Genomic DNA, 130,006 nt, shown 5'->3' with positions numbered 1-130,006 from the left:
ATTCACATCAACTTGAACCAACCCAATTACTCCAAATATCAAGTTGAAATATCTAAATATTTCAACTTTATTGTTCTTATGAAGTTTGAAGTGAGCAGATGTAGACTGAGAAACCAATCCACTTGACTGAATGAACTCATCATACCAAACAATGAAATAAAAACAAAGAAAAACAAAACCCACTTTGATAGCAAGCAGATGAGTGAAAAACAACCAAAGAAGAAAATAACATACCTCAAACGGTGAGAAACTAATCCAATGACCAAACGGTGAAAGACGAAACCCACCATTCCTTACCCAAAGTGCTCTTGCGCGTGGCTGAGTGCTCTTGTGCATGACACAAAGATTAAGGGTTAGGGTGAGGGGCTGAGGGCGTGGCTGCGTGCTCTTGTGAGTGACAAAGAGATTAAGGGTTAGGGTAAGGGGCTGAGGGCGTGAGGCTGAGGCGTGAATTGAAATGAGATCAGATTATGAAAGGCGGATGGGTTAAGGACATAGGGTTTACAACAATATATATATATATATATATATATATATATATATATATATAAGGGGTTTTTTGTAATTTCAGTGTAACCGAGTCATATCCAGGTCGGGTTTTGGATTTTTTGATAAAACTCGAACCTGACCTGGACCCGCTTTGGGTTTTTTTTTTTAATTTTTTTTTTAAAAAAATCCATACCCGACCCTATTCTTTATCGGGCTGGGTAAAATCCGGCCCATTAGGGTTGGGCCAAGCCGGATATCCTTGGGTCGGATTTAAATTGCCATCCCTACTCTGATTTTTGAGTGATGAGTTATGAAAACTGAAAACAAATTTTGGGTGTTTTCAAGTTATGGAAACAGAGTTATGTGGCATTTTTGTAATTTTACTCAACCGGATGGGACCCACCTTATACCTTGTCTCATCAATCTGACTTCATGCACCCGTGCTCTCCCCCTCTCTCTTTCATCTTTTTTTCCCTCTTCAAACACACATGAATCAAACCCAATTTCTTCAAATAATCCATTGTTTATCAAAACCAAACCTATTCAAGAGCTAATTACAGTAATCTAAAGCAAAATCTAGCTCGGAAACACAAATTTGGTCTCGGTAATAGCTTAATTAAGCTCCAAAATTTGGAAAATTTGTAAAAAAAAAAGAAAAAAAAAAGATTGTTAATCGTAGAGAGAGATCGGAGCCTCCTTAGATATAATAAGCAGAAGAACGAAGATTCAAACATTGAAAACCCTAGCTCTGATCTCAGATCAAACCAAAACAAAACCCCCCAAAAAAAAGAAAAAAAAAAGCAAAAGGGATCTCTCTCTCTCCAAAATCTCCCCCCCAGCTTAACGATCAAGATCAACCGAGAAAATGAAAGAAAGAAAACCTAACACTGCGTTTGGTAGCCGAGAAAACAAAGGAAACAATCCCACATTTTTTTTCCACTTGAACATTAAAATTAAAAAAAATGAATTTTAGTGGGAAAAAGAATGAGGAATATTGTTGTCATTGTTGTAGGCTAGCTTAGTTGGTAACGAAGATGAAGAAGAAGAAGAAAATCATGAGAGAGAGAGAGAGAGAGAGAGAGAGAGAGAGAGAGAGAGAGAGAGAGAGAGAGAGAGAGAGAGAGAGAGAGAGAGAGAGAGAGAGAGAGATTGTCTGTGACAAATCAAGGAAATGGGTCACATTTCTTCACACTTCGTTGGCGCCACTGGGTCACGACGGAGGAGATCGCGCCGCCGGTACACGTCGAAGAGATGGGTCAAGCGGCCCTGGTGACGGTGGAGATCGGCGTTCAAGCTTCTTCTATTTTTATGGGTTTAGGTTTGTGTTTTGGGAGAGTAACAGGGCTGAAGGGGTGAAGGGGAAATGAGAAGTGAAGAAAATGGTGGGGAATGAGGGTGAGGCGGGTAGGCTAACAGAAATCTCTGACCAAGTGCTCAAGTATAGGTCCCACAAAAAGTACAAATATTTGAGTGATGAGAAGTTGAAAACAGTGTGCCAAACGTGCAGGGTTTAGGAAATTGAGGTATTTTAAGTGATGAGTGATGAGTGATAAAAATTGAGTGAGGAGTGATAAGTGATGGTTTTATTTAAAAAAAAAAACCAAACAACCCCTAACACTTTTTATACGTATTTCTATAATACTCAAACACGTATTTCCACAATATGTGAAAACTGAATAATAATACGTAAACATTGCTACCAGATGGGCCATTAATCACCAGAAGAAATAAAAAATAAAAAATCACCAAGTGATGTCATATTTACATAAATGACAATACTTTATTAGTTGGGATAACCACTTCAATAGTCCTAATAATTTCTCGTGAAATGGAAGTATGTCGCTTTCCATTTAATGCAATAGAAGTCATGGTAGAATGTCAATAAAAATGCTAGGATTACAACAAATATTGATTTGATGTGCTTTTCCCCAACGCTTTCATCGAGTTTTGAGGGAGTTTGGTTACAAAGTATTAAAATTATTTGGTTGGAGGATGGATGTGCTCCCTCAGGTGATCGATTGTTCGCCATTGTTTGAAACATTTTCCGTGAGATAACCAGTCACTAGTGGGGGTGAAACTTTGTTTGGGTCATGACTCATGAATATAGTTTCGGGCCAAGCAACCCACAGATCAATCTAGAGCCTAGAATATCTTGCTAGGGGTGCTTTGCCTGGGCCGAAAACAACCTCGTAGTTAAAGTTAAGCCTGGTATTTCAGGATCCAGAGCTTACCCAATACAAATTTCAACTCTAAAATTAAATCAATATACAATTTTTTTTTTTTTTTTTTTTGTTCATGTAGTAGTAGGAGAATCATGAACGATTAATTTCTTAATGTCCAAGGCCCAATAAAATGCTCATGAGTCATGGTAATCTTTTCGAAAATCATAAACAATTTTTGCTCAACATTCAAGTCCAAAACGAACCTTATCCGAGAAGTACTTGTGTAATAGGGAAATTCATGCTCCCATAATTATTTTCTTGCAAAAGCATGTAAATATTTCTTAAAGTTGAATAACAGCTCGTATTTTCTTTTAAAACAAAATTACAAACACCATGTGTTTTTCTGATACAAATACTCTCTAGTCTCTGCACTGGAAACAAAAAAAAAAAAAAAAAAAAAAAAAGGCACTGTTTTAATTAATATGGCAGAATAAACTGGTAGTGGACCACCGATACAGTGATACAAATACTCTCTAGCCTCTTCACTGTGATTTACATTCGGGTCACAAATGTTGAGAACTTAGGGCTATGTTTAATGTGGAGCTATTTGTTATTTATTTTTAAAATATTTGATACAAAAAGAGAAGTAATTATTTGATATAAATGTACAATTAATATGGCTGTGTCTGAAAAGTGAGGAGATAGAAAATGTTGAGGAGATAGAAAATATTAATATTTAGACCACAAATGTTAGGGTGATAGAGTGTCATTTTACTTTGCTACTTGACACGGAGTTACATTATTATTTTTTTTTTTTTTTTTTTCTGCCAAAAGATGACCTATCATTTTTTTACTTTGTTACTTGTCACTTTCACCCCAACCAAACATATAATGTAAGATTATTTGTTTTAATTTGAATCCTCGGAGAGAAAAGGTTCAAATCACTTTCTCCAAATATCAAAATTATTTACACTAAAAAGAAAAGAAATTCCTTAACTTTTTAAAAGCTATGTAAAGATCGTATACATATGAATTGGTTTTAAAAATAACACTCTTGATAAACAAACTATAAACTTAGTAAACCACGGTTATCAAATGACTTCAGAAGTGTGCCCTTGTCATTTGACTTTTTTTTAAATAAAAATTTTTAATCAATTAATAAGTTTGGTGATACAAATATTCACATATTTTTTTTAAAACAATTGATATAGTTTGTCAAAAGTTTCGTAACTCATTTGACATCTTTAGTGTTTCATGTAAAGACATCTAAGGTTTAAATTCTTCTACCCAAACTATTGATGCAAAATATATATATATATATATATATATTGTAATGGTTTATTTGTATGCTTAATATTAAAAGTAAGAGAAAAGTTATAATAACAGTTTTGTTTCTCACTCTCACATTAAGACAATAATATATGTTTTCCTCCTACATACCAACCCTATATTATAAACCAGCATGCTATGGTGTGTGTATATATATATTTATTTATTTATTTTGATAGTAGCTAAGTACAAGATAATTTTATGTAAAATAAAATAGTGTAAGATAATATTCCAAAGATTTCAGATCAGAAGCAGTTCCAACCTGCGTCGTGCCATTATGTCAACTTCAAAGAAAAAAGAAAGGAACTTTCAAAGTTGCATAGTTCCCAGTTCCTACCTGACTTTTTTCCAGCTTCTAGGATGGATCTCTGTGTACAACTTGTACTTTCAATAGCACCTTCACCGCATCATCAGAACTAAAAAGTCAAATACAAAAACTGCTTGAGATAAAAATAAGCCAACACCGTATTATAAAAATGAAAGTTCACAGGTAAAGTCGAGTTTTTTGTTTTTGTTTTGGTAGTTCACTAATATAATCTGTTTCTCTTTCATTCAGAGAACCAGAGTTTAAATTTTCTTTTCCCTCTGTTATAACTATCATAATATATGTATTAAGAAAGAAACAATATATCATTGGAGATATAAACAAACCGTACGTTCTGATTGGTCTTCTCGGCCCAAAAGTGTGGGAAGAAAATGAAAGTGAGAGAGCACTGAGATATTGGCACGGCTCAATCAAAATCAAAAAATGACAGCAACCCATTAATTTGTTCTGAGTGAACCGGGCCAATATCAAAGTAACCATTTCACACATGAGTCGTGACCTTTCCTTTGTTGTGATCATGAAGAACAAGGCCCCATGAAGAAATTAACATGTAAAACTACAACTCGAGGACCAAACTATATAAAGAGAAGGCTAAAAGGAAAAAACAGAAAGAAGCAGAGAGAAAAAAAGAAGGGTAAAAAGGCTTTGAAATGAGTGTGAAGAGCGGTGAGAATGTCTTGGTAGAATTTAAGAGGGCAAGAGGGTCTGCATGAGCATTAAAAACCGCGACTACCAAAGCAGAAAACTGGGCCAGAGCATTTAAATCTATAATTCTCCCTCCATTTAAGTTCATCCGCCTATCTTCTCAACCAAAAAAATAAAAATAAAAAGGTTCATCTGCCTATAATTGCCATAGGTGCCCCATATAAAACCATCACAAAGTCAACAATAACCCTTTTACTATATAGCAGTATTTAGCTACAACTATAATATTATGGTATTTTATATTGCATGGGTGAAATTGTATTTCGCAGGTGTGAAATGGGTGCTCTTGTTTAAAATAAGGGTAGGTCAAAAAAATGAAAAAGTGTACCCCCAACAAATTTAAGAGATCGCCCATGATCGTGATAAACTGATACTCACTGTGTTACCGAACCAAGAAGACCAGCAATATTAATGAGGGGAATCTCTTTCTGGGATTGACAGGCCGTAACATTAATATCAAAGGTACCCGTGAGACTGTTTTTACTTTTTAGAACTGTTGAACTTAAACTCAGTTGGCTCCATCTGTGTGTGATGAGAAGCTGCAGGTTGACTTGTATAGGAGGTAGAAGCATCTTTTTTTTTCTTTTTATATAAAAAAAAATATTATTGATATTAAATAAAGACAAGACAAGTTTTTCAGTCTGAAAAATGGCACTGCCGTATATACAAAGACAATATTTATGGCATTTGATTCAAGTAGTTGTATTTTACTTTTAAAGGTAAATTAGATTTAACATCCTATATTTTAAGGGTGTAGCAAATTAAATATACAATTTCAATAGTAATAAATTAAATCTTAATCTATTCTCTATTAAATTCTAAAAACAATGTAATTCCATTTTAATGAGTGAGGTTTAATTTGTTATATTTCATAAACTAGAGGGTTTAAAATATAAATTTTCATATTTTCTATTTCTTGGACAATAATTGCAGAAGGCAATTATGTAGCTATGATAATTTTTCCCCTCTTACAACAAGGGAGAGAGATTTGAATTCAAATTCACGATTAAAAAAACTTGACAATATCACTACATTACAAGATATTTAGCATGTAATTACATAGGATAAAGATAAAATTAACATAATTTTAACCAAATATTCACTCTAAATAGTAATATTTTACTTTAGTAATATGTAAGCTAGGATTCATTCAAGGATAAAAGTCAATTAAAGGTCTTCTCTTATTGTCGGCTAACCTAGCATATATTAGAAGATATTATAAAGAACTTTATAACCCAAATTATTGCAATTTTTTTTGGTTTTTTGCTTTATTATGGCATCCGAGAACAAGGGCTTAGTGCACAACTTGTACACCTAACAGCACAACTACTCTGTCATCATTCCATTTCCATAGAGGAAGAGACAAAAGAAACAAAGAAATAGAAGGAACTCTGAACTAGGGCAGCTGCTAAAATTTGAAAACTATTATTACGAATTGAGAAATAACTATTTATATGCTCAAATTCAAATCAGAAACTTTCGAAAACGTAATTATACTTTTCCATATTTATTTACTATAGTACTAATGTACCATGTACAATTGGCATAAGCACGAGATCGACTAGCAATGAAGCAAAAGCAGTACATCTTTCTTAGATTCAAGGTTATCACCATTTCCACGCCAACTCCAGCTAGCTCAAGTTCATTGGGAACGAGTTTTTTTATTTTATTTTATTTTTAATTTTTAATTTTTGTTTGATTGCTACAAATAATTTCAAGGGGATAAGATCAACCCGCACTCTTTGATTTGAGGAGAGGCAAATATTTTCTTCAAATCCAATGTATTTTGTTTGTCACAAGCTTTTTCGTTTAATTTTTAATTGGTTGATTTATTTGTGTACAATTTTTTAAAACTACAATTTAGTTATACATTAATCAACTTGCAACAAATAATCAAATAAAGAATCAACAAAAATAAGGCATTAATTAATAGCAACCCTTGTAACTTGTAAGTTCAACATGGTTTTGAATTAAAAATGATAGTTATACGTGTCGGTTTGAGAACTGCTTATTTAGCTAAATTGAAATTTTTTTGCTGAAAGTACTATAGATAAAGTTAAAAAGTAGCTGAAATAGTATGGTAAAACTCATAAATAATACCAAAAAGTGTAATAGAACCCATAAATAGTAACAAAAATAAACTAAATGGTAAAAAAAGCTGGTTTTTTAAGCCAATGCCACACACAATATTTCACCAGCAAATTCTGCAATGGATAACATAGTTTAGAAATGCAAACTTGAAGAAACGTGGAGCAAAGTGCTGATTGGGAATCTTTTTTTTTTTTTTTTTTTGGTTAAAAGGGGAATTCATTGAAACTAAATAGCCAAATCAGGCAAAGTACTAGCTGAGAGCCTTAAAGAGTACAAACCAAATGCATCTGAGTCCAAAATACTACAAAGATTAACTAAAGGGGGATTATCTAATACAACAAAAGCAGTTGAACATGAACAGGCTTCTTTAGCAAGCAGATCCGCGCATCTATTCGCCTCCCGGTATACGTGGTTGATCTTGTAACGTTGAAGGTGGCTCAGCAGGTACCTGCAATCATTTAGGAGTGGCGTGTAAGCTCTGATTTGGAATCTTCTAACGCGTATTTAGCCAAAAGTTGTCAATGATTAAAATCAAATAAAATGAAATCTCAATTATCGTGATTGGAAAGAAAGTCTCTATTCTATTAATTCTGAACTACCAAATATGATGGTGATACAAGCTGTGATGCACCTCCAGTTGGGGGTGTCCCCACTATTGTCTATTACTATATCTACAATATATTCCTACTACTATTTAAGCATGGAACATTTTTACTACATCTGATGTGATATATAAGATCAAAACGAAAATTCATGACATTAGCATCTGTACTCATGTATTCTTGTTTAGAGATTTTCAAAAAATTTCAATCCTTAGCTTATCTAATAAATGACATTTAATTTGCAATTTTTAAAATTAAAAGCTATAGTATCTTGTGCCAATTTGTCATTATTAAGTGGGCCTTATCGCTACTTGGTTTCAAAAAATAGATTAAGTGTTGTACCTCCTAACGTTTCTTCATTAAATTGAAGCATGTGTCTATATTAATGGATTTAGCGCGGTAAATGAGTCGAGCTTTGTCGACTAGTGCATGTTCAAGTTTGAGTTGTTTGAAATGGTCAAAAGTTCAAGCTTCGTTCGAGCTCGTGACAGGCCTAAAAATAATGTTTGAGTTTGAGCCCTTAAGAAAGCGAAAAAACTTGAGCTTGGCTTGATTATTTAGTCAAGCCAAGCTCAAGCTTAATATCAAACTCAAACTCGAGTTCAAGTCAAACTTTTGAGTTTGAGATCTAAGAAAATTACATTATCAAATACTTAAATCTCTAAAATTAAGAAAAGAAGAAAAAAAAAATAGTATACTCATTTTATCATGTGTCTAATCATACTTATGATTAGTCATTATTCAAATTAAAATTTTACATAATTAAATTCATTCATTCATCCTTCTTTGTCTATAGTTTTAACAATTGTTCAAAATACAATTTTTACATTCACATTAGATGGTGAAGAACTAGAAAAATACTTGTTTGTAACTATTATGAGTGGGAAAATACTAACATATTTCATAACTTTACATTAAATAATTGGTGGGGAAGGATCATATATGTGGTCCACTTAATTAATTAATTAATTAATTAATTTTTAAATGTAACTAAAGTCTAAAGTGGTTTTTGGTCAGTTTAGAGAGAAAGAAAAAATAAAGGTAATGGGTAGTGATCTCATGTTAGCCATGTCATTATTAAGACATCTATAATGAGTATATTTAGCTAACACATATAAACTTATAAATGAGTCTATATTTAAATTGTTTTGTATCAAGCCTTATAGCTCACAAGCTTGTTTGCGAACAAATTTTTTTGCTTGGGCTCGGCTTGTTTATTAAATGAGCTTAAAACTAAGGCTTAAGTTTGGCTTATTTATAAACAAGTAAACATGAATGAACTTTTTATCAAGACGAGCCCGAGTTGTTTATAATCAGCTTAGTTCATTTACAACCTTAAATAGATTCAACATATCTTCTCTTAAATACAATTAAATTCAACAATATAATTTATTAATCATCATAACCAACCTAATTGAATTCAATTGGAACAATATCATCCATTAGGACCATTACACCAAATATTGTCATCCAACATTCCAACTCACAATATATTCCCTCCAAAAAAAAAAAAAAACTCACAATATATTGTCCTAGAATCATCATTTCCAGCTATATCTAAGGGTTTCATTATATTTTCAGAAAAGAAAAAATAATAAAAAAGGAGTTATATCTAATTAGCCGAAACGTCTACATCAACACCCAAAAAACCCGCCTTTTTCTTAAAATAAAATTTAACGGTTGAGTACGTGAAAACCAATGAAAAGACGAAACGTGGACGAAATGAACACATGAATGGTCAAGATCATCTAATCACTGATCACAACAGTTAGATGGTGGACCACCATTGTTGACGAAGAAAATGGTATACCTAAGGGAAACGAAATATGGGAAAGACAAAAGACAAGGAATCGTGCCCTGCTTTGTCGTCTTTGGGAAACAAATACCTGGAGAGAGAAAAAGAGAGAGAGAGCAAGGTGGTTGACATGTACGTTAACAGGGAATTATTTCTGGGTTGTTATTTATTTATTTGATAAATCGGGGTTGTTGTTATTGGTTGAATTTTTATATTTTTTTTCATTAGAGACTATATAGATTATATGTGAGAAATCATTTCTGGGATTGTTTGGCTTTTTTATTTTATTTTCAAGGTGGGTTTTGTGTATTTTTCTTTTGGGGTTTTGATTTTGAATTTTGTTTGTAAATAGTACTGTGTATATGATTATTTGTTATATGAGTGTAAAACTTTGGTTATACAAGTAAATGTAAATGGGACAGTGCATATCTCGGCGAGCGGTGCAAAGAGAAAGGTGTAATGGTTCTGGTGCTGTGTGTACAGAGAAGCATGGTGGGTGCGTGGCTATATTAAAAGAACAACGGTCCAGGCTTTACATAGCTAGGAAATGTGTGGTCATGCTACTTTGTTGGCACAAATACGGCAAATAGTAAATTCTTCTCTCTTTAGTCTTCATTGCACTATGTTTTTCCATGTATATGCTTCGAAAAAAGACACTAGTTATTATGCCTGGAAAGTTGTCTGTGAAGAATTTCAAATTTATGAGAAACTTTTATTACTCCTTTCATCTCCCGTGATCCCTCTCTCTCTCTCTCTCTCAAACCCTATCTTTAAATAGAGGGAGGGGGAGAAGAGGAGAATGAAAAATGACCGGAATATACTAAATTTTAGTATATTTCATCTACCTTTCTCTCATCTACATTCTTTTATCTTTTGTTCTAAACGTAAAATTAGAGAGTAGTTAACAAAAAAAAAATTGTTTTGGTTAATTATTGAGTAATCAAATGAGTTTTGGTATATAATTTAGAAAACGTGGGGGTGAAATTTGGGATTATGTTTGCTAAAATATAAATTTTTACATTTCAAATTCTTTGTTTGCCAATTGGAGGAATAACGTAGAAGTGTAATGCAAATACTATTAACTAGACGTTTTTGCCTTTTTGTTGTGGATGCTCATGCACTACTGTAGCCCATTTATCATATGCTCATGCCATTTTTTTCTTTCTTCTTTGCACATGATAATTAAGGGAGAAATTGATGGTAGAAAAAACAGAAGGGAGGGGGTGGTGCTCCATTCTTAAATAAGAAGCACCAATATGAATATGGGATTTATGTACGTACAATATGGATATTGATAATATGTTAATTCTTGAAAATATAAGCTAAATATTTAATGATAAAAGTAACCAATAAGCTATTAGTTCTAAAGAGAAAGAGGTGAGAAAGAGGAAGAGAATTAAAAAAGAAGAAGAAGAAGAAGAAGCTAATAAACATCTCATCATATTAGAAAATATAATCAATGTCTTGGTGGTTAATTTGGGGAACAAATGTTGAGAGAGAAAATCAATGAAGATGCCCCAATTGGGATTAATCCTCTAAGAATACTCATCAATAGATTAGGACCTGCAACAAGAATAGAAACTTACTTACTACAACTGAGATCAACTAGTAGGATTGAGCGAAGGTGCTTTGAATGCTAAGTCAAGTAACAATGCTGAGAATTTTTTTTGCAGAATGAGTGTATTAGTTTTAACATATATACCTTAGCTAGATGTAAGTTTAATATTTATAGGATCTGTCTTAAGAGTGTAAGAGGAGGGGGGGTTGACTTTCCTATGAATCCAGAGGTTAGGTTAGTTGAAGGACAACACTCCTCCCGCTTTCCCATGTTAAGAGCTAATCAACTTTCAGAAAATCTTACCATTATGTACCATTAGCGTGATGGACACTCTACAAATATAAAATTTTTATAAGGTGGTGGAGAGAAGGGGGGTAAAGGCCAAGACTTTACACACATATACACTTAGATTAGGCTAAAATATAATTCTATATTTTATATAAAAATTAAAACAAAAAAAAAAACATTTCAAAAAACCTTTAATATGCAATAATAAATGTGGAGATGAAAGGAGAGGGGGTGTCTCTACTTTATGCAAACCATAAATTTGATAGGGACAATCCCCAAACTATGCATTTCTAAGAAAAACCTCTTTGAAGAAAATATCATTGAGTTCTAATGCTTTCAACCAAATGAGTTTAGTGACTTAGGTTGTTTTTCTCCCATTTAGGCGTGGGGTATGAGTAAATTACTACGGCTCAACCCCCTTTCAAATTATAAGAGCATTAGTTTTAGCTCGTGCAAAAATTTCTTTTTATTTTAGTATAAAAACTTACTTTTTCTATTTTATATACTTATTTTTTTAAAAACCTTACATTAAATTATCTATTTTAAACTATATTCCATTAAAATTTCAGTTTTTCTTATTTTTTTCATTGTTTATATTTCTTCATATGTAACAACTATCATCTACTTTCTTCTTTCATTATTGGAATGCACAAATGAAAAACTAAATGCAAAATTAATAGTATCAATGTAAATTTACCTAGTAACTGTAGTATTAATATTTTTTACACAACTTTACATAATTTAATTTAGATGAATTTCAAATTTGGTTGACTAAAATATGATAATTTTTTTTATTATACAAGCACAGGGATTTGGGTCTAATCAGTAATCATGCTCTAAGTTGGCGGCTCTCAACCTATTATTCTTTGAGCGAGAGACCCAAAAGTATTTTCTGTTCTCCGTTTTGTTTTTTTTTAACAACATTCATGATTGTTTCACCACCGAAATTATAGTAAAATACATTTTGCCCCTCATAGTCTCCTGCTGCATAAAATATCTGTATGTTGGGACGTTTTGCATCATAAATACCATTATAAATTATAATCCAATAGGTCATCCTAAAGTGTACCATCACGGGTTGTAGCGATTATAGTCCAATAGGAACCACCGTGGGGTATGGTCTAATGGTAAGAATTATTGTATCACTTAACTTGGTTCAAGTGATAAATTATTAGGGTCCTGATAATGCATGTTGTGTTAACTATTATCGTCATATATACATAATTAGCAAAAAAATAAAAAACTTTTTCTTTGTTAAGAATTTTGTAATTCAATTAGTAATTTTTAGCATTTTCAAAGTAAATATTCATTGATTAAATAATTAAAAAAAACAGTAATTTGTGTATGCAAAAAAACAAAGGTTTTGATTCTTGCTCACAGTAAATCCAAGTAGAACATACTCATAGCATAAGTGCATAACTTTCCTGGCTCCAGCTTATAGATTCACAATGAACAAAATGTGAGAAGAGAACAGTTGAAGCTGACAAACTTAGAACCCCAAAAAGTTTGTTGAAATTATTAATTTATTCATCAGAAGAAGATAGTTTAAACTTTAAACTTTAAATTAATGTGGCGGCATGGGGTATCATGTCGTGCACAACTAAGCTCATTCCTGCACTTCTCTATTTTATGTAGGGCCAAGCTTTAGAATTTTGTGGGGTAAGTGAAAGAAATTTGGTTCCGGCCCAAAAAACTGAATAGTGGCTTTGCTGATTTCTCTGTCAAAGATTTAATTAATTTACTCACATACAGTGTAAATGTGTAATATTTTGTCTTTATAAGCAAGCTGCTACGGGTCTCCAGAATAGTTATGCTATAATTATTCTAAATTTTATGGTATATATATAACAAATTGATGTATCATTCCTCCGCTTCTGATGATTGTACTCTTTATTATTATACTAAGACGCTAACTAGCTTATGGTGAAGACGGGAGTTGAATTCCAGATTTCTTATTCAATTTTTAAAATCTTTACCAATTGAACTAACTAGAATATTAACTCATAATGTATCAAAATTTTTTTTTTGCTGAATCACAATGTATCAAATTTTAATCACAAAACCAAAACCTAATTCATGAATTTATTTTTGATCTTGTTGTCGTGAAATCAGTCACAGTTATACTCACATCAATTTGTAAAAACCTCATAATTGATAATCCTTTTTTAACATTTTCCATAAGGAGAAATAGGCTCAGTTGATAATCCTTGGAACTCAAAATTATTGGGTGGAACTGTATCTTTGAGAATTCAGGTGTATCCAATTAGGCATAAATCAATGAATGACAAATTTGAAGTCACTGTCTCAGGTTAAAACAACCAATGAACTCCTTGTAGGGTATTTGAAAGCCTGGCTCAAAAGTAAAATTCATTAGGGGAAACCTGTCCCATTTTGAATATACAGTAAATCGAATAAAGTCACTTTCAATATGCTAGCTGCGCTAATTAATCTAGTTACGCAAAACAAGTACATTCTAGCTGGATTCTCAAAATAAAGTACATTCTAGGCTTTCTAGCTGGCCTCCTCATATGTACATGCCTATTTTAATGAAGCCAAAAGGTTCAAATTAACGTTCATTAAAAAAAAAAGTTCAACTTAACCAAACAAACTGTAAAGGAATTAAAGGCCCAAATCCACTTAGAATAGTGAAGTCTGTACTGCCTAACTAGGTCCAAACATATAAAAATTTGTTTAGAGAGTGGATAAAATAAGTCAGGCTCAAGTCTGAAGATTCAAATAGGAAGGGAATGAACAGTAGTTAAAAATAAGTATATTGATGGTTCATTATAAGCTCGCCCGAGGGCGATGTTTTGATGCAAGGATACACACTGTTCTCTCTTTCTCTTTCTCCTTACTGTTCTTGTTCTAATATCTTTTTCTTGATCTTTTTTTGGGGGGGGGGGGGGTTGGTTTCATCTGGAACTTCTTCTCCTTTATATACTCCCACGCTTCTTGCATCACAGCCCTTTATCTGCAATGCTCTAAGTCCTCCTTAGGACACTTATACCATTAGATTCCTATTGAAGGTGGTAGAAGGAGCTGCTTAGCTGTGAACCTACTGTTCAGGGATCATTTCCTCATCAATGCAGCTGATAAAGCTGTTACCAATCATTTAATGCGGAGGTAGTAGGTGAGTTTTCACAAGAAACTTCTTTCAACTACCTTGAATCTCTCTCTAAACGCTATTCTCTCCACCCAAATTCCTAGGAGGTATTTTGTCTCTTCCCTCTTCTCCACGAATGACCCCCCTCCTTGGGCTTCAAGTGCTTTCACCCGAGAAACGAACGATGGTCACAGCGGTTTTATCCTTCCTTAGTCCTCAGGCCCCCACAATAATAATACAATTGCAAAAGCTAAAATATGTCACTCAACCAATTAAATTCGTTTTACTAACTTTTGCTTTTGTCTAAATAAGTGACATTATAGAATACTTCTAATAAAGATATTAAGAGTACTTTCTCTACAAAAACTACAATTTTGTCCACCCAAAAGGATTAGAAATAAACAAAACTTAGTAAAATCTCATAATTTAACATCTAAATAGATCACTAAAAAAAAATCAAATTCTAACTTGTAAAATGACTAATTATTAACCTAAATCAAATCAAACCAATAGGATAAAGAAAAAAATGCGATTGGGAATTGGAATATCAATGTACCTGAATGTGCATAAAAGTCGATACAAATTTGTTAAAAAGAGAAACAAATGTCATGTGACAATTAAATCAACAATAACAAAAAGAATCATTAGTGGAAAAAAAAAGGTTGAAACAATTAAAAAATTCACCAAAAGAGAAACAAAATTGGAGAGAGAGAGAGAGAGAGAAGTTTGACCTTTTTGAAATCAACAATAACAAAAAGAATAATTAGAAGAAGAAAAAAAAGAGGTTGAATCAATAAAAAAATTCACCAAAAGAGAAACAAATTTGGAGAGAGAGAGAGAGAGAGTTTGACCTTTTTGCCATGAAAAACTTAGAAGGAATATGGGAGAGATGTGGAAATGAAGTAAAAAGAAATTCATAAGAAAATTAAGATGGAAGAGGAAAGATGAAAGGTTGAAAGAAGTGAAACAATAGAATTTAAAAAGTTATAAAGGCGAAAACTTAAAAAATCTATGAAGGAAATAAAATGAAAAATTTAAGACAATGATCGGAGGAGATGAAAAATTGAACTAAGAAGACAAATGTTAAAAAAGATGAAATGTTGAACAAAGTAAAAATTGCAAAAAAGAAATGATGCTAATGACGTGGCACAAAAAGAGTTTTGTAAAATTTATGCAAAGTTTCCATTATTATATAATATTATAGATAGATATGTATAGACATTGTTTTTGGTTTTAGATTAGAATAATGCTAAAGATACAAACAATTTTACAAAAAAATTTACAAACTGCTGATATGATAAGTAGTTATTGGTAAATGAAGAAGTGATGTTAATGGTGTGTCTGGATGAAAACAAATAAGAAGCTGGTTACATCAACAGTTTGTAAAAATATTGTAAAATAGTTTGTGCATTTAACATTACTCTTTAGATTATACATTGATTTTATTGTTTAGTTATAAACATCTAAATTAAAGTAGATGAATATATATAGGAAAAATTATATATAAATTTAAAACCGCTCAAGATGAATGTGTAAATTCAATCTATTTGTATATTTAATATTGTCAACAAAATTTAGGAATAAAAAATAAATAAGAAGAAAGATAATAATTACGTGTTGGATGAGGTGGCGTAATATGAATATAGCAACAATAAATGCTAGGTTTCAACTTTTAGATATATATATTCTTATTGTGACTTGGTTAGATAAATTGGTTTTCATAATAAAAAAGAATCATTAACTGGTTACATTTCGATTTTCTTGATGAGGAATAGGTAATTGAAGCTTTATATATAAACAATCGAAGGGTTTGATAGTTTTGGTCTAGGGTTGGAGAAAATTCATAGAGTTTAGTGTGAAATCAAGAAATGAAAAGTTTTTAGCTTTCTTGTAGTTCTTGTGTGATTGATTTAATGTCTTGACATATTGGCTTGCTATTTTAGTTGGAAAATTTTTGAAATTGATTAAAAATTCTCTTTTTAAATTTTCTGATGTGATGCACACAAGACAGGATTGTTGCTCAGCAAGTTTCACCCACACTAGCATCGTGTACAAAAAAAATGATTCCTTTTTCATAATTATGAAAGCAATGTGTGAATCCAGCCACAAAGAGACAGCAAAGTATGTTGCGTATAAGGAAACAGTGGAGATTATTCCAATGCCCACCTCAAAGCAAAACTCCAAATTATGTCACTCTTTATATTGTAACCCCCTATTAGCTATCCCAAAATTTCCAAACACGTTTCTTCCTTTCTCTCTCTCTCTCTCTCTCTCTCTCAATGAATTATAGCTCTTATAATGATTACAATCTCCCTGAGGCACTATTCCCTGATGAAGCATCTCCACCATGGAACAACAAAGGAGACAATGCATGGCAATTAACAGCAACAACTTTGGTGGGCCTACAAACAGATCCTGGGCTTGTAATCCTTTATGGGACTGTGGTGAAAAAGAAATGGGCTGTGAACTCTGCTTTCATGGCCCTTTATGCCTTCGCCGCAGTCCTAATCTGTTGGGTCCTATGGGCCCATCATATGTCCTTTGGTGCCAAGCTGTTCTCAATAATGGGCAGGCCCAGTGTAGCACTCACACCAAAGTTTCTACTGGGCCAATCAATAAATGGCAAATTTCCAATGTCTGATTTTGTGTGTTTTCAATTTGCATTTGCTGCAAATTACAGTGGTATTGCTTGCTGGGTCTCTACTTGGGAGGATGAACTTCTATGCATGGATGTTCTTTGTGCCACTGTGGCTCACTTTTTGCTACACAATTGGGGCCTTCACTATATGGGGCCATGGGTTTCTTCAGCCATATATTATTGATTATGCGGGTGGTTTTGTTGTTCACCTTTCTTCTGGGGTGGCTGGTTTCACTGCTGCTTATTGGGTAATTAATTGACATGCATATATACCTATTAGTAATCTTTTCTAGGAAGTTGTCAAACACAACCCTAACTCTCACAAAATAAACCACCACCCGGACAAGCCTTGGTAATATTTGAGCCATTGAAATGTGTCTTTATAGCTTTCAGGTAAAATATAAATAGTTTTATAAAAGAAAATGACATAAGAAAAATGCAAGATATATATGTCGAAGAATGCCTTATTTTTTTTTTTTTTTTCTAAAAGACAAACCTATACTACACTTTAAAGACAAGAGTTGTTCAAGGATTATAATATTTATCACAACCAAAAAAATTTTCAGGAGGTTTAAACTAAATATATTAAAAAAAAAAATCCGAAGAATAATATACATATATATGTATATATATATAAAGTATTATTTATTTTATATATGACATTGACATGATATTAGTCTTTACATAAATAAAAAAGTTCTGATATTTATAATCCTAAAACTACTATGATATTAAAAAACCTCAATAACCAATAGTTTCTTATAAATTCTAACACTATTCATGCATTACATAAAATTTTCATACTGATTATATTTGTAGTTTTTTTTTTTTTTTTTTTTTTTTTTTTTTTTTTCCTATAATGTTGATACAACCTTAAACACATGTTGCACTTTAAACATTCAGACTAAAGAAAAAATAATAAATAGAGCTAGTTACCGTATCGACCCTACTTGGTCTGTCTTTGATATTGCTAGAGTTGATATACTGTTTATACTGTATTTTGTTCAACATGATTATCATTTTTCTTTCTTTTTCCATTTAAATACACTGTAAATCTATTAAGCTCATCTATAACTACACAAATATCTTGTTCAAAATTGGGATTGAGCTTATTGCATTTTTCTGCTTAAACACAAAATTTGTTCTCTTCTTCTTAAATATATCACGATTCCATTATTGTAATGATAATGATGATATATATATGTATAGGTTTGGCCTAGGCACTCGCACGACAGGCAAAACTTCCCACCAAATAACATAATTCACATGTTGAGCGGCGCAGGGTTTCTATGGCTAGGTTGGACTGGTTTCAATGGTGGATCTCCATTTGCAGCGAACGAAATTGCTGCTCTAGCCATTGTCAATACCCATCTCTGCGCAGCTACAAGTCTCTTGGTATGGGTTTCTGTGGACATGATCATATACAAGAAAAGCTCTGTTATTGGTGCTGTCCAAGGGATGATCACTGGCCTTATTTGCATTACACCTGGAGCAGGTTACTTAGCCCTTGATTAATTTGCTCTACCTAAATTTGTTCAATCATTAATGATTATTTGTTAACCTAAAAAATCATTATATGCATAAATTTTACTTGTAAAACAACTTTTAGCATCATGTTTAATACAGTATGTTACAATTTTTTTTTTAAAAGTTTTTTGAAGATTGTTGTTTGAAAGTTATACTTAATTTGGAAAAAAAAAAAAAAAAGAAGTGATACTTTGAAAACTATAACTGTACATTTTGGATGAGCTTATTACCATTAATTTATTTTGTTTATTGTGTAAAACTATAACTGTACCTCTTTAAAAAAGTGATACTTTGAAAAAATGGAATAAATATTCTCATCTCATATCCAAATGAGCTCATCCAGCCTTAGGAGTGAAAACCCGCAACAATTTGTTGTAGAAACACATATAAAAGACAATGTCTTCTGACAATGATTTTGTCATGAATGGGCAGGATTGGTGTCTCCATGGGCAGCAGTATTTATGGGAACACTGTCTGGTTTGCTACCATGGCACACCATGATGGTTTTACACAGGAAATCAGCATTCTTCCAAAGTGTTGATGACACATTGGGTGTCTCACACCCATGCAGTGGCTGGTACTTTGGGGGGCATTTCTCTCTGGTTTCTTTGCCAAGCCAGCACTTTTGAGGTTGATGTATGAATCAGACAACTATGGTCCAGGTTTATTTTACAGCCTTGAGAGTAGAAAACTCATCGATGGGCTCAGGCAAATTGGGTACCAGTTAGCTGGAGTTGTTTTTATCACTGTATGGAATGCTGTTATGACAAGCATTATTTGTATTTTCATAAGTCGCATTGTTAATCTTAGAATGGATGAAGATGCACTTGAGATTGGTGACGATGCTGCACATGGAGAAGAAGCCTTTGCACTGTGGGGAGACGGGGAGAAAATGTATACTTCACTTTGTTTGCACATTTCTCCTAGACTTCCTTCTCTCTGTAGAGGGCAAGTCTAAGTTTGCCTCAAAATTTCAATAAGCTTTTGACACTCTCACTGTCTCAAGGAATGTGGTAGCACTCGTTACTAGGGCTGTGACACTGGTCATGTTGGGCTGTTGGTGGAGAACATAGTAGATAGATGTGAATATTGTGCATCAGTATTCAAATAAGTTTGGTCCATAAGTGAAAATTGTTTGTTTGGCATTGATTAGTTGCTTTAATTGTAGAGCTCTAGTAGAAGAGCTTTTGTAATATAGTTTTAATTGAAAAGCTCCTGTTTAAAATAAAAAAAAAAATGAAAAGCTCTTTATCGTTTGATGTGTTTGACAAGTTACAATGAATATTGTTTTAAAGTTATAAATTTGTAAAGCATGAAAGGTAAATTATGAATTTTTTTAAGAGAAAACTACAAATTTCAACCTTCAACGAAAGCTAAAAGGCTCTTAAAAGTCTTTAGCGCAGCAAATGTTTGATAATTTCGGCTAAAAGAGCATAAAAACACTTAAAAAACACTTTTCTCTTAGTGCCTTATTAGGCACACCACAACTCATCTTTAAGCTAACTATGTTAGCTAGGCAAGAAATATATTCTATTAAGATTACCATAGACAATAATTCAGCCCTCCACTCAGATTAATCGAAAAATGTTGAACCACTTTTCCCCCTCTACCTAAGAAAAATGAACCTACCATTCCTCAAACCCTCCCAGCTGAAGGTCCAAGTCCATCACAAATATTTCAAAAACTCTCAATTATCCAAGAAACTTCAAATTAAAGAACACCTGCCATCTTTCTGATTTCGTTTACATTTCCTGGACAGATTGTTCTCTTAAGTAAACTTTCAGAAAGCAAGAGAACCAATGGTGCCATTGCTATCACAAAGGTCCAAGTGTTTTATTAAGTTCTAAGTCTCAAAAGAGAATCTACATATTCTCTCTCTAAATCTATAAAACATATGAAAGGGCCTGAATTGGATGTTCAGCCCGACTCCATAAACCCACCATGACCAATAATTATCTCACAGCTTGTAGGTCCCATGCACCTCTGAAGCCTACAAGCTGTGAGATACCTGCTGCGCAAGATACATCCCCCATTGTGACAGGCTTCTTTCTTTTTTCCAAATATAACTTTCTTGAAACCAGTGTCAGCTCACTTGAAAAACATAGAAGTACTTACAATGCAAATTTTTCACCAGATTGGTGGGAATACAACGGGGAACATTGCTCTTTCTTGTCATTCATCATTTGCTAAGAATTATGTGTAAACCTGTTTGTAGTGCACTTTGAAATTTACATCTCTAGGTAAGAGAAATTGGATAATCTTTATGGGTAACACAATTTAATTGAATATATGACTTTACATTAGTCTATTAACAATTTTTTTAAAGTTGAAGCTGTACATAGCATAATCTTGTTCCTGCTGCATCAATTCCTCCAGATGCTCCTAACACTATTGAGTATTCCTACTGAAAACATGACACCAAAAGACTAAAATGAGGCATTTTTTCCAACACTAAGTTATCCTGCCACCCATGAGAAGAAATATTTCAAGCCATCTTTCAAATAACCAAAAAAGGACTAGCCACCAGCAAAACATAAAACTGTATGCACATGTTCCATTCCAATGTTTGCTAATCAAACATGGCAAAGAATATGTACCTTATGATTGATTAATGTTCATGTACTTGACTCACGAAGCTTCACTAGTTTGTCTCGCCACATGGCTGCAGGAACCAGTCATCAAACATAAACAAGTCTCAAACTTAGGAGCATGAATTTTGTAATCAAAGGTGAATTGAAATTGTGATTGAGCACTTACAAAGTAAAATGTAATTACAAAAGTAGGAGAGAAATATTCTATCATACCTGCATCCTTGTACCTTTCTTCTCTAATAGCGAAATTCATATTCTTCACTAAATAAAGTTCCTCCGACAGTATATCTGGACCATCTGCAGCACTGGAGAAGAAATAACTCATGCTTAGTGATACAACAATAACAGATGATAGCAAATATAAGGCCCCCAAATATGCACACAATACCTGTCAAGGGACACATCATAAGTAGACTTAGTATCACGAGTTCTGCCCATCCCATAACCAATTTTAATAGCATCTTCCAAGACAATTTGTCTACTTACAAATATTGGTGCCTGCACAAAGAAAATTTTAAACGTAGATTATTGAAGCTTTAAAGAAACATTCATACAAAACCAACGAATGTTATCAGATCTGTTGAAATCTCAAAGGACGTCAATAGGATAAGGGGGTGGCATAGTTGTGCAGTCCCCATCAGATTTCATACTGAAGAAAAAATATTGCATTACACACTATATATATGTAAGAGTATATATATTGATAAGTCTATATGTAAGTATATACAATGAATGCACAAATGCATGCATGTACTTGCTCAAACAACCGCCTATTACACACACACACACACACACACAAAAACCACCTATTGGAAACTCCATTCACATCAAGGTAACTTCAACTGTCTTGAACTGAAAAGTTTGAATTTCATTATTGTGCAAAATTGACTTGTACCAAATGCAATGCTGATCTGTGGAAAATATATACCTTACATCTATTTGCCACATTTATGGCATCTGAGGGACGTGCATCCACACTCAGAATATCATTTTTCCCAGGCTGCAGATAACAAATGCCTTGATGTAACATAAAACTGAAATTTAATCAATTTAAGCTTTGTACTGAAGATAATTAAGACATATTAATCGTAAATTTCTAACCACCTTGCTAAAATATAGTCTGGCAAAGTAAGTATTAACGACTCTTTCTGTAATTCTCACCATAGTAACCTGAAACCGAAAGGGGAAAAGAAGAAAGAGAAAACCCTTAAAAAATTAAACAGATTTATACCCCAGTTTTCATATAAAAAAGGACTTGATAAAACATATGTGCAGTGCTATTAAGCCAGAAATTGATAGACATACATTCAATTCTCTTTCTTTACTAACTTATACCATAGTAGTTGTTAGCATTTTTAATTGAAATGAGAAGAGAAAAAAGCAACTGAATCAGGAGAATGAACGAATAAAACAAGCATCCATAACATGCTAATCCATAAAAAAAGTTATCTCAATACCTGGTAGCCAAGCTTTTCCACTAGATCTCTAATGAAGTTGAATTGATCTGGGGAGTCCTGCAGCAAGTACATATCTGAGGTTTAAACATTGTTATTAAATAATAATAAAAAAAACCCAACAACTTTCAAGTCAAAGATTAAAAGATTACCCCATTCTTATCTTCCCACTGGGGATCTATAAGTTTTTCAACAGCAAATTCTCCTGCAGAAGCAGAAGTTTCTTTATTTTTAGATATGTTCAGAAATGACAGAAGATGCACCAACATAATTGTTTGAGCTTCATCCATATATACCTACAATAATCGGTAGCAAAAAGTCTCCATCACAAGAAATCTTGAGAAAGATTGTAGGATTCTGAAAGCGGCGGAGAAAACTCTCTCCAATTAAATCGAAATTGACACGGGGTTTTTTTAATTGGACTGAAAATGGGGTCGATTGACCAGGGGACGGCCACTTCCTCTCTTCTCGATATCCTAGCCTCCGCATACGGTAGTGCAACGCGGTTTCTGCACTAGTTGAATTAATGAAAAATCTCAGAAGTGCAAATAACACATTGGAAACAAATACCACACAACAAATCTCGAAATACAATAACCGGTTGATCTTAGCTGCAACTGGAGCCACAAAGGACTACCCAGATTGTTTCTTTACTAACCCTATTTTCCATTCACTTCAATTGGCTCCTAAAAGCCTAAAACAACCCAACAACAACAACAAACAAGCCTTATTCCCAAAACTTTGGAGTCAGCTGTGGCCACTGGTCCAAATTATACTCTCTTCAACAGAACTAATTGTAGTCTGCCCCCACATTTATTCTTTTCTTCTATTCTATTTTATCAAAATATACAGATTAATTAGGGTCGATCACATGTATTCGAGTCTATTATTCTATCCTATTCAAAATCATATTATATAGCAAGTAAAGCAGAAAATTCCTAGTGATCAAATAAGGTACTACCAACTTTTATGAAAGCCAAGCACCCAAAAAAAAAAAAAAAAAAACCCATTAATTTTTTAATAAAACAAGCTGAATTTAGCGAATTATTGTAGCTCTAATCTACAAATATAAATATTTAATCGTCCATATAATGCACATAAAATAATTAAACTCAAAACGCACCGAATCTTCTTCAACATTAGATTAAACTCAGAGCATATATTAGAGAGAGAGAGAGAGAAGGGACCTGAGAGGAGGAGAGAAGCTTCTAGAAAATCATGATCGTTGTGATCGTGGGCATTGCCGGATCGGCCACCGAATCTTCCTTGGGAAGAATTACGAGAAACGATGAGCATCGATTGCGATTTCGATTGGATTTGGATTTGGAAGCTATTATTATTACGACGCCGTTTGTTTCCGAAACGAAATGGGCTCGAGAGGCAAAGCGCGTTAGGCTTAGGGGCCCAACTCGAACACGAACTCGAGCTCGAGCTCCGAGTCTGATCGCTGAAGGTGGTGGTGCTGCCGAACCCGGCGACTGTACGGACACAGACTCGAGCTCCCAGCATTTTTTTTATTATTTTTATTTCACAATTTAATTTCTCGAAGAGAGAGAGGTGAGCTGAAGCTTTTAATAAAAAGAGAGGTACGAATGGGGAAACAAAAAGCAAAAGCAGGAGAGGTTGTTGTATGAGGAAAGGAGAGTAGGAGACAGTTGCTTCTTTTTTTGTTAAGCAACGTGCAACGTGTTCTTTCTCTAACAATAATAATAATTTATTAGGGGAAATTTTCTTAACCTTTTATATTAAGGATAAACATCCAGCGGGACTTGCTGAGTGGTTGGACACTTGGTTTTAAAGTGGTTGTCTTAAATTTAACTAGGAGCTTTCTAGTTCAAGTCCGGACACCAATGCTTTGAAAAAAATCCTGAGTCAATGATTTATCCCACTATGGACCCACCCATTACAAATAATGATTAATTTTTGGTTGAAAGTTTTGAAAAAAAAAAAAAAAAGGAAAAACAAATATAAGAATATAAGCTAAGTTTGAATAAACACTAGAGAAACCTCAGCGAAAAAAAGGATAAGAATATGTTATACGAGTTACAAGATACCCTTCTTGTTTGTTTGTTTGTTTGTCCAGTTAAAGTGCACAAAATAAAAAAATAATAATATCCAACAGAGCAGATAGCAATTGATCTGGTATGCTCCACATCCACCCCTAGAGGTCACAAAATCGACTCGATGCAGAGAGCTATCGCTTTCTGTGTGGGTATGGAACTCTCAGTCCTCACACTTAGACTACAATTCTCTCTACCCACCTTTTTTTTTATAGTAGTGTTGACCAGAGGCTAGACACCACTAATTGTTAGGTTTTTTTTTTTTTTTTTTTTTTAATATATAAATTTTTTTAAAAAAAATGCAATTGATCGATTAATTGTTCCAATACCAATGCTAAAGAAAAAAAAACACTTTAAAGAAAAATCACATATAATCATATGGCATGGCAAGATGTGATTGGTCTAACATCCACTATCATGTTTATATCTATCATAGTATATAATGGCGGAACCAAGAATTTAGGTAAGAGGGCAAGGTTAAAAGTAAAAACCTAATCTAAAAAAATTAATCAATATTAATAACAAAATAAATAAACAGCTATATGCTAATGTATTTGTCATATAGAATCTAACATAAAATCTAAACTTTAATTTGTCTTTTCACACCTAGCTTAATTTACTCAATTGCTCTCGACGATTTTTTATATTTTGAAACTGTTGCATGATTGTTCATACTTAATAGTCTTGAATATATCTTTCCTATTTTGTTTTGATGTAGGATCTTTTTTTTTTTTTTTTAATCATTATTAGGTGGGTCCTATTCCCACATGATTTCCTATTTCCTTATGGCAGTAGGATGACGTTGTGTGATTCCTATTTCATTTTGGTGTAGATTTTTTTTTTTTTTTTCAAATCATTATTAGGCAGGTCTCTCACATGATTTCTTATAGCAATAGAATTTGCTTTTTGTGCACAACTAAGCCCAGTGTCTTCTTTTGTTAGGGAGGGCATAATGATATATGTACTATATTAGCAGTGAAAAAATTTGGAAGTTCGGGGGCACCTACCCCCACCCCCCTCCCTCCCTCCCTCCACCTCTGATAGTATATATCACCTTAAACAAATATGAATTTTTTTTTTTTTTGAGATAGTTTTAACTTATAGTGTCCACTTGTGATGATAACTCTTTATTATCAAATTAAGATATCAATCGGTTTTTTATGTAGGCAGAGGATTAAACCTCGAATCTCTTATTCAACTATAAGAGATTTTATTAGTTAAGCTAACTAGAATTCACAATACGAAATTTTTTGGTTATTTTAAACTCAAGAAATTAATGCATCTCGCGAAACCAAATTAGAGTTTGTTTTAAGCAATATTTGTTGATGTAGAAAACATTTCCCACATTTTTATGGTATTTGGTATGGCAAAAATACTAGTCAATGAAAAACACTTTTTTTGAGTACCGAAAAACAAACTTACTAGAGTGAAAAATAATTTCCTTAAAATGTTACATACTTAACAAACCACTGCAAATTAAACTTCATACATGAAAATTTATTTTGACTCGATATCATGATTGCTACCAAGCATAAGAAAACAAGCGAATTTTCCAATAAATGTTATTTGTGAAAACCAACGTAAGTATTAACTAATTCTCAAAAAAAAAAAAAAACATAAGTATTAACTTATTTGTATTAAAAATTCATTTCTGGATATAGTTAATACTTTTATATCTTTCATTTTTCCAAAAAAAAAAAAAAATTAACTAAATTTTTTTGACCTGATTAAAAATCTTTTAGCATATAGCTTTAGCTAATTTTGGAAGAGTAATTTTATTATCACACATTTTTCTACAACTAATTTATGTAGTAGACTGTAATTAATTACTTATCACTTTTACAAAAAACCCACTACTTTTTTTTCCACCACTCATAGGCTCACACATTATAGTTAATGACAAAATTGTGGCACAAAAAAATGTGTGATACTAGATTTTTTTTTTTTTTTTTTTTTTTTTTTCATCTTGGAAACCCATTTCCCAACTTTCTCCAACAGACCCCGTCAAGGGCTTCCTTAATTTTGCTCCCTCTCATAGGTAACGGGTTTGGAGCTTTTCTGTATTTTGGCATGTGACAAGGGTGAATCACACAATTGATACTAGATATTTTTCAATTGCCACTAGAGAAACCTTAGCGAAAAAAAGGATAAGAATACGTTATACGAGTTACAACATGCCCTTCTTGTTTGTTTGTCCATTTAAAGTGCACAAAATATAAAAATAATAATATCCAACAAAGCAGATAGCAATTGATCGTGCTGGAGCCTGGTATGCTCACCATCACCCCTAGAGGTCACTAAATCGATTCGATGCAGAGAGCTATCGCTTTCTGTTTGGGTATGGTGGGATTCCTCAGTCCTCACACTCTACCATACTCTCTACCCACCATTTTTTTTATAGTAGTGTTGACCAGAGGCTAGACACCACTAATTGTTAATTTTAAAAAAATGCAATTGATCAATTAATTGTCCCAATACGTATGCTAAAGTAAAAACACTTTAAAGAAAAATCACAAGTACTTATATGGCATGACAAGATATGATTGGTCTAACATCTAGGGCTATCCACGACCCGCCCGGACCCAAAGAACCGCCTGAAACCCGAAGTTCTTCACTCGAAAACCGCCCGATCAAAGCTCTGTTTCAGTCGGATGTGGGTTGCCAGCGCTAGGACTTGAGACTGTTGGTTCGAGTTGCGGGTTGGCTATCTAAGAAACCAACGAACCCGACTTGCTCGATGAGTTGTTCTTTCCCTGTTGAAAATCACGAGTTTCGGCCAAAAACCCTTAAGTCCAAACTCTTAGTCCGACGATATAGGGAGATTTCGACCAGATCTCGACAAATCCATCAGGATCTTGGCTCGATCTTTATAAATCTGGATGAGATATTGGCTAGATCTCGTTAGATCAGGTCAAATTTGACGAGATCCGGCAATATTTTGGCCAAAATCCGGCCAGATTTCGCTCCATTGTAGCAAACCAAAAATTGACCAATATGAATTTGAAACCGATACGACCCGAATTGGCAGATTTGAAACTCTATTTGGGTTGGTTGTGGGTTAAAGATTTCTCCACCCAATGCATTTGGGTTGAATTTGGGTTGGGTACAAACCCGACCCGGCCCGACCTGTAAACAGCCCTACTAACATCCACTTTCATGTTTATATCTATCATAGTATTTCACCTTAATAATATATGAATTTTATTTTAGAGAGTTTCAATCTATGACGTCTATTTTTTATAATAACCATTTATTATCAGACTAAGACATCAATCAATTTTTGGTGTAGGTGGTAATTGAACCTCAGATCTCTAATTCAATTATCAGAAATTTTACCTGTAAGGACGCGATTCATGGCGGACCGTAATAGTGTCGGGTTCGCACGTGAAAAGGCCCCTAACAATATCATTTGTAGAGCGTGGGTTTGGAAGGCTAGGCCTTGATCGACAGGCGGTGGGTTTTTCGCGGTGTTCGTACAAGTTTAAGTTTTCCTTCACCCCTGGAGTCTTTCTCCTGGAGGTGGGCTGGGAGGCTCTGGTTTTTGGCCATTTTTCCCAACCTCCTCTCTAGGTTACTTATCTTTCCTTTTTATATTCGCCTGCGTTCATTGTCCTTCGTCCACGTATAGGGTCAACCTTTCCAAAATTGATACTTGTCCCATCAGCCCATATTCAAAGTCGTTGGGGGTGGTTGTAAAAGCCAACGAATGCGGCTCTGTCAGGTTCAGAGCATTGAATGGCAGTAAGGGCAGCTTTCCCTGGATATTTTAGATCTTTCGTCCTGGTTTCGGTCCTATACCGTTTTTACCCTTCTTTCAGGGGGGGAAACTTTAGGTTTGCCGAGGACTGAGCCGTCCTCGGCGATATCCACAGGCTATTTTGTCGAGCTTGGGCCATAGCCCTCTTCGGCTTGGGCCTTCGGATTTTCCCCGGGTAGATGGGCCTGGCCCATAAATCATTTGGGCCCCACAATAGCCCCTCAAAACCCGGCTGTCCAACCTCTTGGTTGGAAAGGGGGGTTTTGGTGATGCCAAACCTCTTCCTACGGCCCAATCAATTTGGCCTTTTAATAATGCTGGCGGCTCCTCATCTGTCCAAGAAATGCGCCGGTCTATGAGACAGCTTTTTGATTTCGCGCTTGATGCGCTCTTATCGTTTGGGCATCCCAAAACGTGCTTTTAATTACCACTATTTACGAGACTACTTTAATTCGGTGGTTTGTTTTGATGGGGTGGAGAAACGGAACCGGCATGTTTGTGTTGGCAGATTCCTTTGGATATCTGAACCTATTAAATGTCTCCCGCTCCACCCTCAGTATAAGAAGGAAGGGCGGAGGTTATTGTTTTTGTAAAGAATTCCTTCCCATCCTTCTGAGATTTGAAATACTTGGCCTCCCCTAGGGTTCATTTTACCCACTGGTTCACAAACTAAATCGTGATACACTTTATCATAACAACGAGTGATGCAGGAGCCAAACCCCTCCCATAAACGCCATGTTCCAATAAAGCTCATTATGGCTCGATCGGGACAGGGATGGCGAAGACTCAAAATCAACCTCACCCTTCTTTCAGTCAAAATCCGAAGCAGGGACTTGTCACGTCAAACTTTCGGCGTGACTGAGTCGAGAACACCCATCATCAGTACCAACCGCTCTCCTATGAGCATACCTAGTATGGCTCCAGTGTGTTGGGAGTCAGGATCGAGGCAGGGACTAAGTGTCTCTACTTCTTCCTCTCTTCCTTCACTGGTGCTATCCTCCGTCTCCCTTTCTTAGTCTTCCCAGCACCAGTTCCATCCTGGTGCTTTCACTTCTCCCTCTTTTGCTCCTTTTTCTTTCTTTTCATCTCTTCTCTCTTCTTCTCCTCCTTCTTTACTCATGTCCTCTATCTTCTTCATTCATCTCCTCCATCTTCTTCATTGATTTCTTCCTTACTATTTCCTTCTCCGTCATTTCTTCCCAAGGAAGGTTCTTATCATAATATGAGCAGTATTGAGGCAAAGATTGGAGAGACTTTGAAGACGAGTTTAAAAGACGCCTGACAGTTTACTTATCTGTACTACAGATGTAATTGTCGCTTAGGCAGTTCACATTTTGTATAGGCTCGTTCGAGCCCCTCTTTGTACGTTGTAATAATTTTTCGTATTAATAAAAATCGTTGTTATTTTATTTCGCATGTTTTGTCTATATGCCTTTTTTTTAAGTCTACAAACGCTGCTCGGCATAATAATATAACATCTAAATCAATGACGACTAAGACCAAAATTCTTGATAATAAAAAGACGTCGCCATAACTTTAATAGAAATGCTTGGCACAATAAGGTCAATCAATGAAGAGTAATACTTACCCCATGCTAGCCGAGGAGAAAAACGAAGGCTTGATGTCATGTGAGGAATAACCATTTGAAGATATCTCACCCACCAAATGAACAGCCTTCTTATATGACTAAGTGCTGGGGCGTTCCACCACTTTCCTTACACCTTTATGGCCTTAACCTTTTATGGTGTTTAAGCCGTGGATGAAGTGACCTGACATGTTTATCAAGTAACCCATCTTACGAGATTCAAACCTTTTCTTATCCTAGTATTTGGTTTCCCCATTGGCTTGGGTCTGAGGACCATACAAGGCCTTGGTTCTGTCCAAAACTTGTAATTTTTATAACTTTTTGTACTTGGTTTCCCCATAGGCTTGAGTCCGAGGACCATACAAGGCCTTGGTTCTGTCCAAAACTTGTGATTTTTATTTTTTTGTACTTGGTTTCCCCATAGGCTTGAGTCCGAGGACCATGCAAGGCCTTGGTTCTGTCCAAAACTTGTGATTTTTTTTTTTTTTTACTTGGTTTCCCCATAGGCTTGAGTCTGAGGACCATGTAAGGCCTTGGTTCTGTCCCTAGGCCCATATGCTGAACGGGCCTGGGCCGCGAATTTACTGGGCCCACAAATTGAGAGGTATTTCCGTAGTCTTTGATCACGCGGTACTTCTTGGCGCCCCAGTGTTCGAGGTGCGCCTTCTCGAGACTCCTTTAACCTCAGGGTTGCAGACGACGTTGGAAATCGAGCCAGAGACGTTTTGTCTGTAGCGTTCCTTGGGACGCTGCGCGAATTAAATGCCACCGGTTTACTTCTGGGTATAAATGGGATAGGGGATCACTTCACTTGCACATGAACTCTCCTGTTCCCTTCAGAACTATATTTCTTCCATATCCGCGATCTCTCTTTCTAGCGCCACTGCCTCAAAGCAAGATGTTTGAGGCTTGGATGGGGATGAACTGTCTCCGCACGCTTCAGAGGCACCGAATCCTCAAGGTGATATGGTACGGACAAGGATGGCACAGATTCAAGCCAGTCCTCCGTCTTGACAGGAGGAAGATGATATTCCTCCTTCTTTTAATCAAAATCCGAAGCAGGTTCTGGTCATGCCAGATTTCTGGTATGTCAGAAAAAGGAATTTCCGCCATCAGCGCCGTCTGCCTTGTAGCAGGCAAATTTTTGCGGGGGCTTCCCAACTTCCGGCTCCCTGCACCTTTTCTGTAGATGGTGTTAGCCTGAGGTCAGGTTCCCTACACCTTTTCTGTACCGGTGCAGGCCCCAAGTTGGGTTCTTTTGCTGCCTGAGTAATGGGCGTGCAAAAGCACTGAGGAGGAATAAGGTCTCGAGGCAGTAGCCAACTTCTCATCTGTGCTACCTCCTCGGCTTTATCTTCACTCTCTTGTATTCTTCGTTACTTACGTAGTTAGCTTCGATGTAGGCTTTGTTTCAGCGTTCCATTGTACACTGTACTGTTCCTTTGTCTTAATAAAATATGTGTCTATTTCTCTATACATATCTCTCTTCTCCGTAACCACTACTTTATGCATGAATATTAAATATAAGCTTGTCCTTAATGATATTCTAGGCAGAAAAATGCCGTAACACAGATTCCTACTAGTTTAAACTTATAAATATTATCGAGCATAACAAAGTTAATCATCAATAAATTAAACTCTTGGAACTAACCGGGATAACCGCTGAGTGCTGTGCGATGCATGCTAGAGCGATGTCCGAGAACGATAAACTCTAAGTCATTCGTCCGAGAGGGTAGCCGAGTAGCGAGGGGCTTTGGTTGTGCTTTTGGGTAATATGTTGCCCCGTATCGCATCAACCCCTTTGATACTGGGGATCCGAGGATAGACCGAGGGCTCCGCGCAACCAAGGTATTAACCCATCTGTTAACGCGGAGTTCTCTTCGGATGGATTTCGAGGTTTATGTGCCATAGTTTTTTTTTTTTTAAATAGTTGGTTCCCCATCCAGGTAGTTGGTTTCCCCAGAGGCTTGAGTCCGTGGACTATGCAATGCCTCGGTTCTGTCCAAAACCTAGTTTTCCTCATCCAGGTAGTTGGTTTCCCCAGAGGCTTGAGTCTGTGGACTATGTAATGCCTTGGTTCTGTCCAAAACCTAGTTTTCCTCATCCAGGTAGTTGGTTTCCCCAGAGGCTTGAGTCCGAGGACTATGCAATGCCTTGGTTTGTCCAAAACCTAGTTTTCCACATCAGATAGTTGGTTTCCCCAGAGGCTTGAGTCCGGGACTATGCAATGCCTTGGTTCTGTCCAAAACCCAGTTTTCCTCATCCAGGTAGTTGGTTTCCCCAGAGGCTTGAGTCCGTGGACTATGCAATGCCTTGGTTCTGTCCAAAACCAAGTTTTCCACATCCAGGTAGTTGGTTTCCCCAGAGGCTTGAGTCCGAGGACTATGCAATGCCTTGGTTCTGTCAAAACCTAGTTTTCCACATCCAGATAGTTGGTTTCCCCAGAGGCTTGAGTCCGTGGACTATGCAATGCCTTGGTTCTGTCCAAAACCCAGTTTTCCTCATCCAGGTATTTGGTTTCCCCAGAGGCTTGAGTCCGTGGACTATGCAATGCCTTGGTTCTGTCCAAAAACCTAGTTTTCCTCGTCCAGGTAGTTGGTTTCCCCAGAGGCTTGAGTCCGAGGACTATGCAATGCCTTGGTCTGTCCAAAACCTAGTTTTTCCTCATCCAGGTAGTTGGTTTCCCCGAGGGCTTGAGTCCGTGGACTATGCAATGCCTTGGTTCTGTCAAAAACTGTTTTTTCCAGCATCCAGGAGTTGGTTTCCCCAGAGGCTTGATGTCCGGGACTATGCAATGCCTTTGTCTGTCCCAAAACTAGTTTTCCACAATCCAGTAGTTGTGTTTCCCAGAGACTTGAGTCCGTGGACTATGCAATGCCTTGGTTCTGTCCAAAACCTAGTTTTCTCTTTGTGTGGGATCTTGGCTTTAGGGGAGTTAGCTCCTCAGCCAAGCCCCTAGAGTTTATCCATATGGTTAACACTACCAAGTGCCTAGTTTGCTCTTTACGGGGGACCTTGGCTTTAAGGGAGTTAGCTCCTCAACCAAGCCCCTAGTCAAGAAACGTAGTCCCTAACAGAACTTTATACTAGAACTCTATAACCAACGGTTAGATATAACGAAAAAACTCTATCGACCCACTTCCTATACCAACACACAAGCCTTTCCCACAGACGGCGCCAATTGTAAGGACGCGATTCGTGGCGGACCGTAACAGTGTCGGGTTCGCACGTGAAAAGGCCCCTAACAATATCATTTGTAGAGCGTGGGTTTGGAAGGCTAGGCCTTGATCGACAGGCGGTGGGTTTTTCACGGTGTTCGTACAAGTTTAAGTTTTCCTTCACCCCTGGAGTCTTTCTCCTGGAGGTGGGCTGGGAGGCTCTGGTTTTTGGCCATTTTTCCCAACCTCCTCTCTAGGTTACTTATCTTTCCTTTTTATATTCGCCTGCGTTCATTGTCCTTCGTCCACGTATAGGGTCAACCTTTCCAAAATTGATACTTGTCCCATCAGCCCATATTCAAAGTCGTTGGGGGTGGTTGTAAAAGCCAACGAATGCGGCTCTGTCAGGTTCAGAGCATTGAATGGCAGTAAGGGCAGCTTTCCCTGGATATTTTAGATCTTTCGTCCTGGTTTCGGTCCTATACCGTTTTTACCCTTCTTTCAGGGGGGGAAACTTTAGGTCTGCCGAGGACTGAGCCGTCCTCGGCGATATCCACAGGCTATTTTGTCGAGCTTGGGCCATAGCCCTCCTCGGCTTGGGCCTTCGGATTTTCCCCGGGTAGATGGGCCTGGCCCATAAATCATTTGGGCCCCACATTACCAATTGAGCTAATTAGAACCAATAATATGAAATTTTTTGATTATTTTAAATTCAAGAAATTAATGCATCTCGCGAAACCAATTTAGGATTTGTTTTAAGCAATAATTGTTTATGTAGAAAACATTTCCCACATTTTATGGTATTTGGTGTGGCAAAAATACTAGTCAACGAAAAACACTTTTTTTGAGCAACGAAAAACACTTTTTTTACCAAACCACTGCAAATAAACTTCGTACATGAAAATGTTTTTTTGACTCAATATCATGATTGCTACCAAGCATAAGAAAACAAGTCAATTTCCATAATGTTACATACTTACCAAACCACTGCAAATAAACTTCGTACATGAAAATGTTTTTTTGACTCAATATCATGATTGCTACCAAGCATAAGAAAACAAGTCAATTTTCCAAAAAATGTTATTTGTGAAAACCAACAAATGTTTAAAGTATTAACTTATTTGTATTAAAAATTAATTTCTGGATATAGTCAGTACTTTTATATCTTTCATTTTTCCAAAAAAATAATAATAATAATTGTGGGGATCATTCGGTTGATAGGCCCATAGGATTCAGAATTGGTTGAGGATTGTTGGGCCAGTGGCCCATCCGAGGCCGTGTACCCGTCCGAGGACGTCATGCTCCTCGGCAGTATGCGTCTGAGGACGATCGCGTCCGAGGACGATCAGGACGTGGTCTCACCGCGATCAGATCTCAGAATTAGGTCATCTCAAAGGGTAGAGTAGCCGACTAAATCGTCCGAGGACGATCAGGACGTGGTCTCACCGCGATCAGATCTCAGAATTAGGTCATCTCAAAGGGTAGAGTAGCCGACTAAAGATGAAAGAGATAAGGCAAACAAATATCTGAAACTATAGCTGCCTCCGCATTAATGACCTCTCAACCAACTCTCTGGCCGCATTAATGTGGAGGTGATACCTGAGCAGTAGGGAAGCAGCCTTACAGCTGCCCATAGGAAGTTCCAGGAGGTGCAGATGGGACAGAAAGAAATCCCCCGGACACAATCTACACGTGTTCGGCGAGGATGGATCGCGAAGGGGAGTATATAAACTAAACGAAGAACATGAAGAAGGGGATCGAGAAAAAAGAAGAACACACATAAAACTGGAGAGAAAGAAGTAAGAGAAAAGAGAGAGAGTTGCACTAGGGACTTAAGAAAAAACGTTCATTGTACCAACGAAAAGGAAGGAAAACCTTGTATGGGCTTGAGAGAAAATCTTGGAGGTAGATACCACAGTTAACCTAGTTCTTTACACCCACGCTCTACAAATCATATTGTCTGGGCCTTTTACGTACGAACCCAATACTGTTTAGGTTCGTCACCAAATTGTGTCCTTACAATTGGCGCCGTCTGTGGGAAGAGCTTGTGTTAGCTTGTACAACCTCCGATACAACGTTTTCGATGGAAGGAGTGGAACTGCCTCACCCCGCAGCGGGGCTGCATCAGGGTGATATCAGCCCGCATCAGGCGGAGTCAAGGGGCTCTCAGCATGGTGGTCCTCGAAAAAGTCCCGAACGGAGGGAAGTCCAAGAGGGGAGCATACATACTACTCACACCACGAGAACCCGTACACGCGGGAAGAGTCACGTTTCCCACGTGAAGCATGATGGGGATCTGCAACGTGAAATTGCGGACTTGAAGAGAGAGTTACGCCATGCACGACGGGAGCGTTCCCCACCTCGCTCCGAACTATCATCCGGGGAGTCGGATGGAACTAGCTACAGGCGGAGATCGAGAACTCCGCAGAGTGAGACTTTCTCCTACGAAGAGGAGCGTCGCCATAGGCGTAGGCGTAAAAGTCCAACTAGTAGGGGCTTGGGAAACGATGCCATGAACAAAGCCTTGAGTCAAATTTCCAGGTCACCCTTTACAAGAAGCATAGATGATGCTACCCATCCTCGGCGGTTCAATCAACCTACGTTCTCTCTGTATGATGGCCATTCGGATCCGGTGGAACATGTAAGCTATTACAGCCAGAAGATGGCTATTCATTCCAGGGATGATGCCCTGATGTGCAAGATTTTTCCGTCGAGCTTGGGTCCGACGGCGATGAGGTGGTTCAATGGCTTAAGGGCCAACTCTATTGGATCTTTCAAAGCACTGACCCAGGCTTTTGGTGCTCGTTTTATTACATGCAGCAGGACTCCTTTGCCGCTGGGGTCCTTGTTGACCTTGTCTATGCGAGAGGGCGAGACTCTCAAGAGTTATTCGGATAGGTACTGGGAGATGTTCAACGAAATAGGAGGGAAGAATGACGCTGTGGCCATAACTACTTTCAAAGCCGGCCTCCCAGCTGATCACGACTTGAGGAAATCCTTGACGGGTAAACCTGTTACCAGTGTGCGCCAACTGATGGACAGAATAGAGAAGTACAAAAGGATAGAGGAGGATCAGCTTCAGGGGAAAGGAAAGGCCAAGATGATCCCTCAGGAGAGGAGGGATTTCAGGTCGGATCGTTATAATAACAACCGACCAAGGCGGGACTTTGTTGGCCAGTCGGTCTCGGCAGACGCCCAGGTCGTTAATGCGGTATTTCGGGAGCCTGTTCAGCAGGTTTTGGAGAAGATAAAGGATGAGCCATTTTTCAAATGGCCTAACAGGATGGCAGGAGAGCCTACAAAACGCAACCCGAGTTTGTATTGCCATTACCATCAGGACCATGGACACACGACAGACAACTGCAGAAATTTATGGGACCATTTGGAGCAGTTGGTCCGGGAAGGAAAATTAAGGCAGCTCTTGCATCACTCTAGTGGAAGGGCGAGCCAAGCAGGTTCCGAGGTGCGTGGGGATGCTTCATCAAGGCTCCCTCGGGGTACAATCAACGTCATCTTTGCGGCCCCAGGGAGGACTGGATCTTGCCCCACCAGAGTGTTGTCGGTGTCCCGATCCCCGGCCGAGGATCGTTCTCAAGCATGGAAGAGAGCCAAGAAGCGTGTCCCCTTGGTTTTGGGTTTTTCAGACGAAGATTTGGAGGGAACCATACAACCCCATGAGGATGCCTTGGTGGTAACGCTGAGGATCAGTGGGTACGATGTCCGAAGGGTGATGATTGATCAGGGAAGTGCGGCGGATGTGATGTATCCGGATTTGTACAAGGGGCTAGGTTTGAAGCAGCAGGACTTGACAACCTATAATTCCCCTCTGGTCAGTTTTGAGGGAAGGTTAGTCACTCCCATGGGGCTAATCAGGCTGCCCGTGCAGTCAGGCACGGAGGTGGTGGAGGTGGATTTTATTGTCGTAGATGTTTTTTCTCCGTATACGGCTATCCTGGGCAGACCCTGGCTTCACACACTTAAAGCGGTTTCATCTACCCTGCATCAGAAGGTGAAGTACCCGTCCGGAGACCAAGTGCTGGAGATAGTAGGGAACCAAGCGGCTGCTCGGCAATGCCAAGTAGCGGCTATACGGCATCGGCCTGAGGCAGAAACCTCGGCTACAGCCGATAATGAGTCATAGCAATTAAAGATCCCAGCATCAGGTTTAGACGTACCAACCAATGGGGTAGAGTGTGAAGATCTGGAGAAGGTGACCGTTGCTGATGATCCAGAGAAATTCTTTCGGGTTGGGGCCAAGTTGCCTCTGCAAGAGAAAGCGAGTTTGCTGGAGTTCCTCCGAACTAATGTGGACGTCTTTGTATGGGACCCGTATGAGGCTCCAGGAGTAGACCCAAGTTTTATTTGTCACCGACTCAATGTAAACCCTGCCGTTCCCCCCAGAAGGCAAATTCCTCGGCGACCATCGAAAGAGCATGCCGAGGCAGTCCGAAGTGAAGTTGCCAAGCTCAAACAGGCTGGGGCTATTAAAGAAGTCTTTTACCCCCAATGGCTGGCCAATACGGTGGTAGTGAAGAAGAAGACGGGGAAGTGGCGAGTGTGCGTGGATTTCACGGATCTCAATAAGGCGTGCCCCAAAGACCCATTTCCTATGCCAAAGATTGACCAGCTAGTGGATGCGACCGTGGGCCACCCTAGGATGAGCTTCTTGGATGCCTTTTAGGGGTATCACCAAATACCGTTAGCCGCCGATGATCAAGAAAAGACCGCTTTCGTGACCCCGGTTGGGAACTACCATTACAAGGTGATGCCTTTCGGTCTGAAAAATGCTGGATCTACCTACCAACGCATGATGACGAAAATGTTCGAGCCACAGTTGGGCAGAAGTATTGAAGTTTATATTGATGACATGGTAGTGAAAAGCAAGGTAGTGACTGAACATGTGGAGGACCTCACTAGCATCTTCGGGATACTGAGAGAACACAGGTTGCGCCTGAATGCTTCAAAGTGCTCCTTTGGTGTAGGTTCCGGAAAATTCTTGGGGTACATGGTGACCCATAGGGGGATTGAGGTTAATCCAGATCAGATTAGGGCTATTAACAATTTGCAAGCGCCCCGGAATCCAAAGGAAGTGCAGAGGTTGACGGGGATGACTGCTGCGTTAAACCGATTCATCTCCAGGTCAGCCGAAAGGTGTCGTCCTTTTTTCCGTCTGTTACATAAGTGGCAGGGATTCGAATGGACCGAGGAGTGTGTTGAGGCGTTCCAGCAGTTGAAAAATTATTTATCCAAACCGCCGATCATGTCTAGCCCTGAAGTGGATGAGATGTTGTATGCCTATCTGGCGGTAGCTCCACACGCAGTCAGTTTCGTCTTGATGCGAGAAGACAATGGCGTCCAGAGGCCGGTATATTATGTAAGTAAATCCCTCCATGAAGCGGAGGTGAGATATCTGTCGTTAGAGAAGGCCATACTGGCAGTCGTCCATGCGACACGTAAACTTCCACACTATTTTCAAGCTCACACTGTAGTCGTTTTGACCCAATTGCCTCTCAAATCCATACTTAGAAGTGCTGACTATACCGGCAGAATTGCCAAGTGGGGAACGATTCTGGGTGCTTTTGACATCAAATACATGCCCCGCACCTCTGTGAAGGGTCAAGTACTCGCCGATCTAGTAGCTGAATTCGCTGAGTGCCCTGAGGAAGTTAGCAGGAATCAAGATCACATGGATGAAAAATCGGTTGGCATAATATCCGCGCCAGGAGGGCCGGTATGGAAGGTATACGTGGATGGGGCCGCAAACCAACGGGGAGCTGGACTGGGATTGGTCCTGATATCTCCCGAAGAGGTCATCATCGAGAAGTCGCTAAGGCTGGGATTCTCAGCTACTAACAATGAATCAGAGTACAAAGTTTTGATAATGGGAATGAGCATGGTCCATAAAATGGGTGGAAAGGCAGTGAAACTGTTCTCGGACTCGAAGCTGGTCGTTGGCCAGGTGACTGGAGAGTTGGAGGCCAGAGACCCAAGGATGCAAGGGTATCTGAACCGGGTTAGGCATATGCGAACGGAGTTCGAGTCATTCGACGTATTACATATTCCACGAGGTGAGAATACCCACGCAGACTCCTTAGCGACCCTTGCCACCTCCTCAGCACGAAATTTCCCACGGGTAATTATCGTGGAAGACTTGCATACTCCCACTTCACTAGAAAAGGAGATTTGCCAAGTTCGTCAAGCTAGTTTGACGCCGTGCTGGATTGACCCTATATTAAAATTTCTCGACAGTGATGTGTTGCCCGAAGATAAGGTAGAAGCTGAGAAAATACGAAGGAGAGCACCTCGGTACTGGTTATCCGAAGATAAAAAGCTATATAGACAGTCCTTCTCTGGGCCATACCTGCTCTGCGTGTCTCCTGAGACAGCAGAATTAATCCTGGAAGAGTTGCATGAGGGTATTTGTGGAGGCCACACAGGAGGAAGATCCCTGTCATGCCGAGCACTAACGCAAGGTTATTGGTGGCCGAATATGCAGAAAGAAGCGCAGGAGTACGTTAGGAAGTGCGATCAGTGTCAAAGATATGCTCCGAATATCCACCAACCTGGAGGAGTTCTTAACCCACTCTCAAGCCCTTGGCCCTTTGCACAGTGGGGGCTGGACATTGTCGGCCCTTTTCCTAAAGCTATAGGAAACAAGAAGTACCTGCTGGTCGGCACAGACTACTTTACTAAATGGGTTGAAGCTGAGCCCTTGGCGAACATCCGGGACGTAGATGTGAAGAAGTTTGTCTGGAAGAACATTGTTACGCGATTTGGAATCCCACGAGCTCTTGTTTCGGACAACGGGCTCCAGTTCGATAGCAATGCCTTTAGGAAATACTGTTCAGAACTGGTAATAAGAAACAGATATTCCACTCCAGCTTATCCGCAAGGCAATGGGCAGGCTGAAACTGTTAACAAAGTCATTGTCCATGGGCTTAAGAAGAGACTAGACGACGCGAAAGGAAGATGGGTGGAGGAACTCCCACATGTGCTTTGGACGTATCGGACAACGCCCCGGCGTTCGACGGGAGAAACTCCTTTCTCCATGACCTATGGAGCCGAGGCCGTTATTCTGCTGGAAACTGGATTCCCGACACTAAAGACCAGTGCATTCTCTTCGAGTAATAATGATGCGATGTTGGAAAAAAGTTTAGACCTGATTGAAGAACGAAGGGAAAGCGCGATGGTTCGGCTAGCTTACTACCAGCACAAACTCAAGCAGTGCTACGATAACAATGTGAGGATGAGGCCGTTAGCCATAGGCGATCTGGTGCTGAGAAAGGTCCTGGGGGCCACTAAGAATCCAAGTTGGGGAAAACTGGGACCCAATTGGGAGGGACCGTATCGAATTACTTCTGTAGCTGGAATAGGAGCTTATTATCTAGAGGATCTAGACGAAAAACCTGTACTCCATCCTTGGAATGTAAATAATCTCAGAAGGTATTATTATTAGTAAAGAAGTTTTAATTCAAATATTCTCTTTTAACTTACGTCAAATATGCATTCTATGAGTCCCGCATCCTGTCATATCATACTGAATTATTAAACAGAAACTGAGTTATGCCGGGTCCTCGGATCGCAAACTTAGTGGAAATTAACATCCTATCATACTGAATTGTTAAACAGAAACTGAGTTATGCCGGGTCCTCGGATCGCAAACTTAGTGGAAATTAACATCCTATCATACTGAATTGTTAAACAGAAACTGAGTTATGCCGGGTCCTTGGATCGCAAATTTAGTGGAAATTAACATCCTATCATTCATACTGAATTGTTAAACAGAAACTGAGTTATGCCAGGTCCTTGGATCGCAAACTTGGTGGAAATTAACATCCTATCATTCATACTGAATTGTTAAACAGAAACTGAGTTATGCCAGGTCCTTGGATCGCAAACTTAGTGGAAATTAACATCCTATCATTCATACTGAATTGTTAAACAGAAACTGAGTTATGCCAGGTCCTTGGATCGCAAACTTAGTGGAAATTAACATCCTATCATTCATACTTAATTGTTAAACAGAAACTGAGTTATGCCAGGTCCCTGGATCGCAAACTTAGTGGAAATTAACATCCTGTCATTCATACTGAATTGCTAAACAGAAACTATGTTTTATCAAATCCTTAGACCACTAATTCGGTAGAAACTTACCTGCTAAGTTGTGCATTGAATTATTAAATGGCAGAAAGAGTGGTGATGAGTTTTCTAAATCATAATCTTAGTAAAAGTAATGCCCTATGAACATTCGTTAAGGAGTCAGAAAGAGAGAGAGCTTCGAATGCAAGATTGGCGTACAATAAGAGAGGCGTCTGAAATGAATCCATCCAAAATTACAACGACAAAGTAAGTAAGTGTAAAGATAACTTAGAACCATCAGAATGATAAGAAAGTAAGCGAGAAAGTCCTCTACTAAGTGTCTAAATTAAAATTACAAAGCAGTTTTTATCTTTTTACTTCTTGATGATGCCCCCAGCCGATTGAACTGTGGAGTCCAATTCTTGTTGAAAACCCTGTGAGACCGTATATGTCTTCGAAGCAGTGGTGGATTTGTTTGGAGAAGCTCCTGGAGGGGAGTTGCGAGATAAAACCTCCTCGCTGGGGTTAATAGCTGGGGCTGGAGTATCAGCTTGGTGTGGTTGAGGAGCTGAGGAGCGTATCGCTTCAGGGTAATATACGCTCTCTGGCTTACGTAGTTCAGATGAGGCTTCAACCCCAGCATGGTTAAGAGCCTCGCTCCAGGTTCTCGCACAGAAGATGCGGCAAACCTCCGGAACTTCGGCTCTTAACGCTTTCTCAGTTTCAGCTATCCCGATTTCGTAGCCCCTCTGCTCGGCTTCACCCATTGCCTTCTCAGACTCGATTTTTGCTTTCTCGGCTTGTTCTTTAAGCTTTTCGGCTCTCTCCCTTAACCTCTGAGTTTCTTCTAGATGCTTCTTAAGAACAAGAACTTGCTCCTGAGTTTTCTTCAGCTCAGCATTCGCCTCGCGCAGAAGCTTGGCCTGTTCCTCGGCCTGCTTCTGGTAGCCTTCTGATGACGATTCAGCACTCTTGCGAGCTTCTTCCTCGACCTGTAGCTTTTTCCTTGCGACGGTTAGATCCTGTTCAGATTTGGACAAGGTTTGAACAGCCATTACCCTTCTTTTCCTTTCACCATCTAGCTGGTTGGAACAAGCATTGAGCATCTCATCTAGCTTGAAGGTATTTTGGATGATCTGTAAAAAATAAAAAGGGGGGGGGGGTGAGTTAGTGTTATAGTTAATGAAAAGTGCGCATTAGTAAGTAACAGTCACAGAATGAAACAGTATAAAAGACAGCTTCTCACCATGCCCAAATATCGTTTATTGTCAAGGATGAGTTGATTCTTCCTCACATTCTTTAGCTCAGCCATATCCTTTGGGAGCAATAAGGCCTCCTCTATGGCCGAGGCCACATGACACCCAATGCCGCCGTTATAATCCCTTACAGAGGCATCGTCTCGCAGGGGCTCCCCACCGAGCATAGGAACTGGCAGCCACGCTTGTGAATCGGGATGTGGGGAATCGGATTTCTCTTGGCCCCGCGTAGAGGGCTGCCTGGTTTTCTGCTGCTTTGCCGCTCGTTGGACATCCTCCTCTCGAGTGGGACGGGATTTGCTCGCATCTACCACCCCCTTACCTTTCTGCTCTCTGCGCTTCTCTTGCTCGGCAGTGCTTGGCGGTGCTGGTTGCGGAGATGATTGAGGAGGGTGGCGGGGGACTGGAGGAGGAGACCTGGCTGGAAGAGATGAAACCTGGGATGGTACTGTTTGGGCAGGTGCAGACTTTCCCTGTTGACCTCCTATCAGCTCCATTAAGCTTTTCTGGGGTGTCCTTTGTACCCCCATCTCGTCAGAACTTTCCTCGGGGTTTGAGGGCTGATCGAAAATCTCAAAATCGTCCGTGGATTCCGATACTGTTACAACGGTTTGCTTGCTTTTTTCCCTTTTCCTTCTCCTATTGGTCCCCTTTTTCTTGAGGGAAGGTGAGGGTGAAGAAAGCCCCGCTGAGACGCTGGCCACGAAAAGAGGTTCTGTGAGAGGTGTGTGTTCGGGAAGTGGAATACCCTCTGGAACGATGAATCCTTCGTAGGCAACACTGATACGGCGAAGCCGAGGATCGCGTGCCCTAATCACGCACTTCGGCGCCTGAAAGCCAAAAGAGAGGGGGGTATATCCAAGAATTAAATGTGCTGCTCGTAGCTGACCATCAGCCTCGTTCACGTATATTTCAGCTCTCAATAATCTGTCTAGGCTCGCTTTATTGACCAATCTGAGATTGGGTTTCGTGTAGCGTCTATCTGTAAAACCGTTGATTTTAAAGTTAAAAGTTGTGAGACGCGAAAATAATAAAGGTAATTAAAATATGATCATGAGCTAAGTAGCATAGGTCTATAACTTCGCACCCACCTGGCGTTCCCTCCACTGTCGGGCAAGATAGACCATCATGCCATTCCCCAGAAAAAATGAGGAAATCTTCTTTTAGGTGCTTATTTGAAGTAGGGAGGCACTGAATTAACCTTACTTCAGGATATCTCGATTTGAGATAGTAGTCCTGGTCAGCTAGGCGGTGAAGGCTGTACACCCAATTCACGTCGTGATGGGATAGATTTAGACCCATTCTCTGATTCAGAGCGTCTATACTCCCCAGAACCCTAAACATATTGGGAGCGCATTGGGTGGGGGATAGCCTAAAGAAATTAAGGTAACCCCTAGTGATACTACCCATGGGGATGGTCATCCCTCCTTCAATAAAGGCGATCATGGGGATAACCACTTCCCCAATTTGCTTGGCGTCAACCCACTCCCCTTGGGCCGCATACCTCATCCCTACCGTTGGTGGGATATTGTACTTCAAGCAGAAGTTTCTAATACCCTCCTCGGAGTCGACGAGACACCGAAAGGGATTCCTCTGTTTCCCCATTTTTTCTAAAGAAACTTAGTAGAGAAAAAAAACTTTTTGATTTTGAATAAAAATGGTAAAAGCTTCGAGAGGACTTACAGGTTCAAAGGAAGGACCTCGGACAACGTACGATTATTTGTAGTCACCAGGAGAACAGTGAAGACTGGAAGAGGGCAGGTTCAGTGTATAGGCCTTGGAACCGCGTAACTATTAAGGGTAAGGTACAGGTTCAATTTGGGAACGCCTTTATAGTCATGTGAAGATTGTGAGCGGCAAAATTCCCGCTCACAAAGCAAGAGAAGCCCCCTACCGTTTGATTTGGATCTAACCGTCAAACGTGGGAGACAAGGGAGTTGTCAGAATTTAATGCTGCCAAAATCTGGGCGCTGAAGCGTCAGGGGCATGCCCCGAAATGCGCACAGGTGCAGGCTCATGACGTCAAAACCCACCTTTTCTCCTGAGGAGTCGAAAAGTAGGATTTTGAGGAGTTATTGTGGGGATCATTCGGTTGATAGGCCCATAGGATTCAGAATTGGTTGAGGATTGTTGGGCCAGTGGCCCATCCGAGGCCGTGTACCCGTCCGAGGACGTCATGCTCCTCGGCAGTATGCGTCCGAGGACGATCGCGTCCGAGGACGATCAGGACGTGGTCTCACCGCGATCAGATCTCAGAATTAGATCATCTCAAAGGGTAGAGTAGCCGACTAAAGATGAAAGAGATAAGACAAACAAATATCTGAAACTATAGCTGCCTCCGCATTAATGACCTCTCAACCAACTCTCTGGCCGCATTAATGTGGAGGTGATACCTGAACAGTAGGGAAGCAGCCTTACAGCTGCCCATAGGAAGTTCCAGGAGGTGCCAGATGGGACAGAAAGAAATCCCCCGGACACAACCTACACGTGTTCGGCGAGGATGGATCGCACAGGGGAGTATATAAACTAAAAGAAGAACATGAAGAAGAGGATCGGGAAAAAAGAAGAACACACATAAAACTGGAGAGAAAGAAGTAAGAGGGAAGAGAGAGAGAGTTGCACTAGGGACTTAAGAAAAAACGTTCATTATACCAACGGAAAGGAAGGAAAACCTTATATGGGCTTGAGAGAAAATCTTGGAGGTAGATACCATAGTTAACCTAGTTCTTTACACCCACGCTCTATAAATCATATTGTCTGGGCCTTTTACGTACGAACCCAATACTGTTTAGATTCGTCACCAAATCGTGTCCTTACAATAATAATAACTAAATTTTTTTGACCAGATAAAAAATCTTTTAGCAAAGGGCTTTAGCTAATCTTGAATGAGTTAATTTTAGTACCACACATTTTTCTACAACTAATTTATGTAGTAGATTGTGACGGCACAAAAAAGGTGTGATACTAGATTTTTTTCATCTTGGAAACCCATTTCCCAACTTTCTCCAACAGACCCCGTCAAGGGCTTCCTTATTTTTGCTTCCTCTCATAGGTAACGGGTTTGAAGCTTTTCTCTATTTTGGCATGTGACAAAGGTGAACCACACAATTGATACTAGATATTTTTTCAATTGCCACAAAGGCGAAAGAAAATTACGTAAGGTTACAAATAAGACACCAATGCCCGAATGAGTCAGCAAGTATCAAATGCAATTTGCTTATGTTTTGGTAGAGATTTTTTTAACATGTACTATATATAAACAAGAACTATCACTTGGATTTTCCAGTCTAGCCAAAAATTACATTCTACCCTTCATTTCTTTAATAATTACATCTAACAAGCTGACTGGTCTTGCTAGGTTCACAGTGTCAAACTCATAGTCCTCTCTTCTGCATTCTTGTTGGTGCCGCCCTATTGTCCAAAACGACATATAATCATCAAACTCTCTATGAGATCCGCAATGTTTTGGGGGGAAATGCTGGATGATGCAAATATAACCATACATTGACTTCTCGAGCAGATGTATCGTTGATGGTTAGGTTTTCGTCAGAGTAGTTAAGGTTGCTTAGGAAGTTTCTTCAAGAGCTTAATGAGCTCGTAAGTCTTTGTGTCTTGACCAGAATAAAGGCAAAGGTCAAGTGGGGTCAAACCATCCTGAGACACAATGTAGTGTTGCAATCGATCAAAAACAGTAAACTCTTGAGGGTTGCACAAAAGAGCAAAAAGCAGCACATGAGGACAACTTTTCATGTTCAAAAACTAATTTAAATCAATCATAGTGGAAACAGGTGGGAATAAGAATTGCATATGATACTCCAAACCTGTACTTTAAAAATAGAAGAACTTTCTCTGTATGTGATATGTAGAAAGGCGTATAAGATAAGATGCTCTGTCAATGACACATTCTTAAAAGCATGTCAGATATTCTAACTTGTCAACTGCCCTAAGTTAAAAGTATTGTCAATCAAGAATCATTCCAAAAAATGAACACGCACAATCTAAAATGCTTTCATGCTTTAATAAGAACAAAATAAATTCTGTTCATATCTTGTGAGTCTTAACACTTTTTTTTTTTTTTTGATAGATTGTGAGTCTTACCTTCAGTGTGGAGCATCAGAGCTATATGTCCTAAACCTAAAACCCTGCCCAAACATATCACTAGAAATTTACCTTGTTTTTCAATGTCTTGTTAGCTCCTTTAATCAATAAGAGCCTCACTACATCTGTTCTCCGAGCTTGAACAGCAAGATGTAATGGTGTCCACCCATCCTGAAGTAGACAAATATACACATACTCAACTAAATGATGAAAAATTAATAATAAATGTATGTAAGCAAAAAGGGGGAATTGTTAACCATACATTGTCCTGATGATTTATATCAACATTATACAGTAGAAGGATTTTAATTGCCTGGCTGGAAGCTGTTTGCACTGCATAGTGCATCAAAGTGGCCCCATCCTGTTTTTGTATGAACATCAAAAAAAGAAAATTGTAAAATTCATCAACAAGTATGCTCAATTATTCTAATACATATTATATGAAGAAACATGACCACATCACCAGATACCAACTGGGTGCTAATCAAATGTTCTATGCTCATTTGTAAAAGCAATTTGTAGACACACAAAAAAAAACGCCAGAAATATCCCTAATAAAAAACCCCAAAGATAATTAAACAATAATTTTAACAATAATGTCCATTCATGTAATGAAGAAAATCAAAACAATCAAATAATTCAAACTATAATCAAATAAATTAATAACTAAAGCGCCTTTTTAAGCAATAATAAAAAAGGGTCGTACCCAGTGCACAAAACTCCCTTTTTTTGCAGAGTCTGAGAGAGGTCATGGTAATCAACCTTTTTAGCAATTAAGTTTTTTTTTTTTTTTTTTGGGATAATTCGATAGTTACAACTAGGGAAAGAGGATTTAAACCTGGATGTCTCCATTGGAGACATCAGGAGGTGCCAACCAATTGAGTTATAAGTCTCTTAGTAATAATTAAGTTCTTTTAATGATGCAAATATTTGCCCAGAAGTAGTTTGCCTAAATAATATACTTTACTGAACTCTATGTTGACACCTAGTTCATATGTTTAGATAACAATTATGGAAGAACTGAAAATGTTTGATATTGGTAGGAACTTGGAAATGGCATCATTGTCTTGTAATTTACAAATGTAATTAATAAGTACTAGGTAAAAATTTAAACTCACTTTATCTAGAACAAATGGATTAGCTGACTCTCTCAAAAGATAGTTTGTAATGGCCTGCTTTTTTCCAATTATTGCTTTGTGAAGAGCAGTCCAACCATCCTGGAAAGAAAATGAAAAACTAAGGCTCAAATCAGGAGCAGAAAAGTAATACAAGAACTTCCCAGCATTTTACCCCATTGTATAGCAAGTACTTGGTCTTGATACCTTATCCACAGCATTGATATCAACATTATGTTTCAACAAAGCATTCATGAAGTAAAACTCTCCTGATGCAGCAAGAGTGTGCAAAGGTAGCCATTTGACCTGAAAAATATTTCACCAAAATTCATGAATGTACCCAACTAATTGAGGAAATAGCCAAAACTTTTTATTTGGACCTCAAATCTAGGAAGACAGTGATCATCAGCAACTAATTTCTTAAAACTAAAAACCATCCAAAGAATGCTACAAGAAAACAAAAATTAAATGAGAGAGAGAGAGATTAACAATCAATGGTCATGGTCCTTATGTAACTTACACAAGTAGCAGCTGCCACATCAGGTATCTTCCTATTCAGCGTATACTTTTCCTCTTTTGTAAACATCTTAGGACGGCCTATTCATTCAAGCATAAAACACTAAGCAAGAAGGCATTAAAGACTAACAAAGAATTATCTCCATCAAATAAAACCACAAAGACCAATCTCTTTCAAACTTAACACAACACCGTGTATAATTCTTCAACAAAGCCTAATGAAAAAAAGCGTTCTATGTACTGTAAGAAGATATTAGCTACCAATGAACCATAAAGAGACAAAAATACATTAAGAAATCAAAAAATAAAACTTAATATGCACAAAATCCAGACACCCTAATTAACTTGCATTTCATATCAAACTACTCTCCACAGCTAAGCAACTAAATCAATAAAATTCAATGTTAAAATTCCTAATGAACTTGTACAACCCTGCAAAAGCATTAAAAAAAAAAGAAAAAGAAAACTAAATTACACTTTGCCCCTCTGAACTTCACAGCAAGCAATGTACCCGTTAACTTAGGATTTCCATCAAATTCAACAAATATTTGTGGGTTTCCTGTTGTGTCTACAAATAAGAGTCCCAAGTTCAAATCCCAACTACACCAAAAAGAAACTGATTTGTGTTTTGGCAGAACAACCATCATAGAGAGTATGCCAAATCAACGGAAAAAAAATTCAAATATCCACTCGACACGTTTTTGAAAAAAAAAAAAGAAGAAGATTTTTTAGATAAATTAGATTCCTAAGGCTAAAGGAAAGTACTTATTATCCGTAGTTAAAGGGAGACATTGATCAGTTTTGAAGTTTAGACAACATTTCAATGTGAATTGAAGTTTAGAGGATATAACAACTGCACCATAGTGTAAGAAAGAAAGTAAAATTGAGTACCTTCGGATTTATTTTCACCAGGCTCATAATTCTCACCATTGAAGAACTCCGTCAAATCCTCCAACCCCCTACCATACACTGCCCACCTTGGATTCTTGGGCTTCACTCTCTCACTTGAATAGTGAAACCCATTCCTTTCATCTTCATCTTCACCTTCACCTTCACCTTCTTTCTCAAGAAAACTAGTTGGGTTATCGAGCACAAGCGGGTTGAGCTGCCCCAATTTTTCCTTCTTAAACTCCAAGTACTCCTTCACTGCATTCGCATCTCTAATGGGTTCGTACCCTTTCTTCCTCTTCTCGACTTTGCTACCGAACTCCAAGTCCTGAGCAATCTTTCGCCTCTCTTTCTTCGTTATGTTAATCTCAGCTTGAACCTCTTTCCACTTTTCAGGGACTAGATTCTCGGGCTCGATTTCTGAAATGGGTTTATTGTGTTTTTTGTTTGGTTTGGGACTTTGAAGTTCTTCTTCAATGTCGTTTTGGAGATATGGGTCGTCGAATACGCCTTCTTCGAATACGACGCAGTCGCCGATGACGAGTTCATCTTCGAGTTCGAAGACGTCGTCGTTTTGGAGGGGGAGAAAGGAGTGGCGTTTGGTTGAGAGGTTTACGGTTCTGGGGGTGAGGGAGAGGGAGAGGGAGAGGGAAAGTGAGGGTGGAGGAGTGGGGAGGAAAGAGAAGAAGAGTTTTGGAATTGGAGTGTTGGGGAATAGAAGAATAGCTGAGGAGGAGAGTGACATGGTTTGGTTTGGTTTGGTTTCTCCCTGTGTTTTTTTGCAATTAGAGTGAGCAACCAACATCTTATTGTGTTCTATTGGCCATTTTGTTTGTGACTCTGTGAGGACAGAACAGAAGGCCGACACATCTCTCTAAAGTCTTAACTTTGGCTTCATTTTAGTAACTGACTAAATTTGTGCGAATTTAACGGTTTAAAATGTGAGCCACGTAGTTCATGAGTTCATCTGGTGTTTCTAACTAAGATATCTATAACCCCTCCTCACTTGTTTTTATAAGTCTTATGAATCTTGACCTAAATTAATAGGTTGCCATCTCATTAGATAAAGTTTCCTCTAATCTAAGTCGAAAAAATTCCCTCAAACCTATTATGTGACAGTTCAAATGATGTGCACTTCATTTAGATTATTTATTATACTATCATCTAAACAAGTTACATAACTTTTAAATAGAGTTAAAAGGAAAATTTCTCTAAACCAGTTTAAAAAGCTCTATTCCCCTCCTTTTTACTTTCTTTTCTCAAATATAATTAAAATTTTCTATTTGGGTTGGTAATTGGTAACCAAGTGGGGCGTAGTCAGATCAGCGGTGCACTCCCCGCCATGGGGTTGGGTTAGGCTCCCATGAGGTGGTTTAAATGTATTTTTCTATCTCTAATACAGTGGTTTTGGCGTTAATGAAGTGGAGATGAAAAAAAAAAAGGACAATTGTGAGAGCGCCAAAAAAGAGAGAGAGAGAGAGAGAGAGAGAGAGAAAACAAATATATATTTGGGAGATATTAATAGAATATATAATTTATACATACATATATACACACATATATATATATATATATAATTTAATTATATATTAAATAAAACATACATATACGCATTCCGAAAGGGGTGGAATGAGAAAACTAAATGAAAGAGTGAGGCCTCTTAGTGCGCAAACAGATCAAATAAAGGTTAATATTAAGAAAAGGTTTAATTCAAGCTACACACACCAAGCCATCAACTAAAAGCAACAATCCTAATACTAAAAGTCTAAAAGAGGCAATGACTTGAATTAAGGTTCAGCAGCAACACAACTGTGACATGATAACAAGCAGTTCAAACAAACATGAGAATCTGCTTAGGTCATGCAAACCAAAGATCATTACAATAGCATAATTGGTTCACAAACTTCTAATTCTCCCTCTCTCCCCCCTCTGCAAAGGATACCAAAGCCTAAAAGCATCACCTAGAACCACGAGCATATTTCCTTTCCGGGCTAGGAGAATAAGGCAGTGACCTGGACCTGTCCCTCCTTGACCTTCCACCATGGGGCGAATGTCTTGGAGAATAATCACGACGTTCTCGATATGGTGAACGCCTTGGAGATCTACGATATCCATAGTCATCACGTCCACGATACCTACCGCGGTCCCCACCACGATCACCACCACGATCCCCACGATAGCCTTTCACCAATGCAAAAATCAAATTGGAGTGTTAGCATGCCAATAAAACAACAAAGTAAATCCAACTTTCTGCTTATCAAGGAAAAGGCAAAGATAAGAAGAGAGAGAGAGTAAATCCATGTGTACAAAGCTAATACATACTACACTTACCATAGTCTCTAGTACTTTTCAATCCAAGATAGTGTCCTGGTGTAGGAGTTCTTGGTCGTTTCCTCCGTGACTGAAAGATAAATACAACACCTCAAGTTGAAGTTCCATGATACAAATTAAACACCAACAAGTCTTGCAGGAATCATTTACAAAATATAAAACTCACACCATGAGACATCATGTTTACATATTATAGGCATCTAATAATTGTTTTTATTGTTTTAGGGAGAAAAAAACCTTCATTAGGAAAATATCAACAAAAAGTACAAATAAACAGGCTACCAAAGAAAGCACAGAACATCCAGGTATACATGACTAGTGTCCATGAAATGAATGTCAGGTATGGGATACCATAAAAGCCTGATTAGAAAGTTGTTGATAATGTCCGTTGATTAGTTGAAAGTGAATGCTGAGGTTGTATAGTTGTTGGGCAAAATAGTTGCTATGTTAAGTTGATCAGACGCATTTGATAAGCTGTTTAAGCTTGCCACTGATTAAGCTGTTTCAATAAAGTTGATATGGATGAACTCATCATCTTTGATTGATTGCTGCCAACATAGCTGACGCAATGTGTTCTGAATATAACCAGAAAACCTCCAAGTCAAGATGAAGTAAACTAATCAAAATTGTCAGTGTTTTACCACGGAAGGAGTAGTCAATTACCCTTTCCACAGTTATATATCGACCTTCTAGAACTGATTGGTTGAGATATTTAACACAACGGCCGGCATCCTCGACAGTTTCCATTGTAACAAAAGCAAAACCTCGGGAAACACGCGTACGAGGCTCCACGACAAGAAAACAAGATTTCACCTGTAAAGGAAAAAGAGGTGAACAGGGGGTGGTTAAGCATCAAAATTGATCGTTTTCTTAGGAAATACATTCCTCAGAGATCAGGGAAATTTTATTTAAAAAATAATAATAATAAATTTTTAAAAAAATAAATAAAAGAATAAACAAACAAATCTTTGAACATAAAATATAGGGGGAACTGCCATAGTCTTGTAGAGTTCAATTAAGAAACCGACCTTTCCCTCCTTAGCAAAGTGATCTTCAAGGTCCCTTTCTGAGACCCTTTGAGAGAGGCCAGTTACGTAAAGTGTATCTCCAGGGTTTACAATGACATCGGACCTGCCACAAATTTCAAAAGATTAGACCAGATTTTTCAATACATTAGCATTCTGTGAAACTAGAAAGCAAGCACAAATATTGGAGTTTTCAAGACTACAGTCTGATGCAGAAATAATAGTGATAATAAAAGGTAAAATCAATATTACAACCTACCTGCCATGACTTCTGGACCTCGATCTGAACCAGAAACACCAGCCAACCATCACAAAAGGACACAAACAAACACATCAAAGTCAGACATGGGAGAAAGGCTACATAGGAGTGACATCATTACAAGCCTGACCTACTAATTAAAGCATAGCTGGAGTGACAACAAACCTGCCACGACTTCTGGATCGGGATCTGGGCCTTGGCCTGGACCAGGATCTAGATCTGGACCTAGGTCTAGACCAAGACCTGGACCTGGATCTTTCTCTGGGTTTTGATCTAGATCGGGACCTGGACTGAGCTCTCCAAGGGGAAGGGGACTGTGACTCCCTGATGCAATTTGCATATAATATCAAAACCAAGAAAAAATTAATTTAAGTGTTTAATAATGTAGATCCAGTTAAACAGTGAGTTTGTTGGAAAAGAGAAATATACTCATTTCCATGATGCCATCCTTCATGACAGAACCGAGATTATGCATCTTATATGCCCTACAAACCTCTCTAGGTATTTTAGATTAGTTATTCCCATATTTTAGTTCCAAACCTCTTGGAAAAGGCATTTTGCACACAATCAAACCCACCTCTTTTATCTTTTTGCCTAAAAATGTGGAAAAGTGTAATAAAAGACTAAATAGTACAAAGTTCTCATCTCATTCCAAATCGTATCTAAATTAAAAAATTAAACAGGAAAAAAGAGGGTGAAAAAAGGCATCCATAACAAGTGCAAACATTAGATGAAGAGTTTATTCAAAATTTTAAACCGTCCTCATCCCAGTTGAAAGTTTAGCTCAAGAATAGATATATGGGTTCCTTCCATAATTTCCATTGATGTAGACAATAAAGAGATCAAGAAAAAACAGTATTTAATTCCATAAGATTCAAGAATTATGTTTTGGTTTTGATGTGGGACCTTCTTGGCATCTTTCATATGCTAGGTTATAATTTGAGTCTTACTATTAAGTTTTTTTTAGGACTACTATTAAGTTTCTTTAGGTTAGAAAGTTGCTGGTTCTATTTTAACTAAGTTATTAGAGTAACAGCAATTTGGTAAATTCCAGAGTAAAGGCTTTACTGTGGTCAATAACATTCATAGTGAGATTGATTTGAGGGGGGTCTTCTTGTCACTTTCCCTTGGAAAAGTATTCGGAGTGCGAAGGCCCCTTGGAGAGTCTCCTTTTTTATTTGGACAGCGGCTTGGGGAAGATACACATAGGTGATAACCTAAGGAGTATAGGCTATACTATAGTGGATTGGTGTTGCATGTGCCGGTGTAGTGGGGAGACGGTGGATCATCTTCTGATCCGTTGTGAGTAGGCTCATCACTGTTGGAGTTTTGTTCTTACATCATTTGGGGTCTCTTGGGTTTTACCAAAGAGGGTGACTGATCTGTTGGTTGGGTGGAGGAATTGGTGGGGAAAGCATTCATCGGATATTTGGAATTTGGTTCCATTGTGTTTGATGTAGAGCATTTGGAGGTAGCGTAATAGTCGTATGTTTGAGGATTTGGAAGGTTGGGGGGATCAAATTCTAGCCTCTTTTGTAGGCACTTTGTTTCACATCTAGTGATTCCATTCCACTCTTTATAGATTCTCTTTCTTTGTGCCTTTTTTGCATGAAATGGTCATTTTCAATAAAATTAATTTTACCTATAAAAAGAAAAGATTTTAATAAAATTCCAGCAGCGTAATTTAAGCTTTGAGGGTGTGATTGCTAAGGAAAACCTAGGAGAGATTGCCTGGTGTTTATCTTCTATATTTCTCGTTGTGTTCACTGTTTTACACCAAACAACTATCAAACATATTCAATATTCAAATTTTCATGACCGAAACCGATAAACATCAAACCAAATCTAATTTAGTGTTGAATTCATAAAGATCCTACATCAAAATTGGACAGAGCCCAATCAAGCTTCTGTCATGCAATACATCGGCAGATATAAATCTACCATATAGACATACATAACCAAAACTATAACCATAAACCCCTTCATTCCTCAAAATTAAAACCACAAATTTGGAATTCTAGACTAGAACTAGCAATCCAATTCACATAATGATAAATTTCACAATTGGATTTGTTTCCTTAGCTTATAAAACTAAAATTCCGTAACATAGGCAAAAGCTTAACACAGCTACGAAAAAACCAAACAAAGCATATATGTTACTAAAAACATCGAAACCATCTAGGTTTTCAAGTCACTGTTGAAATTCAAATCACAAACAGGAAAATCAAATCAGAGAAGCCGAAATCTCGCAAATGCACTGTGTAAGATTTTAGGGCTAACCTTTTGCGAGGAGAATCGGCCTGCAAAAAATTCCAAGACGCATAAGATTTACAAATTGTTGTTAATCAAATAAGAAGATAAATTTGAAAAGAAAATTGGAAAGATTGGGAGAGAGAAAGATAGAGAAGCTTGCCATTTTCTTTGAGCGAAGACGAGGATTCGTAAAGAAGAAGATCGGAGAATTAGGGTTTTGGTACGAGAGAGCTTTTTTTGCCCCCAACAAAACGAGTCGCAGCTGGCAAAAAGTCGCAGCCGGTCTGCTTTGTTCGTTTTCAGCGTTGTAAGAAATGGGATATATATATATATATATATATATTGGAGGATAGATCCAATACTGTTGAGAATAAAATATTCGAGGTATAAAAATTATCTGTCTCACAACTCTTTTTTTTTTTTTAAATCAAAATTTAAAATGAAAAAATAAAAGATATATTACAAAAAATAAAATTTGATATTTGATATAAATGTTATTAATAATGGAATATGACTTGTGTTCAGCACTTTTATGCATGATACATAACTACATGATATGATGTGAACACGTATTCAAAATTAGATATTTGTCTGAATCGTATTGTGTTTAATGTAAAAAACGCAACATAAGTTTTACCGGTAGTATAATATTCAAATATACAAACTAAAAAAATTTCTAAAATCATAATAATTATCTATTTTGCTTTTTTTTTTAGCAACATAATAATTGTCTTATTTTAAATAGATTCATATCCACTCATTCTTATAATAATGCCAAACAAAATTTACTTTTATGATGTGAAAAATATGAGTATACTATAATTAGAAAAGCACCATACCACCGGGCCTTCCGGTCTAAGTGGTACTTGATTATCCTAGTAACTATCAACTCAAGGGTTCTAGTCCCTACATAAACAATTACACAACAAAGAAGAAAAGGAGAAAAAAAAAACACCATTAATACTACATCATCAGTTGACCACATTTACTAAATTGACCAAGTAATCCCCATAAAAGCTCAAGAAACAACTTGAGCAAAGAAGCAGTCTAAGAGTATTAGCATTGGAAAATTGTAATGCTATTCTATTTTACAATTCTAAATACCACATTATCATTTATACCATTTTATTTTACAATACCTACACATCCCAAACTTCTATTTTTATTAAAATATTATTTTTTAATCTTTCTTTATTATTTTTTTCTAACCGAAACTTTTGTTTTCCTAGGCTTTCCAACAGTCTTTTTTTTTGTCTCTTTCTCCCTCAACACTGGTTCAACACACAAAGCCACACACACAGACCCATCGGAATAAAAACCCAAAAAAACCCAAGTCACTGCTGCCCACTACTCACCAAAATCCCACCGGAACAAAAACCCATATTAAAAAAAAAAAAAAAAAAAAAAACCCAACATCACAACAGAAGGAAAAAAAAAAAAAAAAACCATCGGAAACCCAGAATAACCAACCACTTCAGGCACAACCCAACCACAACAAAGCCACACACACACAAACACAAACCATCAACAGAGCCACACATACACAAACCATTAAACCAGTTGGAGCCAACAACGGCCACCACACCCACCACCCAAGCCACCGATCAACAAACCCACGCCGCCGATTTGAAATCCAGGTCGTCGAAAATACCCAAAAATCATCACAGGAGCCACCATCGGAGCTACCGATGATCAACCCAAACGATCCACCCATCGATCAACGGATCCACCATTTCAAACCCACTGATCAACCAATCCAAACCCACCATCAACCGATCCCAGTCTAACAATCCAAACCCAGCTCGCTGATCCAACCTCCAACCTCAAAAATCCAAAACCCAACAGCAGTGCAACGAGAGAGAAGTCGTGCAATGAGAGATGAGAGAGAGGCTGTGCGATGAGAGATGAGAGAGTGGCCGTGTGAGATGGGTGAGAAATTTTGGAGATGGGTGAGAAATTTTGGAGATGAAGCTTCAGAGAGGAGAGAGCAGACGGAGAAAGAGAAGGAAAAGTGAGAAGAGAAGAGAAAAAATGAGAGGAATGAGAGAGAAATTTCGGGGGAAATAGGAGAGTAAAATATTACTTTTTTTTTTGCAATTCTGTGAACAGTAGAATTCTATGTTTAGAATTGTGCTATAGCAGTATTGTAAAAAAATTTGCAATACTGCTGTTTACCATTCTTTGATGCGAGAGGTTTTTAGGTTTAAAATGTCAAATTTCTCTTAGATATGACATTAGCATTCCCCAATGCTAATGCTCTAAGTACAGAGTAACCCAATCATCTCCATAACTGAATCCAGAGAGATACTTATCCTCATTATGGAAATCAACGGTTACATGCCAATAATCACACACATAATGGGAAATTGTTAGGATTGAGATATTGCTATTGCATCATGTAGATTTTTTTTTTTTTTTAATACACGTCGTGTAATTAATCATGACTCATGAGTGTGTGAGAGAGAAGTTAAAAAATGTAAAAGCTAAATGATATATAATTTCTATTAACTATATAAAAAGCGGCTATGCCATTACAGTGCTTCGATACTGTGCACTTAGTGTGTTTGCATTGTGCAAGCACTGTAGCGGCAATAGTGTTTTGGTTTCGTGAGTCTTTTTTTTTTTTTGTCTTTTCTTTCTTCTTTATATACAGCGCTTTTGGTTTAGTTAACCAGTACTGTAGCTACTGTCCCTTTAAGTGATTTTTTTAAAATATTTATGTAAGCTGATATATATATTGTTATACTGACGTAACAAATTTCACAATTATTGACTGAAACTGTAGGTACAGTGCCTAAAGTTTTTTTTTTTTTTTTCCCCAGTAATTGTTTGTGTTTTTTTTTAAAAAAATATTTATGTAAGCTGATATATATATTGTTATACTGACACAACAAAGCGCATGCACTGTAGCATTGTAGTTACAACAGTGCTTTTGGTTTAGTTACCAACACTGTAGCTACAGTGCCGAAGGCTTTTTTTTTTTCCTCTAGTAATCGGTTTGTGTGTGTGTGTGTGTGTTTTTTTTTTTAAATATTTATATTTATGTAAGTTGGTATATATATTGTTATACCAATGCAATAAATTTCACAATTATTGACCGGCACTATAGCTACAATGCCTAAAGTGTTTTTTTTTAGAAATCAGTTTGTGTTTTTTTTTTCTTTTAAATATTTATATAAGCTGGTATATATATTGTTATACTGACACAATAAATTTCATAATATTTTCACAATTATTGACTTGTCAATTTCTTACAAGTCGAAATAAAATAATAAAATATGAGACTATGACTAACCACAATTAAAAATAAATATTTTTAGAAAAATATTACAACACTTATTGTGTAGTGCTTTTACTTTATCGTGAATGCATGTATGTATGGTAGCTACAGTGCTTTTGGTTTAGTTAACTGGCACTGCAGCTACTATATATAAAAGCGAGAATGCGCTAAATTACTGTAGCTACAGTGAATTGGTTTCGTGTGCCACTTTTTTTTTTCCAAGTTTTGAACAGTAACTACAGTGCCACTTCTACAATAGCTACCATTTTTTTTTTTTTTTAGTAATCTGTTTGTTTTTTTTTTTCCTTTTAAATATTTATGTAAGCTGGTATATATATTGTTATACTGACAACAAAAATTTTACAATATTTTCACAATTATTGACGTGCACGAATGCGCTAAAGCACTATAGTTACAGGGCTTTGGTTTCGTGAGCCACTTTTTTTTCCCCAAGTTTTGAACAGTAACTACAGTGCCAAGTGGCACTGTAAATACAATAGTTACAATTTTTTTTTCCTTTTAAATATTTATGTAAGTTGGTATATATATTGTTGTACTGACACAACAAATTTCACAAAATTTTCTCAATTATTGACGAGTTAATTTCTTACAAGTCAAAATAAAATAATAAAATATGAGACTGTGACCAATCACAACTAAAAATAAATGTTTTGAGAAAATGTTACAACACTTACTGTATATTGCTTTTGGTTTATTCAACTAGCATAGTAGCTGCAATGCCTAAAGTTTTTTTTTTTTTTTTTTTTCTAGTAATCGGTTTGTGCTTTTCTTTTTCTTTTAAATATTTATGTAAGCTGGTATATATATATTGTTATATTGACTCAAAAAATTTCACAATATTTTCACAATTACTGACGGAGTCTTTTGGCTAAATATTGCAAAAAATGAAGTTTATTTGTGATACGTGTACTGTTTAAACTTATTTGGGAAAATGAGGAGAGAAGTGAATTTCAGCAACACCAATGCCGAAATTCTGAGAAAAAGTAGGAGAGAGGAGAGAGAATTAATGTGACGGATGGGGAGAGAGAAAAAGAAATTTCGGCAATGATATTGCCGAAATTGGAAGATTAAAAAAAGAAAAAAAAAATTGAATTGTGGCAAGAGTAATGCTACGGCCACACGCTATTTTATCATTTTTTTACAAATTGTTGTTATGGCCAATTTTTTACTGGTTCTCATTAGTGTTTACCAACAAATCACTTTTTTATTTACCAATAATCACCCATCACATCATAAAGTTTTTGTAAAAAAAATTTTATCTCTAGTATTTTGCCAAAAGTGAATGATTTTTTTTAAAAAAAAAAAAAACCTTAATTGTCGCAATTGAATTGCCGAAAATGAAGGAGTAAAAAAAAAAAAAACCTTGATTGTGGTAAGATTAATGCAGCCACACTTTTTGGAGTAAAATGACAGAGATACACACTTTAGTCCTCCAAAAGTGTGGCTGTATCTTACCACAATCAATGTTTTTTATTTTATTTTTTACTCCAATTTCTGCAATTCAATTGCCACAATTGAGTTTTTTTTTTTTTTTTAATCATTCACTTTTGGTAAAATACTAGAGTTACAAACTTTTTTATAAAAACTTTCATAAAATGTTAATATGATGAGTGATTATTAGTAAATAACAAAATGATGTTGGTAGGCACTAATGAGAACCAGTAAAAAATTGGCCATAATAACAGTTTTTAAAAAATATGGTAAAATAGTGTATGGCCGTAGCATTACTCTTGCCATAATTCAGTTTTTTTTTTTTTTTAATCTTCCAATTTCAGCAATATCATTGTCGAAATTTCTTTTTCTCTCTCCCCATCCATCACATCATTTCTCTCTCCTCTCTCCTCTCTCCTCCTTTTTCTCAGAATTTCGGCATTGGTGTTGCCAAAATTCACTTCTCTCCTCATTTTCCCAAATAAGTTTGAACAGTACCCATATCACAAATAAACTTTATTTTTTGAAATATTCAGCCAAAGGACTCCGTCAGTAATTGTGAAAATATTGTGAAATTTGTTGTGTCAATATAACAATATATATATATACATACCAGATTACATAAATATTTAAAAGAAAAAGAAAAACACAAACCGATTACTAAAAAAAAAAAAACTTTAGGTACTGCAGCTACTGTGCCAGTTGAATAAACCAAAAGCACTACACAATAAGTGTTGTAACATTTTCTCAAAACATTTATTTTTAGTTATGGTTGGTCATAGTCTCATATTTTATTATTTTATTTCGACTTGTAAGAAATTGACATGTCAATAATTGTGAAAATATTGTGAAATTTGTTGTGTTAGTATAACAATATATATACCAGCTTACATACATATTTTAATTTTTATTTTTATTTTAAAATATGTATGTAAGCTGGTATATATATTGTTATACTAACACAACAATTTTCACAATTATTGACATGTCAATTTCTTACAAGTCGAAATAAAATAATAAAATATAAGACTATGACCAACCACAACTAAAAATAAATGTTTTGAGAAAATGTTACAACACTTATTGTTATCACAATATTTTCACAATTGTTGAGATCTCAGTTTCTTATAGATAAAATAAAAAAAATACTAAATCCACAACATTTTAACATTAATTTCTACAGTGCCTAAAGTTTTTTTTTTTTTTCTTTTAAATATTTATGTAAGCTGACATATCTATTAACTATATAAAAAGAGCCAAAGGCTCATGAATAATGTTTCCCCCTTCAAGTATGCCAGTTAGTTTGAGCTTTATTTTTGTTTTTTTTGTTTTTTAAAATATCTTTATATATTTACTTTGTACTTGCAATGCAAGTTTACATTGTAAATACACAAAAGTGGTTAATATTATACACATTTGCATAAAAAATGGTAAATATTGTATAAATTTTGTAAATGTGTACAAAATTTGCCAATTTTTTTGTGTCTACAATATAAAATTACATTGTAATTAAGTACAATGTATACATAGAGATATTATGAAAATGTTGTGACGCATGTGTCAATTCCTTATGGGTCAAAATAATATATATATATATATATATATATTATACCGAGATCTAGCACAACCAAAAATGTCGTGACATTTTGTTGTTACTACAATATATTCACAACTATTGAGGTGTAAGTTATAGGTCAAAATATATATATATATATATATTGTACTATGATCTGTCACGGTCTTATACGAATGAGATTAACTTTTTATAACATAATTATCAAAATTCTTAAAATTAATGTTTCTTTTGATTAATGTAAATCTCTATTTATTTAAAAAATCAAATGATTTATATCTTTATTTTGTGATACAAAAAAAATCTAAAATTGATCCTAATCACTACTTTTTTTTTTTCCCATGGCTAGCACGTGCCTTGCACGTGCTGCCCTGACTAGTAAAGGTTAAAATTTGCTTATTCAAAGGCTGAAGTTAAAAGTGACTTTTGCAACTTTTAATCTCAACAATGGAAAGTGGCTGACAATAAGGTAAACGTTTCATGAAAACCATATATAAGAAAGAACCCTAATCAAAGATAGGGTTGAGAACATTACCACATTCAATGAAATAAGTGATATTTGTTGGAACTGTTAGGTAGGTATCATATTGGATTCTTGGTACCATATCAAGTCCCTAGATAGGGTTGAGACCATTACCAAATTCAAAGAAATAAGTGATATTTGTTGGAACTATCAGGTAGGTATCATATTGGATTCTTGGTACCATATCAAGTCCCTTTTATTTTTGGCAAGCATTATTTCAAGTTTTAACTAGTTATCTGTATAACCAATTGTATCAATATTGTGAGTTCTAGTTAGCTAAACTAGTAAAGTTGAAACTTTATAAAAAAAAAAAAAAAAAAATTGCATCAATACTTTCCATTTTTTATTGACATATTATTTTTTAATATTATCTCTTTATTTTAATCTTACACTTCTTTATAATTGTGGGTACCTAAGGCATGCTTGCAATGTCCTAGGCATGCTTGGCAACATCCTTGGCCGACCTTGGCATGCTTTGCAACATCCTAGGCATCCCACATCGAAGAGAAATCCCCCCACTTTTTGCCTTATAAGCTTTTGAAGCGAAGGAGTAGTGTACCACTAGTTCTTTAAATCATTATTAGATGCAGCTTGAGTGAGGAAGGTGCTTAGGGAGAAGAATATTAGGAAACCAGTTGGATGTAGTTCAATGAGGTGGATTGCATTCATCACACATTTGGTGTAGAGGATGAGTCTCATCCATTTACAGAGCATATTTTTGACACATTGATAAATCATTATTAGATTCTTCCTCAATTATCCATTAATTGAGATGGATAATTGAGGAAGAATCTAATAATTATTTTCTTGTTTTGCTTGTGCCTTAGGATAAACACATGCAATATTTTAGCATTAAAGCTAATATCAATCCTATAAAAAAAAAAAAAAAAACAAAAACAAAAACGCGGCTAATATCAAGGGTTAAATGGGTCTAATTGGGTTTTTAGTCAAAACTCAATTATTACTTGAGTTTATTGGGTCTAATTGGGTTAATGCACATTTAACTCAAATAATAATTGGGTGTGTTTGGGTTCAATTAGAGTAGATGGGTTTGGGTGGGGAAATGGGTTTGGACTTATTTTGACACCCTAGTTTTTGCATTATGATGAAAAATAAACTACAATCCACATTGTATTTACAACAGCAGAAATTTTGTATGTTTCTCATTAGTTCATATTTTACGGCTGAAATGTACAACCACTTTGAAGCAAAATTTTGTGTTTCAAATCCTGTTGTCTTAGTGCAAACAAACATTGTTGTGTAATATGTTTTATTTTATATAAATAATAAGTGCTATTACAAGAAGCATTATCGTTTAGTTTGTGTCACCACCAACAACACAACGTACGCTTGTCCTCTTAATCCCTCAGCCAAAACTTTCTCCTGTACTCAAGACCTTGGCAAAAGCATCATTACTGACAATCCGCAACATATATTTTTGCCAGCAAATCTTATGCTTTGTGGACAAGAAGGGAGGAAGAATAGGTAGCATTTCATTTGAATTTAAAAGACCATAAAAGATGATAGGTTAAGAATATATTGACCCCCTGTGATAAATTAACTAATTAATTAGCCAAGTTAATTAATTCATTCAATTAACATGCAATAATGTGTGGTTGCACAAACAAATCACCAAATAACTAAATGCAACATAAATTAAATTTGATACGGTAATTTGTTTACGAATGGAAAAAACTTCCAATGCAAAAACCCCATTGGGTGAATTTAAGGTGATCACTCCTGAGAATCTACTATTGTCAAAACAAGCGGTTATAAGTAAAGGAATCCCAGTACCTTACACTAACTTACTATTGAACCTTTATCCCAATACCTAATTGGACTTGTTCTGTAGTGACAATCTCTCATTTTCAATGCACGACTCCCAGTACGTAACTAACCAATAATGCACGGATCCTAGTACGTGACTAACACACCAACTTGAGAAGGATGTTGACTGCAAAGTTCTTCAGTTCATCCACATGATAAAGATCAAGAAGCTCCTTAGTCACAAAACCTTACGACGTACAAACGCAACAGCTTCTTCAAGAGAAAGATGTACTAGGGCATATGTCTCCAGTCACAGTATGCTTGCAACAACAAGTGCAACAACCTTTTCATCTACTTGCATCAAGTGTGACGGCCCTTAAAATAATCTTTATATATGTTTAGGGTTGTGAGAAAAGAAAACCTAGACACATACATATGGATATACGTGAAATCAAATCTGAAAAACTGATTTTTGTAATTCTCGATAGATATAGCTGTCGAGCTTATCTATTGAGCTTCACATTTTAAATCTCGATAGATATATTTGTCGAGCTATCTGTTAAGCTTTAAAATACAGCACTTCTTCACTTGATTCTTGGACAGATTTGCATGGCTTCAATACATGAACTTGAACTCTTGTTCTTGAAGTATTAAACACATCATAGATCTACCCAATTACAAGTAAAGTGCATTTTGTCAAAGGATTAGTCCATTCTAAATAAGATATATTCTTAACATGATTCACATATGTCCTAACAAAAGAGATCTACAATCTGTTTGACATTCATAATTTGCAAACCATATGGCATATTTGCTAGAAGATTTTATATTTTGCAGACAAGGAGGGAACAAGAATCGATAGCATTTCTTTTGAATTTAAGACCATAAAAGAGATTTACATTTCCTTGAAATGTGAAAAAAAGGGAGAGAGATCTACAATTTTGATTGCCATCACAATTTGTAAACCATGTCTATACACAAGTACATATACATGGGATAATGAAATTAGAAAAACCAAAAAAATATCCCTACTCTCATAACAGCCATTGAGAACCACACAGAGTGACTGGCATTGTAATTGTAGTGACCTCTCCAAGTGACAAGAAGGAAACCATGCATGATGCATTTGTATATGCACAAATATTCACAACATTTCAACCTTCTAACTATGTTCAAGCTTTTATTACACTAAAAACCTATTGTAGCTCAATCATTAACAGAGAGAGAGAGAGAGAGAGAGAGAGAGAGAGAGAGAGAGAGGAGCACAAACTCTTTAACATTTTCAATTTAACAACCTCAAAATTCTGGCATGTCACCACCATTCTTCCTAACCAATCATGTAGGAACACAACAATGGGTGGAGATTATGTTGTTAGAGTATCAGGAAGGGCAACCGAATGAGCTCCCAGAACTTTTCCACCAACATCTGGGAAATTCTCATGTCCAGGCAGGGAGCTGACTGTCCCATTCTCATCTACCAGCACAGGATACTTAAGAAGGTGACCCTGCAATAGCATAAAATCCTCATCTGCATACCTCTCCCAATTCTCTTCAGCAATCTTATTCACTGTCCTCACACAGTCCAAACTCTCCGGCTCCTCAAAGCATGTATCCACCCTCCCAAGATGCTCAGCCCACAGTGACATTCTGTATCCATACACCTGCATATGCATATATATTGTAAACCACAATACCAAGTAAATCCCATGGAGTACAAAATTCTTATCAAATAATCAAAGCAATTATTCTTAAACTGCACACTCTGCAGAAATACAATGGGCAATGCTAATGATTGGAGGTCATACCCTAGCCCAGACATGAGCATAATCTTTGAAAAGCTCACACACCATCTTCAATCTCCCCCCCTCCCCAGCTAATGAAAAGAAAAGCCCTGAAATGGAAAGTTTGGAAAACAAGAAATACGATACCAACCTGACCACGTGGATGTCTCTTCCTTGTTGCCCAAGAGTGATGGGGCTGATATGCGCCCATAGCAATCTCTGTGTCCTTTATACCAGCCATGGATCTCTGGTTAATGTTGGCAGATCCCACTATTACATACTCATCATCTACTATCATTCCCTTAGCATGTACATAAATCATAAACCGCTTAAACTGTTGTGATTTCGAGACCTGAGAGAAAATTTGGATTATGACCAACTCTAAAAGACTTAATTGCTTGCAAAAATATAAATGAAGCCATATTTCAATGTCCAGTTGATGACACAGGTGCATTAGGATGGTGTAATTCCAAAATTTTGAGAACTTCTATATGTATCATAGTAAAAAATAATAATAATATTGAGAGAGAGAGAGAGAGAGAGAGAGAGAGAGAGAGAGAGAGAGAGAGAGTCAAATAACAGAAAACAGTAGAAAAATTTTCAGCATTAGAAGTTATGAACTACCTATTTACTTTATGCCAACCACAAACCAATGCATGTCGCGATGATTTAAAACACCTAAAAAGAAATTTCCATTACCTTGTCAGTATTATCAAAAATATCTTCTCGATTACCAAGGCAATAGAAATTGAGGTAATGTAGAGGATGTAAATCCACCATCTGCATATCTTCTAGTTCTCGTGCAACTATACCATACATCATTTTTATTGTCAGGCCCTGCCAAAAGCAAACAAGTAAAGCTAGAATATGAATGTGAATTGTGTTATTTGTGTTGCCATCATCTATATTGTCCACTTTTTGGACTAAAGTTCCATGACATCTTAAGATCACAACCTAAAAAAAGAAAAGAAAAAAAGGTACAATATAAGTGAATCTAATAACATCTGGAATTGTTATCAATAAATCAATCCAAACCAATAATTGCCAAGAATACAGCCTATAGGTTAGCAGCAATATAAGATATATAGCATATTATTCAAGGTGATAGAGAAGAAGGCCATATACGCCAAAAAGAAGTCCTATATTTGTTATTCTTGATTTTATATTGTAAGAAAGTATTGGCCATCTATAGCTATCTTGTCTATCCCAAGATATGTAACAATATTATAGTCTAAAATTGGATAAGTGTATTTTTCATTGATAATTTACACACACACCCTATTGGTCTTGAACTCACGACCTCACCATCCACCTTGCTCTTACAAGGGGAGGAGGTGCCATTTGAGCTTGAACTCATTGGCAATAACCATATTACCTGCCAAAAGAGAATTTCTTGCATAGTCGCAGAAGTTGGATCACCCTCAGGCCACATTGGTAAGACAATATACACTGCAAATCTCTCCTTTGCTCTAATTTTACTAGCTATCTTTAGTGCCAATTCCATTGGGATTAGATTATCAACTCCTGCTCATACCATGAAAGTCAATAACTTGAGAAGGTGTTCCATCTAATGAATAAGGAAGGTATCTGGTATTTAGCACATGATTGTTACCCAAATACGTATACAAGAAATCCAAATAACAAAATGTAAAGTTAGAAATAATACTAAGGGGAGAGAACAATCAAGCCTATCCTTATAGTGGCTAAAACTAAGTCGATTGAAATGTAGCAATGACTACATACGTTTCAAAATTGACAATATTACACCAATTTTGCGTGGTTGCATCAACCGATGGTATTATATAAGACTAATATTATAATTATAATCTGGTAACCAAGAAAACATATTGGATATAGAAAAGAGAAATCTAAAGTCTAGTTCTCAAACATAAACTACTAGGACTCGTAGATCTCAAGAATACTAGTTTACATTGAATACTTCATAGCATGCATTTTTTGGCAAAAATAGAATTCAAGGGAAACAATATTGTTTAGACAAGAAAGTATATCAATGTGGTGTAATAGAAAATTAAGGACTTGACCTGCATTTTTATATTCTGGCCACGCATATGATGATCCAAAAAAATATTGATTTTCAATATATATGAAATGTTGAGCAGATCTGATTGCCTGGATGTATCCTGTTTGAATGCTTTTATCTATTACCAATTTTTTTGAACAAATAAGGTTCTGCAGTAAAAGAATGCCATTTAGGTATTAGGAAATTGCAATATGATGTGCAATTGATTATTGATATATCGAACTCTAGGTCTAGGTCACAACAAAGAAGCATTGAAATTCTTGTCAATATAAATTGGTTTTCCTATATAGAGAAAGAGGTAGAACAATAAAGACAAAAAAAACGAAAAGAAGGGGAAAGGAAAGACAAAAAAGTAGTAAACCTTTTTCTCAACATGCTCAACAGTTTTGGGAAATCCTTTCACTGATCCCGAATCAAGGGACCTAAAAATCTACCCAAAAAAGAAGAAGGAAAATTTCAATCCCCCTTCCCCCATAAAAGAAAACTTTTACTCAAAAGAAACTGGGCAAATAAAACCTGAACATTCCAACTTTCAGGATCATCTTCACTAGAAACCCTTAACAAGGGATCATCTTGTGGAATAAATGTGGTACTATCCTTTGATACACATGGGGCAGGACTTAGAATCCATGCAATGCGTTCTATTTTTATTAAAGCATCATCATGCCAATGGGAAACCCTTTTGAAACATAGTCCAACCTCCCTCCATATTGTTGCTTTTCTCCAACGCTGCTCAAAGTTTATAAGAACATCATATGCCGCAGGCCCCTCAACTCTGCAGTGTAAATCATGCCATGGTTGCCTTGGAGCCTTGGTTCCAGCCTAGTTCATATATAAAGACATGTAGGAAAAAAAAAAAAAAACGTAAAAAAGAAACACCTGCAATAGCATCACACCTATAAATATATAATAGAAATAAGCCAGAATGCACCTACTAAATAAAAAGAAATGAGAAATTCTTGATTTCACGCTGGATGAAGTGCATAAATTACTATCATACTATGGCAGCGTTGTGTTAGCTTAAAACTATGTTGAGAAACAAAATTATCAGTGACATCTAGTATGTACAATGGGACTTTGCACAAGAATTACAAAGAAAGTTAAGAATGTATTATGAAGAAAGACCAACACTAGGTCTATACAGGCCCTGAATGCATTGATTAAAATTTAGGACAAAATTTAACTACAAAATTAGTTGTAATTTTAGGCTACAATTTTACTTAATATCTTTTTATTAAAGGTAAATTTTGACAAATCTACTATTGGATTACATCTTCTTTTTATATCTTCCATGTATGTAAATTTCTAAGAAATTAAAGATCAATAACTATGTTATCAATAAATTGTTTAAATGACAAATATTGGTAGTTTAAAATTATGTATAAAATATAAGCTTATAGATCATATAGTAAATAATGTCCGATTAACACAAAATTTGACATATGTATTAAAAGTGTAAAGAACATATAATTCTACGGTTAGATTTTCAAAATATGTTGTAGTGTTTATTTTATTGAGTAAGGTTATAACCATAGGTTACAACCAATTTTATAACTAAACTTTGTTATAAAATTTAGTCAACCCTTAGAAGGGCATGTTACATTTAAGGGGTAACCACCCTAAACTATATCCTAGATTACATTTTGCACCCTAAACTATTCGATTGCACGTTTTGCACCCTAAACTCTAACCTTTGTTACACTTTGCACCCCAAAGTTAGTTTTACAGTTAAATTAGATGGAAATTTGTAGCACATGACTTGCATGTGATTTTTACTTAGGTGACACATAGTTTAAAGACAAAAATACCCTCTTTCCAATCAATTAAAAACAAAAGCTCTCTCTCACATGCTAGCCTCTTCTCCTCCCCAAATCAAATTCTGTCTAACCCTAAATCCCTAATAGTTCTCATGCGTGCCCAGCATCAGCTCTTTCCCTCTCTCTCCGCCAACAGCTCTTCTCTTCTTTTGAAATTCTTTAGTTGCTCCTCTAAAACATGATGGTCATCATCTTGACATATTTTTGTTTGTTTTGAATACAGATAATTATAATAGAATCTGAGAGATAATTAATGCAAACACATAAAACCAACATCTGGAAAAAAAAAAAAAAAAACAGTCCGGGCCTACCATATGAGATATATATATATATATATATATATATATGGCTTTCTTTACGACACCTAGTGAGGGGTCAAAGTATAGGTATAACACAGTAAAAATCTATAATAATCAATATTAAAATAAAAATTTGAATGGATTCAATCTTGACATACTTCTTTAAAAGTTCATATTAGTCTTGTCTACCTTATATTATTCCCCAAACTATCTCTAGACTTCATGTTTTAGATAGTTTTCTAATTTTATTTTTGTTTTTTTAAACTTGATGTGGATTTCCATTTTCTTTGCAACTTACTATTATTACTTAATGGAGCAACTGAACAATGAGAGAAAGGAGAGGAGTTGACACATGAGAGCTGTTGGGAATTTAGACAGATTTGATTTGGGGAGGAGGAGATGCTACGCACATGAGAGATAGATATTTTGTTTTTAATTGATTGGAAAAGGGTGTTTTTGTCTTTAAATTGTGTGTCACTTAAACAAAAATCATGTGCAAGTCATGTGTTACAAATTTCCATCCAACTTAACAGTAAAACTAACATTGGGGTGTAAAGTGTAACAAAGGTCATAGTTTAGGGTGCAAAACATGCAATTGAATAGTTTAGGGTGCAAAGTGTAATCTAGGGTATAGCTTAAGGTGGTAAAGTGTAATTTCCCCTGCATTTAAATAATATCTAGATGGAGATATGGCATGTTACAATATGTTGTTTCAAATCATTTGAGAAACAACTTACAAGAAATGTAGGATTGCGATAATCATTTTGATATACAGTGTCAAGATCGCGAAATAGTCTATGCTCTGGTGTATCATAACGGCCATCACAAAGATCAATCCCTCCTAAAAATGCAGTAATCTTACGAGTATTACCAAATGCTTGTGTGTCTACAAGAACACATTTTTGATGGTGTGTAAAAAGGGTTCCAACAACCTGTATAGAATTACCATCACATAAGTAACTTAGCAAGTTTTCCATATTAATCCAAAGAAAGCAAATGGTACTATCAAGATCAAAGAAATAATAAAACTAGGAGTCCAAATCCAATACAACTAAAAATATGATTAAAACTCAAACTAATTAAACATGTTCAAAATGAAAAAGCACCATTATCAATATTTTTCAAAGGCAGTTCACAACCTATAAAACAAATTCACCTGCTGCTTTATATAGCCCAGCTTACTGCTAGCATTTCGAGGTGCTAACACACATGTGACAGATGAATGCTTGAAAAACCTCCTGGTCTCTTCATCGTGCGTCTGCATCATTCCACTCTGCAACCAATCGCACTTAAGATTACAACTCAAAAGCACACAACCCATTTACTAATTCAAATAAAATACTGTCTCTAAGTTGCAATTTACACAGGCATATATAGCAACATCAATGTTTCCTAATGATCACCGTTATATATAAGACTTTAATAATTTCAATTACAGTACAAACACTAACAACTAGTTTTGTATCTACTAACGAAAACTACTGCCATGAACTTTAAATTGTCAAGTAAATATTCCTTTAATATGGTATTTTTTTTATTGGGATCCTCTATTCCATTCTGGATACCCCCAAAGTATATTTCTATAATCATTTTTTTTAATTTACTATTTACACTATTTAAAAAGGTTTTTTTAGGGATAATTTTCAACTTACGACATCCATTCCATAATGATTGTTTTTATTATCGGCTAAGACATCAATCGGTTTTTAGTGTATGGGATATTTGAACCTAAACTCATATCCCATATTCAATGACAAGAGACTTTATAAGTTAAGTTAACTAATAGAAACTCACACTAAAATCTAAATTAATGATGCTAGTTTTAGTAAATTATATATGTCATACTAATAATTTTCCCTAATAAATAATCTTTTGACCAAATGATAGCTGTGGGGGTCAAAAACAACTTACACAAGTACAGTAGTGATGATAATTGATTTACACAACTAATTTCTAAAAAATGGGAGAAAAAACTACAATGGGAGGTTTAAGCAGTAAGTTAAAGACAAAAAAGAGCTAAATCAAGCTTTCATAAATGTTGGAACAACGTTCCCGTGGTATAGGGAAGGGATTCAAAGGTAAATAACTAAGGAAACAATCTCTCTAGCAAATATCTCTCTCTCTTGTTCTTGCCTAGACTTTCTCTCTATATTTTTCTGAACCTCTCTTATTTTGCCTCTCCCCTCTTCTTATAGCCACCTTCCCTCTTCTCCTCACCTTCCAATTGCCCTATCTCTAGCTGGATTTGGGAGATATTTGTTTCATCAATTCTTTGCACTACCACTTTTTGATCATGGATGAGGATTTTTGGAGGTGCTTTCACTGTTTAGGCCAGTCATTTAGTATTTAATGTGATTGACATTAGGTGAGAGACTTCATTAATGTAGAGGTGATGGTTTCATTGGGTTCTGCGTTTTCCATATCATGTTTCATGAGGCACATTTAGGAGGTGATAGGTCATAGTTGAGGACGAAAGGCGTTCTCCTAGGGTTCCTTCGGTACCTTGGGGTGGAGGTCCCGCCCATCACCTCAGCCATGAGCCTTTGGGAAGGTAGTCACCTCGGATTTCCACGGTTATAAATATGGTTGACTTCTTGCCAAGAGAAATTCTCTCTCTGCAATGGCAATTTTGGGCCAGTCTTGCCTCTTGGGAGTACCCACCCCCCTTCTAGCCTGGGCTTTTGGGCCTTGTCCAAGTTGATCCCCCCACAACAGCTATAGTGTTTCTAAGTTCTAACAGGTGACATTTAGAACTCAAATTTTCTCTCCATTTAAATTATATTACATATATAAAAAAGCATCTTTCCTAAAAAGAAATAGGATCCTCTTCATTTTACAATTAAGACTTTTTATTTCTTGAATATAACAACACTTCATTTTAAATTTAAATGACATTGCAGTGTACCGTAGTTTAGCAACATATTTTCAGTTTTTAAATAATATTATATGCATTTTCACACACTTTTTCACCCACATATATTTCCAAAAAATATAAACGTTACTAAAATAACGTTACCAAACGGGGCCTTAAATTTTTCAACAATGACAATGCTTCTAACACAATTAATAGGTGGAAAATTATAATTAGTGCAACATGATTTTCACATAGTTAAATGACTAACATTACTTTTGTTGTACACCACCGTCACAAGTCACATAAATATTAGTAAAGCGATTTTATACTCTTACATTTGTTTTCTCACATCTTTTATTTCACATTCATCTTATTTATTAAAATATGGACATTTTAAAAATGCAAAGATTCTCATGTCAACTGTGGATATTAATACGAAATAATGGACATAAACAAGTATGAAAGAATATGAATAATATTAGAGATACAATTTTTTTTACAAATTACTAATGTGTTGAGTAGTTATTAATAAATAAAAAAATGGTTACTGGTAAGTTTAGATAAAAATTAATAAAAAATATCAACCATTTGTAAAAATATTGTAAAATAACTTAAGACTATTAGCTCCGGCTATTTATGACTTCTTATTTCAGCCATGCATGCATGTAAGAAGGCACGCACCTGGAAGAGCTTATCGCGAGAGGTCTTATCATCCCAAACCAACATCAAAACCCTCACCCCTTCTTCAGACTTGAACTTGAGCAATTCACCGAGCTTCAAATCTCCGCCGCTAGGAAATGGCCGAGTCGGCTCTCTCACGAGCCTCACCTCATGAAAAACCGACCATCCAACAATGTAAATCAAATGGCGAGCCTCTGAGATCGCATGGCAAATGTCCTCCCAACACTTCTCGTGCTTGTAAACCTTACCGTCATCCAATGCAATCTCCGGCAACAACCTGTCCGGCACGTGCGCGTTTTGGTACAACCTCACGGAGCATCCTTTTCTCAGCGGGAAATACGTGTGCGCTACGCTGCCTTTCTCCGACGCGATGCCGTGGTTGTACCTCGGATTTTCCTCAAACGGCGTGAATTGAAGTACGAGGTAGATCTTCGTGTCCGTCTTTGATGATCCGAGGATGGAGAACCAGTCGGAGATGAGTTCGCCTGTGATGATCTTCGAGGCCTTTATATCGACGGTGCCGATTACCTCGGAGCCGAAGATGTCATCGTCTTTGACCTGGAATGTCAAGCTATTTACAGGGTGTGCCAATGGGATATGGAAGTGTTGGTTCCATTTAGGGTTAGTGGTGTTCTTGATGACTCGCGTGCGAGCCACGGTGACCGTAGAGGCTAGAACTTGGACGTAAGGGTTGCAGAAATCGACGACTTTGTGTTTGTGGTGGGCGGAGGTGGAGGTGTGAGGGGATTCGATAGTGTCACTGCCACTGCAGGCGGCGAAGCAACGGCGGAGCTGGCGAATATTGAGGAGGGAAAAGTTGGGTAGGTGTTGAGCTTCCATGATTTTCAATTCAAGGTCACCGTGGAGGTTAATGGCATGCTGGTTTGAACCGAACTCGAACTCTGCCATTTTCATAAAGCTGAGGTGGCAGCAACCACGGCCTTCACTGCTCGAACAGTTAAATGTTTATAGGGAAGAGAAAGAAAGGGTTAGTATAATTTGTAGAGTGAAGGAAGAAAAGAATACTTGAATGGTAAGAAAACTGGATTTGGTTCCTTGCTTTGTATGTAGCAGCAGTGTGGACCTCGTGGTGCTTTTTTTTTTTTTGGTTGTCGTTGTTGAAAATGAAGATCGGAGAACCAATTTCACTTATCACATGGTTTATTGCCTAACATGAGTTTCCTAACTTTCCTCTGTAACGTTAGCAATTTTTATCTATAATACATTGATAGTGGTTTCTTTTTTAAACAATTTTGAACGTATGTGAGTTTGGATAGCGCAAAATATTTCACTTATCACATGGTTTATTGCCTAACATGAGTTTCCTAACTTTCATCTGTCACGTTAGTAATTTTTATCTATAATACATTGATAGTGGTTTCTTTTTGAAACAATTTTGGACTTATTGAGAGTTTGGATAGCGCAAAACGTCTGTGTTTTATTTCTGTGGGTCCATGGGCACTGTTCATGAGACCCGTAACTTAGAAAAAATGCAAATTTAACTTTAAAACTGGGTTTCACGACATTATTCACACATTTAAAAATTATTTTGTTATAGTGTTTTCAATTTTCAGTAATAAGCGGTATCTAAACAGACCCTAAGAATCAAAAGTAAAATGTTTTAAAGTATTATGATGATTTTGAAACAAATATCAAACCTTGAGTACCAAGTGTCCGTTTGGGAACAGATTATTTAGTTGAAAATAAAATTTTTTTGTTGAAAGTACTATATATAAAACTAAAAAGTAGCTGAAATAGTACAGTAGAACCCATGAATAGTACCAAAAATAAGTTGAATAATAACAAAAATAAACTAAATAGTAAAAAAAACTGATTTTTTAAGCCGATGCCAAATGCAATCCAAATATGCAATTTGACTTATTTCAACATTATTTATCTTTTTGTACCACAATTTGAATCAATTAGGGGAGAGGAGGGTATACAATACATCACTGGAGATAGTTAGAGGGCTCAAATTTATGTTTCTATTATCCCTTGGTAATTACTAATGTAAACATTTTTTTTTTTTTTTTTGGAGGGGGTCGTTTATTGTCCTGTAAATTTTACTTTTCTTATGGAGTTTGTATTTGTTTTTCCTTTTCAAATTTGAGCATAGTATAGAAACTTATTAATCTTTTTACATCAATTTGCTTATGCTTTTTTTTAATTAAAAAAAAAAACGCATTTGTTATTTATGCTTTTATGGTGTGTGCTTGATTGTAAAATCTTTCTTCTTTATGTTTTTAAAATCGAATTCACTTTACTCATTTACTCTTAATCAAATAGAAGGCCCCCACACCTGATTGGTCATTAGGGTAGCCTGCTGATCAAAAAGTCTACTTTAATAGTCTCATATCTAATCAGATACAATAAGGTTGGTTGATAGAGGTTCTCTCACCTCAAATAATGATGATATATAATATTTTAGATATATGAAGGTACCCTCTCACATAGGTCCCCCTTTATGTGAGAGGGTGGTTACATTTGCCTCATACTTAATGAGTTTTCTTCCATTTCAGAATGTTGAAAAAGCAATACTTTGGTTGATTGTTACCAAAACATATACATTCTTTTAGTTTTAGGATTGGTAAACCTACAACGCTTTCCTATAGCAAACTTAAATTTGACAGCTCAACCCAACGAGGAACTCCCCCAACCTAAGATGGAACTATTTTTTAAATGCATAAAAAAGAACTGTATAAACAGCTTCTTCTTCCTCTTTCTTTCCTTTTATTTTATTTTATTTAAAGATTCTTTCACTACCCAGTAAGTCTTTTCAAAAGCAAGAGGGGTTTGTCATATACACTACGCAACAATTAAACTATACAACCACGCCAGTGAAAATTGTGTTTCAAATCATGTGGTCCTGGTACAAACAATAGATGCAATATATACTACGCTATCATCATTTATTAAGTGTCTATTTGACATGATTAATTTTGCTAACTTATTTTATTATTCAGCTTATTTTTGTTACTATTCATGAGTCTCACTACACTTTTTGGTACTATTCATGGATCCTATTATACTATTTCAGCTAACTTTTACATTTATCTACAGTACTTTCAACAAAAAGTTTTCAATTTTAGCAAAATAAGCAGATTCCAAATGTTATGGCTTGTATGCTCTCCATCAATTACTCAACAGATGCTTGTCCTCCTGATCTTTGACCCAAAAACTCTCTCCCTCAGACCACATTGGTATGACAATATACATTACAAAACCTCGACAAAACCATCACAACTAACAATTAGCAAAATACGACATGTTAGCTAGCAAATCTTATATTTTACAAATAGGAAGGGTACAAGAATAGGTAGTAATTCTTTTGAATTTAAGACCACAAAAGAGATCTACAATTTTGTCTACCATTCATAATTTGCAAACCAAATGGCATGTTTGCTAGAAAATTTGCAAACAAGGGAACAGGAATAGGTTGCATTTCTTTTGAATTGTAATTGTAGTGACCTCTCCAAGTGGCAAGATGGAAACCAAGCATCTGTATATGAACAAATATTCACAACAAGTCAACCTTCTCACTATGTTCACGCATTTGTATTACACTAAAAGCCTATTGTAGCCCAATCATTTACAAAAGGGGGCAGAGAGCTAGGAGCACAAACTCTTTAACACCTTCAGTTTAACAACCTCAAAATTTTGGCATGTCCACCATGCTTCCTAACCAATCATGTAAGAACACAACAATGGGTGAAGACTATGTTGTTAGAGTATCAGGAAGGGTGACTGAATGAACTCCCAGTACTTTTCCACCAACATCTGGGAAATTCTCTTGTCCAGGCAAGGGGCTGACCTTCCCATCCTTATTTACCTGCACAGGATACTTAAGAAGATGGCCTTGCAATGGTGTAAAATCCTTATCTGTATACCTCTTCCAGTTCTCTTTAGCAATCCCATTCACTGTGTTCACACACTCCAAACTCTCTGGCTCCTCAAAGTAGGTATCCACCTTCCCAAGGTGCTCAGCCCACAATGACATTCTGTATCCATACACCTGCACATGGATATATATTGTAAACCACATTGCCAAGTACATCCTATGGAGTATGAAATTCTATTATTCATAATTCATAAGACTCAAAAGTTAAAAACTGCACTCTTTGCCAAAAGACAATAGGCAGTGCTAATGATTGGAGGTCATACCCCAGTCCAGACATGAGCATAATCTTTGGACTCGTAATCTTGATATCTAGTGTGTGTGTTTGTAAAAAAAGAAAAGAAAAAGAAATACAATACGAACCTGACCACGCGGATGTTTCTTCCTTGATGCCCAAGAATGGTGGGGTTGATATGCACCCATAGCTATCTCTGTGTCCTTTGTACCAGCCATGGATCTCTCGTTTATATTGGCAGATCCCGCTATTACATATTCGTCATCTACTATCATTCCCTTGGCATGTACATAAATCATAAACCGCTTAAATTTTTGTGTATCCGAGACCTGATAGAAAATTACAATCACGATCAAATCTAAAAGAATTAATTTCTTGCAAAAATATAAAATGAAGCCATATATTTTAATGACAAGTTGATGAGACAATACATCAAAATGGTTTAATTCCAAAATTTTTGAGAAAAAAAGAGAGTCAAATAATAGACAAAACAGCTGAGAGATTCTCAGCAATAGAAGTAACAAACTACTTATTTACTCTATGCTAACCACAGACCGATATATGTCATGATAATTTGAAACACTTAGAAAGAGATTTCCATTAGAGCAATTACCTTATCAGCATTATCACCTAACCTTTCCTCATAAATATCTTCCCGGTTACCAAGGCAATAGAAATTGAGGTAATCTAGAGGATTTGAATCTACAAGCTGCATAATATCCAATTCTTGTGCGACTATATCATACATCATTTGCATTGTTTGGCCCTGCAAAGAGTAAACAAGTAAATCTAGAATATGAATTGTGTTATTCGGGTTGCCATCATCTATATTGTCCATCTGGAATTGTTATTAATAAATCAATCAAAACCAATAATTTCCAGAATACAGACTACAGGTTAGCAGCAGAGTAAGAGATTATATTCTTCAAGTTGCTAGAGAAGAAGGCCACCAATGCCCAAAATAAGTCCATTATTTTTTTTTTCTTGATTTTTATTATAAGAAAGTATCGGCCTTTTGTAGCTATCTTATTTGTCCCAAGACATGAAACAATATTTCCAGTTTATGGTCTAGAATTAGATAACCATATTTTTTTTATTAGTAATTTACACACACACACCTGATAGGTCTTGAACCTATGACCTCACCTTACACATTCCTCCTATAAGGGGGGAAGGTGTCATTTGAGCTATAACTCCTTGGCAATAACCATATTACCTGCCAAAAGAGAATTGCTTGCATAGCCACAGAAGTTGGATCACCCTCAGGCCACATTGGTATGACAATATACACTGCAAATCTCTCCTTTGCTCTAATTTTACTAGCTATCTTTAATGCCAATTCCATCGGGATTAGATTATCAACTCCTGCTCAAATCATGAAAGTCAAACTTGAGAAGCTATTCCATCCAATAAATAAGGAAGGTATTTGGTATTTAGCACATGATTGTTACCCAAATATATATATAGAAAATATAACTAACAAAATGTAAAGTCAGAAATAATAAGTGATAACAATGAAGCCTATCCTTATGGTGGCTAATTAAAATTAAGTAGAAATGTAGCAATGACAACATACGTTTCAAAATTAACAATACTTCATCAATTTTTTGTGGATGCATTAGCACATGGCATTATATAAGACAGATGTGATACTTACAATCTGGTCACCAAGAAAACAGATTGGATACAGAAATCTAGAGGCTAGTTCTCAAAAATAAACCACTAGGACTTGGAGATCTCAAGAATACTAGTTTACATCGAATACTTCATAGCATGCATTCTTCAGCAGAAAGAGAATTCAAGTACAAGAAACGGAAACAATATTGTATAGACAAGAATGGAAAACAATGTGGTGCAACAAAAGATTATGGACTTGACCTGCATTTTTATATGATGGCCATGCATATGACGATCCAAAAAAATACTGATTTTCAATATATATGAAATGTTGAGCAGATCTGATTGCCTGGATGTATCCTGTTTGAATGCTTTTATCTATTACCAATTTTTTCGAACAAATAAGGTTCTGCAGTAGAAGAATGCCAATTAGGAAATAGGAAATTGCAATATGATGTGCAACTTATTACTGATATATAGAAGCATTGAAAATATTTTCAATATAAATTGGTTTTCCTATGAAGAGAAAGAGGTAGAAAAATAAAGACAAAAAAGGAAAAGGAGAGGAAAGGAAAGAAAAAAAAGTAGAGCATATATAAACCTTGTTTTCAACCATCTCAACAGTTTTGGGAAATCCTTTCACTGATCCCGAATCAATGGACCTAAAAATCTGCAAAACAAAAATAAATAGAGGAAAATTTCAATCCCCCCACCCCCACCCCCCAAAGGAAGCTTTTACTCAAAAGAAACTTGTAAAATCAAACCTGAACATGCCAACTTTCAGGATCATCTTCACTGGAAATCCATAACGTGGGATCATCTGGTTGAATAGATGTGGAACCATCCTTCTTTATAGATGGGGCAGGACTTAGTATCCATGCAACGCGTTCTATTTTTAATAAAGCATCATCATGCCAATGGGAAACCCTTTTGAAACGTAGTCCAAGCTCCTTCCATTTTGTTGCTTTTCTCCAAAGCTGCTCAAAGTTTATAAGAACATCATATGCAGCAGGCCCCTCAACTCTGCAGTGTAAATCATGCCAAGGTTGCCTTGGAGACTTGGTTCCAGCCTAGTTCATACATAAGAATATGAATAAAACAAAGAACGTAAAAAAGAAACACCTGCTACCTGTAAGTCATAATAGAAATAAGCAGGAATGCACCTATTACATAAAAAAAAAAAATGAAGGAAAAAATTCTACATTTCACACTTGAAGAAGTGCATAAATTACTACCATACTATGGCAGTGTTATGTTAGCTTAAAACTGTGTTGAGAAACAAAATTTTCAGTGACATCTTGTATGTATACAATGGGACTTTGCACAAGAAGTACAAAGAAAGTTGAGAATGGATTATTGAGAAAGAGTAGCAGGAGGTCTATAAAGGTGACATGATAATTGAAAAAATTTTGAGACTAAAATTAGAAGTAGTCATTTATTTAACCTAAACATTACTGCAATTCAAACATAACGCCATGTAAATTTGAAGAGAACCCACTACCTAGGACTAGAAAGTGCCTTTTGTGTTATGGTTACTCTCGTGGTCCCATAAATTAGAAAAGAAAGAAGAAAAAAAAAAATGATGGGAGAAGTAGAGAACAGAAGACAAAATGGGGAATTTGGGAGTTGGAGGGATAGAGAGACCAGATGATCAAACTTGAAGTTGAAAAATGTGTAGGGTCTAAATTTTGTATGGAGAGAGATAGAGAAAGCACAAAGCCATGGACATGGCTATTTTTTTGGGCTCAAACGAGTGGCTCAAGAAACTTGTGAGAAAATAAGTCCAACAATTTGTTGGACTCTAGTCAATGCTCAAATATGAACAATAGTCCAATATAAAGACACTTGATTATGCAAGCGCACAATACGTCCAATTCAATGATTCGATATAATTTATACAATATGCATATATGTATTGTATGATTCATGAGTCTTTCCCATATACACCTGCGTTAAAACTTTTTTATTTTATTTGACCTGATACATACCATGTGATAACTATCATGTAACACCTTATGGTCATGGGACCACATGGAGAAACTTCAAGCAACAACTTAGCCAAGGAGAAAGGTGCGGGGGATATTGTAGAACATTATATCTCAAGAATCGGTACTAAGAAACTATAAATGTCACCTTTTGAAAAAAAAATTAATGGAAATATGGGATGTTACAAAACCATTTGACCAACAACTTACAGGAAATGTAGGATTGCGATAATCATTTTGGAATACAGTGTCAAGATCTCGAAATAGACGGTGGTCTGGTGTATCATATCGACCGTCACAAAGATCAATCCCTCCTAAAAATGCAGTTATCTTACGATTACTACCTAATGCCTGCGTGTCCACTAGAACACATTTTTGATGGTGTGTAAAAACGGTTCCAACAACCTGTATAGAACCATCACATAAACAACTTCAGCAAGTTTTCTAGCTCAATCAAAAGAAATCAAATGGTACTGCCATGATTAAAGAAATAATAGAGCTGTGAGTCCAAATCCAATACAACTAAAAATATGATTAAACCTCAAAATAATTAAATATGTTCAAAATGAACAAACACCATTATCAACATATTTCAAAAAACAGTTCACAACCTATAAAATAATATAATTCACCTTCTGCTTGATATAGCCCAGCTTACTGCTAGCATTGCGAGGTGTCAACACACAAGTGACGGATGAATGCTTGAAAAACTTCCTGGTCTCTTCATCGTGTGTCTGCATCATTCCAGTCTACAACCAATCCCACTTCAGAATACAACTCAAAAAGCACAAAACCCGGTTATTAATTCAAATAATAATTGTCTCTAAGTTGCAATTACACATGCATAGCAACATCAATGTTCACCACCATAAGAATTTAAATTCAATTACAGTACAAACACCGACAACTAGTTTTGTATCTACTAATGAAAACTACTGTCTGAATTAAGTAATTCAAGAATGACAGCCATCACTCCCTACACAATTACAACAATAACCAAGCTTTAGTTCCGTATTTATGGATTCAGTTATGGATCCTTGACAAACTAATTAAGATTATCCACATATTATTTTCCACTATTCTATTTTATCTTAAATCATACTTTACTACTTGTCATTTATTATTATTATTCTATTTCTATTTTAGGCTTGTCTCTATCTTTTCTCATTCCTCAACTTGAATCAAATCGTTCTCCCTACTGGTACATTAATCACTCTCGTTTACATATATTCAAACCGTTTTATGTGACTCTTACTTATCTTTATCACAGACTTTCATACTCATTTATATTGATCAAAATATTAAAGCAACTAACAAAATAAGCAATGCAGATGGCATGTTAGCCTCCCTTAAGCTCAGAACCCTGGCCTTCTTGTGTGCATTCCCTGGCCGACCAGAATTCTTGTGATTAAGTGGGAGCACTTTGACAGTCGGCCCTATGGGGGTCAGTTCTTAGGGTGTGAAGAGTACTGGAGATGGTACGCCTGGCACCCAGGTTTCGTCTATATTGTTTGCCAACCTTTTTCTGTTGTGAGCACTTGCCAGTGACCGGGATCTCTTGCCTTGACCTTCTCAAGGCAAAAAATGTTCCCGATGTTCTTTTCAAATTGCTTTGATCTCCTTATGTATGAGGGAAATCTTCTGATCCTAGATGTCTTGAGGTCGATCTTTACGGCTTCTAGGACGTCTTCTCCTCAGAAAAAAAGCTATTTACTATCTTTGCATGTGTGGCTCCCTTCTGAGAGGGACATGCGCGCATGTCGATCTTTCCAGCTTTACTCGCAAGGGAGAGGCTTGAGCAAAGAGAATTTTGACAAGCTGGTGCATGACTGAATTCATGTTTGATTGGTCAGAGGTTTGGTCTCCGCAATTGGTCTCGCCCCGTTCTCAAGAATTATGGTTACTATGCAAGTGTCTTTTAGGTCATCTGCCTCCGGAGGGAGATTACCCGGTGGCTCGAGTCATGGCACTCGTTTTGACAGGATCTCAATGTCATGCTGCTTCCCATAGATGATGCCAAGGGTAGAGGGTTGATTAGGTCCCCAAAAAAATTATCATCACCAAAATTTTCAAATCAAAAATTGTAATCACACACAAAAACCATTTACATGGAAAATCATTTCTTTTTGAAGAGGAAAAGCACACGACAAATTTTGAATAAATTTACTGTTATTATATCAATTATAATATCTCTCATGTTTATGTCTCCCTTTAGATTAACCCTCTTGTGTATATCTTATGGCTAAAGAAAATAATATTGTTTTTTTTTTTTTTTTTTTTTTTTTTTTTGTTGCTCTCACACACACTAACTACGCTCACTGCGATTTCTTCTTTTTTCTCTTCTAGCGCCTCATCTTGGCTGCTCTCTCTTTTTCTTTCATGCAACTCTCCTTGGATGCGTTTTTCTCTTCTTCTTTCTTCACTTTTCAACATCAAACAAAGTCTCACAAATTCTCATTAATTTGTGCACTTTACCAAAATAGAAAAAAAGAAAATAAGAAAAACATTGTGGAGAAAATCCAAATCTCGTTGTCTCTTTCTTTGCACTACTTCCCAAGCAAAAATTCTTTCTTTTCCCCTCTTGTGTTCATGCTCTATTTTTCCATCCCCATAAGGACTCTTGGCCCAAAACTATTAATTTCTTAATAGCATTGTCTATTTATAAGACTCCAATTTCCTATTCTTTTGTGGACAAGAATACAATTCTTCTTTGATGAGGAATTAACTTTCTTCCACACCAAGGAAACCCAAAAATAACTAAATTAATTTTTCCTTCTTTAACTAGAAAATCCAATTAACTTTTCAAGTTACAATTGGAATTTAAGGCAATTTCCTAATAGATATAGGTAATGTTTACTACATATAAACTATTTTGCACACTATGTGTGCGTTTGGGAAATGCGTTTTTTGCTTCCCAGCGTTCACGTCTGCGTTTTCAACTTTTTTTTTCTTTTTTCAAAGCCGTGATTGTTAACTTTGGGGTGTGAACAGTGCACACACAATAACTTTTTCAGCAACTTTTCAGTCACGGGACCCACAAACCTCACTTTTCAGTAACTTTTTCATTAAAAATGGGTCACGGTACTATTCACACATTTAAAAATTATTTTGCTACACCGTTTTTCAGTTTTTAGTTTTCAGTTGTATCCAAACGGACCCTAAGTTAGAAATCCACTTCAAATCAAGATTTGAGTTGCTTTTGGGTTGCATGTAAAACTGTGTAAAATTGTTTGTGTGAACCAAGTTTAACCCAATTGAGAAACTGCAAGAGAGGATGTAATTTGAAACTTAAAAGGACAAAGTGCCACTTTATTTTAAATTTAAATGAAATTGTTTTTTATTTGTAATATGTAATTTGAACCGTCAAATGAATTCATTTAAAATTGAGAGGATCTCAATATAATAGAAAGTTGGATTTTTTAGTAGCACAATGCTACTGACACAATAAATTTCATAATATGTGAGGTGAAATTTTCTTTTTATTAATGTAATATCATTTTCACATAGAATGAACACTAACTTCACTTTTGTTGTACACTACCCACAAAATATCATATCAGTAGTTGTAAAATTAGCTCTATTTATCACTTCTTAGTGAATTTTTATCAAGCTAGTTAAACTAGCATTTCAGTTAAAAAAAAAAAATTGAGCACCAATATACATCATGCATTAACATCAACACTTTGACATTCACAGATAACAAATGAATAGTAAATATCTTTATTATTGAGTTACTGTTTAACACAAATGGGTGGTTAGGTCATGTTCTAGGTGGAGGACGGAGGTTATGTCACAAATTGCGATCTGCTGAGCATAGATGGGTCGTGATGGTGGTACCAAATGGGTTTGATGATTCTAGTTGCGATGTGTGTGATTTGTTTGATTTGATTTTGATCTTGTAGACCAATTTGATGTAATTTTTATCTTATAAATAGTGTATTAGAGGAATTTTTTGAAATTACATCAATTCTAATGCTAGCTATTATTTCAGGCATGCATGTAATTAAAAGAAGGCACGCACCTTGAAGAAGCTATCGCCAGAGGTCTTATCATCCCAAACCAACATCAAAACCCTCACTCCCTCTTCGGACTTGAACTTGAGCAACTCACCGAGCGTCGAATCTCCACCAAGTAGCGGTGGCCGAGTCTGCTCTCTCACCAGCTTCACCTTGTGAAAAACCGACCACCCAACAATGTAAATCAAATGGTGAGCCTCTGAGATCGCAGAGCAAATGTCCTCCCAACACTTCTCGTGCTTGAAAACCTTACCACCATCCAATTCAATCTCCGGCAACAACCCGTCCGGCACGTGCGCGTCTTGGTACAACCTCACGGAGCCTCCTTTTCTCAGCGGGAAGTACGAGCGTGCTACGCCGCCGCCGCCTTTGTCCGACGCAATGCCATGCTCGTACCTTGGATTTTTATCAAACGACGTGAACTGTAGTACGAGATGAATCTTCGAGTTTAGTGTCAGTGGTTTTTTGGAGGAGCTGAGGATGTCGAAATCGTTGGAGATGAATTCGCCTGTGGCGATCTTCGAAGCCGGGATATGGACGGTGCCGATTATCTCGGCGCCGAAGATGTCGTCGTCTTTGACATGGAATGTTAATTTATTTACTGGGTGTGCCAGTGGGATATGGAAGTACTGGTTCCATTTAGGGTTGGTGGTGTTCTTGATGACGCGCGTGCTAGCCACTGTGACATTTGAGACTAAAACTTCGACGTAAGGGTTGCAGAATTGGACTTTGGGTTTGTGTTGACGGGTTTCGATAGTGTAACTGTCACGGGCGGTGAAGCAACGGCGGAGCTGACGAACATCGATGAGGGACAAGTTGGGTAAGTGTTGGGCTTCGACGATTTTCAGGTCTAGGTCACCATGGAGCATGATGAACTGGTTGTCTGAACTGGACTCGGACGCTTCCATTTCACACTGTTTGTAATTCTTGTTTAGCAAAAGAGAGTAATTAAAGGGAAAATAATAGTGTTTTTTGAGTTAGGGAAAGGTACAGTGTTAGTAGGGTGAATTAAGAAAGGAATAAAGGAATACGTGAATGGTGAGAAAACTGGATTTGGTTCCTTGCTTTGCTTGGAGCAGAGCAGAGTGTACTGGATCTCGTACGTGGCGCCTTTGTGATTATTTGAAGATGAAGATATTGGTGTGGTACAAACACTTTTAACTGTGTGAGTGATCTCACATTGATCAAGAATAAGTTCTTTTTGTGTGGTTATAAACCATTGTAAACCTTGTTTAATATCTTAATTAAGACGTGAGATCTAGTGTGAACTTCAGCCTTATTTATACCACACGTCTCGCTTTGTTCGTTTGTGCCTTGTGTTTGTGTTCTTCCTCTCCTACATACTTTTTTTTATTTTTGTGTAAACAGTATTTATGCTCTTCAAAATTAGCATGATTCCCTCTAATGTCGAGTAAGATGCTCTTGTCAAGTCCACTCCTTGTTATAACATCTTCCATTGAGTTCTCGAACTCAACCCACTTCTCCTCATTTTGCTTCATTGTAAACTAATCCTTGCTTTCCCCATCGGTATTAGGACAGGGAATACAACAAGATTACAGATCAAAGAACCACCAGAACTTCAGTTTGGCTCTCTATCTCGATCAGAACAATATTACTATTCCTCTCTTCTACATAGAGTTATCTTTCTCTTCTATATAATTTTCTTGTGTGAATAGTATTTGTGCTTGTGTGATTGGGTATTCATGCTTTGATCTATTGAAAGGAAAGACATTATTGAAGGTTGTTCTTGAACCTTTGTGCGTGAAAATATATTCAATATAAATATTGACGTTATAGTTCAATTCTTTGAATTGTTCGATCAAGAGAACTTGTAGTATCGAAATTTACTCTAGATGGCACAAATTAACAAGAATAATACTTTAATGTGAATTTATGGCACTGTAAAATTATTTTTAAACTTCTCTTTATTCTCAATTCTTGTTAATCACTTAGGATATATTGTTTGTTTGAAATTTACTTTTTCACTAAAATATGTCCAACATAGAAAATAGGGAACCGATTTCTTTTTTATGACATGGAGTCTATAACATAGCATGAGTTTCGTTAGTAGTTCTCAATTTCTCATCTATTATATGGTGATAAGGATTAAAGTAAAGCATTTCAAAGCATTATGATGATTTTGAAACAATAATCAAAGGTTAGTAACAAATATGCAATTTAACTTATTTCTTGTTATTTACTTTTTTATTTTTCTTTTTATAGAATAATGATAAAATTGATATTTCACCACAATTTGAATCAATTGGCCGCTGGGTGTCCACTAGGAATAATTATAGGGTTCAGACCTATGTTTCAATTATCCCTTGATTACTAATGTAAACATTTGATTTTGATTTTGATTTTTTTTTCTTGGTAAAGGTAGTGTTTATTTTCTTGTAAATTTTATTCTTCCTACGGAGTTGGTATTTTCTTTCCAGCTTTGGACATAGGATAGAAACTTAATCTCTACGGCAGATTCTCTTCTTCTTCTTCTTCTCTTTTTTTTTTTTTTTTTTTTTTTTTTTTTTTTTTTTTTTTTTTTTTTTTTTTTTTTTTTTTTTTTTTTTCGGCTTAAAAAAATGCATTTGTTATTTATGCATGTATGTTGTGTGCTGGATTGTAAAATCCTTCTCCTTTATCTTTTTGAAATCATATGCAATCACTCATCACTCTTTTTTTTTTTATAAACATCACTCATCACTCTTAACTAAATAGAAGTCCTCTCCCTTAAAAGTGTCTTGGGATGATGAGCAGACACCCATTGATTGGTTGTTGGGTATGCTATTGAAAAGTCTCCCTTGATATCCTAATAGGATAAAGCAAAGATTGGTTGATTGAGGTTCCCTCATCTCAAGAGTTTGAGAGGGTACATGGTGTATCTGACAAATAAAACTACTCTCTTACATAGGTGTGGGTCCAGCGCTTATTGGGTCCACCTCTGTTTGAGACAATGGTTGCATATGCCTAATACACAATTGGTTTTCTCCCACCTCAAAACATTGAGTAAGCGATACTTGGATTAGCTGTTGCCGAAATACATTCCTTAAGCATTGGCAAACCTAGAATGCATCCTATGGCAAAATTAGATTAGAGATGAGGAAGACCTAAAACCAAATCTTTCCCCAGCCTAAGATAGGACTATTTTTTAAATTCATGAAAAAGAACTACCAGTTTCTTCTTCTTGAAGAAGAAGAAAAAGAAAAAGAAGAAAAGAAAGTTTCTTCCACTACCCAGTAAGGCTTTCCAAAAGCAAGAGAGGTTTGTCATTTACCCTACCCGATAAACTATACAACCACTTCGCAGCAAATTGTGTTTCAAATCCTGCGTCTTTTAGTGCAAACAATAGATGCCCTATAATATATGGGTAAAAGCTCTTGTATACATATATATTGCGTTCTAAATTTCTAATCATTTATTTATCGGGGATAAAAAATAAAAATAAAACGTCTCTTTTATGACAAACATTATCGCTTGTGTGCTTTCCACCAACATGGATAATGAACTTAGAAAGAACACAAAAAATAAAAAGATAAAAACCTTATCTCACAACAGCCACCTAGAACCAAACAAGTAGTGACTTGCATTGTAATTGTTGACCTCCCCATGTGACGAGACTGGAAACCATGCATTTATATATGCACAAACATTCACAACATGTCATCCTTCTTGCTATGTTCACTAATTTGTATTACACTAAAAACCTATTGTAGCTCAACCGTTAATAGAAAGCAGCAGAGAGTGAGGAGCACAAACTCTTTAACACCTTCAGTTTAATAACCTCAAAATCCTGACATATCACCGCCATTCTTCCTAACCAATTATGTAGGAACACAAACAATGGATGGGATTATGTTGTTAGAGTATCAGGAAGGCTGACCGAATGAGCTCCCTGCACTTTTCCACCTACATCTGGGAAATTCTCTTGTCCAGGCAGCGCGCTGACCACCCCATGCTCATCTACCTGCACAGGATACTTAAGAAGGTGGCCCTGCAATAGCATAAAATTCGCATCTGTATACCTCTTCCAGTTATCTTTAGCAATCTCATTCACCATCTTCACACACTCCATACTCTCTGGCTCCTTGAAGCATGTATCCAGCATCCCAAGATGCTCAGCCCACAGTGACATTCTGTATCCATACACCTGCACATGGATATGTATTGTAAACCACATTACCAAGTAAATCCCATGGAGTATGAAATTTTTATATTATAAAATCTAAGCAATTTTTTTCATTCACTAGATTCAAACCGCACAACCTGCCGAAAGACAATAGGCAATGCTAATGATTGGAGATCATACCCATGCCTAGACATGAGCATAATCTTCGAAAAACTCAAACACCATCTTCACTCTTCCCCCTCCCCACTCCCCAGCTAAAGAGAAGAGAGAGGCATCTAGTGTGTGTGTGTTTTTGTTTGGAATAGGAGGGAAGTTTGATCTCATGGTATGCTTGTTTTTGGTAATGTCATCACTCTCACCAACCGAACTGGCTTGACTGTTGGCCACCCAACTCGTTTTCGAATAATTATCAGGTGCTCCTTGAGTACGGTGACGTGGTGCTCCATTTTCTAACATTCATGGTAGATCTTATTAATTAAATTCAGTGTGGGGTCCACCATGAATGTGACGGGGCACCAAGTCCCCGTACTCCGGGAGTATCTAATAATTTTCCCTCATTTTGTGTTGTTGAGACATGTGCCAACATGAGCTGAGTGATGCGCAGCGCTACTGAATGCCAGCATGTAGCTGTGCTCAGTAAGAAGGGGAAAAAAAAAGTTACAAAAATGGGAAAGGAGCATTTTTTTTCTTTGGGTCTGATGAACATGTAGTGTTGTGTTCAAGTCTCATGAACATCTACTGTGAAGCACTATCAATTATCATTTCACACTCATTGTTTTGTTACATTCTCCAAAGCCCTGAAATGGAAAGTATGAAAGAACAAGAAATATAACAACCTGACCACATGGATGTTTCTTCCTTGATGCCCATGAGTGATGGGGCTGATATGCACCCATAGCTATCTCCGTGTCCTTTGTACCAGCCATGGATCTCTGGTTGATATTGGCAGATCCCACTATTACATACTCATCATCTACTATCATTCCCTTGGCATGAACATAAATCATAAACCGCTTGAACTTCTGTGCATCTGAGACCTGATAGAAAATTTCAAATTATGACCAACTCCAAAAGAATTAATTTATTGCAAATATATAAAATGAAACCATATTTCAATGCATCAGGATGGTGTGATTCCAAAATTTTGAGAACTTCTATATGTATCTTAGTAAAATAAATAAATAAAAGCCAAGTATCAAACAAAACAGCTGAGAAAAAAAAAAAAATTTAAAATGGCAAATCCTGTGAGAAACAATTTCTAAAGCCATTTGCATGATGAGAACATAGAGAAGTTAAAAGTTATTATGTGCAATATCTTTGAGATGCACATTTTTTCCTATGCCAAACAAAACCTGGAGTATGTCAAGATAATTTAAGTTGCTGAGAAGTGGATCTATGTCACAGTGGTCGTTGGAAAAAAGAAAGAAATTCTCAGCAGTAGAAGTTACGGACTACCTGTTTACCCTAGGCCAACCACAAACCGGAGTATGTTTTGATAATTTAAAATAGCAAAAAAGAGATTTCCATTAGAGCAAATACCTTATCAGCATTATCATCTAAACGTTCCTCAGGAATATCTTCCCGGTTACCAAGGCAATAGAAATTGAGGTAATGTAGAGGATGTGAATCCCCAAGCTGCGTATCTTTCAGTTCCCGTGCAACTATATCATACATCATTTGCATTGTTTGGCCCTGCCAAGAGCAAACGAGTAAAGATAGAATATGAATTGTGTTATTCAAGTTTCCATCATCTATATTGTCCACTTTTTGGACTTAAGTTCCATAACATCTCAAGATCACAACCTAAAAAAAAAAAATGTACAATCCAAGTGAATCTAATAACATATGGAATTGTTATCAATAAATCAATCCAAACCAAAAATTGCCTAGAATACAACCTATAGGTTAGTAGCAATAGAAGAGAGAAGGTAACTGATGCCCAAAAGAAGTCCTTTATTTGTTTTTCTTGAATTTTATTTTGAAAAAGTATCAGCCATCTATAGCTATCATGTCTGTCCTGAGACAACAACAAAGCCTCAGTCCCAAAATTTGGGGTCGGCTATAGATCCTCAACAAATTAGATTGGGTCGACCACATGAATTATTTTTCCCCACGTCTATCCCACTCCCAAGTCATGCAACAAAATTTCCAGTTTATAGTCTAAAATTAATTAATCATTTTTTTTTTATTGGTAATTTACACACACACCCGATAGGTCTTGAACCCACGACCTTACCTTCCACCTTGCTCTTACAAGGGGTGGAGGTGTCATTTGAGCTAGAATTCATTGGCAATAACCATATTACCTGCCAAAAGAGAATTTCTTGCATAGCTCCAGAAGCTGGATTACCCTCAGGCCACATTGGTAAGATAATATACACTGCAAATCTCTCCTTTGCTCTAATTTTACTAGCTATCTTTAATGCCAATTCCATCGGGATTAGATTATCAGCTCCTGCTCAAACCATGAAAGTCAATAACTTGAGAAGGTGTTCCATCCAACAAATAAGGAAGATATTCGATACTTAGAACATGATTGTTACCCAAATATATATACAGAAAATACAAAGAACAGAATCTAAGGTCAGAAATAATACTAAGGGAGAGAGAACAATCAAGCCTATCCTTACGGAGGCTAAAATTACGTAGAATTTCAGCAACTACTAAATACATTTCAAAAATTGACAATAATTCATCAATTTTGCATGGATACATTAGCAGATGGCATTATATAAGACGGAATATATATGTATTAGAGGCTAGTTCTCAAATATAAACCAGTAGGACTTGGAGTTCTCAAGAATACTAGTTTACATTAGAAACTCCACCGCATGTGTTCTTCAGCAAAAAGAGAACTCAGCTACTAGGAATGGAAACAATATTGTATAGACAAGCAAGTAAAATAATGTGGTGTAACAGAAGATTATGAACTTGACCTGCATATTCATATGATGGCCATGCATATGATGATCCAAGAAAATACTGATTTTCAATATATATGAAATGTTGAGCAGATCTGATTGCCTGGATGTATCCTGTTTGAATGCTTTTATCTATAACCAAATTTTTCGCACAAATAAGGTTCTGCAGTAGAAGAATAGCAATTAGAAATTAGGACATTGCAATATGATGTGCAACTGATTACTGATGTATAGAAGTCTAGGTCTATGTCACAGCAAAGAAGCATTGAAAATCTTGTCAATATAAATTAATTTTTCTACATAAAGAGAGAAGGTATAAAAATAAAGACAAAAAGGAAAGAAAAGAAAAAAGTCATATAAAACCTGTTTCTCAGCAAGTTCAGCAGTTTTGGGAAAGCCTTTCACTGATCCCGAGTCAATGGACCTAAAAATCTGCAAAAGCAAAATAAGTAGAGGAAATTTTCAATCCCGAGTCAATGGACCTAAAACAGGGGAACTTTAACATAAAAGAAACCTGTAAAATCAAACCTGAACATGCCAACTTTCAGGATCATCTTCATCGGAAACCCATAACTTGGGATCATCTTCTGGAATAACTGTGGACTTATCCTTTTTAGTAGACGGGTCAAGACTTACTTTTTTTTTTGGAGAAACAGATAGGTCAGGACTTAGTATCCAAGAGATGCGTTCTATTTTTATTAAAGCATCATCACTCCAATGGGTAGTAGCCCTTTTGAATCGTAGTCCAAACTCCTTCCATTTTGTTGCTTTTCTCCAACGCTGCTCAAAGTTTATAAGAACATCATATGCAGCAGGCCCCTCAACTCTGCAGTGTAAATCATGCCATGGTTGCCTTGGAGCCTTGGTTCCAGCCTAGTTGATTCATAAAACATATGGACAAAACAGAGAAAGTCAAAAAGAAACACCTGCTACAGCATCACAACCTGTAACTACATAATAGAAATAAGCAGGAATGCACCTAAAATAATAAAAAATAAAAAAAATAAAAAAATAAAAAAAAAGAGAGGGAAAATCATGACTTCAAACTTGATGAAGTGCATAAATTACTTAAATACTATGGCAGCATTATGTTAGCTTAAAACTATGTTGGCAAACAAATTGTGTGTGACATCTAGCATGTACAATGGAACTTTGCACAAGGAGTACAAAGAAGTTGAGAATGGATTATAGAAAAAGAGATCTATACAGGTCCGGAATGCATCTGATTAAAATTTATGCAACTGAAAATTTTATCCTCAGAATGAGGCCTACAAATCTACAATATATTTTGTTGATGGGTGACATGATAATTGACAACATTCTGAGATGAAAGGTGGAAGCAATAGTCAGTTATGTAACCTAAACATTACTACAACTCAAACATAACGACATATAACTAAAATTGAAGAGAATCCACTACCTAGGACTAGGAGTGCCTTTTGTGTTATGGTTACTCTTGTGGTTCCATGTAGAGAGAGAGAGAAGACAGAAGGGGAACTTCAGAACCAAACTTGAAATGAAAATGTGTGTGGTCTAAATTTTGTATGGAGAGAGACAGAGACAGAGACAGAGCAAAGTCATGAACATGGCTATTTTTTGGGGCTCAACTGAGTGGTTCAAGAAACTTGTGTTAAAATAAGTCCAATGACTTGTTGGACTCTGATCAAATCTCAAATATAAGTAAAAGCCAAATATAAACACAATTGTTTATGCATCGACCAATATGTCCAATTCAACCATTCAATACAATTCATACAATATGCATGTTTGTAACATATGATTCAAGAGTTAACCCGATCCACACCTAAATTACAGCATTTTTATTTTGCGCCAATTTGATCCACACCACCAGACGATATGCATCACATATCATTTGATACTAACTACTATGGTGTTATATGCCAGGATTTTCAAGGCCTCATAGTCATAGGACCAGATGGAGAACCTCAAGCAACATGATTAGTAAATATCATCTCTTGCTCTAAAGCCATATGGTAGATCACTTAGCCAAGGAGAAAGGGTTGGGGGGATGGGGAGGATATGGAAGAACATTATATTTTTAGAATTGGTACTAAGAACTATAGATGTCATCTCTTGCTCTAAAGCCATTATGAAAAATTATGCAATCACATAAAAGCCCTTTGAGTTAAAAACCAAGATCATAGATACCCTAAAAAAAACATCGAAAACATTTAAATGATATATAGATGGCATGTTACAATATTCTGTTACAAAACCATTTGACCAAAAACTTACCGCAAATGTAGGGTTGTGATAATCATTTTCAAATACAGTATTAAGATCACGAAATAGTCGATGCTCAGGTGTATCATATCGACCATCACAAAGATCAATCCCTCCTAAAAATGCAGTTATCTTACGATAATTACCAGATGCCTGTGTGTCCACAAGAACACATTTTTGATGGTGTGTGAAAAGACCTCCAACAACCTGTATGGAACCATCACATAAGCAACTTCAGCAAGTTTTCCAGCTCAAAAGAAAGCAAATGGTATATCAAGATCAAAGAAATAATAAAACTAAGCCAATGAAACTAGGATTCCAAATCCAATACAATTGAAAATGAGATTAAACCTGAAAATAATTAAATACGTCCAAAATAAACAAACACCAAAATCATTATTTTTCTAAAGACAGTTCACAACCCATAGAACATATTCACCTGTTGCTTGAAATAGCCCAGCTTACTGCTACCATAGCGAGGTGCCAACACACAAGTGACTGATGAATGCTTGAAAAACTTCTTGACCTCTTCGTCGTGCGTTAGCATCATTCCAGGCTGCAACCAATCCCACTTCAGATTACAACTCAAAAGGCACACAACCCAGTTGCAAAATACACATGCACAGTAACATCAATGTCCCCTCATGATCAACACCAAAGTACTTAAATTCAATTACAGTACAAACACTAACAACTAGTTTGGCATCTACTAATGAAACCATTGCCATGAACCAAGCGATTCAAGAATGACAACCATTACTCTGAAAACAATTACAACAACAACAACCAAACCTTAGTTCCAAAATTTCCAGTTCAACCATGGATCTCAACGGACTAATTAGGACAAGCCACATATATTCTTTTCCACCATTTTATTCTATCTAAAATTATAGTCTCTATGTGAGTTCCAATTAGCTCAACTGGTAAAGTTTTTGATGGTTGAATAAGAGCTCTGGGGTTTAATCCCCGCCTATACCAAAAACTAATTGGTGTCTTGGTTTAATGATAAAGAGCAATCATCAAAAGCGGACGCCATAGGTTGAAAATCTCTCAAAAAAAAAATTATAGTCTCTATTATTTCTTTAATTGACATGTCTTCTTCAATTGACATGTCGTACTTTACTATTCTACTAATATTACGTTAGGCTTGCCTCTATCTTTTTTCATTCCCTTCACTTAAATTAAATCACTCTTAAATTACTTATTTTCAGTAGTTTATTTCCCTAATATAAAACAAAGCTAAAAAGTAGCATATGGTCAAAAAACCGAAATTATTAATTATTTAAATAAAATTTAAAAGTAATGAGGAGTAGGACCCGCAAACAATACATAAAATTAGCAAAATATCAGCTTATAATCCAACACCAAATCATTCTATTCTATCCAAGGCTATTAATTCCTAAATTAACGTATCATTTTTTATTATTCTATCTTTAGCACAGACTCCCATGTTAAAAAAGCTCAATTACTATGCCTATTACAGCTCAAAATATTAAAGCAAATAACCAAAAAAAAAAAAAAAAAAAGCAAAGCAAAGCAGGTAAAGAGAATTTAGTAATCTAAAGCAATTACTCAAATCGAACCGTTTTGATGATGCCGAACTTATCGTGCGAAGTCTTATCATCCCAAATCATCAACAAAACCCTAACTCCCTCTTCAGACTTGTACTTGAGCATTTCACCGAGCGTCAAATCTCCGCCTCGTGGCAATCGCCGAGTCGGCTCTCTTACGAGCCTGATCTTGTGATAAACCGACCATCCAACGATGTAAACCATATGGTGAGCCTCTGAGATCGCATAGCAAATGTCCTCCCAACACTTCTCGCGCCTGTAAACCTTGCCTCCGTCCAGTTCAATCTTCGGCAGCGACGACTCGTCTGGCACGTGCGCGTCTTGGTACAACTTCACGGAGCATCCTTTTCTCAACGGGAAGTACGTGTGAATCACGCCCTCGTGTTCTGGATCTGACGCAATGCCGTGCTTGTACCTTGGATTTTTTCCGAACGGCGTGAATTTGAGCTCGAGGCGGATCCTCGCGTTCTTTTTCGGCGGTTTTTTATTCGGCCCGAGGATTGGGAACCAGCTGGAGATGTGTTCGCCGGTGGCGATTCTTGTGGCCGGGATTTCGACTGTGCCGATTAGCTCGGCGCCGAAGATGTCGTTATCTTTGACCTGGAATTTCAAATTAATTACGGGGTGTGCCAGTGGGATGTAGAACCGTTCGTTCCATAGAGGATTGGCCGAGTTTTTAATCACGCGCGTGCGTGCCACGGTGGCTTGGGGGACCGAAACGGTGACGTACGGGTCGCTGGTGATGATGATCTTTTTGCGGTGGTGTTGTTGCGAGCCATCACGGCCGTCGGATTCGTCGGAAGGCTGACTTGTTTCGACAGAGTTACAATCACAGACTGCGAAGCAACCGCGGACATGTTGTGCCACGATGTCCATGTTGGGTAAGTTTTCGGCTTCGACGATTTTCAGGTCGAGGTCGCCGTGGAGAGTGATTTGCTTCTGCTTGTCGTTGTCTGAAACGGACCCGGAAACTGAATCTTCCATGGTGTTCTTTACGAAGATGACCCGGCAGGCAACAAACAGTACTCAAATTTGAAAGGGATTTTATACAGTTGATACCTTTCTCGGCCTTTTGGCTAAGATCAAGTATACAGTGGGTACTATAGTATTTGTAGAGTGAGAAAGTGAGTGAAGGAAAGAAGGAAGGAAGGGAAAAGAATAGTGTGGAAATGGTGACAAAACAAGATTTTTGGATAATAGCTTTGCTTGTAACACAGAGTATGAGCCTCGTGGCGCCTTTGGAAGCTGGTGTTTACGTTTGTACTTTGTTATTATTATAACATCTTCTTTTGAAAAAAGTATATTTTATTTAAAAAAAAAAAAAAGGGATTGTTTTTGCTTTTGAAGATGAACAATAGTTTGCTTTGGCCTTTGAGGTTCGTTGAGGGAGCAAACTCAGCAAAGGAATTAGAGCCCTAGCAATAGTGGGAGAGTGGGACTAAAAAGAATTAGGAAAGTGTGTGTGAGTGAGAGTTAGAGGCTGTTTGGTTTGTCAACTGAAAACATAGTGTTCAGTGTTTAAACACTGAACACTAGTGTCCAAAATTTGAAACAATATATTTGGTGATAGTGTTTAAAATAGGGTTGTTTGAAAATAGTTGCTTAAAAACCTCTGTTTAAAACATATTTTTTGAAACATGCTCAGGCCACATTTTAAACAATGAAATTGCGTTTCTGATGGCACAACGGTAATAAAACTGAAATTCAATTTTCACTGCACCCGGACCCACTGATCAGCTTTTTCTAAAGTTTGTCTCCTCTCCTCTCTACTCTCATCTCTTCAGTCTTCACGCCATCAGTCTTCACGCCCCGAATAATTCATCTCACACCAAAAAAACCCAGTTTTCATTGTATGCTAGATTTAAGAAGTGTATTGTACACATTTTTTGTCGGGTGGAGATCTATAATATCATTGACAAAGGTATACTTTCTTCTCCAGAGGATCAAATTTTACCTGGCAGGCCAATACCAACGGAATGCCATGCTCAACTTCATACGGATTATGATGGTGCAGTCGTTAGATGGGGCCTCACCCACCATAAAGAAAGTGCAGCTGACTGCTGTCAAGCTTGCTTGGATCATGCTAAACGTGCCAAGCCAGGTGAAAAGAAATGTAACATTTGGGTTTATTGCCCGTCTGAGGATGGTTGTCATTCTCCAGATATCTATCAACACAAACATCAAGAGTGCTTGGGTTTGGCTTTTTCGTGGAGATGGGGACGGCTTGGGTTTGGCTTTTTGGTGGATCTTCTTTGGCGTCAATGGAGATGAGGACGGTGTGGGTTTGCTTTTTGGGTTTTTGCTCTGAGGAAAGACTGAAGAGAAAAGGATAAAGACGGAAAGAAATGGGATAAAGGAGGGATAAAAATGGGATTATAAATTTGTTATTTAATACGGGTCAGCTTTTTTTTATCAAACAAAACATACATACCAAACACATATTTTACATTTTTTGAACACTGAAAAACATTGTTTAAACTATGATACCAAACACATTTTTTTTGTTTTATTCACACTAAAAACACGTTGTTCAACAACACTTTTAAAACCACAATTTTCACATTTTTTTAAACAACAATTTTTGAAAACTATAACCAAACAGGCTCTTAACGGTTACGGTTACATTTGAAATTGAAAATTTTTTTACAGAAAATAGAGGTTAAAATACTGTAAATAAAAATAAAAATTAATTAAAATAGTAAAATTAAAATCATAAATAAAATAAAATTTATAAATAATAGTAAAAATAAATTAAATTGATAAAAATATTTTTTTTGGGTTCACTAAGTGAGAATGTGATTTGTGTGGTGCTGTGGGCCTGCGGTGTGTGAGGGTGTTGTCATTTTATTTTATCATTGCCGTTTTGGAATTCGAATAGGGAGAGCGTTGGAAAGTGATGCGGATAGACACATGGGGTGGGGGCATGGGGGGCCATGTATGTAAGTAATACTATATTGTATGTTAAATGGTGCAATCTTAAGTCATTTCCTAATAATGGCAAACTAGATTATCCAAACCAACGTACTTTTCGGTTTCATTATCATTACCGACAAAATCTACTAAAAATGTATTTAGCAAAAATAAATTCAAATACTTTCCATTGATGTGACTACTATTTTGAGCGATGTGACCAAGTGAGCGTTGTTCACTTGCTCTGGACACTTTATTTAAAAAACTAAGGTAGATGAAATCAAACTTGGTTTCCTGCAGATTTTGACATCATAATTACTTGCCTTAACCTCTTGTATCGTTTTGGGAATAAATGGAGTTAACTGATGCCTATTGTATATTAAGAACTATTGTAATTGGTGAGACAACAATGCCATAAATCCCGACTATAGAGAAATTGGAAAGACGCATATATGAACCTACTTTTTCGCCTATTTGAAAACCAAAAGATGCAAGCAAAATAACCAAATAACGCCACAATTATTTTTTGTCCTTGCTAAATAAGAAAAAGGTGGATTCTTGGGAGCAAATCATTTTCTACGGTGATGAGTTAAAACCTTATACTAAATGGCCCAATCAATCCTAATACTAACGCGTCCCATATGACTTAAACTTAAGAACTAAGGCAATATAGACAAAGTGTTTGACTACTAAACCCCCACCTCGAGGCCAATACCACATTACTAACAATAAAAACTGAAAATGAAAAGAACAAAACCTACAGTTGTTGGTGGTCACAATTACTGTTTCTTTATGATATCAAAGAAAAAATATATTCTTTATTTAGGATATAACATAAATTGCACCACCATAAAACTAATAAAATTTGACCTAAAAAAATTATTACATAAATTCAATAAGCAAAATGATGCGTATCTTTACACATCAGGTGGTTATGGGATCTTCCTCAAAAAAATAAAAAGAAAAAAAAAGTTGGTTATTATGGGATAGTGCTGACCAGAACGTATCATTCATACTGTTATTCACATTAATTGTGTGAATGCACGTCAATGTAATAATTTTATCAAGTATTTTGTATAAAAGTAACTAAATTTTCTGTAATTATTTACACGTCAAAATTATAAGCAAATTTTAAGAGAGATCCAGTGGAATATAATAGGGGCGGCGCTACACCTTGTTTAGGGGGTTCACTTCAATTTATATATATTTTTTAGTTTAATACTTTCATTTATTCTTAAAAATATTATTTTTACCCACCCTAACTTAAATTTTATACACCCTTATTACAAATATTTCTAACTCCATGAGTAAGAATAAGTATATGTGGATTGTAAGTGTCACAATTTATTATAAATTTATATTAGAGTAATACTATAATCATAAACTATTTTACAATATTTTTACAAAATATTGATGTACCCAACTTCTTATTGGTTTTTATCTAGACACACCATTAATATCACTTTTTCATTTACCAATAATCACTCACCACATCAGCAATTTGTAAATTTTTTTGTAAAATAGTTTGTATCTTTAGCATTATTCTTTATATTATATGTGTATGAGTATATATAATATTGATTGTGTGCATTACTTTTGATTATAATGTTATTTTTGTAAATAATGATGTGTGTGGAAGTTTGTGTGTATAGTATATGTAAGCTCCAAAGACGGGCTTGCTGGGCCAAACCACTATTTGGGCTCACAATTTACTTGTATGGTGGCTCTGGGTATCCTACCTTGGGTTGTCCTAGGATAAGGGACCCAATGCAATCACTTTTCTCCCTCTTTCTCAATGTTATCTCCTCTCTATCTCCTTATTCTTTCTTTCCTCAGAATTACATCCCCCGACTATCCATTCATTTCTCCTATTTATAGCCTTCATTAATGGAGTGATCATCATTATTTTCTCTCTTAGTGCAAAGAAGGGTCCAATGTCAATGGGCTTAAGTAGATTTTTAGGTACGAGTGGCTTTGGAAATGATTCCCACTTCCGTTAATGTGTTCGGCAGCGGAGTTTCCTAAGGTTCTACCGGGCACTTAAACGGCAATGTGCCCAGGCAATGTGACCGAACATATGCATAGTGCCCGAAAATGGTTTCCCGAGCACCCTGTGAGCAGGGTGTACGCAATCCACCTTCTAAGCATCCGGACAACACTCAGTTCACATTAGCAGCAATTCGTGGGTTTGGGTCGGGGCTCTTGTTGATGTGAAGGTTGGATCTTTGGCCCATATCATTGATTCATGGTCCAAGACCCAATATGAACTTGGGCGTTAGGTGCCGTACAGTATAAATATAAGAGAAATGTTTTGACACCACTTTTATGGGAAATATAACAATTACCCTAAGGGTATCCGTTACCATTACCTTAAATATAATATAACTTTATATAATTTAGTAATTAGGAAATAGAGAGGGTTTGTTGCATGTATGCGTATTGTTATCATGTTATAATAACTTTTTGTTATAAAGTCAGAAAAATTAAGAAAAAAAATTGTAAAGTTAGTAATTGTTCAAGTATTTAATTGGTTAAGTAGACACGTAGTATATTATTTATGTATGAGTGAGTGTAGTTGTGTGCGTCAATAATTAATACAAAACCAATGAGTTGAGTTTTTTCATTTAGTTTAAAATATTTTTATAAAAACAAAGACAAATAAATAATAACAACTACTTAAAAATAAAAAATGTTAGACAAACTTAACAAAATAAAATGGTCATAACTACCCACAATGGCAATAAATACTCATAATGAACTATCATATAATAATTCAAAATTTGAAAACTTGTAAAAGGAAATTTTAAAACTTAATTTTTTTTTTGTCAATAACTCGATATATTCAAGTTCTTTTTTATTAATTTTTTTTTTCATTTAAATTTTTTAATGACCTCCTAAACAAAATTCTTGAATCAGCCAAATATTCAAGAATTTTATCAAATACAAGGAAGGTATGGAATACTTGAATGATGACAAAATTGGATTTGGTTACTTGCTTTGCTTGTAGCAGAGAGTTTGAACCTGGTGGCACCTTTGGGATCGGGGTGTGTTATTGAAAAAGTATATTTATAAAATAATACCTAAAATGGAGGTTTTTGAAGAATAAAGATGAGAAAGGAGGAAACACAAGAAAAAGTATTCACAAAAGCTCAAAAGTGTCTTGAAAGTTGCTGAGGGAGATTGTGATTGTGGGCTAGAACTTAGTAACTTTAAAAAGAATATAGATTAATACTTTATATTTTTGGTGTGATGGTTATTTGATAAATATAAATGTTTGTGGGGTGTAGAGGGGACAAAAATTAGAATTCAAGTATTTAGGAGGAAGTTTCAAACACCTATACAATTAAATTAGGTTAGAGTAGAATTTTTATATTGTATAAAAAATAAAAAAAAATAAAAAGTATAAATTCGGATAAATAGCGTGAAAATCAATGGACCATGACACATCACTCAGCACTACGATTTGGACTTTTGAAATGAGAGTCGGCAGTGATATCTTGTCTTTGTATTTAATGAAATACCTAAATTCCCAGCCCATAATGGAAAATGGGCCAATCCGGGTCATATTTCTCTTTTCTTGTCGGTTGTTGAATGGTTGTTGAATGTGATACTCAAAACACTATTGCTATTGCCATAATACAAGAAATCTAAAAAGCCTTCTTTCACTAATTTGTGGTCTATGCAAATAAATACTAACATAAGGGATTGATCTTGGAGTTTTCACATCTTATGTTATCCATAAGGTTCTAAGTTCAAATCTCTTAATCAATTATTTGGACTAAAATTGGAAGTACAAATTATGTAGACCATGTTTGTGGAGAACATGCTACGTCATTGTACCAATTATATATATTTGGTTTTTTTTTTTTTTTTCCTGATAATAAGTGGTTAAGAGACCAGGGGTTTGGTTGAAGAGTTCTTCTCAGTTAGGTGTTCATTCAATTCATGGAAACATCATACATAATTATCCTTTTTTGTTTTTTTTTTTCTTTTCTTTTTCTTTTTCCTTTTTAGCTAAGAGAAACTTTTCATTTAATGGAAGAGAGAATAGAACCAACAAAATAAAACATAGAGAAGAGAAAAAGAGAAAAAAAAAAAATGAAAAAAAAAAAGAAAAGAAGTTGGGGCGGGGGGGACAAAAACGAAAGCGGATTAGAAGTTTATCTCCAACAAAATTGAATCAGCATGGGCGATTTATTTTGCATGTGGAGCCATATGGTTTCTTCTTTTTCACAAATTAACTTCTTTCTTTGGCTCCACAGCTACTCTCCCGTGCACCTCACTACAACACGGCCGACATAAGTAGGTCGAGTCTACACAATGTGTACGTGAGACATGTTGCTAGTAGTTGATACACAAGATACCACTTCTTCTTCTACCCAAGTAATTTTAAGAAAACGATGTTTATCATTAATTTTTTTTTATATAATAAGTTATGATCTAAACATTAATTCATATAATCTACCACTAACACTATTTTTATTATATATCAATCACAAATGCTATGAAAAAGGACAAAATTTAGTTACAAAATTTGCTACAATCTTACTTAATATCTTTTTATTATAGGTGAATTTTGACAAATCCACCATTGGATGACATATTCTTCTTATATTCTCCATACTTGCAAAATTTCTAAAAAAATTGAAGATCAACAGTAATGTCATCAATAAATTGTTTAAATTGCAAGTTTTTATATTTTAAAATTATGCATAAAATATAAATTTTATAAATTATATAGTAAATAATATCTGATTGACACAAAATTTGATGTGTAAATTAAAAGCGTAAAAAATATGCAATTCAATAATTAAATTTTCAAAATATATAATATTTATTTTATTAAATAAGTCCGCAACGTAATACTACAACCAATTTTTAATAATTATTAAAAATCTTATGTCTCTTGTCAAAGTTGTGTCACGTATGACTCATATATTTATCAGAGGAAAATGCAGGTATCCGATGCAAGAAATCCCTTTCTGTGAATTTATTGCCCTTGCTATCTTTCTCCTCATTCAGACACCCATCTTGACAATCTGGCCATGAATGGAGAGCTGAAACAGAGAGCTGAAGGCCTGAAGCACAGAGAGCAATTCAGCCATTTTTGTGTGTGAGTTCCAGAGAGAGCAAAACACAGAAAAGAGAGAGCTTCAGCTTGAGAGGCGCAATTCGAAATGATAGAGAGAAACACAGTGGGAGTGTGAGAGAGTGAAAAAGAAAAATGAGAAATTTTTTTTTTTGCTCAAGTTACACACAAGAAAGATAAATTGATGGAGTTCTCATGGAGTTTTTGAGTGCTACAACCATGAAGAGTTGGAGTATTCTGAGGAAGATTTTGCTACTGGTTTTGTGGTGAAATTATATTTACTTCTTGAGATTTATTTGTTGTATATCCAATTTATTATAGACTCAAGTTTAGTATAAACTACTAAACTTGATAGTTGTAATCTCTATTTCATAGTGGATATTTTTCGGAGTTGTCCCGTGGTTTTTCCCTTTACACTGAAGGGTTTTTCACGTAAGATTTGGTGTTCTTGTGTGATTGTGTTTATGTGATGCTTGCTGAAATTTTTTTTGTTTCCATAATATTGCTATTGCTTAATAGTCATTAATTTTAATTCACACATATACGTTGTGGGGATTAGGATTTTTCTCCAACACTTAATATTAGGAGCGCGACGACAGAATAGGAAGGAAATGGTGGAAGTGGTCTCTCTCTCAGTGACGCACATAGGAAATTGTCGGCTACAATTTAATACTAGTAGGCAGCGGCACTGATTTTTCAGGTCCTTAGTAGTTTATTGTTTCGGCAACTTGGGTTTTTTTTTTTTTTTTTTTCAAATGACAAGCAATCCTAAATTTTTTATGTATTAATCAAGACAGGGAACCTAACAAATCAAATAACAATTACAGGTGTCTTTCGTTCCTGTAAGGACTAGGATTGAGCACTTCTGCTACTAGATGAGTGGACTCAAGCCCAACTAGCCCAATACAATAAATTTATAGAGGGTATGTTTAAGAACTAGATCTTAGTGAGGATTACAACAACTAGACACAGTTATGAATGGATTGAATAACAAGGACAGGGATGAAAGTATGAAATTCTGTCCTCGGGCATTTCTTCCGAGGAACTTACTGTTCTTATTCTTTCTTTAGTGCTAGGTTCCAAAGGTTTCCAAGATCATGCAAATTGCTACCTTCTTCTCCTTTTTTTCCCCCCCACTTTTCTTGGAGGATTTCTCACATTATATATCCCCCTCTAGTCGATCTTGGCCCTCCATCTGTTGGTCATGCAGGTCACTACTCGAGTGCTTGTCCCATCAGTCACCTTCCTAAACCTTCTATAAGGTGCAGCAACTAAGACCGCACTGTTCAGGTGTCATTTCCTCATTAATGCGGTCAGAATGTTAGTTGGGGGCATTTAATACGGAGGTGACAGTTTCTTATTGAATTACTCCTACACCATGCTCCCATGGATGTCTTACTGTACTTGTCCTTTTTCTTGGGGCGCTCTGGGAGACTGCCTTTGACGGCATGCCATTCTTCCCTTCTAGGATCTGGGATGGCCGAGAACAGGATCGTCCTTGGCAATGTTTCTAGGCTATTTGGGCTTTCTTCGTTTGTCCTCGGCCATTTCTTCCTCCTTGGCGTGGGCCTTGGGCTTAGTATAAAGTGGGCCGGGGTTGTCAAATTCTTTGGCCCCACAATTCCAATTTGAGATTTACACATTTTCTCATTAATATTATGCATTTAGAATTACTAATACAACTTTATGACCGGTTATCAAAAAAAAAAAAAAAAAAAGAATTACTAATACAGTAATACAACTAGGTGTGTCATGAGGCCAGTTTTAAAAAATGAACAAGTATTACATGTTTATTTTGTAGCAAAAAAAAAACCTATGTTTTTATTTTATATATATAATTTTTATTTTGAGAATCTAATTTATAAAAGGATAAAGTAATTTGAAAATCAACAGGAGAGTAATCTTATTTTTTAAGTAATGTTTTAGTGGGAGTCAAAATTATATTTTTACGAGATTATCTTTTAGTTTTATCTTTACTTAAATATAGAGGTGTAGGGGTAATTTTGAAAAAAAAAAAATGAAGATTCCAAACAGAGAAAACCCTTTAAATAGTAATATAGATGATGTTTTTCCTAGCATATTTTGAGATTATATTCATGACATTTCTAAGTATCATAATTTATGGTAGTGCATTATTTCCCAATTGAAGAGTTTCACTAGGACATCTCCTCAGCTACACTCAAATACGTCTTGATATTTTATATCGAGTGCTCAAAAGTTATTTGAATAGGTTCATATATAAAGCATATTTCGTTTTAATTCGTTTTTAATGTTCAGTGCTAAATCAATTTTGGCAGCAACTACACTTCTTCAGGCCCTTTGCTTCAGCAAAGAAACAGATATACAAGAGCTCATGGTTGAAGGCTCCAATGCAGGATGTGGCATTACTGGAGTGGAGGCTCCTTCTGGGCCAGCTAACAAAATTTGGGGCTTAAGGCAAAAAATTTATATGGAGCCTTTTCATATGTAAACATTAATTAAATAAAATTATATAATACTAATTAAATTAAGACTACTTTGATGTAAATATAGAAATTGATGAATAATATTAGTTAAACTAAAGTTAATTTCATATAGAAGATTGAATATTATAGTTGAATAAAAAAGAACTTACTTTAACTTGGATAAATGATTATGCATAGTTAAGTACAGTTGTAATCTAAATTTTAATTTTATACATTCTTTTTAAGAGAAAGAGATAGATAGATATTATTTGGTGTGTGGCTTAGTAGGAGATTAGTCATCATTGATGATTTATCATATTTGTAGCATTTTATTTGAAACATCTTAGGGTTTCAGTTGGGTTAAATTTTTATTGGTATCCTATTTTAAAAGCCTTGTTAGAAATGAAAAAGAAAATTACTAAAAATACTACAAAATGTTCACTGTGGGGTGTAAAAGACCGGGAAGCCCATGTCAATATCTACATTGGGCCAAGGGCCCAGTCCAAGAAAGACCCCTCCTCGGCCATGGATGTAGCCGAGGACAAAGGGAGCAGCCTACTACTGGTAGTGACACTCCGGCTCATTCCACGGAATAGGGTAAGTACTAAGACAGAAAAGGACAATGGGAAGAATAGAAATATCTAAGGGAAAGCTGCCATTATTACATTCGATGCTCCGTACCTGACATAGTCACGCCTCTCTGCCTTTACAACCATTCCCAACAACTTTGAGGATGGGTGGATGGGACAAGTAGCAGCGCTATGAATCTAAAAAGTGAGAGGAGGGAAAGGGGGTATAAAAAAGATGGAATGTGAGGCAATTGGGGGGACGCTGGAATCTCTATCACTCCACGCGAACTAGAAAAGGCTCCTAGGATTGTGCCAAGGACCAATCTTCCTTGATAAACTCAGTTCATCTCAGCTTGATTGTGACAAACACCATATTAACTATTATACGTGCACTAAAGCCTAGCTCTTCGACTCACTCTCTACAAATTTATTGTATTGGATTCACTGGTCCAAGATCCCATACATCTGGGCTTAGGCTGAAAAACGTGACCCTACAATTGGCGCCATTTGTGGGAAGAGCTCGTGTGTTAGTGAGTGCAACGGTTAATCATAGTAGGATCAAGCTCCCATCAGGAAGAGTCCCTCGAGATGACCATTTTAGCGGTGGTGCATGCTACACGGAAGCTTCCCCATTATTTCCAAAAATACACAGTTATTGTCATAACTCAGCTTCCGCTCAGGACAACCCTTTGAGATACTGATTACGCAGGGAGGATTGCTAAATGGGGCACAGTTCTAGGGGCTTCTGACATCAAGTACATGCCCCGAACATTTGTCAAGGGGCTAGTTCTCGCGGGTCTAGTAGCCCATCTCGATGAATTCCTACTGGAGAAAGAAGCCGAGAACTAAGGTCTTGCATGGTCCTCAAACTCAAGCCTATGGGGAAACTAGTTACTTCAAAGAAGAACCTAAGTGCTAGATAGAACCAAGGTCTTGCATGGTCATCGGACTCAAACCTGTGGGGAAACTAGTTACTTCAAAGAAGAATCTAAGTGCTAGACAGAACCAAGGTCTTGCATGGTCCTCGGACTTAAACCTGTGGGGAAACTAGTTACTTCAAAAAAGAACCTAATAGTTACTTCAAAGAAAAACCTAAGTGCTAGACAGAACCAAGGTCTTGCATGGTCCTCGGACTCAAACCTGTGAGGAAACTAGTTACTTCAAAAAAGAATTTAAGGGCTAGATAGAACCAAGGTCTTGCATGGTCCTTGGACTCAAATCTGTGGGGAAACCAATTACTTCAAAAAAGAACCTAATAGTTGCTTCAAAGAAGAACTTAAGTGCTACATAGAACCAAGGTCTTGCATGGTCCTCGGACTCAAACCTGTGGGGAAACTAGTTACTTCAAAGAAGAACCTAAGTGCTAGACAGAACCAAGGTCTTGCATGGTCCTTGGACTCAAATCTGTGGGGAAACTAATTACTTCAAAGAAGAACCTAATAGTTACTTCAAAGAAAAACCTAAGTGCTAGACAGAACCAAGGTCTTGCATGGTCCTCGGACTCAAACCTGTTGGGAAACTAGTTACTTTAAAGAAGAACCTAAGTGCTAGACAGAACTAAGGTCTTGCATGATCCTCGGACTCAAACCTGTGGGGAAACTAGTTACTTTAAAGAAGAACCTAAGTGCTAGACAGAACTAAGGTCTTGTATGGTCCTCAGACTTAAACTTGTGGGGAAACTAGTTACTTCAAACAAGAACCTAAGTGCTAGACAGAACCAAGGTCTTGCATGGTCCTCGGACTTAAACCTGTGGGGAAACTAGTTACTTCAAAGAAGAATCTAAGTGCTAGACAGAACCAAGGTCTTGCTTGGTCCTCGGACTCAAACATGTGGGGAAACTAGTTACTTCAAAGAAGAACCTAAGTGTTAGACAGAACCAAGGTCTTGCTTAGTCCTCGGACTCAAACCTGTGGGGGAAACTAGTTACTTCAAAGAAGAATCTAAGTGCTAGACAGAACCAAGGTCTTGCATGGTCATCGGACTCAAACCTGTGGTGAAACTAGTTACTTCAAAGAAGAACCTAAGTGCTAGACAGAACCAAAGTCTTGCATGGTCCTCGAACTCAAACCTGTGGGGAAACTAGTTACTTCAAAGAAGAATCTAAGTGCTAAACAGAACCAAGATCTTGCTTGGTCCTCGGACTCAAACCTGTGGGGAAACTAGTTACTTCAAAGAAGAATCTAAGTATTAGACAGAACCAAGGTCTTGCTTGGTTTTTCAGACTCAAATTTGTGGGGAAACTAGTTACTTCAAAGAAGAATCTAAGTGCTAGACAGAACCAAGGTATTGCATGGTCCTCGGACTCAAACCTGTGGGGAAACTAGTTCCTGCTTGTGGAAACTAACACGCACTGGCAACTTTCTAAGTGTTTAAGCTAAATTCAATCATGCCTCGGCCCTCGGACCAGACGTTTAAGGGAAGTTAACGCTATAAACATCATTGTAAATGTTGAAAAGAACCTTAGTACCCAGTGATCCCCTCGGACTATTTACTTTAAATTACAAGTCCTTTGGCGGTTGCACTATTCGCAATGTAGAGCATGCGGTTATTTTCCTAATTAGTCCTATATAGTTAACTTATTTAAAGTTAGCGGTCGTGTGCCCGTTAGTTTTGACAAATTCGGGGTGACAACTCTTTACCATCAACAGCATCAGTTCTAAATACTATTTGAAAGAAAAGATACTAAGACACCCATTCGTAAAACAATTATCGCAGAAAAGGAAAGGTTCACAAAGTAAAATAAAGTCATCATTTTATTAGATAAAGAAGAAGTATATTGTACATAAAAGGGCTTAGACAAGCCTGTTTCAAAAGCTAACTATAAAAAGCAATCCACGGGATCGATGAATCCTTAATCTTGTTCTAGCAGCAATCGAGCAAGTATGGATGGTACCGGCGATGGGAGAGAAGAAGAAGCAGAGACGCTAGATCCACAATCTTGCTCCAACAGCAATCGAGCAAGTATGGATGGTACCGACGATGGGAGAGAAGAAGAAGCAGTGACGCCAAATCCACAATCTTGCTCTAGCAGCAATTGAGCAAATATTGCTCTAGCAGTAATCGAGCAAGTATGGATGGTACCGGCGATGAGAAATCCAAATTCGCACATGCGTGACACACGACGCCGGATGAAATCCAAATTTTGTCGCACCAAAAATCTAATGCGACCTACACCTGCTTCGGATTTTGGCTGAAGGAAGAGAAATTTCTTTCTTATCCGGTTGAAGGGGAGAAATATCTTTGGCCTCTGCTTCCCTTGCCTTAACTGTGTCATTCTGAATCTTGGTGGCGCCCGTGACTTCTGAAAATGGCTTGGTTCCTTGACCCTCACCTTTATCCTTGACCATTTCACTCCCTAAATCTCAATCACTACTTTGGTGGGGCCCTTGGGAACATTTGAAGAGTTAAGAGCCTGAAACTCCCACAGGACTCAAGGATTTGCGAATGAAGAAGAACGACCCCCCCATGTGTCCTATATAGGAGGCAAACCTGGTGGCAATCAATTCGCCCAAATCTCCAAGAAAGAATTACAAGCGAGATAAATCTCGCTCAATTTCCAAAGCAGTCTTCAGCCGTTGGATTTGCGTCACCTCGTAAAAAGATCTTAATGAAAGCGCGCCTCGTGTACCGAAACGGTAAGAACGCGACTTGGATAAACTAAAAGAATGTCTCACAACCAGGCATAGTGCAAAATGGGCGCGAAAGGGCAATCATCACATCGAGATCCTCCTTTCCTCCCATGGGGAAGAAAAGAAAAATCTCGAGGAGCTATTGTGGGGGGTAAAATACTGGGAAGCCCATGTCAATATCTACATTGAGCCAAGGGCCCAGTCCAAGGAAGAACCCCTCCTCGGCCATGGGAAGAACTCTCCTCGGCCATGAATGTAGCAGAGGACAAAGGGAGCAGCCTACTACTGGTAGTGACACTCCGGCTCATTCCACGGAATAGGGTAAGTACTAAGACAGAAAAAAACAACGGGAAGAATGGATATATCTAAGGGAAAGCTGTCATTATTACATTCGGTGCTCTGTATTTGACATAGCCACGCCTCTCTGCCTTTACAACCACTCCCAACAACTTTGGGGATGGGCGGATGGGACAAGTAGCAGCCCTATGAATCTAAAAAGTGAGAGGAGGGAAAGGGGGTATAAAAAGGATGGAATGGGAGGCAACTAGGGGGACACTGGAATCTCTATCACTCCACGTGAACTGGAAAAGGTTCCTCGGATTGTGCCGAGGACCAATCTTCCTTGATAAACTCAGTTCAACTCAGCTTGATCGTGACAAACACCATATTAACTGTTATACGTGCACTAAAGCCTGGCTCTTCGACCTACTCTCTACAAATTTATTGTACTGGGTTCACTAGTCCAAGATCCCATACATCTGGGCTTAGGCTGAAAAACGTGACCCTACATTCACAATAAATGTGATTACGACTGTAATTGATGAATTTCAACAACTTAATTTATTTGTGTTTGAATTACTTTTTTATGTGATTGGTGAAAATTTTATGGCGCTTAACTAAAAAAATTAAAAAATTAAAAACTTTACTTTTTTCTGTTATGATATGTAGGAAAAATATTGGGTTTAATTTTTATGGTTTGTTTTTTTGTTAATTTATGAAATATGATTTTTATTTCCTTTATTTTAGGTGTTTTTAAGGCTTTCCTAATTAAATTAGAGTTCTATCATGTGGTAGGTAATCAATCAAGATCAATTTAAGAATACTTTTTCTTGAGAAATAAGTTTTCTAGAGCGTTTAAATTGGCCTACATAGGTAAAACGAAAATTTAATTCAAAAGTTAAGAATTTCATTAATAAAATTTTATAGGGGTTTTTCTCTTTTTCTCGTGGATTCAAATTACGTATTTTTAGAGTTATTTGGAAGAATATTTTTGTGAAGGAAGTTATCATCATTATATAGTATGTGTGAAGTTATTAAGTAAAATGAGGAGAGATGTATAATTCGGTTCACCGCCTTTCTGCTTCAATTTGTAAGACTGTGAGTGGCAAACGGAGTGTGTCTTAGAAAAATGGGAGTGATGGGATCAGCAAATAAGTTATTGAAGGAGAGCTTGCACTTGTAGTTTGACCACTTTAACTTTTTCTAATTCTCCCTTAATTCGGCATAATGTGTACCAAATTTAATCTTATTTTGGCATTGCTTTTACCGAATTATTTATCTGTCCTCATTCTCTCAATTACATCACACCTGCCATATAATGCTAAAAGAACTTGCCTACAAGCAATATTTTATGACGAAAAAAAACTCATTCTTGGCACAACTTTCAAAACTAATGAAAACACAACTTATAATATTAAGACGACTTATTACAAATTTGTTTCCAAGACAACACTCATATGACTAAAAGTATCTTCTTGCAACTCTTAGGCTTCTAATTAAAGCTGCAAAGATATTGGTTGTTGGCATGACATTGGTTGCAAACACAATATTGATGATTATTAGGATCACCTCGAAACACGCAACTATAGGGGTAAAAAAACGCAGCTATAGACGCGACTATAACCTATAACTACGTTTTTAGGGTATATAGTTGTGTGGTTTAATACTGATGCTACGGGAATCCATCACACATCTAATGGAAATGGCTGAATAAGCAATGATAATACATGATCCTTAGGCCCTATTTAGTATATCATTTTAAACACATGTTTTCAGTTTTTAAATAACATTACACGTATTTCCAAAAAAATTGAAAATTGTTATTTAAACACACGTTCCAAATAGGCCCTTAGTCTCATGGTTTGGATTTCCTAACCCGTCTCTATGCTGGTAACAACATTGACCCATCCTGGCAAAATTAATTGCGATCGCAATAAGGGTCTCAAATAAGGGAGATTTTGCAACTCGCTCTTATTCAACTTCTTCCATGTTAAACCACACAAATATTGTATGTAATTACGAGCAACTTCTTCTGAAACTCTAGTTTCATGCATATAACATTGGATTGAACATCCCCTCTTTTTAACTCATCCTAAATCAATGAAAGGCAAAAGAAGATCATTATATTAGATACAATTGAAGAAAATAAAAATGTAATCATATTTATTGAAACTATTTTGGGAGAATGTAGCAATTGTAGCTTGCATACCTGAGATGTTCCTAAATCATTTGCGAATCGGACAATCATTGATGACAAACGAGTTATATTGTGATACTTCTCCAAGCATTGAAAGGCCTCTTTCATTATTGGATTTGTAACCAAAAAATAAGAATGCACTACCATTACAGGTCCTGCTATTGAAATCCATGCATTGTTGTTATATTCTTGAAAGCTTGGCATACCCGCTATAATACCATTTTGCCTCCAGTAAAAAAGAGTTACATAGATCTACCCACTGAAGCATTTAAAGTATTGGTTTGTAAATTTGAAATGCAATATATATATTTTAAATATAGAAAACATGCATGTTGAATTTCCAAAAATATGAACTACAAATAGTTTTCTTTTGACCTATTTTCTTTTTATTTTACTAAACACTGGAAGCAATTTTTACAGGTTTTTTCACAACACAAATGGAGCGTAAAATAAATAAATAAATAAATTATACTAAATGCTTCTACCTCTAGCTAGGAACAACTAGCAGCAATAACAATAAGAAAAACTACCACGTATTCACTCCGAGTGATTGCACATGGTCGTAATCCCAAATGGGACGTTGGTAATTTGTTGTTCTCCTAATAATGGTTGAATCGGAATCTCTTTTGGCCGCCATGCATTGGACTTGACGAGGGGTGTGACACTCACTACCATTTATTTTATGTGAGATGCGAGTTCTAGCTGAAGCTGACAATCTAGTGAGAGAGAAGAGGCACCGAAATGCTAAGGTGAAGACTCATAGTGATAGGCTGACTGCCTTTAAAATGAAACCATATAAGGTTCTTCTTTTTTGAGCTTAAGCTATATTAGATTCTTGGTTGACTAGGCATGCAATAGTATGCATTTATATACCCTTAAAAGCGCTATTATTTTCCCCCTTTTTAAAAAAAAAATTTTGTTTCCAAGGAAATAAAATTAGACAGTTTGATGTAAACAATAGTACAATATATTTAAGCCTTTTTTTAATCCAAAAAAAAAAAAAAAAACCCACTCTTTTTGGCATAGGGAAGCCAAGCAATTGATTGGTCCAGACTCCATCATCAAAGGGAATGGGACTGTTATATACCCTTCAAAGAGCTATCATTTTCCCCCTTTTTTTTTTTAATTTTTGTTTCCAAGGAAGTAAAAAAGGACAGTTTGGTATGATGCAAACAATAGTACAATATATTTAAGCCTTTTTTTAATCCCAAAAAAAAAAAAAACACCCACTCTTTTCGGCATAGTGAAGCCAAGCAATTGATTGGTCCAGACTCCATCATCAAAGGGAATGGAACTGGTTCAGACTCCATCATCAAAGGGAATGGAAAGGGAATGGACATAAGGATAATTTTTGTCACAATTTACTTACATGGTAATTCGTGAGTAGTGAAGTTGTGGAGTCACATGAACTCACCATTTTTACTCTATCACTTACAACTTATTATATGAGCAAGTTTTGGTAAAAGTTGTGGTTTTAACATTTTCTTAAATGCACAAAAAACAAAAATCTTCCTTAGCATGCTTTTCATCCCCAAAAAAATTCCTTCTGAGTATGCTTTGTAATTAATCATCCTACGCTTAATTGTGTGCTTGTCTCCTTCGTCTTCAAAAAATAACACCATTTTATTTGCATTTGGGTTGATAGGTGGGTCTTTAAAATCTTTTCAGTTTCTCTACTTTCTGGCCTTCTCTCTCACTCTCTCTTATTAGTTTTTTGTTGTGTCGGTTTGGAATTCGCTTATTTTGCTAGAACTAAAATTTTTTTGCTGAAAGTACTGTAGATAAAGGTAAAAGTTAGCTGAAATAATATAGTAAAATTCATAAATAATATAAAAAATGCAATAAAACCCTAAATAGTAGCAAAATTAAACTAAATAATAAAATAAGCAGGTTTTTTAATCTCGAGCCAAACGCACACGCCTTCTTCAAGTTTTTCGATACTGATTGCTACAGCTTTGGCATTTTACTCTCCAATTCTAAGAGGATGACCTCCATGTGTGTGGTGAAAAAAATTAGACACTTCAAAAGGTAGACATTAAACACTTATCTACTCTCCACGTGGGTGATGTGACTTCTAAATAATAACAAAAAAATGCAATAAAACCCTAAATAGTAGCAAAATTAAACTGAATAATAAAATAAGCATGTTTTTTAATCTCAAGCCAAACACACACGCCTTCTACAAGTTTTTCAATACTGATTGCTACAGCTTTAGCATTTTACTCCCCAATTCTACGAGGATGGCCTCCATGTGTGTGGTGAAAAAATTAGACACTTCAAAAGGTAAATAATAAACACTTATCTACTCTCCATGTGGGTGATGTGACTCCTCTTTAATTTCTTATTTTTTTGGTTTTTTTTTTAAGAAGATATATATATATATATATATATTTTTTTTTTGTTTTATTTAATTGTATATGTTCTATAATATAACATATAAATCACCTAATATGTCATATAAGAGCACTCACAATAAAATTGCTAAAAATTATAGCTTTTAATAACTCAAAAAATTACTTTATTTATTTTAACAACTTACTTTACAATATACCCAATACCAAAGCATCTAAATTTTTTAGCTTTTCATTTAAATATTCTTTTTTATTATATTTTTATTCTTTTTTTTTTATGTTTACTTTGTTCTTTGTTTCCAAATGTATTTTCAATTGATCATTTGAACGTAGCGAGCACATTTTTTAAAAAGAATTTGTTTTTAATTGAACAATCATATTTTTGGAAATCCATATTTGTCATGACTATTGTGGGGGGGGAAAAGACTAATAGGCCCGTTTGAATATCTATACTGGGCCAGGGGCCCAGTCCATGGAAAAACCCCTCCTCGGCCATGGAAAAATCCTCATCGGATGGATAAAGCCGAGGGCAAATGAGGTAACAAACCATTAATGGCAAAACTCCAGACCGTTCCACAGGGCAGGGAAAGCACGAAAGTGGAGAAAGACGACAGATAGAACGAATGCATACAAGGGAAGGCAACCTCTATTGTACTCAGTGCCTTGTACCTGACACAGTCATACTTCTCTGTCCTTACAACCATTCCCAATAACTGGAGGTAAGGGCGGATTGGACAAGTACCTACCCTGAGAACCCCAGTCAGGAGGAGAAAAACGACTATAAAAGGGGAGTAAAGAGGTACAAGAGGGGGGGGGCCAACAGAAGGGAGACACCAGAAAAAGCTCCTCGGATCCTGCCGAGGACCAAATCTTCTCTATTAAATTCGGCCTATGAGAGATACTGTGTTGGTCATTGTTCATACATTAAAACCTAGTTCTTTGGCCCACTCTCTACAAAATTCATTGTATCGGACTCCTTGGTCTACGGATCCATGCATCCTGGGCTTGGCCTGAAAAATGTGTCCCTACAATTGGCGCCATCTGTGGGGAGAGTTTGTGCGTTAGCAAGTCCAACAACCAATCACGATGGGGTCGAGCTCCTGCCACCGAGAGTCCATCAGAAAGACCATCATGGCAGTGGTACGAGCTGCATGAAAGCCTCCCCTTTATTACCTCAAACACATCGTCGTTGTCGTCACTCAGCCTCCACTCAGGCCCATACTTCGAAGCATGGATTACACAGGAAAGATTGTCAAGTGAAACGTGATCCTAGGGGCTTCTGACGTTAGATATTTGCCAAGGATGCCGGACGAGGGACTAACTCTCGTGGGCCTAGTAGTCCAATCTGTTGAATCCCCTACGGAGAGAGAAGCTGAAAACAAAGCCTAGAGGCTAGACAGAACCAAGACCTTGCATGGTCCTCGGACTCAAGCCTATGGGGAAACTACACTCTGAAAACAAAGGCTAAGTACCAGACAGAACAAAGGCCTTGCATGGTCTTCGGACTCAAGCCTATGGGGAAACTAGACACTCTGAAAACAAAGCCTAGAGGCTAGACAGAACCAAGACCTTGCATGGTCCTCGGACCCAAGTCTATGGGGAAACTAGACACTCTAAAAACAAAGCCTAGAGGCTAGACAGAACCAAGGCCTTGCATGGTCCTCGGACCCAAGTTTATGGGGAAACTAGACACTCTAAAAACAAAGCCTAGAGGCTAGACAGAACCAAGGTCTTGCATGGTCCTCAGATTCAAGCCTATGGGGAAACTAGACTCTCTGAAAACAAAGCCTAGAGGCTAAACAGAACCAAGGCCTTGCATAGTCCTCGAACTCAAGCCTATGGGGAAACTAGACACTCTGAAAACAAAGCCTAGAGGCTAGACAGAACTAAGGCCTTACATGGTCCTCGGACTCAAGCCTATGGGGAAACTAGACACTTTAAAAACAAAGCCTAGAGGCTAGACAGAACCAAGGCCTTGCATGGTCCTCGGACCCAAGCCTATGGGGAAACTACACTCTGAAAACAAAGGCTAAGTACTAGACAGAACCAAGGCCTTGCATGGTCCTCGGACTCAAGCCTATGGGGAAACTAGACACTCTGAAAACAAAGCCTAGAGGCTAGACAGAACCAAGGCCTTGCATGGTCCTTAGACCCAAGCCTATGGGGAAACTAGACACTCTGAAAACAAAGCCTAGAGGCTAGACAGAACTAAGGCCTTGCATGGTCCTCGGACCCAAGCCTATGTGGAAACTACACTCTGAAAACAAAGGCTAAGTACTAGACAGAATCAAGGCCTTGCATGGTCCTCGGACCCAAACCTATGGGGAAACTACACTCTGAAAATAAAGGCTAAGTACTAGACAGAACCAAGGCCTTGCATGGTCCTTGGACCCAAGCCTATGGGAAAACTACACTCTGAAAACAAAGGCTAAGTACTAGACAGAACCAAGGCCTTGCATGGTCCTCGGACTCAAGCCTATGGGGAAACTAGACACTCTGAAAACAAAGCCTAGAGACTAGACAGAACTAAGGCCTTGCATGGTCCTCGGACTCAAGCCTATAAGGAAACTACACTCTGAGAACAAAGCCTAGAGGCTAGACAGAACCAAGGCCTTGCATGGTCCTCGGACTCAAGCCTATGGGGAAACTACACTCTGAAAACAAAGGCTAAGTACTAGACAGAACAAAGGCCTTGCATGGTCTTCGGACTCAAGCCTATGGGGAAACTAGACGCTCTGAAAACAAAGCCTAGAGGCTAGACAGAACCAAGGTCTTGCATGGTCCTCGGACCCAAGTCTATGGGGGAACTAGACACTCTAAAAACAAAGCCTAGAGGCTAGACAGAACTAAGGCCTTGCATGGTCCTCGGACCCAAGTCTATGGGGAAACTAGACACTCTAAAAACAAAGCCTAGAGGCTAGACAGAACCAAGGTCTTGCATAGTCCTCGAACTCAAGCCTATGGGGAAACTAGACACTCTGAAAACAAAGCCTAGAGGCTAGACAGAACCAAGACCTTACATGGTCCTCGGACTCAAGCCTATGGGGAAACTAGACACTCTAAAAACAAAGCCTAGAGGCTAGACAGAACCAAGGCCTTGCATGGTCCTCGGACCCAAGCCTATGGGGAAACTACACTCTGAAAATAAAAGCTAAGTACTAGACAGAACCAAGGCCTTGCATGGTCCTCGGACTCAAGCCTATGGGGAAACTAGACACTCTGAAAACAAAGCCTAGAGGCTAGACAAAATCAAGGCCTTGCATGGTCCTCAGACCCAAGCCTATGGGGAAACTAGACACTTTGAAAATAAAGCCTAGAGGCTAGACAGAACCAAGGCCTTGCATGGTCCTCGGACCCAAGCCTATAGGGAAACTACACTCTGAAAACAAAGGCTAAATACTAGACAGAATCAAGGCCTTGCATGGTCCTCAGACCCAAGCCTATGGGGAAACTACACTCTGAAAACAAAGGCTAAGTACTAGACAGAACCAAGACCTTGCATGGTCCTTGGACCCAAGCCTATGGGAAAACTACACTCTAAAAACAAAGGCTAAGTACTAGACAGAACCAAGGCCTTGCATGGTCCTCGAACTCAAGCCTATGGGGAAATTAGACACTCTGAAAACAAAACCTAGAGGCTAGACAGAACTAAGGCCTTGCATGGTCCTCAGACTCAAGCCTATGGGGAAACTAGACACTCTGAAAACAAAACCTAGAGGCTAGACAGAACTAAGGCCTTGCATGGTCCTCGGACTCAAGCCTATGGGGAAACTACACTAAGAACAAAGTCTAGAGGCTAGACAGAACCAAGGTCTTGCATGGTCCTCGGACTTAAGCCTATGGGGAAACTACACTCTGAGAACAAAGCCTAGAGGCTAGATAGAACCAAGGCCTTGCATGGTCCTCGGACTATATATAACAAGTTAAAGCTACGAATATCATCGGAAATTAGAGGAAGGACCCTAATGCCGGGCGACCCTCTCGGACAGTTTACTTTAGATTACACATCCCTAGGCGATTACTCTGTTCACAATACGAAACGTGCGGTTGTTATCCTAGTTAGTCCTATATGGTTAACTTTTTTCAAATCAGCACTATTGTGCTTGTTGATTTTGGTCAACAACTATATCACTGAAGTCATCGATTCTAAATACGATTCAAGAGAAGAACACTAGCACATCCATTCACACGATAATTATTGCAAAAAAAAGAAAGGATACGGAAAATGCGGTAAGATCATATTTTATTAGATAAAGAGATGGTACAATATACATAAAGGAGCTTAGACAAGCCTGAAATCAGAAGCTAACTAGAAATAAAAAATTATAACATAAAAATGCACAGGGATGACAGGCCTTTTAATTCTGCTCTAACGACGACTAGGCAAGTCTGGGCAGCGCCAGTGATGGAAGAGAAGAAGAAGCAGAGGCACACGGGGGGCGCTAGTGAGGGAAGAGAGGAAGAAGCGGGGATGCTAAATCCTCGTACCAGCTCCGACGGCAGTCGAGCAAGTATCATATTAGCTATAACCGCGCGAGAGCGGATGGTACCGGCGATGAGAAATCTTAGTGTTGTCGCACCAAAAATCTGATGCGACGTCCACCTACTTCGGATTTTGGCTAAAGGAAAAAGAGGCTCCTCCCTTACATTGTCCAGGAGAAGGAGAGCCTTGAGCCTTTCTCTCCCTTGTCCTGACCGGGCCATTCTGAACCTCGAAGATACCCAAGGCTTCTAAAAAGGGAGTTGTTCCTTCATCCTCATCCTAACCATGATCATTCCACTCCCAAAATCTCAGTCACTCTCACAGTAGGGACTTTGGGAACGTTTGAGGAGTTAGAAATCTAAAAACTCAAGGCTCTGCTAACAAAGAGGGACTATCTCCCACCGGGCGTCTTATATAGAGGACGAATTTGGAAGCAATCAATTCGCTCCAAAACCCCAGGAAGGAATTACAAACGAGATTAATCTGGCTCGATTTCCAAAGTAATCTTCAGCCGTTGAATTTGTCACCTCGTGAAAGACCCATAATTAGAAGCATGCCTCGTGTACCGAAACGACAGGGATATGTCGGGGATAGCTTAAAAGAATGTTTCATAGTCAGGAACGCGCCTCGAGCAAACGAAGAGACTTTGGCATTAATGGAAGACAAGGCTTGGGAAACTGTGACAGGGGCTCAATGTCACCAAAACCCTCCTGCCTGTTCAAGGAGCTGAACAGCAGGATTTTGAGGGGCTATTGTGGGGGAAAAAAGACTAATAGGCCCGTTTGAATATCTATACTGGGCCAGGGGCCCAGTCTATGGAAAAACCTCTCCTCGGCCACGGAAAAATCCTCCTCGGATGGATAAAGCCGAGGGCAAAAGAGGTAACAAACCATCAATGGCAAAACTCCAGACCGTTCCACAGAGCAGGGAAAGCACGAAAGTGGAGAAAGACGACAGATAGAACGAATGCGTACAAGGGAAGGCAACCTCTATTGTACTCAGTGCCTTGTGTCTGACACAGCCATATTTCTCTGTCCTTACAACCATTCCCAATAACTGGAGGTAAGGGCGGATTGGACAAGTACCTACCCTGGGGACTCCAATTAGGAGGAGAAAAACGACTATAAAAGGGGAGTAAAGAGGAACAAGAAGGGAGGGCCAACAGAGGGGAGACACCAGAAAAAGCTCCTCAGATCCTGCCGAGGACCAAATCTTCTCTATTAAACTCGGCCCATGAGAGATACTGTGTTGGACATTGTTCATACATTAAAACCTAGTTCTTTGGCCCACTCTCTACAAAATTTATTGTATCGGACTCCCTGGTCTATGGATCCATGCATCTTGGGCTTGGCCTGAAAAATGTGTCCCTACAACTATCATATTTTTGGATTTTTTTTTCTTCAACTACCATGAATGTTATTTATTAATTTTGTTTCTTCAACTACCATGCATGTATCATGTGCGCTCAACGTATGAGATATTTCTCTCGTAGATATGTGGGCCCCACGCTTAGAGCATTTGAAAATTTCTCAATGATCTCATATATACTCCAATTGAACTAACTATCAACCTATCAGCACTATATACATAAATCATATACTTAACTATGACCTAACAAACCTCATATCAAAAGGCAAACATATTATAAAGGTCATTACCCTATCCACTTGGAGTAGTTTTAGCAACACTAAACTAAAATAATATTAGTGGTTGGTCTAGATAAAAATTAGTAAGAACTTGCCCATTCAATGTCATGAGAAAAGGTGTGAAAATATTGTGTCTGTAGCATTACTCATCATATAAATATAAAAATGTAATATTTGATTGGTTATTTAATTTATTTTTAGGCATTCACTGATTTTTTTTCTAATTTTTAAACATCTTTTTTCAATTAATAATTTTTTAATATTAAACATGATACTTAATAATAAATAATTTAATTTTAAAAAATTAAATTTATGGACAATTTAAATAATATTGATTGAACAAAATTTAGCTGCAAAATTAATTGTAGCATTAGACTACAACTTTACTCCATATCTTTTTATTGAATATGAATTTTGACAACCTTCTTCTTTTTATTAGAGGCTACAACCTTACTCAATAAAAATTAGTTGTAACCTACAACCAATTTGTAACTAAATTTTGTCCATATTGATTTATATTAACCTATAAAGTACTTAAACTCAACAAAAACTTTTGAGGAAAAAAAAAAATTATTTCATTTTTTAGAGACACAAAATCCTGGCTCCGTGACCGCAGAAACAAAGGTTTTTTGTGAATCAAATGATCACACCTGTGTCATAAGTAAGCAACTCAAACATCTTACCAACTAAAATCATAGATTGGGTCATCCTATACTACAAGTCTTGTCGTGTCCTCTCATCCAATAATCTGCTCGGGTTGCCAACTAAAACCTCACTAGTTTATTTTCCTGTCAACTAAGCGTTTAGGACTACATAGTGATAACCACTCAAAAGTTCATGTAAAGCCAACAACTCATCACTTCCTATAGCATCAAGAATCAAGATAGCATCCGTGTTGTCAAACCATGTCAAATGGTGAGTCTTGTTGTGTAGTGGAGTTGTAATTTGAGATCAAGACAAGACCAAAAATTTTAAACTGGTTCAAATCAAAATTATTTGTTTTGGACTTGCATTTTGCGTATTTGAAAATTTTATGTTTTTAACTTTTCCCCTTTGAAAGTATGTATTAAAAATTTGGGTTTTGTTGCGGGACATTAGTTTAGAAGCTGAAGAAAGTTACAAGACTGACCAGCTCAGCGAGCCTTTTTTGGATTACTACGGGCCTATCAAATTCATTCTGGGCTTATGTATGGTACTATCGTTAGGCATTTAGGCCGAAATTTTCTCAAATTGGTTAGTTGACATAGGCTGATAGGCATATGGACTTTTGAGCTTTGGGTATACAGGCTCCTAGACCCAAGGTTTTAATGGGCTTAACTACATAACACCTACCAGGGCCTAGCTTTTCGGCTGATTTGCATCAAAAACAAAATTCAACAATTAATATTATTAGTTTCTTTCTTTTAATTTTTCTATTGGTGATGATCAAGAGAAATTTTGGACTCTAGGTTATAATCCCAAATGGGACTTTGGTAATTTGCTGTTCTCCTAATAATGGTTGAATCGGAATCTCTTTCGGCCGCCATGCATTGGACTTGACGAGGGGTGCGACACTCACTACCATTTTTTTAAAAAATTTTTGTTTCCAAATAAAAAAAAAAAGACAGTTTGGTATGGTGAAGCCAAGCAATTGATTGGACCAGACCACATCATTGAAGGGAATGGGATAGAAGGAATCTATAGTATGTAATGTGAGGACTATAACTTTTGTCACAATTTGCTTACATGGTAATTCGTGAGTGGTGGAGTTGTGGAGCTACATGAACCTACAACTTTTTTTCCACCATTCATAACTTACCACATAAATAAGTTGTGACAAAAATTATGTTCTTATTATCCTTTCATTTTCATAAACGCACCGAAGACAAAAGTCTTCTAAAGTATGCTTTTCATTCCAAAAAAATTCCTTCTGAGTATGCTTTGTAATTAATCATACTGTGTTTGATTGTGACGGAAAAAGAACATGTTTTGTCAGTTTACCCAAAGAAAAAAAGACAGAACTTAGGAGCATGGACCTTCAATAATTAATGGAATACCATTACCATGACCACATCCAGGGCGTAGCTACGTACAAGGGTGGGGGCCATAAAATATTGAAATATATATAATTATTTTAATACTTTCAAAATTTAGTCTACAAAAATAAGAGTTTCCATTTCCTCCCAAATATTTAAATTAGTCCAATAATGTTCTTAAAAAAAATAATTGGTCTAATAGTTATAAAGAAATAACTTTATTTTTCGCAATTTTATTTTTTTATTGTAAAATGTGTTCTTATATATGTTAAATATTTGATAAAATTTGACACCAAACATATTTGAATCTATCTTTTTCAACCCGTAATGTGACGATTAACAAGTCATTGACTCATTAAAAAAATCTTGTCACTAAAATTATACATGAAATGTCTCTTTAATTGCCACATAATGAGTTAGAGTAAGATAGTTTCAAATATGTTTGGAGCCTAACTTATTTCTCCAAGTTTTGGATCATTCATGTTTTTGAAAATTTCATTAGTTCAATTGAAATAATTATGACTTACTTTAGTGTAAAATTTGATAATTTGTATTGAAAATAAAACTTTTTAAGAATTTCACTGTGAAAATGGTAAAAATGAATTTTATTTTATGAAAGTCGCCATTAAATATAATTTTGATTGAAAATATTATGCTTTTTTTTTTTTTTTTGGGTGTGTATATATATAACTTATCAAATAAAAAATAGTACATGTATATAATAAAAAAAGTGTGTATATATGTGTGTGGAGATTGTCTTGATAAATATATTAATGCTGCAACTTGGCATTCCCAAACAAAAATTCCTGACCCGCCCCTGACCACATGATATTAGAGCCACGCATGTCCTGGAAACAGAAGGTTTTTTGTGAATCAAACGATCACGTACACCTGTGTAATAAGTAAGCAACTCAAACATCTTACCAACTAAAATCATAGATTGGGTCATCCTATACCACAAGTCGTTTTTCGTGTCCTCTCATCCACTAATCTGCTCGGGTTGCCAACTAAAAATAGTGATAACCACTATAAAACCACCTTGCCTCCACTTGATAAGATTTGCATAAATCTGCCCACTGAACCATAAAAATATTGGTTATATAATGCATTCTACATATAGAAATTTAATATTCAACAAAGTGAGAAATTACAAAAAAAAAAAAAAAAAAATCATTAACATAGGGAGCAAATATGTACTGCTTTTTGAGTTTTTTTCAGGTAAGAACGGATGTGAAGTCCTTTGTTCCTTGAGAGTGTCAAGAGCTATTTCGTTGAGAGTGTTATTGAGAACGTAGAAACATAGCTTCATATAGTCGGGAAGCTTCTCCATTGCATTGATGTCGTCCCACCTGAAATTAAATTGTAAATTGCATTAATTACAACCAAATTAAGTAGTAAAGAAGCATATACTTAACATAAGAAGAAGAAGCGTGTAAAACAAAGTACATTATTACCAACCATTCAACGGTATCTGTAAAGAGCTCTAGTTCATCTAACTTACCATACACATCATAAATATCATCTAACTTACCATACACACCAAATGGTGGATGGAAAATCGGTGGTGGATCAAGCACAAGACTTTCAAATGATAGTGGCAAAATTGAGATCCGAAGGCATAAAGATTGGAGACAATTTGGTGGTAGCTGGCATAATTAATAAACTATCACAATCTTGGAGGGAGTTCCAAACGACTTTGGGACACAAACAAAAGGAGACATCCTTGGAGACTTTGATCACACGCATCCGTGTGGAGGAGAAGGCTAGAGGACAAGATGCACTCATGACATAAGAGAGTAATGGTAATTCCACCACAAAGGTAAACCTTATTTCAACCAATAATAATATGCCCAAAAATCATTTTCCTAGAAATGTTCAATTGAAGCCTAAAAAAAGAGTCTTTAAAAATAATACTAGACCTCAAGGAAGGGGAAACCCAAATAAAAATTACAATAAGAACCAAGGACCCCCTTCACAAGATCAATTTAATAGATCTTGTTCTGTCTGTGGCAAGAGTGGGCATACTGCTTGATTTTGCAAATTTCAGAAACGTGAATCTGTCCCGCAGGCTAACGTAACCGAAGAGCTTTTAGTGGCTATGATTACAGACATCAATATGGTGTATTATGTTGAAGGGTGGTGGGTAGATTCTAGTGCTAATAGGCACGTCTGCCATAACAAGAATTGGTTCAAATTATACACTCCTTTTGAAGAAGAAAAAACTGTTATGCTTGGTGACTCTAGCAAAACCAAGGTTCTTGGGAGTGGTGAGGTTGAATTGAAATTCACTTCTGGACGTGTGCTAACATTGAAAGATGTACTTTACACTCCGTCCATGAGGAAGAATTTGATGTCAAGTCTTTTGCTTAACAAGGTTGGCTTCAAACAAACTATGGAATCTGATAATTATGTAATCACTAAAAAGGGATTATTTATGGGCAAAGGTTATGCTTGTGATGAAATGTTTAAATTGAATGTTGAGAATAACAAAGCATCTACCAGTTCATTTTATATGTTTTCTTCTATTAATTTTTGGCATGCTCGTTTGTGTAATATAAATAGTAGATATGTGGGAATCATGAGTAGTTTAGGATTAATTCCAAGACTGTCAAAAGATTTTGAAAAATGTGAAACTTGTAGTCAAGCTAAGATTACAAAAAGGCCTTATAAAAATGTTGTAAGAAATACCGAATTGCTTAAGTTAATTCATTCTGATTTATGTGAATTTGAGGGAATTTTAACTTGTGGAGGAAATAGATATATTATCACTTTTATTGATGATTTCTCAAAATATACAACTATTTATTTGTTGAAAAATAAAAGTGATGCTTTTGAAAAATTTCAAGATTTTTTAAAAGAAGTTGAAAATCAATTCGGTAGAAAAATAAAAAGAATAAGAAGTGATAGAGGCCGTGAGTATGAATCAAGTGCATTCAACTCATTTGTTCAGTCTTTGGGAATTATCCATGAAACTACTGCACCATATTCACTTGCTTCTAATGGTGTGGCTGAAAGAAAAAATAGAACTTTAATTAAGTTAACAAATGCCATGTTAATTGAATCTGGTGCACCTTTACATTTTTGGGGTGAAGCTATTTTAATTGCATGTCATGTTTTGAATATGGTGCCACATAAAAAGTCACACACCACATCTTTTGAGATGTGGAAAAGACATAAACCAAATTTGGGATATTTGAGAGTATGGGGTTGTCTTGCTTATGTAAGGCTTACTAATCCTAAAATGCCTAAATTAGGTATAAGAGCTACTACCTGTGCTTTTTTTGGTTATGCGATTAATAGTGTAGCCTATAGATTTTTTGATCTTGAAAACAAAATAATTTTTGAATCTAGTGATGAAATTTTTCATGAAGAAAAATTTCCTTTTAAATTGAAAAATAGTGGGGGTGAAGAAAATATTTTGTCACAACCTAGTTATTCTACTTCACATTTACATAATCAAGAAAATTTTGAAATGGAACCTAGAAGGAGTAAAAGAGCTAGAGTTGAAAAGGATTTTGGTCCTAATTATTTTGTTTTTAACATTGAGGAAAATCCCCAAAATTTAAAAGAGGCTTTAACATCATCTGATGCTATATTTTGGAAAGAGGCTATAAATGATGAGATGGAATCTCTAATTTCTAATAGAACTTGGAAATTAGTAGATCTTCCACCGGGTTGTAAGACCATAGGTTGTAAATGGGTCCTTAGAAAAAAGTTGAAACCGGATGGATCAATAGATAAGTTTAAAGCTAGACTTGTTGTAAAAGGCTTTAAACAAAAAGCTGATCTTGATTTCTTTGATACATTTTCTTCGGTAACAAGAATTACATCTATTAGATTGTTAGTTACTATTGCTGTAATTTTTGATTTGAAAATTCATCAAATGGATGTAAAAACTGCTTTTCTAAATGAGGACCTAAAGGAAGAGATTTATATGGATCAACCCGAAGGCTTTGTAGAGCCTGGACAAGAAAGCAAGGTATGTAAGCTAACTAAATCCCTATATGGCTTAAAACAAGCACCTAAACAGTGGCATGAAAAGTTTGATTCTTGCATGATTGAGAATGGTTATAAGTCAAATGAATGTGATAAATGTATTTATTCTAAATCATGGAATAATTTACATGTTATTATTAGCCTCTATATGGATGATATGTTGATTTTTGGCTCAAATATGCATGTTATAAATGAAACAAAAAATATGCTTAAAAGCCATTTTGATATGAAAGATCTTGGTGAGGCTAATTTTATTTTGGGCATGAAAATTACAAAAACATGTGATGGAATATTTCTTTATCAATCACATTATGTTGAGAAAATATTGAGAAAATATCATTTTCATGATCACAAAAGTGTAACTACTTCTTTTGATCCTAGTGTTCATTTATTTCCTGTGAATTATGATGATGAGATTTTTAATCAAAAGGATTATGCTAGTATCATCGGTAGTTTGCGTTATGCTACTAATTGTACTAGACCTGACATTGCATATGTAGTAGGAGTGCTTAGCAGATTTACTAGCAAGCCTTGTAAAAATCATTGGCTAGCTATTGAGCGAGTCATGAGATATTTAATTGGTACAAAAAACTATGGCTTATTCTATAAAAAGTACTCTGTTGTGATTGAAGCTTTTAGTGATGCCGATTGGAATACTTTGTCAGGTGATTCTCTCTCTACCACTAGTTATATTTTTACCTTAGGTAGTGGTGCTATTTGTTGGAAATCTAAAAAGCAAACAATAATCGTTAATTCAACAATGGAAGCTGAATTAATAGCATTAGCTTCGGCTAGTGAAGAGGCAAATTGGCTTTGAGATTTGTTATATGAAATTCCACTTTGGGAAAAGCCAATTCCACCTATATTAATTCATTGTGATAGCATTGCCACAATTGGTAGAGTTAAAAACCGTTACTACAATGGTAAATCCAGACCTATAAGAAGAAAGCACAGCACCGTGCGATCTTATTTGAGTAGTGGCATTATAACTGTGGATTATATTAAATCTAATGATAATCTTACAGATCCATTTGCCAAGGCCTTGGCAAAAGATAGAGTCTGGAATACATCGAGGGGGATGGGACTAAAGTCCATAGAATCATGAGTCATGTATGAGGATACCCAACCCAAGGACCAGAGATCCTGAGAATTGGGTTCAATGGGAAAAACTAATCCATAAAGAAGAGGGCTTCCTTTGGTTACCTTGAGAAACATTATATCCATGCTGTCTAAGGAGTCAAAATTTGAAAGCAACAGCTTACAAAGCCTCCTTATCCCATGTATCATTGTTCGAAATATTGTCGTATATGCTCTTCAACAATTTCTTTATATCATCCTCAAAATGATATGATAAACCAAGTTTTTGCAAGAGATCGATTAACTCAAGTTTATTTATTGGATCCACCATTTTGTCTAGCATCATTCTCACTTCTTCCTTCAACTTGTTGACTCTTTTGGTATATGATTCTCCCTTCATAATAATCATTTGAATAAAATTACACTTTTCATTCGACTGTAATAATATAATTACATAGTTAGGAAAAAAAAAAATTAATAAAACTACATAGCTTTTTTTTTACTTTGTTCAACACTGTAATATTTAATCATTGTGGTCTCATTTATTTTAGATCTCAATCTTTCAATTTTGTGGATTAGAAAAGTGGAGTAAGATAAACTAGAGTAAGAGTGGCATTCTCTTTTTTCTTTTTTTTTAAACGATACCAAATGCTTCTACTTCTAAGAATCAACAGCATGAATAAAAATAATAGAATCTTATACCATGTATTCACTTTTCAGTGACTGCATATAGTCGTAGTCCCAAATCGAACGTTGGTAATTAGCTGTTCTCCTAATAATGTTTGAATTTTCGGAATTTCTTTTGGCAGCCATGCATTTGTCGGAGTGAAGGAAAAGACTCATAGTAACAGGCCTTAATTAAAATAAAGCTATATAAGATTCTTGGTGGATTGGGCATGCAATTGTATGCATTTATATACCTTTTGACGCAATCATTTTGGGGATTAAATGTGGTAAAATAAAAAGGTAGGACCAAAATGAAAATAGGGTTAAAATGTAAGGACCAAAAGTGCATTTACGCCTTTATTTTTTGGTTTATTTATTTATTTATTTATTTTTGTGTCCAAAGAATTAAAAAAGAAAGTTTGGTATGATGTAAAAAATATTAGTGTATTTACGCCACTTTTTAATTTTGGCAAACTGAAGCCAAGCAATTCTTGAAGGAAAAATATTCTTTTGACACTCACTATTTCACACGTGTATCTGCAATTGATACGAAATTGTTTACATTTTATCACATAAAAATGGATATGAAAAATAAATTATGAGATAGTAGAAGGGATTGATGATCAGAATCTAGCCATCATACATGATGTGAGGACTTTGATGCATTGAGGACAGAAGTCCTCCTAAGCAAGGACGGACCCAAGTGGGGCCTGAGCCCTCTTGGCACAATTTATTTTATTTTATTTTTTTTATACTTATTATATATTTCATTTTTGTAGTTGGGTCCCCTCCTCCCCAATTAGCCTAGCTAGCTTAGCCCAACTAGCAACTATCCAAACCAAAAAACTTAACAAAAACAATAAAAACATTCACAATGGTGATTGTATTTTAGCAACAACAAAAAAAAAAAAAAAAAAAAAAAAAAAAAACACTATTTTACCA

The 130,006-nt window shown here is 36.4% G+C and overlaps 5 protein-coding genes and 1 pseudogene across 11 annotated transcripts; 1 reads left to right on the top strand and 5 right to left on the bottom strand.

Moving 5' to 3' along the window:
* The first annotated feature begins 16,726 nt into the window (after positions 1 to 16,726).
* LOC115993789 lies at positions 16,727 to 19,628 on the top strand (annotated as a pseudogene).
* A 1,123-nt stretch (positions 19,629 to 20,751) lies between these two features.
* LOC115950805 (bifunctional nuclease 2) lies at positions 20,752 to 24,209 on the bottom strand. Of its 5 annotated transcripts, none has more exons than XM_031068053.1 (10): positions 23,845 to 24,209; positions 22,954 to 23,166; positions 22,810 to 22,862; positions 22,661 to 22,717; positions 22,308 to 22,373; positions 22,132 to 22,203; positions 21,592 to 21,701; positions 21,417 to 21,508; positions 21,210 to 21,274; positions 20,752 to 21,073 (listed from the first exon to the last, which is right to left on the bottom strand). In XM_031068053.1, the coding sequence occupies exons 1-9, from the start codon at positions 24,164 to 24,166 to the stop codon at positions 21,228 to 21,230; spliced, it is 1,032 nt and encodes a 343-aa protein (XP_030923913.1). In that variant the 5' UTR covers positions 24,167 to 24,209; the 3' UTR covers positions 20,752 to 21,073; positions 21,210 to 21,227. The 5 variants fall into 5 exon arrangements, with proteins under 5 accessions (XP_030923913.1, XP_030923912.1, XP_030923911.1 ...); XM_031068052.1 differs by having other exon boundaries at positions 20,752 to 21,016; XM_031068051.1 differs by having other exon boundaries at positions 20,752 to 21,274.
* Positions 24,210 to 45,740: 21,531 nt separating this feature from the next.
* LOC115995404 (ankyrin repeat domain-containing protein, chloroplastic) lies at positions 45,741 to 50,081 on the bottom strand. Its single transcript, XM_031119957.1, has 7 exons — positions 49,173 to 50,081; positions 48,286 to 48,362; positions 47,973 to 48,071; positions 47,769 to 47,867; positions 46,913 to 47,011; positions 46,723 to 46,821; positions 45,741 to 46,206 (listed from the first exon to the last, which is right to left on the bottom strand). Exons 1-7 carry the CDS (start codon positions 49,972 to 49,974, stop codon positions 46,108 to 46,110), a joined length of 1,374 nt encoding a protein of 457 aa, XP_030975817.1. The 5' UTR covers positions 49,975 to 50,081; the 3' UTR covers positions 45,741 to 46,107.
* A 748-nt stretch (positions 50,082 to 50,829) lies between these two features.
* Positions 50,830 to 55,347, bottom strand: LOC115995115 (serine/arginine-rich splicing factor SR45a). Its single transcript, XM_031119551.1, has 8 exons — positions 55,198 to 55,347; positions 55,065 to 55,084; positions 52,950 to 53,108; positions 52,785 to 52,808; positions 52,529 to 52,631; positions 52,164 to 52,313; positions 51,501 to 51,570; positions 50,830 to 51,350 (listed from the first exon to the last, which is right to left on the bottom strand). Exons 1-8 carry the CDS (start codon positions 55,198 to 55,200, stop codon positions 51,127 to 51,129), a joined length of 753 nt encoding a protein of 250 aa, XP_030975411.1. The 5' UTR covers positions 55,201 to 55,347; the 3' UTR covers positions 50,830 to 51,126.
* A 9,495-nt stretch (positions 55,348 to 64,842) lies between these two features.
* Positions 64,843 to 96,984, bottom strand: LOC115994959 (phospholipase D delta). Of its 3 annotated transcripts, none has more exons than XM_031119318.1 (10): positions 73,106 to 74,023; positions 70,727 to 70,843; positions 70,308 to 70,502; positions 67,971 to 68,276; positions 67,816 to 67,884; positions 67,456 to 67,603; positions 66,789 to 66,937; positions 66,113 to 66,250; positions 65,565 to 65,765; positions 64,843 to 65,293 (listed from the first exon to the last, which is right to left on the bottom strand). In XM_031119318.1, the coding sequence occupies exons 1-10, from the start codon at positions 74,018 to 74,020 to the stop codon at positions 64,997 to 64,999; spliced, it is 2,535 nt and encodes an 844-aa protein (XP_030975178.1). In that variant the 5' UTR covers positions 74,021 to 74,023; the 3' UTR covers positions 64,843 to 64,996. The 3 variants fall into 3 exon arrangements, with proteins under 3 accessions (XP_030975178.1, XP_030975177.1, XP_030975176.1); XM_031119317.1 differs by lacking the exons at positions 65,565 to 65,765; positions 66,113 to 66,250; positions 66,789 to 66,937; ... (4 more) ...; positions 70,727 to 70,843; positions 73,106 to 74,023 and adding exons at positions 89,813 to 90,013; positions 90,516 to 90,668; positions 91,283 to 91,431; ... (4 more) ...; positions 94,581 to 94,697; positions 95,725 to 96,984 and having other exon boundaries at positions 64,982 to 65,293; XM_031119316.1 differs by lacking the exons at positions 64,843 to 65,293; positions 65,565 to 65,765; positions 66,113 to 66,250; ... (5 more) ...; positions 70,727 to 70,843; positions 73,106 to 74,023 and adding exons at positions 88,243 to 88,997; positions 89,813 to 90,013; positions 90,516 to 90,668; ... (5 more) ...; positions 94,581 to 94,697; positions 95,725 to 96,978.
* LOC115994960 (phospholipase D delta-like) lies at positions 76,530 to 85,981 on the bottom strand. The gene is made up of 10 exons (XM_031119319.1): positions 84,859 to 85,981; positions 81,470 to 81,586; positions 81,048 to 81,242; positions 79,617 to 79,922; positions 79,454 to 79,522; positions 79,114 to 79,261; positions 78,452 to 78,600; positions 77,849 to 78,001; positions 77,364 to 77,564; positions 76,530 to 77,117 (listed from the first exon to the last, which is right to left on the bottom strand). The coding sequence occupies exons 1-10, from the start codon at positions 85,759 to 85,761 to the stop codon at positions 76,821 to 76,823; spliced, it is 2,538 nt and encodes an 845-aa protein (XP_030975179.1). The 5' UTR covers positions 85,762 to 85,981; the 3' UTR covers positions 76,530 to 76,820.
* Positions 96,985 to 130,006: the final 33,022 nt, after the last annotated feature.

The sequence above is a fragment of the Quercus lobata genome, chromosome 6 (genome assembly GCF_001633185.2).
Source record: "Quercus lobata isolate SW786 chromosome 6, ValleyOak3.0 Primary Assembly, whole genome shotgun sequence".
Taxonomy (NCBI): Eukaryota; Viridiplantae; Streptophyta; class Magnoliopsida; order Fagales; family Fagaceae; genus Quercus; species Quercus lobata.
The sequence above is the reverse complement of the archived record's forward strand: the minus strand, read 5'-3'. Positions and strand labels throughout refer to the sequence as shown.

Bases quoted from the DNA above. Each gene is read 5' to 3' on its own strand.
- LOC115950805 (XM_031068051.1), bottom strand. From the start codon at position 24,166: ATGCTGGGAGCTCGAGTCTGTGTCCGTACAGTCGCCGGGTTCGGCAGC. The intron at 23,167-23,844 runs GTCCCTTCTCTC...CAACTAGTGCAG, and splicing joins AGCTTCTCTCCTCCTCTCAG to AAACCGCGTTGCACTACCGT. The intron at 21,702-22,131 runs GTATATATTTTC...TTCTTTGTGCAG, and splicing joins ATGTGGCAAATAGATGTAAG to GCACCAATATTTGTAAGTAG.
- LOC115995404 (XM_031119957.1), bottom strand. From the start codon at position 49,974: ATGTTGGTTGCTCACTCTAATTGCAAAAAAACACAGGGAGAAACCAAA. The intron at 47,868-47,972 runs GTATCAAGACCA...TTTTCTTTCCAG, and splicing joins ATATCAATGCTGTGGATAAG to GATGGTTGGACTGCTCTTCA. The intron at 46,207-46,722 runs GTAAATTTCTAG...ATTGTGTCTCAG, and splicing joins ACAAGACATTGAAAAACAAG to GATGGTTTGACCCCACTTGA.
- LOC115995115 (XM_031119551.1), bottom strand. The intron at 53,109-55,064 runs GTTAGCCCTAAA...AAATTGCATCAG, and splicing joins GCCGATTCTCCTCGCAAAAG to GGAGTCACAGTCCCCTTCCC. The intron at 52,809-52,949 runs GTTTGTTGTCAC...TTTCTGGTTCAG, and splicing joins CGATCCAGAAGTCGTGGCAG to ATCGAGGTCCAGAAGTCATG.
- LOC115994960 (XM_031119319.1), bottom strand. From the start codon at position 85,761: ATGGAAGCGTCCGAGTCCAGTTCAGACAACCAGTTCATCATGCTCCAT. The intron at 77,565-77,848 runs GTAATTGCTCTA...ATTTTCTATCAG, and splicing joins TAGGTGATAATGCTGATAAG to GTCTCGGATACACAAAAATT. The intron at 77,118-77,363 runs GTTCGTATTGTA...ATCCATGTGCAG, and splicing joins AGAAACATCCGCGTGGTCAG to GTGTATGGATACAGAATGTC.
- LOC115994959 (XM_031119317.1), bottom strand. From the start codon at position 96,696: ATGGAAGATTCAGTTTCCGGGTCCGTTTCAGACAACGACAAGCAGAAG. The intron at 90,669-91,282 runs GTAATATGGTTA...TGCTCTTGGCAG, and splicing joins AAGAAATTCTCTTTTGGCAG to GGCCAAACAATGCAAATGAT. The intron at 65,294-89,812 runs GTTGTTATATTT...ATGCATATGCAG, and splicing joins AGAAACATCCATGTGGTCAG to GTGTATGGATACAGAATGTC.